Below are 144,179 nucleotides of genomic sequence, written 5' to 3'. Positions count from 1 at the left end.
AAGGCAGAGAACCTCTGGACTGGACAGCATAAGTAGGCAGGACTGACGAGCAGGATATCATCAACAGCTGAGTCACTGTGGAGAGATAGGAGCTTGCAATTAGCCGACTGCTGAGAGAAGGAAGGGCTGAGCCCAGCCCTGACACCAGGATGCAGACTGCTTAATGTAGCAGGGGGGTATGTCAAAAAATAAATGCAGTTTCCACTCTTTGAAATTCGTTTATTTAATCCAATTAATCAAAAGTCCTGGTTTGACTTGAACTCATACGTTTTTGGGTGGTGTGCAGAAAAATGCAGCTGGACAGACATGTCAACAAGCCCTTCATGAAATCTGTAGCTGCGTCGGTCTGTTGATCGCTTCTATATTAAAACTAAACCTCATTCCTATAAAACAGCTTTGAGTTTAACGGAAGCTCTAAATTCCCTTTAAAAGCGGTGAACCCTGAAACGTCTCCTTAGATGTTCTTCCAACGGTCTCGGTTGATGCTTTTTTAAGATCTTCCAGATTTAGGTGATTTTATACTTTCTGTTTTCTAATTTAAAAGATGCCTAATTTCTTATCCAAGGCAATTAGAAAATGTATCACCTTGCCTCCAGACCTGTCGCCCCTTCAATCGTATGAAAACGATCTCTACAGGGAGCCTCCTGCCAAACAGACGCCGTGTGAATCCCACCGATTGATCTGCACACCAAAGAGGGCCACTGCCTGTGAAATCCACTTTTCTAGCCGAGCCCGGGGTCCTCGGAGAGCCGTCATCGAGGGTTTCAGTCCTTTTTTTTTTTTTTATCATATCAAGTTCTTGACTCCACTGCGGTGCCTAAGAGGATCAGGAATGTCACTCTATTTCCTGGAATTTGCACCCAGGTCAGCCACCACCTTCACTGCATCTCGTTTTCCTTATTTTTAAAGTGTAATTCCACCAGTGAGTGTGTGGTCAGGCAGAGATGCATCTAAAAACACCACATCGAATATAAATCTTTAAAGGGCCACCCTGCCTCTGTTTGCATAACTATTCCTCCAACAAAGCTGTTGGTACATTCGTTCTGTGTGCATGGGGCAAAATCAAATGTTCTATTTCCTCTACAAGTTGAATGTTATTTTTTAAATAAAAATGGTTTGGTAAAATACCACATTATGGCCACTAGATGGAGCTGAGGATTATACTTCTTTCCTGTGATCCTCAGATCCATCTACTGGCCAATAATGTGGTATTTTCTCATTGAGTGCCCAACTTCCTGCAGTGAGCTGATAATTTGGTCCGTGCTGCGCCGAAATCTCAACCGGTGTTGTCAACCTTGGCCAGTTCTCTGCTGGGCTTACAGAATGAACACCACAGCATTATCTCCATATCACAAAGGGGACAGGTTTTCTAGTCATATGGGGCAAGAGAAATGGGCAAGGCTCACAACACTTTGTTTTTTAGTGAAGAAGGAAGTGAGTTTCAGCTCGCTATGAGAAGTTAGGTAGATGCTAGATAGATTATGGCCACCAGATGGCGCTGAGGATCATACATATTCCCTATGACCCTCAGCTCCATCTAGTGGCCAAAACGTTTTTTTTTTTTCTCCTATTGTGCTCCCAATTTCCTGTAGTGAATTGACAGCTTGGCCCCTGTTGCGCTGAAATTCCAAGCAGTGTTGTCAGCCTTGACGAGTTCTCCTCTGCTGAACTGCAGAACACCTTCTCCACACCATTATCCCCATATCACAAAGGAGATCTGTTTTCTAGTTATATGTTGGGGGGGGGGGGGGCTAGGTTGGTTTTTCAGCAGGAACTGAGTTGTCAATTCACTATAAATCTCACTCGGTAGATGCCATGTTATGGCCACTAGGTGGCGCTGAGGATCATACACATTTCCAGTGATCCTCAACTCCATCTAGTGGCCAAAATGTGGTATTTTCCCATTGACCTCCTAACATCCTGTAGTGAAATGACAACTTGGCCCCTGCTGCGCTAAAAAAAAAAAAAAAAAAAAAAAAAACAAAGCCGTGTTTTCAGCCTTGACAAGTTCTCCTCTTCTGGACTAGAGAACACCGTTATCTCCATATCATAAAGGGGAGGTGTTTTCTAGTCCAGCAGGGGGGAAATGGGTCAGGCTGACAACACTTTTTTGGGATTTCTGCCTGACGGGCCGAGTTGTCGGCTTTACTGCAGGATGTTGAGCCCACTGGGAAGATACTGCATTTTGGCCACTAGATGGAGCTGAGGACCTTCGGTAAAAAGTATGATCCTCAGCTCCCTCTAGTGGCCATAATGCAGTATCTTCCCAAACCACTCTATATTTTAATGAACATATAACATTTAACCTGTAGAGGAAATAAAAAGGAAAACTTTTGCGCACAGAACCAATGTACCAGCATTTCTTTTGGATAAACAGCTATGCAAGCTTGATGTTTGTTTTCTTCCCCACGGAGCTGTAATGTGGATATAGGAATATGGTGCACTCCATATGACTTATATCATCAGCACATCATCTTCTCCTATATGAATCCCATTCATTCGTCACAAGATTACAGGAAGGGAATCTATATAGCAGATGATAATGATGCTGGAGATCCAAGTCCCTGTAACAGAACATGTCTGCGCTTATCATCTGAATGGATGTCCTTTCCTCTCACTTTTCCAATGCCATTCCCCCATAGTTCCCGGATAAACATTGTTGCGGCGTCCTGTGCGTTGTTTCTAAAGGTTTACTGCTAAATCGGACCCTGATCAGTAAATACAATGCGTGTAAACATCTCATGGCATCCAGAAAACTCTGCAGTCGTGCGAAAATATAAAAAAAAACTGCGCTCCTTTTAATGCAATCTTTATATACCACGTCCATGGGCAGACGGACAGGCCAATACCACGCTGCCATACGCACGTGGCCCAGTGACTGGTGTTCCCTGGACACCAAGCTACCTATATAAGGATTTTACACAGAGGGCACCTGTTTTCACCTTTTTCCTCACATTTCACACCTCTAATGCCTTTTTTCTGGCTCTTTCAACTTCAACTATATGCGCTTGCTGCATTGTCAGCTTCATCTCCTTGCTCTGGATCAGCTTCCTGATGGTGACTACAGTGGATCCTATCTATACAACGTGTTTCAACATGGCTGCATGTAGTTTCCACCAGGGAGAGCATGTGAGGGGGGGTGACCACACAAAGGCAAAAATGTGTTGTCACCCTATAACAGGAAGTGGCTGAACGAGGATCGCTAACAGGAAGTGCCTGAACGAGGATCACTAACAGGAAGTGCCTGAATGAGGATCACTAACAGGAAGTGCCTTGACGAGGATCACTAACAGGAAGTGCCTTGACGAGGATCACTAACGGGAAGTGCCTTGACGAGGATCACTAACGGGAAGTGCCTTGACGAGGACCACTAACAGGAAGTGCCTTGACGAGGACCACTAACAGGAAGTGCCTTTACGAGGACCACTAACAGGAAGTGCCTTGACGAGGACCACTAACAGGAAGTGCCTTGACAAGGACCACTAACAGGAAGTGCCTTGACGAGGACCACTAACAGGAAGTGCCTGAATGAGGATCACTAAGAGGAAGTGCCTGAATGAGGATCACTAAGAGGAAGTGCCTGAAAGAGGATCACTAACAGGAAGTGCCTGAACAAGGATCACCGGGAATTATTTGATCCCTTGTCTACCAAGGGCCTGGTATTTATGGGGTAAAATAAGATCAGCCTTCAGCTTAGTATTGTTTCTTAAAGTTGGTGATTGGCTTTCACGCAAAGCGATCCAGGCGGCTGTATAATCGCCCGATAATTACAGTATCAAAAAAGTGCACTTCCCCCTCTCTGGTTCTGGCTGTGGTGGTCTCCAGGATCCTCTGGGGAGTCCAGGACCGCAGTAAACACACCAACACGTGCAGGAAGAGACTGAGGAAAGTCCATTCTCCGATCTCTTCTGCAATGAGTGCTTCCGAAAGCAACATGTTGTCACTTCCGGGTTCAGAGCTGTTCAAAGCAGCTAATCAAGTACGGTCTGTGCTTGATTAGCAGTAGGCAAGACACTGGGGTTTTAATAGATTCTTAAAGTCTCCATAAAGACCTGTCACCTGCTCATACTATCACATAAGGGGCTTGTTAGTATTAGACATGCAGAATGAAAAAATTTGTTTCGATTTGTAATTAACTAATTTTGTTAAATTCGTTTTTTTCTAATCTAATGAAGATTTTCCAAATTTGACTGAAATGCAATATGTTACATTTGATATTCGTTTCCAAATTTGAATCTAATTCGACCTTGAATTCAATTTTCGTTATTTCAGACAAATTTTATTTCACGTGGGGCAAATTAAAAAAATTGCCCCTGTTGACGAGGGATTAATGATCGGCGAATATTTTAAAAAGGCCGACAGTAACATTGAAGTGATAAACATGTTGGCGCTTCTGTGAGGTTTTTTTTTTTTCTCCTTTATTTGTAGTTTTCAAGTCATACAGAAATAATCAATCCAAGTAAACGCCATAGTGATAGATATCGGGGGTTCTACGGGATTTGATTGATTGGACTGAGATGTGCGCCGACACTTCCCCGCCCCCTCATACACGGAGGTTGAATATATTATGACTCGGAGGGATGTGAATTTCTTCAATAACTCTGCCTGTGCAATCTCCTCTGAACTGCAATGTAACAATGGAGAGAGGCATTCACGTCGCGGGACCTCGCCTTCCCGCTTGTGTTTTTTGTCTGGGAGATTTTTATCGCGATTCCGCATGTTGCCCATTCCCTTGAATACGCCATTATTGCCCAAAAGAAGCTCGTACTCCGTTTTGGATGACAAACTTCACGCGGTATTTAAGGCTCCATTCACAGCATGGCGTTCTGGATCGCAGGCGGAGTTTCCGCGATTCCGAATTGCCGGCAAAGTGTGGAACACGCTTGCGGTCCCCGTTTACTTCCAATGGAACCGAAATCTCCCCGCGTTTTGCGGCGATTCGTAATCGCGGGCAGAATCGCAGAATTCGCTGTTGAAACAGTGATTCTCCTCTTGGCCAGTCAGGAAGTGGGTATGAGACGGGTATTTTTGCCAACCCCCCCAAAAAAAAAAAAAAAATTACCACCGGCAGCCACTGAGCTGAAGCCCTCTTAAATAGTCTGCCTGGTGCCAACATGTATTAAGTGCGTGGCCCGTGCCCATGAGCATTCCTGTGTGCGTGCACGTGCCTAGTCATGCGAGTTCTGCACACATTTCTATTAGCCAAACGTCTGGTAGGCATTCTATAGATGAATATCCCACATACAGCCAAAGATTTGCCAACGGTGGGTGTCAGCCCCAAATAGTGTACAACAAAATCCACAAGAGAAATGGCGAGGAGCACCGGGGCTTTATGACACCCAAATAGTAAGTCGTTGAGTATAAACACAGAGCAAGTATAAAAACAAATATTTAATAATATAATATTAAAAATATAAATATAATAAATATTTGTTTTTCTACTTTAAGTAGTTGGGTATACACACAGAGCAAGTATAAAAACAAATATTTAACAATATAATATTAAAACTATAAATATAACAAATAAAAATAAATATTTGTTTTTATACTTTAAGTAGTTGAGTATACACACAGAGCAAGTATAAAAACAAATATTTATTTTTATTTATTATATTTATATTTTAAATATTATATTATTAAAATTTTTGTTTTTATACTTGCTCTGTGTGTATTCTCATCGACTTGCTTTTTTGGATGTCATAAAGCCCCGGTGCTCCTCACCATTTCCTTTGTGGATTTTGTTGTCTGGTTGACATTCTCTGACAGATTGCCCGCCACGCTATCACAGTCCAGTTATAAGTCGCTCATCACCGCCATTATTGGTATACATAAATACAAATTCTAGTATATATCCCATAGTTTGTAGATACTAGAACTTTCACGCAATCCAATCAATATACATTTATCGGGAAAAAAACATTTTTTAATCAAAGACATGTAGCAGAATACATTTTGGCCAAAATGTATGAAGAAATTAGATTTTTTTATTTTTGGATACGTTTTACAGCAGAAAGTTAAAAATAGTCACCCCCCCCCCCCCCCCCCCCCAAAATGTTAGGTATTTTTTATTTATATTGCAAAAAATAAAAAAATGCAGAGGTGATCAAATATATAAATAAAATATATATTTATCGGGAAAAAAAAAGTATTCAAAGAGCTGTAGCAGAATACATTTTGGCCAAAATGTGAAGAAATTTGATTTTTTTTTTTTTTTTTTTTTTATGGATATGTTTTATAGCAGAAAGTTAAAAATATAGTTTTTTTTTTCCCCCCCAAAATGTTCTGTATTTTTTATTTATATTGCAAAAAATTAAAAATTGCAGAGGTAATCAAATACATAAATACAATATATATTTATCGGAAAAAAAAATTTAATCAAAGAAATGTAGCAGAATACATTTTGGCCAAAATGTATGAAGAAATTAGATTTTTTTTAATATATATATATATATATATATATATATATATATGTTTTATAGCAGAAAGTTAAAAATATATTTTTTTCCCCCAAAAATGTTCTGTATTTTTTATTTATATTGCAAAAAATTAAAAAATGCAGAGGTGATCAAATACATGAATACAATATATATTTATCGGGGGGGGGGGGGGATGTAATCAAAGAAATGTAGAAGAATACATTTTGGCTAAAATGTATGAAGAAATTAGATTTTTTTTAATATGTTTTATAGCACAAAGCTAAAAATATTGTTTTTTTTTTCCAAAATGTTCGGTATTTTTTATTTATATTGCAAAAAATAAAAAAATGCAGAGGTGATCAAATACATGAATACAATACACATTTATCGGGGAAAAAAATTAATCAAAGAAATGTAGAAAAATACATTTTGGCCAAAATGTATGAAGAAATTAGATTTTTTTTTTTTTTTTGGATATGTTTTACAGCACAAAGTTAAAAATATATGTATATATTTTTTTTTTCCCCCAAAATGTTCGGTATTTTTTACTTATAGTGCAAAAAAATTAAAAAATGCAGAGGTGATCAAATACATGAATACAATATATATTTATCGGGAAAAAAATTATTGAAAGAAATGTAGCAGAATACATTTTGGCCAAAATGTATGAAGAAATTTGATTTTTTTTTTTTTTGGATATGTTTTATAGCAGAAAGTTAAAAATATATTTTTTTTTCCCCCCAAAATGTTCTGTATTTTTTATTTATGTTGCAAAAAAAAAAAAAAAAAACAGAGGTTAACAAATACCACCAAAAGAAAGCTCTATTTGTGGGGAAAAAAATATATATATTTTGTTTGGATACATTGTTCCAAGGCCCCTTTTACACTCTGCGAGTTCAGGGAACGTCTGTGTAAACTGGAGGTCTATGGTCCCCAACTTGCATCAAAGTCGGACCAATGCAGTGCTGGGACTACTTTTGAAGTCGGTGCGACTTGGTTGCACATATATGAACGTTACTCATCAGAAATCGTGGATTTGCAGTCCCAAGTCGCAGGACAAGTTGCACAAGTGTGAAAGGGGCCTCACCAGTTTTAAAGTAGCGCAGTGCTGAATAGCAAAAAAAAAAAAATGCCCTGGTCATAAAGGGGAGTAAACCTTCCAGAGCTGAAGTGGTTAATGAAATATACACAAACGTGGGAAGAACGCCAAACGCAGAAAACGGGAGAAGGGAGGGAAATAGAGACATTTTAATGGTTATCAGACCTTTACTTGAAAGGGAAAAAATGTCACCTCTCGTATCTCCATCTTCTGATGTGGAAGGGAATCTAATAACACGCATCTCTTCTCCTGTGTCGCCTGTGATGACCCGCGTCCGATGCGGCCATGTCTCATGGTGGGGGGGGGGGGGGGGGTGCAGGATGGTGTAAAGAAAACAAAAGGTTTTTTTTTTTTTTTTTGTTCCTTCCTCAGCAACATGGAGAGATGCCTCGTGTGCTGCCCATTGGAGCTAGCTCTCCCCCTTCACTTCCTGTCCCAGAGACACAATAGGAAGTGAGAGGAAATTCCCTATTGGTTGTCCCCATTGGACGGTTTCCCCTCCTGGTGACAGTGGTGATTGGGGGAATCTCCCCGGCAGAGACACAGGCAGCATTAAAGACCAGGCAGTGACTCTAACCCTTCATTGTGTTATAGAAAATGACAAGATTTCATTGTAGATACATTATAAGAATATCTTCAGATTTACAATAATAAGTACAATGTATCAGCTTTGCCCTCACCAAAAAAGACGAAAAAAAAAAAATACTTTATCATCTTTTCCAGAATTCAAACCGACCAATCACAAGTCTCACAATGTGCATCAGAAGCTGCAGCAAGTCAGATCGAGCCCCGCCCCATTTCCTGGCTGTCTCTGGCCCGCCCCCTTTCATTCATTGGATTTCAGTTCTTTCAATCGCGAAAGGCTCAGCAATACATGTGGGCGTTACCTATGCAAATACAGTCTTCCTAGGAACGCCTACTCCTCCACACGGACACCCGCTATTGAGGCATTTCGATATTTGAATAACTCCTCCCAAGGGCCTGCCCACTGCTTGCATTAAGGCTGTTGGGAGGAGTACTGAGGCCGGGTGCTGTGATGTATTCAATAAGCTATGTACAGCACCCTGCTGGCTCCTCCCACCAGCCATGATCTGCCCGCATTGTATAGAGAAGCACAGAGACCCCACAGAGTGGTCTGTATTCAGGTATGAAATGGGAAGGTTTCATAGAAATATTTCATTAGCATATTGATGTGGGGGAGGGGAGGACCCCCTGAAGGCAAAATATAAGCAGATAAACGCCTTTTTAACCCTAGGTTCACATCTATGCGGTTTTCAGGCGCATAATGCGTTTTTGATGCTGTTTGCGTTTTTTTTTTTCCTCTTTAACAAACTGTATATAGCTGGTTGCTAAGGAGTGGGCTGGGAAGCCAGCTGCCGCGTCCCTAACAACCGATGAGTCATCAGCCGTCAGCGGGCTTCCCCGCTGACAGCTGAATGTAAAAACGAGCATTGCCGGCAATAAAAAAGGACGTGGGGTCCCCCCCAATCCATACCAGGTCCTTTGGGTCTGGTATGGATTTTGAGGGGAACCCCACACCAACATTAAAAAAAAAAATGCCATTGTGTTCCCCCCCCCCAAAAAAAATTCTTACTAGACCCTTATCCGAGCATGCAGCCTATCAGGAAAGGGAGAGGAGGAGCGAGCGTTTCCCCCTACCCCCCCCGAGCCATACCAGGTCACATGCCCTCAACATGGGGGGTGCTTTTGTTGATGGGGACAAGAGCCTATTCACCACAACCTTGGGCGGTGGTTGTGGGGGGTCTGCAGGTGGGGGGGCGTGTTGGAATCTGGAAGCCCCCAGATCTCGCCACCCCCCACCCCCACCCCATGTGAATGAGTGAGGGGTACATAGTACCCATACCCAATCACTAAAAAATTGAATAAAGACAGTACAAGAGTTTTTGAGCCCCCCCTTCCCATGTTGAGGGCATGTGGCCTGGTATGGTTTGTGGGGGGCTCGCTCGTCCCCTCCCTTTCCTGACCTGCATGCTCAGATAAGAGTCTGGTATGGATTTGGGGGGGAGGGGGGGGACCCCACGCCATTTTTTTTTTTAATTGCCGGCAATGCTTGTTTTTACATTCAGCTGTCAGTGGGTAAGCCCCGCCGACAGCTGATGACTCATTGGACGTTAAGGATGCAGCTGCCACAGAACGCGGATCTCTCTCCAAGTCCGCCGGGCCGCGGATGTGACCGCCGGCTAGATTTCTATATGAGAGACGAGGGCGGCGCGAGTTTTTTTTTGCTGGTCGGGTTGATAAATGAGCCGCTTATAAATAAAAACCCATAAATAATCTGCAATGAAGGAAACGGCGATCGGAGTCTGGAAGCCACGACAAATTCCTCTCCCAGGGACGTCCATTATACAGATTTCCCATCTGAGTCCGGAATCCACAAGAGACGACGTCTCGCCGAAAACCAGGACTTTCGTTACCCGACCTTCCCCCTCCGAGAAGAACATTCCTAGAGGAAGCGCACATCACTCAACTCATACAGAGGACATCAAATTCTTTTTATTGTACTCAATATTCTCTTTTAGGCATGCATTGAGCCACATTTTTAGCATCTCCCAACCGCCCCCCTTTAAAGGGTAACTCCACTTTTGCGGGGGGGAAAAAAAGCAAACAAAAAATAATAATCTAGAGTATACAAAACCTGCTGTAAATGAATGTTTTAAACTGTCCTTTTCCTTTTCAATCTGCAGCATCCTGTGAAATGCAATATTGCACCCTGGAGGTGTTCTGTACACAGATGGTATACAGAGCGCCCCCCCCGGATATGTAATTTCCTGCTTGTGTGATTGGCTCACTGATTTTCCCAGAAGTCTGCACTAAAGGTACAAGTCAGGTTTTGGGCATCCCCTGCAACAAAAATGTCATTTTTGGTGAGATACTCCCATTAGGAAATCACGTCTAAAGGGACGCAGACCCTGTCACTTTTTTCATTAGAGCCCTGCTGATTGATAATTATAAAGTCACTCCCATTCACATTCAGTGAGCACATGGACACAGAGAAACAAACGGCTATTTCTTCAGAATAACAAAATGTAGGTATCGGCACCAAAGTTTGTTAAAATCCCCACAATGTACAGAGATCGCCCGGAGGGGAAGGTTTTTGTTTTTTTTTTCCCCAACAAAAGTTGAGTTACTCTTTAACCGCTTCAATACCGGACACTTTCACCCCCACTTCCTGCCCAGGCCAATGTTCAGCTTTCAGCGTTGTCACAAATTAGGTTTTTGTCTTTTTTTTTTTTAGATAGATAGAGCTTTCTTTTGCTGGTATTTAATCACCACTGGGTTTTTTTTTTTTTTTTGATAAAAAAAATGAAAAAAAGCTTGAAAATTTTGAGAAAATAAAAAAGGTTTCTTAGTTTGTATTAGAATATTTGTAAATAAGTAATTTTTCAATTTTTGTCCTTCACTGATGAGGAGGCACTAATATGCAGCACTGATAGGCGGCACTGATGAGCACTAATGGGCGGCATTGATGAGCACCAATGGGCGGCACTGATGAGCACCAATGGGCGGCACTGATGAGCACCAATGGGCGGCACAGATGAGCACCAATGGGCGGCACAGATGAGCACCAATGGGCGGCACAGATGAGCACCAATGGGCGGCACAGATGAGCACCAATGGGCGGCACAGATGAGCACCAATGGGCGGCACTGATGAGCACCAATGGGCGGCACAGATGAGCACCAATGGGCGGCACAGATGAGCACCAATGGGCGGCACAGATGAGCACCAATGGGCGGCACAGATGAGCACCAATGGGCGACACTGATGAGCACTAATGGGCGGCACTGATGAGCACCAATGGGCGACACTGATGAGCACTAATGGGCGGCCCTTCTGGCTTGGCTGTCTATCCGTTGCGGTTACTGAACTTTGGCTATGTTTTGACTACATTTGTTCTTGTTTACTTTTATTAAACAAGTGTGATCTAACTGTACTTCTGTCTTGTCTGATTTCATGGTTTCTGACAGTTTCTAACTGTGGGGGGGGGGGGGGGGACTTACTGGAGGAGGAGAGAGAGCGCTGTTCCTAATCACTAGGAACAGCAGATCTCTCTCTACTTCCCTGAGAGAACAGGGATCTGTCTGTTTACATTGACAGATTCCCGTTCTGGCTCTCTGAGGAGCGATCGCGGGTGGCCAGCGGACATCGCGTCCACGCGCCTCGGCTCAGGCGTCGCGCCGCCCTATAGCTGCTTTAAGCAGCCGATTTGCGCAGCCGTGCCAACCTGCCGCAGTATGATGAGGGCGGCTGGTCGGCAAGTAGTTAAAGCTGTGAGATTTCAGTGGTTGGGTTTACATCTCCTTTATGGAGAAGAATTCACAAGCGATTCCGTCTGCCACAATGACATGACAAGACAGTCGCCTATCTGTCTGTTCATCAATCAGTAGGCGATCGGTGATGCCGTGTGTGGGACCACCCATAATGGACGTTCCGATCTGATTGACGTTCTCGTCCCTCCCGGGTCGCAGACGGTTTGTAGCGCGTAAATAAAACCTTTACTTGCTATGAATCTCTTTCATCTTCTCTTCATGTGGAATGAAGTGGCAGGAAATTAAAACCTGTTACTTTTCACAGCAGAACCCATGAAAATGAACGGCATCCTTCCGCCAGGAGATAACCGCCTCCCCAAATTCTGCCGTATCCCGGAGTGCAGATAATTCACAGCGGCTGCGGATTAAAGGATGAATCTTAAATGTCATGTCCTTTTTCTTTGTTGCCGGTTCATTCAGTTCCAGAAACTGTAAAATGAATATTTCTGTACAGCACACGCATACAGTGAAACGCAGGAAAGCACATGCGCACCTGACCAAAAACACAGAGCCGAAAGTAAGCAGGCGTCCACCCCCCCCATTAGTTGAATTTGTGCCATGTGACCTCAGAGAGCCAATAGCCAGCAAGCTTCTTCAATCGTGTACATCCAAAGGCATGCGATTATGTCTTGTTGGATAGAACGTAGGCCCAGCTTGGAGCGGTGTAACTCTGTATATCCTGACAGGCAGCTGTGGAAGCTGCAAATCACTTCAGTGGTCGGCGCTACTACAGCAGTTGCAGCGATCTTTCAGGTCCTGTGCCCAAGAGGCTGCCACGTTGCATACTGACCACAGGGGGGTCGCTAACTCAGCACTGCTGCCAAGTACAGAATGCCTTGTGGTTTCTTCAGTGAATTCAAGATGCTCTCTGATTAGAAAAGGCGGTAATGTCACAATCTCTACTTCGTTCAATCAGAAAACACCTGATCCAACAAAAAAATACAAAGCGTTCTGTGAATGGCAGGAGTGCTGAGTGAGTTGTACCCCTGTAGTCAGGCCATACAAGATTGCAGTGAGCACTGTAGTAGAGCCGACCACTACAATGATTTTTGGCTTTGCCAGCGGCCTTTCAGGTATGAACAGCTCCATTTTTTTGGGGCTGGGCGACAAACTCCCCCCCCCCCCCCCCCCCCGCCCACTTACACTTACCCCATCCAGGTCACAGGCGGCTTCCCTGGCTTCTCCTCCCGGCCAAACCGGTCACTTCGCCTGCCAGCCAATCCGGTCTTAGTGCCCACTTCCTGTCCCAATTGGCTGGGAGGAGAAGGAGGAAGACAATGATTCGCTAATGTCACAAGTGGGTGGGCCCGAGCCCAACCTTTTTGAAGTCAATTGAAGCCTCAGGTGTAAATTCTGTGCTTCGAAAAAAAAAAAACCCCATAGAAAACCATGCACCTGGTGCCCTGCATAGAGATTAGGGGGGCGGCGCCCCTTATGGACCGGCCACCGTTGTGTATGAGATATACTTACGTTGTATCCCCACAAGAATCAGCTGATCAGTGGAAGGCTCCAGGCATCACTTCCTGTACAAATACTGATGTAGCACCCTGGTGTTTAGGCAGGGTTGCTCCTAAATTTAACTGCCAGGTATAGCTGCCTTGGCCTATTGTTAGGGATCAAGTGATTTCACTATAAGTCTGTGATTTTCTGCACTTTTCTCTTCTACCACTAGGTGGTTGGGTACTTGGTGGTACTAGATATGAGAAGGGCACTGCAAGGTCAGATTATGGGTATATGGGGTGTCTCCACCAATGGGCAGGGGTTTTCTTAAATCCCTTGGCCTGCTGAGGGAGAACCTATATATGCGGGTGGAGTCAGGTGATCGGGGTTCTGTGCCACCTGGACGGCTGTCTGGGTGGACATGTGTTGTACTGCCCGGGTTGCTAGGCTGGAGATTGGGCCTATCCCCGGGGGCATCTGGCTGCTAGGCTGTCTGAGGGCCTATCTAGAAGCAAGAGATCAGTGTAGGATTGGGATTGCGGATTGCAGTCCAACAAGAAGTGATGGTTCTGCTGGCCGGAGAACCTTTTGTGGTCGGAGGTAGAGGGGAAGCTGTCGCCAGTAAGGGACCATCCACCTTATTACCAGGGACCACAGTGAGTAACTGAAGCAAGTACCGGAGCAGAATTCTCACCAACCGGGGATGGTGAAGAATCAGGAAACTTCAGCGGGTATGAAGCCAGGGACCCAACCAGCGGAGGTGACACTTACAGAGCAGCCTTTGTGTGTCAAGCCAGGGACCGAGCAGGCCAGTGGGGTGAAGCTTGAGAAGTATCTAGAGTGTCAAGCTAGGAACCCAGCAGAGAGGTGGGGGTGATGCTTGAGGGAGATACCACCGTGAAGATTGGTGGAGCTCAAGGGATTCAGTGGCAGAGGATCATCTAGTCTAGTGAGAGAGACTGGGAGCTCAGTGGGCTGAAGAACTACAAGATGTGATTGTAGTGGAAGTGAAGGAACTGTTACACTTTGTGTTAGGAACTGTTCAAGACTGTTGCCATAGGAGACAGCATTCCTACACATGCGGATGTGGCATCTGTCTGGATGCCTTTCCCTGCATGGCTGTCTACCTGTAGAAGTCTCGGAGTCTGCGAATTAACATTGCAACTACCTAAGAGGGTCCTGGCCCTAACCCTCTCTCCCAAAGTTCTGTTTAAGAGAAATAAAATTTGCATTCAAGAAGTGTCTGGCGCCCATGAATCTAACTTGCATTACACCCACTATGCCTCACAACCCACTCTATATGGAAGGATGTCAGCAGTTCTTGGCTCTAAAGGTTCTCATTAGACTAGAGGAGGCCTGGGATCTTACTACACTAGAACAAAGAAAGGAGAGCTCCAATGAGCTGGGATTTTTAAGGTGCCAAGGAATGATTTCCAGCAGAGTAAAACGTAATTTTTATTCCATTTCAAGCATAAAAATGTATTTAAAATTAAATAAAAGCATTATTCATGAAGCATCGTCTTAATTTGAATACTCACAAGACAGTTTGAGTGTAGCTCATCATGGTGTAGCAATCTCGCCATTTTTCATCTCTAAAAGGCTTCTTCAGGCGTTTATTAGGTACTCCTGTTCAGTTGCTCGGTAATAGAAATTGCTAATCAGCCAATTACATGGCAACAACTCAGTGCATTTAGGCATCTAGATATGGCGAAGACGACTTGCTGAAGTCCAAACCGAGCATCAGAATGGGGAAGAAAGGGGACTTTGAACGTGGCATGGTTGTTGACGGGCTGTTGTTCCCACGCCGCGCTCTCATCGATCCTTCTTTTTTTTTTTTTTTCTTTTTTTTTTCTTTTTTTTTCCTTTTTAAACTGCAAGTTTATAAAATATCTGTCATGGCAGTTCATGCTAATTATCACAAAGTGACCTTGTTTTTATTTTTTTATTTCTGGGAAAAGCCAAGGGGGGGTGATGGCTTGTTGTGTTTACTTTGAAATGTTATGATTATTGCACAAACGAGGGGACGCGGTGGAGATGGCGGAGCGGGGGGGGGGGGCAGAGGGGGTGCTGGGAGTCAGATACAGCGAAAGGCTCCAGGATGATGACAGGAAACAGATCCAGATACTGTGTGATGTACAACAACAAAAAAAAACTTTCTTTAGTATAAACCTTAAAGGCAAGTTTTTTTTTTCATTATGGATATAGTAAGGGAGGGTTATAAACCCTGTCAGCCATCTGTGTCCCATTGAGGAGATTTACCTTCACTTCCTGTCCCATAGCCAAAACAGGAAGTGAGAGGAAATTCCTGCAATTAAGGGAATCCAGTGTCCCCATTGGAAGATTTCCCCTCTATTTCTTAGAATAAACCTTTAAATAAATGCGATTTTATGGGCAATTGAAAAAACATATATAAAACTTTATATATAGAAAATGATTATTTATAATTGAAAAATTGCATGAAAAGTCTCATATTGATAATGTAAAACATTACATAAATGATGTTGTCAACATTTACACATCTTGGCTGTTAGCCATAAAGTGGTAGTCCCCTTCTACTTGCTGTTCCCTTTAGTCATTGATTGTGGAAAGGAATACAACAGAAGGGGATATCCAAAATTAAAAACATTACATTGACTTTGAATACAATACAAAAAAAATCCAAAAAAATAATGAGAAATAATAATGGTAGGGTAGAGTAGGCTGTCAACTACCATGCCCATCACCAATCTCTCACCCATATGAAGATCTTTTGCCTGCAACTCAATGTCAAGTCGAGAAAGAAAGAAAGTGACGAAACACGTCGGGACAATCACTCCAATGCTATTGCCGAGTGATCAAATTTTGTCATCCGTTTTGAATTCTAGATGTTTCTTTGTACATGTCCACATAACTTATACCAACATTTTTTAAGTTATGTGCACATGTACAAAGAAACATCTAGAATTCAAAACGGATGACAAAATTTGATCACTCGGCAATATCATTGGAGTGATTGTCCCGACGTGTTTTGTCCCTTTCTTTCTTGATTTGACATTGAGTAGCAGGCAAAAGATCTTCATATGGGTGAGAGATTGGTGATGAGCATGGTAGTCAACAGCCTACTCTACCGTACCATTATTATTATTTCTCATTATTTTTTTGTATTGTATTCAAAGTCAATGTAATGTTTTTAATTTTGTTTTGCAGTGTTGCATCTAATTGTCTTTAAAACATCCCCCAATGAGCCCAGAGTGACGAAACATGTCGGGACAATCACTACAATGCTATTGCCGAGTGATCAAATTTTGTCATCTGTTTTGAATTCTAGATGTTTCTTTGTACATGTGCACATAACTTATACCAAAAATTTTTAACTATGTCTTTTGTATGTAGCAATAAAAACTTTGTTTTTTTGTATATATATTGTGGAGGTATCGAAATTACTTCTTCTTTTTTTGCCGAGACCCTCAAAAATCCCGCCAAAAAAAAATTCCCTTATTTACATTGATATAAGATTGTATGGAGACTTGCATAGAAATCATCATGTACATACACTTATAAAGAATGTGTGTGTTTAGTAGAAGCATGCTTCCAAATAGCATGGATGCCATGAAACTGCCATTAAAGGCCTACCCCAAGTGAATGCCAATTGTCAACGTCCGATGGGTGCCGGATGTAAATTGCCCCAGGTGGCAATGGGAAACTTTGCACTGTAGGGCAAAAAAAATGATGGTAAATCCCCGAGAAGAAAATTAGTCTCAATTCCAGGGGATACTGGGTCAGCCCGGGATGTTATTCCCCATAAGGCTGGCCCAGTACCTAATAAAATTTGCTTACTTGAAAAATCCTTAGGCCAGACAAAGCATGATCCAGAGATCCCATATCTAGGTGTAAATGTGGGTCATGCTCTCAATTCCCTGTAATTGGAAGGAGGACACAATTTTCTCTGCCCAGTGGTGTTTCCCTTCGGGTGAAGCATTTTGCCAACTGCAAGACGCGAGGGGTGGTGTACCTTATGTGGTGTCAGTGTGGGGCGTTCTATGTAGGCAAAACCAAACAAGAATTAGGTCAACGGGTCACCAAACATATGCACAGCAATGAGTATTGGTCATCTATATTTACCACCAGCAGGTCGACATGTGGCCAAGGAACATAATTATAGGATGCCAAAAGTAAACTTTACTGTCCTTGATAGGGTGCATATTCCGACCCGTGGAGGGGACTGGAATAAGATACTACTCCAGAGAGAAATGCGCTGGATTAGATCCCTCAAGACAACCACACCTCCAGGTCTTAACCGCTTGCCGACCAGCCGCCGCAGCATGGCTCGCCTGCGCGAATCACCGTCATGTTACGTCGCTTCCTTAGGTGGCCACTAGGTGCCCGCGCAGGCCGCCGCTCGCCCCCGGAGCTGATGCGAGTGCCCGGCGGTCGCGGTGACCGCCGGGCTCCCGCAGTCGCTCGTGACACAGCGAGAACCGGGATCCTCTGTGTGTAAACTTTTCTCTGAGGAGAGAAGAGACAGATCGTTCTTTCCCTAGCAAGTCCCCTCCCCCCCTTCAGTTAGAACATGTAGCAGGGAACACAGTTAACCCCTTGATCGTCCCCCTAGTGTTAACCCCTTCCCTGCCAGTGACATTTACACAGTAATCAATGCATTTTTATAGCATTGATCGCTGTATAAATGACAATGGTCCCAAAAATGTGTCAAAAGTGTCCGATGTGTCTGCCATAATGTCGCAGTCACAATAAAAATCACAGATCGCCACCATTACTAGTAAAGAATAATACTAAAAATGCCATAAATCTATCCCCTATTTTGTAGACGCTATAACTTTTGCGCAAACCAATCAATATACGCGTATTGCGATTTTTATTACCAAAAATATGTAGAAGAATACATATCAGCCTAAACTGAGGATGAAATTTGTTCTTTTATATATTTTTGGGAGATATTTATTTTAGCAAAAAGTACAAAATATTGTATTTTTTTTTCAAAATTTTCGCTCTTTTTTTTTTCTTTGTTTAAAGCACAAAAAATAAAAACCGCAGAGGCGATCAAACACCACCAAAAGGAAAAAAAAGGAGATCTATTTTCTTTGGGTGCAATGTCACACGGCTGCGCAATTGTCAGTTAAAGCGACGCAGTGCCGAATCGCAAAAAAAGAAAGGCCCAGTCATTCAGTAGCCAAATCTTCCAGGGCTGAAGTGTTTAATGAATGTGAAAGTTTTGGACCCCTCTTGGATGGTTTTTCCTCTGGAAGAACTGATTAATGATCATACGTAGTAAAATATATTTCTCTACGTCTCCTTGCCTCCCTATTACAATATGTAACATATTTATGTGGACATTGGGGGTTATTTACGAAAGGCAAATCCACTTTGCCCTACAAGTGCAAAATACAAGTGCAAAGTGCACTTGAAATTGCACTGAAAGTGCACTTGGAAGTGCAGTCGCTGTAGATCTGAGGGGTAGATCTGAAATGAGGGGAAGCTCTGCTGATTTTATCATCCAATCATGTGCAAGCTAAAATGCTGTTTTTTATTTTCCTAGCATGTCCCCCTCGGATCTACAGCGACTGCACTTCCAAGTGCACTTTCAGTGCAATTTCAAGTGCACTTTGCACTTGTAGTTTGCACTTATATTGCAAAGTGGATTACCTTTAATAAATAACCCCCATAATTTGCTATCTTTCTCTTTTCCTCTGTTTGTATCTAATCATAATTCAGTGTCGTTTGGTTAAAATGATTGGTGATGTATGGACTCTGGGGGGGGGGGGGGGGGTTGGTCCTCCCCAGGTAGTGGGTTGTGTATTCTGAATGAGGCGATTCACCCTTTTGGGGTTTTTCAAATGTTATTTTTTGTGTATGGTTTGGTACTTTATACTAATAAAACAATATAATATGCATGATTTGTAATGGCAGAGGCACTTTTTCCTCCCAAAGCATGGGTGATTTTTTTTTGTTAGGGGATCCGCTGGATTTGCGTCGATTCAGGTTGCTGTTCCGTCTTCCGGATGTTTGTTTTTTGGAGACCGGAAGGTGGCGTGGTGGTTGTTGTTGTTGTGACTCCCAGTAGTCCCAATGTCCAGTACATGCCTGAATACCACCAAAAGAAAACTCTATTTGTGTGAAAAAATGATAAAAATTTCATATGGGTACAGTGTTGCATGACCGCGCAATTGTCATTCAAAGTGTGACAGCACTGAAAATTGGCCTGGGCAGGAAGGGGGGGGAGTGACCGGTATTGAAGAGATGAACGAAGAGGATATTTTGGGATTTTTTAGGTGCAAAAAATAATATCAAATATATTATTTAAAATATAATTTATTTTTTATTTTGGAAAGCAAAATAAAAAATGTTTTTAAAACAGAACAGTTGGCAAGTACAGTATATTACAGTATTGGCAGGACAGCACTAAAAGGTGGATTTCCCAACATGTTTCACCCATATGTCGGGCTTCTTCAGGGGAAGCTGTCCGGTTTTGAAGTACAAGCCTTCTAACATAAGAGACAACAGTTTGTCTCTTATGTTAGAAGGCTTGTACTTCAAAACCGGACAGCTTCCCCTGAAGAAGCCCGACATATGGGTGAAACATGTTGGGAAATCCACCTTACAGTGCTTTAAGTGCTGTCCTGCCAATACTGACAGTGCTGTCCTGCCAATACTGTAATACACTGTACTTGCCAACTGTTTTGTTTTAAAAATATTTTTTATTTTGCTTTCCAAAATAAAAAATAAATGATCTTTTAAATAATATATTTGATATTATTTTTGCACTTACAAAATCACAAAATATCCTCTTCGTTTATCTACTCAACCTAGGGATTTGGTGCTAAAACAAAGTCTGTGTGTCCACGTTCAAAAAAACTTCTCTACTGACCGGTATTGAAAGTGGTTAATGTGGTAAAAGATGAATGTTTGTTCATGAGACAATGCAACACACCAGAACACCGAGGCCTGAATGGGACCTTGACTAGCACAGTCATAATATTAATGTCGGTAATCAAATTGCAGGACATCTGCTGTCCACTAAAGTCATTCTCCCGGGTCTGACTATCCGGCAATTACTGAAGCCAGAGGGAGATTTTCCGATGACGCCTCTAGATTGTCCTGTGTGTCTGACCAGAGCCCCCCGGTGGTGGGAGGTCCCACATGGCAGCTGAATGTGTCTCCATACTGTAGAATTAGTATAATGACACTCTGATAGTGCAGCCTGTACCAATGCTGGACGTAGAGATGAGGGAAGTTATCTGGTTACATTTCTGTTACATTGTAATACGATCTGTTATCTTCCCTTGTAGAAATATTACAAGGAACACATTCTAAATGGGGCAGCGCAGTAGCTAAGTGGTTAGCACTTTTGCCTGGCAGCACTGGGCTTCTTGGTTCAAATCCCAACCATAGCACTACCTGCCTGGAGTTTGCATGTTCTCCCTGTGCCTGCGTTGGTTTCCTCCCACACTCTAAATACATGCTGGAAGGTTAATTGGCTCCTGTCTAAATTGGCCCCAATATGTGTATGTATGAATGTGAGTTAGGGACCTTAGTTTGTAAGCTCCTTGAGGGCAGGGACTGATGTGAACATACAATATATATAAAGTGCTGCTTAAAATGATGGCGTTATATATAAGCACCTGTAATAAATACATAAAAAGTCACAGATTCAGATCAATAAAGTGGATGTGACCCCCCCCCCCCCCCAACAACTAGAATTATGTCTTTAAAAAAAAATTAATCTGCAGCTTTTGCTAAAATAGTCCCTGGTGATCCTGCTATGAAGTTCCTTGTTAGGCACATCCTGTTTTAGGGTGACAACTCTCTGTCCCCATCTCCCGATTGTTCTCCAGGATTCTCACCTTAAAACATGCAGCGCTGATGGAGACGGCCAACAGCATTGTACAATAAGAGCAATAACACATGGACTTTATAGGCACCACTGATGATTAATTATATGGTATATCATTGTTTTTTTTTTAATATACTATATAATAAAAGTTATTTTTTTAACCAATTCAACTCCGGAAGATTTTACCCCCTTCATTACCAGGACATTTTTTTGCTATTTAGCACTGCGCTACTTTCACTGGTAATTGTGCGGTCATGCAGCGCTGTACAGAAATAAAATTTATGTCATTATTTTACACAAATAGAGCTTTTGGTGGTATTTGATCACCTCTGCATTTTTTTTTAATATAAACAAAAAAAAAATAAAAGGAAAATTTTGATAAAAATTTTTTTTTTTTTACTTTCAGTTATAAAACACAATCAATAAAACAATTTTAAAATCAAAATTCTTCATCAATTTTGACCAAAATGTATTCTGCTACATGTCTTAAAAAAAAAAAAAATCACAATAACTGTATTTTGATTGGTTTGTGTGAAAGTTACAGCGTCTACAAACTGTGATGTATATACTGGCATATATATATATATATATATATATATATATATATATATAAATAATTTATTTTTTTTTATATTACTAATGACGGTGATCAGCAGCTTATAATGGAACTGTGATAGTGCGGCGGGCAATCTGACACTCAGCCCGGTGAGGGATGTAATTCACATAGGAATCGCAGCACATTCCTATGCGAATTACATGCGGTGTCTCTGGGGTGAGATTTGAGCCATGGATTTGTATGGCTCAAATCGCACCGCTTTCGCACCAAATCGTGCAGGACCCTTTTTTTTTTTTGTCTGCACCAGAATCGGATCGCATGGGTGTTGAACGCCCATGCGATCCGATTCTGAAAATCGCACTGTGTTTTGCACACCAATTCCAGGGTGTTGTTAACAAGTCTGCAGGTGGTTAAGATAATCCCGGGTGGGGTGGTGCCTATAAAGTCTGTGTGCTATTGATCTCATTAGCCCAACGATTAGTTATCTTGGATGCGGCACTTGCTGTATGTAGTATAAGCGGTTCCCCACAATACCGCCCAGTGGACATTTCCGTTGTGAACTATTGGTCCAATTCACCGTTGTCACTACCAGGAATCCCACCCAGAGCGATGATGTGCAGCCAACGCTGGAGTAAGTGCATGCAAACATGAAGTGGCTGAAAGAGGCTGGAGAAGATCCGCAGCACTGGGCAAGAAAAAAAAAAAAAGGATATAAAAAGCGTCAAATAATAATTTGATGAAAAAATGATAATTGTTGATGGTACTCGGTGCGCTAAATGTCACCTGGGACTGAGACCTTGATATATGAACCTGGAAATAGAATATACTCAGATTTACACATCCTCCACCACATAGAATTCCAATCCACTTTTCCTTCATTTTAAAGATTACTATAGCCTAAAAGGCCACATAACACTAAACCACACATTATCATATATATATATATATATAAACATCTCTGATAATACCGCACAGACCATGATATAAATATATATATATATATAGGGGGATCAATCATGAGGACCTCTCCGCATATCAATAAATCTTTTACATTGAAGCAGAGGAGTCTACAGATCATCATATATATTAAAAATGATTCCTCGACCTCATCTGGAGTCTAACCCGGGAATATAGTGAATATCCTCATGGACCTGACAAAGATATTTTCATATTTGTTATCATTTATAAGAGATGAATCTTTCAGATGAAAGGTATGTAGACCTCATGCACACTGCAGTTAAAAAAAAAAAAAAACGCACGCTTTACAGGCATTTGATTTTTTTTTCCTGCCCCTCCATGTTAGCCTATGGGGTTTAATAAAACTGGTACAGCTATGCACAGTAAGCAAATCAGCTTCTAACTATACCACCAGCGGGAGAGCCCACACAGACATACCACCAGTGGGGGAGCCCACACAGACATACCACCAGCGGGAGAGCCCACACAGACATACCACCAGTGGTGGAGCCCACACAGACATACCACCAGCGGGAGAGCCCACACAGACATACCACCAGTGGTGAAGCCCACACAGACATACCACCAGTGGTGGAGCCCACACAGACATACCACCAGTGGTGGAGCCCACACAGACATACCACCAGTGGTGGAGCCCACACAGACATACCACCAGTGGTGGAGCCCACACAGACATACCACCAGTGGGGGAGCCCACACAGACATACCACCATTGGGGGAGCCCACACAGACATACCACCAGTGGGGGAGCCCACACAGACATACCACCAGTGGGGGAGCCCACACAGACATACCACCAGTGGGGGAGCCCACACAGACATACCACCAGTGGGAGAGCCCACACAGACATACCAACAGTGGGAGAGCCCACACAGATATACCAACAGCGGGAGAGCCCACACAGACATACCACCAGTGGGAGAGCCCACACAGACATACCACCAGTGGGAGAGCCCACACAGACATACCACCAGTGGGGGAGCCCACACAGACATACCACCAGCGGGAGAGCCCACACAGACATACCACCAGTGGTGGAGCCCACACAGACATACCACCAGCGGGAGAGCCCACACAGACATACCACCAGTGGTGGAGCCCACACAGACATACCACCAGTGGTGGAGCCCACACAGACATACCACCAGTGGTGGAGCCCACACAGACATACCACCAGTGGGGGAGCCCACACAGACATACCACCAGTGGGGGAGCCCACACAGACATACCACCAGTGGGGGAGCCCACAAAGACTTACCACCAGTGGGGGAGCCCACACAGACATACCACCAGTGGGAGAGCCCACACAGACATACCACCAATGGGGGGCCCACAAAGACTTACCACCAGTGGGGAAGCCCACAAAGACATATCACCAGCGTTTGGGAGAGTCCACCCAGACATAACATCAGCAGTTGGGAGAACCTACCCAGACATGCCACCAGTGGTTGGGAGAGCTCACCCAGACATACCACCAGTGGGGGATCCCACGCAGACATACCACCAGTGGGGGATCCCACGCAGACATATCACCAGTGGTGGAGCCCACACAGACATACCACCAGTGGGGGGCCCACAAAGACTTACCACCAGTGGGGGAGCCCACAAAGACATATCACCAGCGTTTGGGAGAGTCCACCCAGACATAACATCAGCGGTTGGGAGAACCTACCCAGACATACCACCAGTGGTTGGGAGAGCTCACCCAGACATGCCGCCAGCGGTTGGCAGAGCTCATCCAGACAATGCCACCAGTGGTTGGGAGAGCCTACCCAGAGATACCACCAGCGGCTAGGAGAGCCCACCCAGATATGCAGCCAGTGGTTGGGAGAGCCTACCCAGAGGTACCACCAGTGGTTGGGAGAGCCCACCCAGACATACCACCAGCGTTCGGGAGAGTCCACTCAGACATACCACTAGCGTTTGGGAGAGTCCACCAATGACATGACACCCACCAAGGACATGACACCAGTCGCTGGGAGAGCCAGCCTACCCAGAGATACCACCAGCCATTGGGAGAGCCCACCCAGACATGCCACCAGCGGTTTGGGAGAGCCTACCCAGAAGGGCAACATGCACATTCAGAGGCCACAGGAACGAGGAGGTCCTCTGTGAGTACTCAGTTCATATCTCAACTGCCACCTCCTGAACTGCATTACTATGTGTCAGATGGTCAGCCCATAACAAAAAAATATAGCACTTTTCACCATGGGGAGTTAAAGCTCTAATCAAACTGGCGTTGGTACTTGGGTACGCTCAGTAGAATATCATATTATGGCTAATATAAGGCATGTGCCAAATAACCCACCAGCATGTCTTTGGAAGAAAACCAACACAAGCACGGGGAGAACGTGCAAACTCCACGCAGATCAGGTCCTGGCCGGGAATTGAGCTAATAACCCCGGTGCTGCAAGGCAGAGGAGCCGTCCGCTAAGCCTCTATGAATGTGGGATTATAGTGCACATCGTGTACCAGGCGCCGTGCGCCATTCCTGCTGAGCTGTGCTTGGCTCTTGGCCTCATCTAATGAAAAAATATGTTTTACAAACACAAAAAAATATAAAAATTATTTTCTGCCTCGGAGCATTTGAGGGAAGATGCCATTTATCTCCGGGATTTTGTTTAATAGATTTACTGAGATTTATGTTTTCAGATTATACTTGGTTGTTGGTTAGATGCACGTTGCTTGGCGGCTCATTCCTAGGTGATGCCAAGCATGAGATTCCATCAGTGTGCCGGGCGGGGGGGGGGGCATGTGAGAGGAGCTCCGCCAGAACCGTCACGTGGCTGAGGTCACCCCAAACTATTGTCATTTGTAAACAATGTATCCAGTCTAGCTCCTTTGTAGGGATATCACCCCCACATTCCTGCTCCTCTGTAGGGATATCACCCTTACATTCCTGCTCCTGTGTAGGGATATCACCCCCACATTCCGGCTCCTCTGTAGGGATATCACCCCCACATTCCGGCTCCTCTGTAGGGATATCACCCCCACATTCCGGCTCTTCTGTAGGGATATTACCCCCATATTCCGGCTCCTCTGTAGGGATATCACCCCCACATTCCGGCTCCTCTGTAGGGATATCACCCCCACATTCCGGCTCCTCTGTAGGGATATCACCCCCACATTCCGGCTCCTCTGTAGGGATATCACCCCCACATTCCGGCTCCTCTGTAGGGATATCACCCCCACATTCCGGCTCCTCTGTAGGGATAGCACCCCCACATTCCGGCTCCTCTGTAGGGATAGCACCCCCACATTCCGGCTCCTCTTTAGGGATATCACCCCCACATTCCAGCTCCTCTGTAGGGATATCACCCCCACATTCTGGCTCCTCTGTAGGGATATAACCCCCACATTCCGGCTCCTCTGTAGGGATATTACCCCCACATTCCAGCTCCTTTGTAGGGATATCACCCCCACATTCCGGCTCCTCTGTAGGGATATCACCCCAAGATTCCAGCTTCTCTGTAGGGATATCACCCCCATATTCTGGCTCCTCCATATGGATGTTCTGTTCTGCACTGGAATCTGATTTCCTGGGTCACATGCCATCACAAGGGCCAACATGGTAAAATCATTTCAAGGGACCCTTTGCTGCTTAGTAGTAGACTTGTCAATGTTATCCTGAGAGACCACAATAGACGTGAATATCACATAAAGTGGGGACGGAAATACTCAGGAGGAGTAGCAGAATGTATTTTGGGGTGTTATTTGTGGTATACACATGCCATGTGAGAGAAATAACCTATTACAATGACAATTTTGTGTGTGTGTGGGGGGGGGGGAAACCTTCATTTTGCAAAGAATTGTGGGAAAAATGACAACATCAAAAAGCTCACCATGCATCTTACTAAATACCTTGGAATGTCTACTTTCAAAAAAGGGGTCATTTGGGGGGTATTTGTACTTTTCCTGACTTGTTCGGGTCGCAAGAAATGAGATAGGCACCAGTACATCAGGTGTGATCAATTTTTTATGATTTGCACCACAGCTTGTAGACACTCTAACTTTCACAAAGACCAAATAATATCAACTAATTTGGGTTATTTTTACCAAAGATATGTAGCAGTATAAATTGTGGCCAAAATTTATGAAGAAAAATTAATCATTTGCAAAATTTTATCACAGAAACTAAGAAAAATGCTTTTTTTTTCATAATTTTCGGTCTTTTTTCATTTATAGCGCAAAAAATAAAAAACCCAGAGATAATCAAATACCACCAAAAGAAAGCTCTATTTGTATGAAAAAAAGGAAAAAAAATTCATTTGGGTACAGTATTACATGACTGAGTAATTGTCATTCAAAGTGTGAGAGCGCTGAAAGCTGAAAATTGGTCTGGGCAGGAGGGGGGTTTAAGTGCCCAGTAGGCAAGTGGTTAAAAAAGAAAAACTGAAATATCACATGGTCCTAAGTATTCAGACCCTTTGCTGTGACACTCATATATTTAACTCAGGTGCTGTCCATTTCTTCTGATCATCCTTGAGATGGTTCTACACCTTCATTTGAGTCCAGCTGTGTTTGATTATACTGATTGGACTTGATTAGGAAAGCCACACACCTGTCTATATAAGACCTTACAGCTCACAGTGCATGTCAGAGCAAATGAGAATCATGAGGTCAAAGGAACTGCCTGAAGAGCTCAAAGACAGAATTGTGGCAAGGCACAGATCTGGCCAAGGTTACAAAAAAATTTCTGCTGCACTTAAGGTTCCTAAGAGCACAGTGGCCTCCATAATCCTTAAATGGAAGACGTTTGGGACGACCAGAACCCTTCCTAGAGCTGGCCGTCCGGCCAAACTGAGCTATCGGGGGAGAAGAGCCTTGGTGAGAGAGGTAAAGAAGAACCCAAAGATCACTGTGGCTCAGCTCCAGAGATGCAGTCGGGAGATGGGAGAAAGTTGTAGAAAGTCAACCATCACTGCAGCCCTCCACCAGTCGGGGCTTTATGGCAGAGTGGCCCGACGGAAGCCTCTCCTCAGTGCAAGACACATGAAAGCCTGCATGGAGTTTGCCAAAAAAACACCTGAATGACTCCAAGATGGTGAGAAGTAAGATTCTCTGGTCTGATGAGACCAAGATAGAACTTTTTGGCCCTAATTCTAAGCAGTATGTGTGGAGAAAACCAGGCACTGGTCATCACCCGTCCAATACAGTCCCAACAGTGAAGCATGGTGGTGGCAGCATCATGCTGTGGGGGTGTTTTTCAGCTGCAGGGACAGAATGACTGGTTGCAATCGAGGGAAAGATGAATGCGGCCAAGTACAGGGATATCCTGGATGAAAACCTTCTCCAGAGTGCTCAGGACCTCAGACTGGGCCGAAGGTTTACCTTCCAACAAGACAATGACCCTAAGCACACAGCTAAAATAACAAAGGAGTGGCTTCACAACAACTCCATGACTGTTCTTGAATGGCCCAGCCAGAGCCCTGACTTAAACCCAATTGAGCATCTCTGGAGAGACCTAAAAATGGCCGTCCACCAACGTTTACCATCCAACCTGACAGAACTGGAGAGGATCTGCAAGGAGGAATGGCAGAGGATCCCCAAATCCAGGTGTGAAAAACTTGTTACATCTTTCCCAAAAAGACTCATGGCTGTATTAGATCAAAAGGGGCTTCTACTAAATACTGAGCAAAGGGTCTGAATACTTAGGACCATGTGATATTTCAGTTTTTCTTTTTTAATAAATCTGCAAAAATGTCAACAATTCTGTGTTTTTCTGTCAATATGGGGTGCTGTGTGTACATTAATGAGGAAAAAAAATGAACTTAAATGATTTTAGCAAATGGCTGCAATATAACAAAGAGTGAAAAATGTATGGGGGTCTGAATACTTTCCGTCCCCACTGTATCTTAAAAAAAATATTCTAGTCAATCGTATGAGTTTTTCAGTTTGACACCATATGCCTGTAAATGCAGATAATTGTGCACCAAAACAAGCATTTTCTTTGCTAGATTTTTCTTCCAGATCCTATGTAGATAGAAGTATTTGAAGATGATGCCCAGAGTGCACGAGGCCTTACACACATTGTTCACCTGTAACAATGTATCCAATGTGAATACGATCGTATTGTTCCCGCGCATTATCTACATAAGAAGATCACAACATACCAACAGCAATGATACGTCTCCCCTATGCTGCCCTTCTGTGGACGTGTCTACAGAAGAGGGTTTTTGGACTTTTCGATGTTATTTGATGAGAATGGCGTTCATTATTACTACAGAAGGATCATTCGCAGGGTTCAGCTTAGAGCGGAGTCTAATGGAATCAAGTCTCCGGCAGGCACGGTCGGGTCACAGAGGAATTTATATCCTCCTTTGGGAAGAACATTTAGCCACGTTATCCCATTATTGTTCTGCGTTTCCAGTGGTTCCGTCTTCCCTCGCCGTGTCCTCAGTTGCTCCGGTTATTTTTACAATGAAGCGAAAGCTCATTTTATTTCCTTTTTACACCTGTGTTGCAGAGGGCTCAGATGAGGGCGTGTTTAAAGGGGAACTGCGCCATGTTTTCAGTAAAGCTGCACTAAAAGTTTTTATTTTTTTAAATTTATTTTTATTTATTGTTACCTTTTTATCCATTTTAATTTTTTTTTTTTTTTTATTGTAATTTATTGTTGTTTCGCATTTTTACACCTGCATTGCAGATTACGAGCAATGCTGTAAGACTCTAAATAGACGTGTTTAAAGAGGAACTGCGACGTGTTCAGTGAGGGTACATTAAAAGCTTCCCTTCATTATTTATTTTTATTTATGAATTTATCATTTTTAATTTGTTTTGTTTTTTTACCCGATTTTACATCTGCGTTGTAGAGAACAAGCAATACTACAAGGCTAGGATTAGACATGTTTAAAAGTGAAACTGTGGCATGTTTTCAGTGCATTATAAGTTTATTTTTTTTTTTTTATTATTTTAATTCATGTGGTTTTTGCTTTTTTATTTATTTAATTTGTTTATTTTTTCATTTCCCTTTTTTACACCTGCATTCCAGAGGATAAGCAATACTATAAGACTCAGATTAGGCATGTTTAAAGGGGAATTGCGGCATGTTTTCAGCAAGGGTGCATTATAAGTTTCCTTTTTTTAAAAAATGTATGTTTACTTATGTGTTTTTCACTTTTTTTTTATAATTATTTATGTTTTCATTTATTTTTATTTCCATTTTTTTACACCTGCATTGCAGAAGATGAGCAATACAAGACTCGGATTAGGCATGATTAAAGGGGAACTGCGACATGTGTTCAGCAACGGTATGTTATACGTTTCCCTTTTCTAATATAATTTTATTTATGAGTTTTTCACTTTTTAATTTAACTCTTTTTTTACACCTGCACTGCAGAAGAGTAGCAATATTAATTAATATTCAATCAGGGTGCCTTAAAACTTTATTTTTTTTGTTGTTTCTGGATTAGGTGCATTTAAAGGGGAACTGCAGCATGTTTTCAGTGAGTGTACATTAAAGGCTTCCCTTATTTTATTTATTTTTATATACTTTTTAATTTTTTTTTTTTTTTTTAACACAACATGTTTATTCGAAAAAACAAAAAAGAAAGCATACATACATGTTTTACATTGTACATATCACCTGGATAATCATGTGGTACATGTGTAAATTTACATTGTGGATAACTTAAGCTAGAAAGTATTGACACTAGCCCTTTTAGTAATATGCTACTCGCATTAACAGAACATACATATACTTTTTTAATTTAATACATTTGTTTATATTTTTAATTACATTTATTTTTTTCCTTTTTTTTTTTTTACTCCTGCATTGCAGAGAGCGAGCAATAATACAAGACTAGGATAAGACATTAAAAGGGGAAAATTAAAAGGGGAACTGCAGAAAATTTTCAGTGAGGGTGCATTACATAAGTTTCCCTTTTTGAAATTATTTTGATGTATTTATTAATATATATATATTTTAAATTACCTTTTTTTACGCACACATTGCAAAAAATGAGCAATACTACTAAACTAGGATTAGACATTTTTTAAAGTCGAACTGCAGCATATTTTCATTCAAGGTGCATTAAAACTTTATCTTTTTTTTTGTTTGTTTGTTTATTTTTAGTTATTTGTTTTTATTTTGTGTTTTTCTATTGTACATTGCAGAGGACAAGCAATATTACTATTAGGTTCTGTTTAGATGAGTTTGAGGAAGCTGCAGGGTGTTTTCAGTGAAAGTACATTATCAATTCTTTTTTCAATTCTTTTTATTTTTTTTTTGTTTATTTTATTTTATTTTTTTTTTTTTTTCTTTTGTTTCACCCTTTTACAGAGGACAAGCAATACTATGAAGCTCGGATTAGATGTATTTAACGGGAAATTGCAGCATGTTTTCAGTAGGGCTATATTATAAGTTTTCCCATTTTATTTGTTTATGTATTTATTTTTTTAATTCCTTTTTTTTTTACACTTGCATTGCAAAGGATGAGATAAACTATGAGACTTGACATAATTAAAGAGGAGCAGCTGTGGCGTGAGCGTGCGTTGTCAGTATTTATTGTAACAATTGTGATTATTGATGAGGGGAGTCGATTCTTTTTAGTTACATTTTTTCCCTGTAGTGATAATATTTACATTTTATATACAGATGTGTAAGTGCTCCCCCTAGTGGTCACCTGTGTATCAGGCAATGTGATTAGCACCTCTGCTAAAAGTGGATCTTTCAGCAACTTTACAAGTCTGCATGAATACATTCCTGATATTTCACAATATACATCAACAGCATCTTTTTTTTTTATTAAAAAGTACCTATTTTATCATAAAACATCCATCGTTGACCTCCACTCCAGTGACTTTTCCTAGTCTGAGATGATGTCATCAGTTAGCTGCAGGCAGGAGGAAGCATTTCCTCAGTCTCCCCTCCTCCCAGTGATAGAAAAAAAAGAGAGAGTTGGGACCTTGGCTGAGGCACGCAACTGACAGTTATTAAGGTATAACACATGAATAAAATCGATACATCATATACAACAAAGAAGTTGGTGGTTCTTTGGTCTATTGAACAAATTTCCCTAAACAATTTTTCCTCTTCTTCTTCTTTCTTAACACATCTGGGATCCATCTCCATTAACCCCCCCCCCCCCCCCGGGGTCACCTTTATATGGTTTTACTTTATCTTACTATTCCTCTTTCCACCTCCCTCTGTGTTCAGTTACTATATATTTTTCACTGGCACCTATTATTCACCCCATTTCATCAATTGGTTTATGAGTATCCTAATTTGGACAGAGGGGTGGCTGTGGACGTGGTATGCTTGGACAGAGGGGTGGCTGTGGACGTGGTATACTCTGACAGAGGGGTGGCTGTGGACGTGGTATACTTGGACAGAGTGGTGGCTGTAGACGTGTTATACTTGGACAGAGGGGTGGCTGTGGACGTGGTATGCTTGGACAGAGGGGTGGCTGTGGACGTGGTATACTCTGACAGAGGGGTAGCTGTGGACCTGGTATACTTGGGCAGAGGGGTGGCTGTGGATGTGGTATACTTGGACAGAGGGGTGGCTGTGGACGTGGTATACTTGGACAGAGGGGTGGCTGTGGACGTGGTATACTTGGACAGAGGAATGGCTGTGGACGTGGTATACTTGGACAGAGGGATGGCTGTGGACCTGGTATACTTGAACGGAGGGGTGGCTGTGGATGTGGTATACTTGTACACAGGGGTGGCTGTGGATGTGGTATACTTGGACAGAGGGGTGGCTGTGGACCTGGTATACTTGGACAGAGGGGTGGCTGTGGACGTGGTATACTTGGACATCGGGGTGACTGTGGACCTGGTATACTTGGACAGAGGGGTGGCTGTGGATGTGGTATACTTGGACAGAGGGGTGGCTTTGGACTTGGTATACTTGGAGGGTTGGCTGTGGAATACTTGGACAGAGGGGTGGCTGTGGACCTGGTATACTTGGACAGAGGGGTGGCTGTGGACATGGTATACTTGGATAGAGGGGTGGCTGTGGACGTGGTATACTTGGACAGAGGGGTGGCTGTGGACGTGGTATACTTGGACAGAGGGGTGGCTGTGGACGTGGTATACTTGGACAGAGGGGTGGCTGTGGATGTTGTATACTTGGACAGAGGGGTGGCTGTGAACATGGTATACTTGGATAGAGGGGTGGCTGTGGACGTGGTATACTTGGACAGAGGGGTGGCTGTGGACGTGGTATACTTGGACAGAGGGGTGGCTGTGGACATGGTATACTTGGATAGAGGGATGGCTGTGGACGTGGTATACTTGGACAGAGGGGTGGATGTGGACATGTTATACTTGGACAGAGGGGTGTCAGTGGACGTGGTATATTTGGACAGAGGGGTGGCTGTGGACGTGGTATACTTGGACGGAGGGATGGCTGTGGACGTGGCATACTTGGATTTTGCAAAAGTGTTCCCCACACACGGCTCATGTGTAAGGTAAAGTCTACAGGCTTGGAAAAATCCATTTGTAAATGGATAGAACAGTGGCTAAAAAAATGATTTCAGAGAGTAATGGTTAATGATTCTTACTCTGAATGGTGTAAGGTTATCAGTGGTGTACCCCAAGGTTCGGTGGCACCCTTACTTTTTAATATCTTTATAAATTATATTGGTTCTGGGATTAAAAGTACCATTTCAGTCTTTGCAGATGACACCAAGCTATGCAGAGGAATAACATCCTTACAGGATGTCTCCAATGTACAAGCCGACCTCAATGCCCTGTCAAATTGGGCGACTATGTGGCAAATGAGGTTTAATGTCGATAAATGTAAAGTTCTGCACTTGGGGGCTAAGAATATGCATCATACATACTAGGGGGAGTACAACTGGGGGGATCCATAGTGGAGAAGGATCTGGGTGTTCTGGTAGATCATAAGCTCAATAATAACATGCAATGCCAAGCTGCAGTTTCCAAAGCGAGCAAAGTCCTTTCTTGTATTAGGAGAGGTATGGACTCCAGAGAGAGAGATAATTTTGCCCCCCTGTACAAATCATTAGTAAGACCTCATCTGGAATATGCAGTTCAGTTTTGGGCTCCAGTTCTCAAAAAGGATATCCGGGAACTGGAGAAAGTGCAGAGAAGGGCAACTAAACTGATAAGAGGCATGGAGGAGCTCATCTATGAGGAAAGATTAGAGGAACTGAATTTATTCTCTCTTGAGAAGAGGAGATTAAGGGGGGATATGATCAACATTTACAAATACATAAGGGGTCCATATAGTGAACTTGGTGTTGAGTTATTCACTTTACGGTCATCACAGAGGACAGGGGGGCACTCTTTACGTCTAGAGGAAAAGAGCTGTGAAAATGTGGAATAGACTCCCTCCAGAGGTGGTTCTGGCCAGCTCAGTAGATTGCTTTAAGAAAGGTCTGGATTCTGTCCTAAATGTACAGAATATAACTGGGTACTAACATTTATAGGTAAAGTTAATCCAGGGAATATCTGATTGCCTCTTGGGGGATCAGGAAGGAATTTTTTCCCCTGCTGTAGCAAATTGGAGAATGCTTTTCTGGGGTTTTTCGTCTTCCTCTGGATCAACTGTGGGTATAGGATTGTGTATATGGGATTGTATTTATTTTTATGTTTTTGGTTCAACTGGATGGACTTGTGTCTTTTTTTTCAACCTGACTAACTATGTAACTATATATATTTGCCATTATCTAACTATATTGTTGTCCATTGTATTTTGTCGTAGATATCCAGATTGCACCTGCTCCTGAGGAAGTGGAGTGAAATCCGTGAAACGCGTCGAGCTAATTAGGATGAGATTTCTCTATCGAAATATGTACATACATGTTGGCTTTTTTACATTTTTGTTTATCATTTTTATAATTAATGTTTATCCTTTTTATAATTATTGAGATCTCCCATACAAACAGCTCTTTATTATATAATTTTATGCCGTTGTGCTATATGTGCTTTGATTCCATCTATATTGATGTATATTACCATATGTATTGTTGCAATGATGATGTATATTATATTCATTTTAAATCATCAATTAGGTTAATCAACGAAACCTCTTTTGTATGTGATGTATCAATTTGTTAATGTGTTATACCTTAGTAACTGTCACTCAAGGTCCCAATGGGGGTGATGCCATCGTGGTCAGATATCACTTCCTACTTCATGGTGTCACTCCTCTGGCAGGTGTCACCTGGGTGTACGGTTCCCCGCCCCCTAGCAATGCCACTGAAGCTGAGAGTTGAAAAGGTGAGAGGCTGCAGCAGGGGGCTGATCTGTGTCAGACATTTATGAACACAGCCAAGAACTGAATATGATTGTGTCCTCTATGAGCCAGCATCTCAGTTCAGGAAGTAGACGGTGGTCCCTTTACAGAAATGGCGCCCTCCTTCTGGAGGAAAAAAAAAAAGCAGATGAATGCATTGTCAGGGGGCATCCTGTGATCTGAGTAAAGAGATACAATGAAACAATACTTAACATGCTGCAGTTACCATTAAAAAAATACATCTTAAGCTGGGTCTGTACCCAACTGCAGAGAGTCCATTGTCTTCAGTAAGGTCAGATGTGACCCATAGCCATGCACTGAGAGCGAGGAACGGACGTCCAGCCACAGTGCGGTTCTATTATGAAAGTAGAGCAGAGCCCGCATGCGCAGCATGAACAAAAAAAATGGCTGCCGCGGGGACATATACATATATAAGCTTAACATTAACAGTCACTGACAAGACAGAGCGCAGAGCACAGCGTGCCTCCCACCGACTCCCACTGATCTACAAGACGTAAAATAATTCCGGGTGTCTGCTTTAATAAATCAGCCAGTCTGTATATTAGTATTCCTCCCAGCGTCTGAGTAGGAGAATTAATCATTTATACTTAAAGATCTAAGAAATGCTTTCCTTTGGAACTATAAAAATGTATTTATTGATTGCGGACATATCCTTTAAATTAGAAGTAATCCCAAACTGGATGTCGCTGCTACAGCCCTAAGTATTATAAACAATTGCCATGGGGGGGGGTTATTTCTGTGTTCCCTCTTTTTTATTCTGTCCCCCCCCCAGTGCTGCCATCCTTCCTAACGTTAGCCACTTTCATAAAAGGGACAGCATGGAGAAGTGATAATGCACGTACGAGGCAAAATAGTGGGTGTGGCTACATAGTAGCGCTTAATATTGGGTGTGGTTTAAAGGGGCACGATTAAATTGAGTCTGAGTCTTCGTACGGTATACACTGCATAAACACTTCCGCAGTCCTTTGTATCCACAATGTGCTCTGTAATTACTGTGCTACAAGTGACAGCCCTACAGACATGCATAAACCTCTGGACAAAGGATCATTTCTAAAAACTCTTCCGTTACACATGTTTTCAGAGCTGACCAATAATCTGGCGTTATTGGTCAGTAGGAGAAAAATGCCTGGTGTTCATTGGAGAGTGGGGGAAATGCCCCCAGTATTAGTGGTAAGAAAAAAAAATTGCACCCATTAACAGTCAGACCCAATATCAGAACCCCTTAAACTTCCCTGCAGACTCCTGATCAGCCCACCCTCCTCACCCCTCCCCCCCACTGCAATCTGTCCACATGCACATGCTCTAGATCTGACTGCACATCTGGTTGTAGCTCTGGATGTAGTTTTGGATGTATCAGGGTGACAACGCAGGAGCACATCTGGGAGACGGGAACTAAACTGCTATGAGATTCTATAAATCAGTTTACATCTACTTTAATGATAAACTGAGTGGACGTTGGGACTTCTTATTTGGAGATTTGAATGGAACCCTCAACAAACATTTTTATATTTCTATTACAGTTTGTATTACAATGTAACAGAAATGTAACCAGATCACTTCACTCATCTCTATGTTCAGCACTGGTACAGGCTGCACTATCGGAGTGTCATTATACTAATTTTAATTTTACAGGCAGGACCCCCCCCACCCCCACCCTTGGGGGCTCTGTGATCAGACAGGTTGTAGTGATGAGTTTAGATTTACTTAACCACTTGAGCCCCGGACCATTATGCTGCCTAAGGACCAGAGGTCTTTTTCCAATTTGGCACTGCGTCGCTTTAACTGCTAATTGCGCGGTCATGCAATGCTGTACCCAAACGAAATTTGCGTCCTTTTCTTCCCACAAATAGAGCTTTCTTTTGATGGTATTTGATCACCTCTGCGGTTTTTATTTTTTGCGCTATAAACGGAAAAATACCGAAAATTTTGAAAAAAAATGATATTTTCTACTTTTTGTTATAAAAAAAATCCAATAAACTAAATTTTAGTCATACATTTAGGCCAAAATGTATTCGGCCACATGTCTTTGGTAAAAAAAATGTCAATAAGCGTATATTTATTGGTTTACGCAAAAGTTATAGCGTCTACAAACTAGGGTACATTTTCTGTAATTTACACAGCTTTTAGTTTATGACTGCCTATGTCATTTCTTGAGGTGCTAAAATGGCAGGGCAGTACAAAACCCCCCCAAGTGACCCCATTTTGGAAAGTAGACACCCCAAGGAAATTGCTGAGAGGCATGTTGAACCCATTGAATATTTATTTTTTTTGTCCCAAGTGATTGAATAATGACAAAAAAAAAAATATTTACAAAAAGTTGTCACTAAATGATATATTGCTCACACAGGCCATGGGCCTATGTGGAATTGCACCCCAAAATACATTCAGCTGCTTCTCCTGAGTATGGAGATACCACATGTGTGGGACTTTTTGGGAGCCTAGCCGCGTACGGGGCCCCGAAAACCAATCACCACCTTCAGGATTTCTAAGGGTGTAAATTTTTGATTTTACTCCTCACTACCTATCACAGTTTCGGAGGCCATGGAATGCCCAGGTGGCACAAAACCCCCCAAAATGACCCCATTTTGGAAAGTAGACACCCCAAGCTATTTGCTGAGAGGCATATTGAGTCCATGGAATATTTTATATTTTGACACAAGTTGTGGGAAAGTGACACTTTTTTTTTTTTGCATAAAGTTGTCACTAAATGATATATTGCTCACACAGACCATGGGCATATGTGGAATTGCACCCCAAAATACATTTAGCTGCTTCTCCTGAGTATGGGGATACCACATGTGTGGGACTTTTTGGGAGCCTAGCCGCGTACGGGACCCCGAAAACCAATCACCGCCTTCAGGATTTCTAAGGGTGAAAATTTTTGATTTCACTCTTCACTGCCTTTCACAGTTTCGGAGGCCATGGAATGCCCAGGTGGCACAAAACCCCCCCAAATGACCCCATTTTGGAAAGTAGACACCCCAAGCTATTTGCTGAGAGGCATGGTGAGTATTTTGCAGCTCTCATTTGTTTTTGAAAATGAAGAAAGACAAGAAAAAACATTTTTTTTTTTCTTTTTTCAATTTTCAAAACTTTGTGACAAAAAGTGAGGTCTGCAAAATACTCACTATACCTCTCAGCAAATAGCTTGGGGTGTCTACTTTCCAAAATGGGGTCATTTGGGGGGGGTTTGTGCCACCTGGGCTTTCCATGGCCTCCGAAACTGTGATAGGCAGTGAAGAGTGAAATAAAAAATTCACGCCCTTAGAAAGCCTGAAGGCGGTGCTTGGTTTTCGGGGTCCCGTACGTGGCTAGGCTCCCAAAAAGTCTCACACATGTGGTATCCCCGTACTCAGGAGAAGCAGCAGAATGTATTTTGGGGTGTAATTTCACATATTCCCATGGCATGTTTGAGCAATATATCATTTAGTGACAACTTTGTGCAAAAAAAAAAAAAAAAATGTGTCTCTTTCCCGCAACTTGTGTCGCAATATAAAATATTCCATGGACTCGACATGCCTCTCAGCAAATAGCTTGGGGTGTCTACTTTCCAAAATGGGGTCATTTGGGGGGGTTTTGAACTGTCCTGGCATTTTATGCACAACATTTAGAAGCTTATGTCACACATCACCCACTCTTCTAACCACTTGAAGACAAAGCCCTTTCTGACACTTATTGTTTACATGAAAAAGTTATTTTTTTTTTGCAAAAAAATTACTTTGAACCCCCAAACATTATATATTTTTTTAAAGCAAATGCCCTACAGATTAAAATGGTGGGTGTTTCATTTTTTTTTTTTCACACAGTATTTGCGCAGCGATTTTTCAAACGCATTTTTTGGGGAAAAAAACACACTTTTTTAAATTTTAATGCACTAAAACACACTATATTGCCCAAATGTTTGATGAAATAAAAAAGATGATCTTAGGCCGAGTACATGGATACCAAACATGACATGCTTTAAAATTGCGCACAAACGTGCAGTGGCAACAAAATAAATACATTTTTAAAAGCCTTTAAAAGCCTTTACAGGTTACCACTTTAGATCTACAGAGGAGGTCTACTGCAAAAATTACTGCCCTCGATCTGACCTTCGCGGTGATACCTCACATGCATGGTGCAATTGCTGTTTACGTTTGACGACAGACCGCCGATTGCGTTCGCCTTAGCGCGAGAGCAGGGGGCGACAGGGGTGCTTTTTTTTTTTTTTTTTTTTTTTTTCTTTATTATTTTTCTGCTTTTTTTATCTTATTTTTAAACTGTTCCTTTCATATTTTTTTTTTTAATCATTTTTATTGTTATCTCGGGGAATGTAAATATCCCCTATGATAGCAATAGGTAGTGACAGGTACTCTTTTTTGAAAAAATTGGGGTCTATTAGACCCTAGATCTCTCCTCTGCCCTCAAAGCATCTGACCACACCAAGATCGGTATGATAAAATGCTTCCCCAATTTCCCAATGGCGCTATTTACATCCGGCGAAATCTAAGTCATAAAATGCTCGTAGCTTCCGGTTTCTTAGGCCATAGAGATGTTTGGAGCCACTCTGGTCTCTGATCAGCTCTATGGTCAGCTGGCTGAATCACCGGCTGCATTCTCAGGTTCCCTGTTGAGACAGGAGAGCCAGAGAAAAACACGGAAGACGGTGGGGGGGGGGGGGGGCATTCCCTCCCACGGCTTGTAAAAGCAGTCTAGAGGCTAATTAGCCGCTAGGATTGCTTTTACATGAAAGCCGACCGCTGGCTGAAAAGAATGATACCAAGATGATACCTAAACCTGCAGGCATCATTCTGGTATAACCACTCAAAGTCTTGAATGGCGTACCTGAAGACAAAAAAATGGTTAACAATAAAGCACAGTAAACGGTAAAGTATAAAAAATTGCATACCTGAAAAAGCAAACATGATAAAACATAATAACAATAAAACATTGCAGAATAGAATACAGTAAAAAAGAGCAGAACAATAGAGAGAGAATAGAGAGAGAGAGAACAATAAAACGACAACTATTTTTTTTAATTTTATATATATTTTTTTTTTTTGACACTTTTTTTGTAACTAACTTTTGTAACTGTAACCGGTTCCAGGTTCGGGTCTCACAAAATGCGATGGCATCTTGGGAGACCCTGTGAAAGTGTGCCTAGTCTGTGCAATGCTGTACCCTATGCTAATACTCAACTAGTGCATGGTAGCGTTCAAAACATTCACCAATGCAAAGACCAGGATTGTCAGGACAGGAGGGACAATAATAGCGGGTGTCACGCCTATATCCACGCTTGCTGCAGACACGACATCTTTTTTGGGGGGGTTCGTTGGGTAGGGGTACTCGGGAGGACAAAGAAAATGCCTCTCATGCAGCCGACTGCATTTGGTTGGGGATGTGAATGGGGGAAGTACGGGCGCTGCAGAAGTGGTGGGTTCCCAATTAGGATTGGCGAATGCAGCAGGAAGGGCATTATGGGCACGACGGGCCTGTGTTTGTCTTTTTGGTGGCAGCGGGACACTACTTGTGCTTGCCACCTCACCAGCTTGAACTGCACTTATGGGACTCGCCACGTCACCAAGTGTTACTGCAGTGCGGGTTTGACTACGACCGGGGTGTACTAGGCCGCTGGTGCTTGCCAGTTCACCAAAACGCTACCAAAAAAACTGTTAGCGATCGCAGGGATCAGGCCTGACTCTGCGAACGCTGCAGTTATGCGTTTAGTGTTTTGTAAGTGTCAGTGATCGATCGATACTGCACTTGGGTGGGCTGGGCTGGGCCGGGCGGAGGGGCAAAACGCAGGTGCTAGCAGGTATCTGGGCTGATCCCGCTAACACTGCGTTTTTGGGAACCCTAAACTGCTGGGGATGCTAGTATAGATCTGATCGGATCAGATATTGATCCGTTCAGATACTATACCACTAAGGGAGGTGTATGCTGCGTGCGTGGGTGTTAGCGGTACTGGCGCTAACCTGATGCTGCCTGGGGCTGGTGCTTGCCAGTTCACCAAAACGCCACCAAAAAAACTGTTAGCGATCGCAGGGATCAGGCCTGACTCTGCGAACGCTGCAGTTATGCGTTTAGTGTTTTGTAAGGGACAGTGATCGATCGATACTGCACTTGGGTGGGCCGGGCGGAGGGGCAAAACGCAGGTGCTAGCAGGTATCTGGGCTGATCCCGCTAACACTGCGTTTTTGGGAACCCTAAACTGCTGGGGACGCTAGTATAGATCTGATCGGATCAGATATTGATCCGATTAGATACTATACCACTAAGGGAGGTGTACGGTGCGTGCGTGGGTGTTAGCGCTACTGGCGCTAACCTGACGCTGCCTGGTGCTTGCTTGCCAGTTCACCAAAATGCTACCAAAAAAACTGTTAGCGATCGCAGGGATCAGGCCTGACTCTGCGAACGCTGCAGTTATGCGTTTAGTGTTTTGTAAGGGACAGTGATCGATCGATACTGCACTTGGGTGGGCCGGGCGGAGGGGCAAAACGCAGGTGCTAGCGGGTATCTGGGCTGATCCCGCTAACACTGCGTTTTTGGGAACCCTAAACTGCTGGGGACGCTAGTATAGATCTGATCGGATCAGATATTGATCCGATCAGATACTATACCACTAAGGGAGGCGTATGCTGCGTGCGTGGGTGTTAGCGGTACTGGCGCTAATCTGACACTGCCTGGGGCGACGCATATCACCGCCGGGCGATCAGGGGGCTAAACCTTTATTCGGTAATAAACGGCGGGTGCCCTGACACTATAAAAAATAAACGAACTAACCAGCGTCAACCGTAACGTTTATACGGTGATCAGTGGTGAAAGGGTTAACTAGGGGGCAATCAAGGGGTTAAAACATTTATTAGATAGTATATGGGGGTCCCTGACGCTATAAAACGCTGACGGCGAACCTAAATATTTACGTCCCTAACTAGCGTCACCAGCGACACTAATACAGCGATCAGAAAAATGATCGCTTAGCAACACTGGTGACAGGGGGTGATCAAGGGGTTAAAACTTTATTAGGGGGGGTTAGGGGGGTATCCTAGACCTAAAGGGGGGTAATACTAACTGTCCCAACACTGTAACTGTCACAAACTGACACTATGCAGTAATCAGAAAAAAAAAAAAAAAAAAAAAAAAAAAAACCTGCTGGTGTCAGTTTGTGACAGGGGGGGGGGGGGTGATTGGGGGGGGGATCGGGGGGCGATCGGGGGGGGGATCGGGGTGTTTTGTATGCCTGGCATGTTCTACTGTGTGTGTGTGTTGTGCACTTACATTGATGTCTTCTCCCCTCGGCGCTGGAACGGAATACCGAGCTGAGGGGAGAATACATCATTTCCTTTGCTGCTGTTTAGCATACAACAGCAAAGGAATGTTCCCATTGGCCAGCGGCGATCGCGAGGGGGGGGCCACGAACGGATGGCCTCCCCCTCATCTCGGATCGCCGGGGAACAGAACGGGACCGCCTCGGGCGGCGGGGGGGGGTCCGATCGGACCCCCCACCCGCGGAAGGCAAATCACGTACATGTACGTGATTTTGCCTGCCCGTGCCGCTTTGCCGACGTAAATCGGCGTTAGGCGGTCCTTAAGTGGTTAAAGTGATACTAAACACACACGGATTAATTTACATTGTCCCTTCTATTTCTGTATGTGGATGACGGCACTGTAATTATTTTAGTTAAAAAAAAAACATCCAAGTAATAATCGATATACAGCTGTCACATGACCCGGCTCTCTCCCAGCCTGTTTGCAGCGAAACATAGGCAGGAGGAGCTTCTAATCCTCTGCTGCTGGTCACATGTTCAAAATAGAAAAAAACAGCCTTTGGAATACAGAGTAAAAATAAATAATTAATATCAATAAACTTTTTATAAATTGGAATACAAATATATATTTGGAATCAAATCTTTATGATTTATTGGATGGATTTCTGCCAGTCACAGGCTGTGCCCCCCCCCCCCTCCAGCCTGTGTCTTAGAATAAGAGGGAGGTGAAGCCTCCATCAATCTACATGCAATATGTCGCCCTCATTGTGTTTAGCTTATTAGTGGGCATGGAGGATGAGGGAGTGGGCTGTCGTTTACCACGGTGTATACGCCCACATGGGTGACTCTATAGTCACACGGCCTGCTCAAATGTGATAGGGAGGAAATGCTCAGCATAGAAACTCACTGAAAACTGAGCATGTGCAGAGCTGCCAACACTGCTCTTCAAAATCCCCAACTGCAGCGAGGACATGGACAGGAGGGGGAGATAGAGAGCAGCAGGATCAACCAGGTTTTTTTGCAGAGTACAGAAAATGAATCTCATAATGACTGAGTGAGTATGAACAGCATGAAATCCACCATTTATTGATCGTTTTTTTCTTTTATGATGTGGGTTTTAGTGTAAAGTTAAATTCCTGGCAGTCTGCATACCGTAGATTGTAAGCTCCTTGAGGGCGGGGACCAATGTGAATGTACAACATGTATGTAAAGCGCTGCATAAATTGACTGCACTATATAAGTACCTAAAATAAATACGTCACAGTGTGTAAATGACCCCTGTGGCCAATTAACCGCTTCAGATCTGCGCTAAAGGTGACTGACGGCTACAGCGCGGACCTACTGTGCTCGAGCGGCCTGCACACCCCCTGTAGGGCGCACGCGACATGCTCTGTAATCACAGATCAGAGTAAGGGGTCGATCCCGACCCCTTACCACGTGATCAGCTGTCAGCCAATGACAGCTGATCACGTGATGTAAACAGAGCCGGTAATCGGCTATTTTTTCTCCTCACCGGCAGCTGTCAGAGGGACATCGGTCCTGATCAAGGAGAGCAGCTGCCAGCTCATCTGTGCCCACCTGTGCCACCTGCCAGTGCACAACAGTGCCGTCTACCAGTGCCCACCAGTGGCCACAGTGCCACCTACCAGTGCCCACAGTGCCACCTATAAAATGTCACCAATCAGTGCCTCATCAACAGTGCTGCCCATCAGTGTCACCTACCAGTGCCCATCAGTGTCACCTATCCGTGCCACCCATCAGTGCCACCTATCAATGTCACCAATCAGTGCCTCATCAACAGTGCTGCCCATCAGTGTCACCTACCAGTGCCCATCAGTACCCATCAATGCCATCTATCAGTGGTACCTATCAGTAACACCTATCAGTGGCCATTAGTGCCACCCATCAGGGCCTATCAGTGCCGCCTTATCTGTGCCTATCAGTGTCCATCAGTGCAGCCTCATCAGTGCATATCAATGAAGGAGAAAAATTATCTGTTTGCAAAATTTTACAACAAACTATGGAACATGATTTTTTTTTCAAAATTTTCCATCTTCTTTTTCTTTGTTTAGCAAAAAATAAAAACCCCCCAGTGGCGATTAAATACCACCAAAAGAAATCTCTACTTGTGTGAAAACAAATGATTAAAATTTCATTTGTGTACAGTATGACCGCGCAATTGTCATTCAAAGAGTGACCGCACTGAAAGCTGAAAATTGGTCTGGGCAGGAGGGGGGGTTTAAGTTCCCGATAAGCAAGTGGTTAATAAAAAACTCCTCGGTGTCCAGAGTAAAGACTGAGCTTGCAATGACCTGCAAGCTCAGCAGAGCCGACACGACCAGCGACACATTACCGCTGCGTCAGTGTCCCCTCCTCCGAGGACGATGATACTTCAGAAGGGCAGAGCGGCCATGGCAATGCAATACCCAGTTCTGCAGCATAGTGAGCCGCCGCGGTCCCTGCAAGCGTTCGATCCTCAGGATCCCTGCAGATGGAAAGCAGAGTGAGAATCAGAGCAATATATCCACAGACATAAAACTGTCCCGGAGCAGACGGGACGGGCCGCGCTCCTGACACTATTTATTAAACAGCATACTGATCACAATTTACTGTCTGTAAGGATGGAGGGGGAGGGGTCACAGAACGCAGCGAGGCGTAGAAGGGAACGATCGTCTTTTTAGGGATTTTTATTTTATTATCAGGGTGGGAAATATCAGGTTAGAGACCCTGGTGCCAGACCTTATTAAGAGGTGACCTACGACCTCTAAATACTGGAGGGGTGTGTGTCACGGGTGCATTTAGTGCAAAAAGTGACAATAAAAGCGCAGAAAATAAATACTTGTATATTCACAAAAATCTACAAAAAAATCCTACTGTGTAAACTTCCTAACCGCTTATATATAATGCATATTATGCATATAACATGCATATATACCGTCTTTAAACCCTGGTGTATAAAAAAAAAGTCCAGACAAAAGTGACAATGTGCTCCTTCAAATTGTTCTGTGCTTCTTAGAAAACAGTTCCCCATAAGAAACGCACTCACCGCTATTCTTCACCCCACAAGGAGGTATTTCACCTTCACAGTATGAGCCACTGTGCAGCCTGTGGAGTGGGAGGAAACTTCCTGTCCTGTGTCCTCCAAGTGCCTCCTTGTCTGCGATGTAAGTGTAGAGAGACTCCATAGTGTGATACCGTACAAATATCCAAAAATGTATTAATAATACTGATGGGTACTCACATTTATAGAAAAATAGTGCTGCGCAAATAAAAAAGTCCTTAAACATCATGTATCAGATGTGATGAATAAATTGGAAGACAGGAACCACCAGTGGACACTCAGGGTGACAGAAAATAGCTGATTGGTGACTATGATCCCTCCACCGGACATGGATGGCCCCTCACCTTAAATACTCGACCTGAAACAGGTCACACAGCATGAACAGCATACACTGGGTGGATAAGTCCTGGCAATGGTGGTATCGCCTCCACACTTCAGCATTCAGCAAATAAGAACGAACGATACATATGTAATATAAAAGGCAAAAACATAGTGCTCTCCGTAGCAAATTTATCGAATATAAAAGATAATAAACATTTTTTTGCACTCACAGAGACCGGCACTCAGATCCGAGTGCCGGCTAGAAAGCTTGCGATCGTATCAGCCAATGGCCGCGGGTGACGTCATGCGCTCCTGACCCCCGTACGCGTTACGTCCTATGGGCGGGACTTCATCAGCGTGGGGCGGGATGCGCAGTGACGGCCCACATTGTATAAGTACTGTGCCATGGTAACGGTGGCACCATGGCACAGGGGCCATCCATGTCCGGTGGAGGGATCATAGTCACCAATCAGCTATTTTCTGTCACCCTGAGTGTCCACTGGTGGTTCCTGTCTTCCAATTTATTCATCACATCTGATACAAACAGCACAAACACCCAGATCAAAGGGAGGGGGAGGGGAGACAGGAATCCAGCACCTCCCACCTGCTGCATCTGAACTAGTGGTTACCGTCACACTCAGCCTCCATAGGAGTGAAGAGAGGTAAACTCAGCTGACCAATAGACAGATAATTCCATACATGAAAAAAGAAAATAAATCTAATGGAAAACAGCTTACATAAAACCCCGAGATATGTAAATCCTTATACAGAGTTAGCTAGCTTAATATCTATTTCCAATGTGGAAAATTAACAATTAATTTTTAAAAATCGCATACACTCATGCTAAAAAGATTGCATATGATAAAATATAGGTTATATATTGGTTGTCAGTTTCAACATGTTACAGCAGCTGGTTGGAACTCTATAAAGCCCCGATGAAAGGGGGGGAGGGCCGTATCAGGATTCCGAAACGCGTTGGTTCGAATCCAATTTTATGTTTGGAGTAAAACTTCATTTCGGACACATACATTTTGATGTGGTGCTTCAAATGCAGCATTAAAAAGTTGGCAGGTGGCCTAAACTCTTCCCAAGTTTATTAAAAATAAAAGCCAAGTGTCTTGAGTGGGGTTTCCGGCCATGTTTGGTTTATTAGTGGGATTTTATGCCATGACTTTCAGTTCTACTTTCTCAAAGTTATTCAGTGACGAAGATTTTTATTTTTAATTTAGAAAGCTCTTACATTTTAATTGCCGGCTATATAGAAATCCGCATCCTAATAAAAAGTTGCCGGGGTCACTTTGCTGCATCTGGACTGTTCCATATCGGCCGTGACCTCGGAGCAGACGGAAAGCCTCATCAGCAAAATTGAATTTTATCAGATTGCTGTTTAATGCATATTAAATTATCAGCGGAGAGAGCAATACAGCAAAAAAAAGGCGTTCTCACCGAGGACTTGTCCACCATAAAATGTTCAATCCATAGAGCTCTTAGAGCCGCGTACACACGATCGGATTTTCCGACGGGAATTGTGTGATGACAGGCTGTTGGTGGAAAATCCGACCGTGTGTATGCTCCATCGGACAATTGTTGTCGGATTTTCCACGGACAAATGTTGGATGGCAGGCTTTAACATTTTCTGCGGGCAAATGTCTGTTGTCGGATTTTCCGAGCGTGTGTACACAAGTCCGTCGGACAAAAGTAAAAAACATGCATGCTCGGAAGGAAGGATGAGCCGGAAGCGATCGGTCTTGTAAACTAGCGTTCGTAATGGAGAATTAACATTCGTGACGCGGCAAATGATGAAATCTGGAAATGCAGCGCACAATTCTCTTCTTCTTTAATGGGATAATAATGAAGCTGCTTTGCTGGTGATACAGATGGAGTTATGGCAAACAAATTTTCAGAGGCTTTTTTTTTCTAGTGATATCAAGAATAATATTAATATGCTTGTTATTTTTTTTTTTTTTTAATTTGGGTAAATTACCACAACCCCATTATCCCGTCATTTTTAAGATCAAAGATACAACTATGTTGGTGTCCCTTGTTAATTTTACATTGTATTTTTTTAAATGTAACTGCCGACTCCCAAACTGTCATTTGAAGTAAAACACACAGCCAAGTATTATTCTACACTATTTTTTTATTGTGCATTAAAAAAAGAAAACAAATAAAATTAGACATGCTATCTGCCAATAGAACTTAACCAAAAAGTGCATTCTATGTATCCAAAAATATAGAAAATATAACAAATCAAATTATTATTCAACCAAAAAATAAAATAAAAGCCTCATGCATGTGTCCTGCTTCTTAATATAGGGGGGTCAACAATGCCAAGAGTTGGTGAAAGCAGGGGTCCGTCATCCGGAGATAATTCCGAAAATCATCCGGATTATTCTCCTGGAGCTCCCGCAGCAAAGGCATATGACATAATTGGTCACGATTAAAAAAGCAACCAATTTTTGGTCCAAGAAATCCTCCTCCTCCTGTTCCTGGACTGGACTTGGGTCAAAGCAATAATTCCCAGGCCAATAATAAATAACACGTTATCTCCTCCGACTCCGCAACATGTCTGGTTGACGAACGGCCGTTCAGGAACAAACTGAAAGGCGCAAAATGAGAAGCACGAACTGAAAAGCGCGAATCAGCACTCAGCAAACTTCTACTAACATGAAAATTAGCAGAAGGAGCCCAAAGGGTGGCGCTAAAGAGCTGAAAAACCACATTCGTGTTTGTTGGCCGACAATTCCTTGCTGTTTGTATGCAAGACAAGTTCAGGGCCAACGCCCTTCAGAGAAAAGTCCGAGGTTTTGTCTGCGGAAAATCCGATCGTGTGTACGAGGCTTTAAAGTGCAAAGCTCTCCGTGGTCCTCCAGGCTTGAAGAAGAGCCTGTTTAGAGGCTCAAAACTTTGCTGCTTTATTTTGGAGGATCGTGCGCTTTTTACTCGCTGGTGGCTACTTGCTTCGCACTTTAATAAAGAATTTTATGGATTGAGTATTTTTAATATAAAACTCCTCAATTCAAACAACTCTTTGCTTTACTGGGGAATTGTTTTGCCTAATTTATACCATTAGGCTGTCGTTTTCCTGCACAAGTCATTTGATATGAAGTGGATTGGAGTGCACTTCAGCATGTGATACATCAGTGAAGAAAACAACTTGTAAATTGTAGAAAAAGTTTTGTACGTAACATTTTATTAACCCTCGGGTCTCCATGGAACATCGGATGTTCTAGATCATGTGTCGAACACAAGGCCCGCGGCCCGAATACAGCCCACCAGGCCATTTTTATGTGGCCCTCGCACCTCTCCTGCAGCTGCAGCCACCCCCCCTCATCTCTGCCCCCAACTTGTTTCAACAGTCAGCAGCAGAGAGGAGGACAGAAGTCCCTTGTTCAGATCCTGCGCTTCTCAGTGCAGCTGCAGAGGATTTGTCTCTGCCTCCCTCGGTCGGCAGCAGAGAGGAGGACAGAACTCTTCCTACAGATCCTGCGCCTCTCTGTGCAGCACCTCCTCGTTTACGCTCCCCCAGTTCTTAGCATTCAGCAGATTCTGGCAGCTGACTCCAGCCCTCCTCTGGTCCTCCTCCAGACCCTGCACTTTCTGCTTCCCACTTCATATTCCAGCTTCTTCCTAGCACATGGTAAGGTGGGTTCACTGTGATGTAAGGGAGGATGGGGGACTTTTGACTTCTGATGGTGGGGGATGAAGCTGTTGACATCTGATGTAAGAGGAGGTGGGGTGCTCTGGACATCTAATCTTACAGAGACAACCGGCCCTTTGAGCGGTGACGGCCCATGCATTGTGGGCGCACGGGTGCCGCCCTGCCTGTCCATGTGCCTGGCCCCTTTCAGGATGCCGGGCGCATGAATTACTATGGCGGGGATAAACAGGGGGTGTGTATTTTGAAGCACCTGATTAGAGCCAGAGGCTCTAATAGGCTTCAAAATAGGGTGGGCTCGGGGCGCAGAGCACTGCGTCCCAATCCCACCCTGTTGTGTGACGATAGCGAATGAATTTTGGCTTTGGTCACACTACAGTTCCTTCCCGCCAATCAGAAGGCAAGTCCTGAGACCTGTTTCCCGACTGGCCAAAGCGCCAGGCGATCCTATTGGATGGCTAGCGCTTTGGAAGAGGAGACACGATGTTGCCGCCGCTGACACCACACCACAGCAGCCCGCACAGAACCAGTAAGTGTCGGTGCCAGCGCTGCCTGCATGGAGGAGGAGAAAAGGATAGAACACTGCCGCTGCCTGCATGGAGGAGGAAAGGAAAGCGCACCGCCGCTGCCTGCATGGAGGAGGAGGAGGAAAGGAGAGCACACTGCCGCTGCCTGCATGGAGGAGGAGGAAAGGAGAGCACACTGCCGCTGCCTGCATGGAGGAGGAGGAGGAAAGGAGAGCACACTGCCGCTGCCTGCATGGAGGAGGAGGAGGAGGAGGAAAGGAGAGCACACTGCCGCTGCCTGCATGGAGGAGGAGGAGGAGGAGGAAAGGAGAGCACACCGCTGCTGCCTGCACTAAACCAGTAAGTGCTGGGGGGTGCTAGACGCTGTCAGTGCTGCAAGCCCCCGGGCGCCCCTGATGCAGGGGGGGTGCATTAGTGCTGCGCACGGGGGGGGGGGGTGGTAGTCCTGGTTGCCTGGTTGTTTGCCGCCCCCCAAAGAGAGAAGCCCACCAGCCGCCACTGCCTTTGAGGGCAACCATAATGCTGATGCAACCTGAGTTTGTCACCCTTGTTCTTGATCAATGGTTCTCAACCTTATTGAAACCAAGGCCCGGTAAATTCTTCCAAGCAAAAAAAGTTTATACTCACACATTCTGGAGGTCTCTGGATGGGGCTGGGTGTCACTTTGGGGGGGGGGGATAAAGGTTCTAGAGGGGGTTAGGGGACTCTGCAGTAGACTTGGTGGCTCCGTTGGGGATGAGGAGTCTTGAAGGAGCTGGGGATGGGGTATCTGCAGGGGGCTGGGGGTCGCTTTAGGAGGCTGGGACAACAGGGGAGACTGGAGGGCAATGTAGGAGTTGGGGTTGGGGGGCACTATGGGACACTATGGGGGGAAAGGAGGCTCTGCAGCAAGGTAGGGGGTGCTGCAGCGGACTGGGAGGCACTGTGGGAGTATTTTAGACATCATTTTCAATCTGTTAAGTAAAACGATCCCCGGTGATCCTACCGTAAAAGTCCTTGTTCAGGCACTTCCTCTTATAAGGTGACAACACTTTCTACCTTTCTCCCTATTGTGTTTCTGTGTTGTCACCCTCTCAAAGAAGCTTCAGATGGAGACTACAAGTGGCCATTTCAGCACACATTACACAGGCATCGTCTATTGTTGTCACCATCAGCAAACCAGCCCTGAGAAATGCCATGGATCCATCCCTGGAGTGCATGTAGACAGGAGTTCAAGTGTCATCTACTGTAGAGCAGTAGTTCTCAACCGCCACCTCTTCCCAGGCCTAAAGTTAGAATTAGAACCTCTAAACTCCCACAGTGCCTAGAGAAGAACCCATAGTGTCACCCAACCTCCCATGGTGGCCCGCAGTGCCCCTCAAGAGCCCTCAGTTCCCGCAATGCCTGCCAAAATCCCACAGTACCTCCTAGCCTGCTGCAGAGCCTCTAGCCCCCCCAGAGTACCCACAGCCTTCAACAGTGCACTCCACTCACCCACAGTGACCCTGGAAAGCCCTGGAAGGACCTCCAGTCTCGCTCCCGCACAATTGCCCCCAGCTCCCTCCAGAAACCTCATCTCCTACAGGGCCACCAAGTCTGCAACCCTTAAACCCTAACCCCCTCAAGAACCTCCAGCCCCCTACATTGACACCCAACCTCATTCAGAGTCTTCCAGGCATTTCAGTACATATTTTATAGTCCCATACTGTTATAGAGTATAAACTTTTTTTTTTCCTGTTGGGACATGGAATGTTTTGGAAGAATTGACTGCTCCTCGGTCTCTATAAGATTCAGAAATCCTGGATTAGACCGTTTTCTAGGTTTAGGGTGGAGTGCTATATCTGTGAAATTTACAGCAAACTTCTGAGCAGGTACCAACCCCTGGGAGGAATTGCCTGGACAGGCTTTTATTTAGAGGTGAAATTCCTGGACCCCCTTTGTGTTGGCTGCATCGCCTTGGCTCGGCTTCCTTCCACAACATCCAGATCTTATCTGAGTATGTACAGATGTTACATAACTTGGCTCTCTCTCTCTCCGGCTCGGCGCTCTCCATACAGCCCACATCTCAAATCCTGAATCCCAGCCACGTGCCGATACAAGGTGAGCCTGCAGGTGTGCTCAGGAATGTGATGACCCCATCACCCGCCGTCCATATGGGAAATATCTTCGCCCCGTTCGTAACACGCCGCCCGCAGTTGGAGGAGCATCTTGTATAAATGAATCTTTGGCTTCTGTTCAACAACTTCACCGGAGAAAGAGATGCCGCGCTCTCACGCAACCCTCCACCAATCGCCAAATTGCACGGCCCTCCCATGGTCATGCTTTGCCTGTTCAGCGGAGATCTGCAGTAGAAGAAGCATGGGGTATATGAGGCAGCCAATCGGATAACAGCTTTCCGTAGTTTAGGGCAGCCAGACTTGCTGACTGCCTAACTGGGAATACACACCTCCCAACTTTTTGAGATGGGAATGAGGGACACCTACAGTGCCTTGCAAAAGTATTCGGCCCCCTTGAACTTTTCAACCTTTTGCCACATTTCAGGCTTCAAACATAAAGATATAAAATTTTAATTTTTTGTGAAGAATCACCAACAAGTGGGACACAATTGTGAAGTGGAACGAAATCTATTGGATATTTTAAACTTTTTTAGCAATTAAAAAACTGAAAAGTGGTGCGTGCAAAATTATTCGGCCCCTTTACTTTCAGTGCAGCAAACTCACTCCAGAAGTTCAGCGAGGATCTCTGAATGATCCAATGTTGTCCCAAATGACTGATGGTGATAAATAGAATCCACCTGTGTGTAATCAAGTCTCTGTATAAATGCACCTGCTCTGTGATAGTCTCAGGGTTCTGTTGAAAGCGCAGAGAGCATCATGAAGACCAAGGAACACACCAGGCAGGTCCGTAATACTGTTGTGGAGAAGTTTAAAGCCGGATTTGGATACAAAAAGATTTCCCAAGCTTTAAACATCCCAAGGAGCACTGTGCAAGCGATCATTTTGAAATGGAAGGAGTATCAGACCACTGCAAATCTACCAAGACCTGGCTGTCCCTCTAAACTTTCAGCTCAGACAAGGAGAAGACTGATCAGAGATGCAGCCAAGAGGCCCATGATCACTCTGGATGAACTGCAGAGAACTACAGCTGAGGTGGGAGAGTCTGTCCATAGGACAACAATCAGTCGTACACTGCACAAATCTGGCCTTTATGGAAGAGTGGCAAGAAGAAAGCCATTTCTCAAAGATATCCATAAAAAGTCTCGTCTAAAGTTTGCCACAAGCCACCTGGGAGACACACCAAACATGTGGAAGAAGGTGCTCTGGTCCGATGAAACCAAAATCGAACTTTTTGGCCACAATGCAAAACGATATGTTTGGCGTAAAAGCAACACAGCTCATCACCCTCAACACACCATCCCCACCGTGAAACATGGTGGTGGCAGCATCATGGTTTGGGCCTGCTTTTCTTCAGCAGGGACAGGGAAGATGGTTAAAATTGAGGGGAAGATGGATGCAGCCAAATACAGGACCATTCTGGATGAAAACCTGTTGGGAGTCTGCAAAAGACCTGAAACTGGGACGGAGATTTATCTTCCAACAAGACAATGATCCCAAACATACAGCAAAATCTACAAAGGAATGGTTCACAAATAAACGTATCCAGGTGTTAGAATGGCCAAGTCAAAGTCCAGACCTGAATCCAATCGAGAATCTGTGGAAAGAGCTGAAAACTGCTGTTCACAAACGCTCTCCATCCAACCTCACTGAGCTCGAGCTGTTTTACAAGGAAGAATGGGCAAGAATTTCAGTCTCTCGATGTGCAAAACTGATAGAGACATACCCCAAGCGACTTGCAGCTGTAATCGCAGCAAAAGGTGGCTCTACAAAGTATTAACGCAAGGGGGCCGAATAATTTTGCACGCCCCACTTTGCATTTTTTTATTAGTTAAAAAAGTTTCAACAATCCAAAAGATTTCGTTCCACTTCACAATTGTGTCCCACTTGTTGGTGATTCTTCACAAAAAATAAAAATTTTATATCTTTATGTTTGAAGCCTGAAATGTGGCAAAAGGTTGAAAAGTTCAAGGGGGCCGAATACTTTCGCAAGGCACTGTATCAGCAAAAGTATGCAGGCATAGGACACGCCCCTTGCCACGCCCCCTTAAAGGAGAATTAACAAAAAAAACAAGATTGGTTAAACCCACAAGTGCTTTTTTTTACCACTACTATTCCTTTATAATGGCTTTTGGAATTTACAAATGCAGCAATTTAGAAATCAGATGAAAGGTTTAGCGCTGGAAAACACTTTTTGATAGATAAAAAGTGCATTTTATATACATCTATATAGATCAGACCAAAATGAGGGACAAATGAGGAGGAATGAGGGACAGAGGGACATTGCTCAAAATCAGGGACAGTCCCTCGAAATCAGGGACAGTTGGGAGCTATGGGAATGTACGTCATGATTTTGACGTTAAATGCCAGAGTTGTGGCTGCACCTGGATGCCAAAACCCCGGTATTGTTTTTCCTCTTAAGCGGCGGCCTTCCGATAAAAGTGATCCCAGCAGCGGATTCGCTACAAGATCAGTTTTAGAAGCGGGGGGAGGTGCCTCTCACCGCTTCCCGGTCATTTCCGGGCTTACTGGAGCCACCGGTAATGCCTGAAAGCGATTTGATGTGGTTGTTTTGCTGGGCAGGAAGTCGAGTGAGGGCAAGATGGCCCCCAGTCAGCTCTATGTCCTTGGAGGACCAGAGCGACCTCGCTCGTCACTTCCGCTTCTCGGGCATAAATGTTTTTTTTTTACGTCAAAATGTCCCAAAAAGATTTTTTTTCTTTTGCTTTTAGTCCACATTCACATTGGGCCGATTTTGCAAGCGATTTGATGTCAAATCGCATGCCAAATCGGCGGCAATGGCACTGTCTGAATCGGTGCAGGGCCGTCTTTGCGGCGCCGCGCTGATTCCCAAAAGTAGTTCTTGTACTTCTTTTGGTGACTTCTGGGGGGGGGGGGACAATTTGAATAGACATCTGTACATGAACCCGCAGTCGGACTTCTTTTGCGGTTTGAAATTGTGCGAGTTCAGCTGAAATCGCACCATTTCTAACCCGCATCAGTGTGAAGCTGGGCTAAAAGGTAAATGAGAGATTTGGGGTCTTTTTGACCCCCTGATTTCTCAATAAAGAGGTCCTGTCATGCTTATCTCTTTTACAAGGGATGTTTACATAAAAGTGATCCAAAAAAAAAATTCAAAGGACAGTGTAAAAATAAATAGGAAAAGAAAAAAAAATTTTAAGCGCCCCATCCCTCCGAGCTTGCACGCAGAAGCGCACGCATACGTAAGTCACACCCGCATATATAAAAACTGTTCAAACCACGCAGGTGAGGTATCGCCATGATCGTTAGAGCGGGAGCAATAATTCTAGTACAGAACCTCCTCTGTAACTCTGAACTGGTAACCTGTAAAAAAAAAAAAAATGAAAGCGCCGCCTATGGAGATTAAGTACTGTAGTGTGTCGCCATTCCACGAATGAGCACATTTTTTTAAAACAGGACATGTTAGATATCTATTGACTGGGCGTAACATCATCTATCACATTATATAAAAAAATTGAGGTACCGTATTTATCAGCGTATAACGAGCACATTCATTTTAAGAGGGAAGTTTCAAGAAAAAAAAACGTACATTTTAAATAAGGAACTTTGAAGAAAAATAAGGGTCAGTGCCCATCTGCAGCCTCACAAGTGCCATCAATGCAGCCTCATCAGTCCACATTAATGCAGCCTCACCATTGCCATCAAAGCAGCCTGATCGATGCCCATCTGCAGCCTAGAGGGGACAGGGAGGAGGGCGGGACAAGCACCGACAGATTACATACAGTGGGAATCTCCTGTAATAGACAGAACAGTGGTCCAATGGCGGCCCAGGAAACTGGACTCCTTCCTCACTGTATGTAATCTGACGGCGCTCGTCCCGCCCCCCTCCCTGTCCCCTCCGAGGCAGCTAAAATTAAAGTATTGGCGTATAACACGCACACGCTATTTGCACCTGATTTTCAGGGTGAAAGGGTGTGTGTTATACGCCAATAAATACAGTAACTATTGTGTTTCTTTTTAGTTCATTAAAGTGTATTTTTTCCAAACAAATCGCGTTTGAAAGACCGCTGCACAAATACAGTGTGACATAAAATATTGCAACGGTCGCCATTTTTTTCTCTAGGGTCTCTGCTAAAAAAAAAAAATATATATATATATATATATATATATATATATATATATATATATAAATAATTTTTGAGGTTCCAAGTCATTTTCTAGCAAAAAAAAAAATACGAATTTAAACTCGTAAACAAAAAGATAAAAAAAAAAAGGGCTCTAAGGCTCGATTCACATCTATGCATGTTGCTTTTGAGCGTTTTTGGAGTTTTTTTTGTGATGCTTGCCACGTTTTTGAGCATTGTTTTTGTAGCGTTTTTGTAGAGTTTTTACAGCGTTTTTGCCGCATTTTGCGTTTTGCGTTTTTTTGGGTTTTTTTTGCAGTTTTTTTTAGACTATACAGTCTAAAAAAAAATAAAAAAAAAAACGCCAAAAACGCTGCAAAAACGCTGCACTTGCGTTTTTGATGCTGGTCCTTTGAATTCTATTACATGCAAAACCCTGCATTTTGCATGAAAAAAAGTCCCTGACCCTTTCCAAAAACGCAGAGGTACAAAAAGGCATTGATGTGAACATGTTCCATAGGAACCCATGTTAAAAAATTCCCATGCATTTCTGCAAAATGCAAAATGCATCAAAAAACGCACTAGTGTGAATGGAGCCTTAGACAGGAGGCATGTAAGGCTCGGTTCACACTTGACTTTCACGCGACTTTGATGTTTTGTGACTTTGGCTCAGGCAAATCATAACGATACAATGTGTCACACATATTACTGAACTTATAAAACCCTCTGAAGTTGCAGCCAAAGTCACAAAAATAAGACAAAGAAGCGACTTTTTTGATTTTTAACATTACAGTCTATGGTGCTCATGTGGCAAGAAAGGCACAGAAAAGTCGTGCAGGAACTTTTTTTTTTTTTTGCTGCAACATAAATTGCAGCAATTAAGATGGCACCCATTGAAATCAATGTGTTTTGATTTGTCATGCGCCTTTCTGTGCCGCATTTTGCAGCATATCGCATGAGAAGTTGCAGCAGTGTGAACCAGGGCTTACTGGCAGGATCACCAGTTGTAAAAAAAAGAAACAAAAGCCTGAAAAAAAATAAAAATGAATCCAGCCACCACATCCGGTGATCAGTAAGCTACGTTATACAATGCATCCGGAAAATATCCACAACGCTGCACTTTTTCCACTTCTTGTTACAGCCTTATTCCAAAATGGATTAAATTCATTATTTTCCTCAAAATTCTACAAACAATATCCCATAATGACAACGTGAAAGAAGTTTGCTTGAAATATAGTAAAAATAATAAAGGAAAAATTCCCATGTACATACTGTAAGTATTTACAGCCTTTGCCATGGCACTCAGAATTGAGATCAGGTGCCTCCTGTTTCCACTGATCATCCTTTAGATGTTTCTACAACTTGATTTGAGTCCACCTGTGGTGAATTCAGTTGATTGGACATGATTTGGAAAGGCACACACCCGTCTATATAAGATCCCACAGTTAACAGTGCATGTCAGAGCACAAACCAAGCCATGAAGTCCAAGGAATTGTCTGTAGACCTCCGAGACAGGATTGTATGGAGGCACAGATCTGGGGAAGGGTACAGAAAATGTTCTGCAGCATTGAAGGTTCCAATGAGCACAGTGGCCTCCATCATCTATACATGGAAGAAGTTTGGAACTACCAGGACTCTTCCTAGAGCGGGCCGCCCGGCCAAACTGAGCAATCGGGGGAGAAGGACCTTAGTCAGGGAGGTGACCAAGAACCCGATGGTCACTCTGACAAAGCTCCAGCATTTCTCAGTGGAGAGAGGAGAACCTTCCAGAAGAACATCCATCTCTGCAGCACTCCACCAATCAGGCCTGTATGGTAGAGGAGCTAGACGTTGGCCAGACGGAAGCCACTCCTCAGTATAAGGCACATGACAACCCGCCTGGAGTTTTCCAAAAGGCACCTGAAGGACTCTCAGACCATGAGAAGCAAAATTCTCTGGTCTGATGAAACAAAGATTGAACTCTTTGGCCTGAATGGCAAGCGTCATATCTGGAGGAAACCAGGTCATCACCTGGCCAATTCACAGAGACATCCTTGATGAAAACCTGCTCCAGAGCGCTCTGGACCTCAGACTGGGGTGAAGGTTCATCTTCAAACAGGACAACAACCCTAAGCACACAGCCAAGATAACAAAGGAGTGGCTACAGGACAACTCTGTGAATGTACTTGAGTGGCCCAGCCGGAGCCCAGACTTGAACCCGATTGAACATCTCTGGAGAGATCTGAAATTGGCTGTGCACCGACACCCCCCCCCATCCAACCTGATGGAGCTTGAGAGTTCTTACAAAGAAGAATGGGGGAAACTGCCCAAAAATAGGTGTGCCAAGCTTGTAGCATCATACTCAAAAAGACTTGAGGCTGTAATTGGTGCCAAAGGGGCTTCACCAAAGTATTGAGCAAAGGCTGTGAATACTTACCTACATGGGATATTTTCCGTCTTTTATTTGTAGTAAATTTGCAAAGATTTCCAACAAACTTCTTTCACGTTGTTGTTTCACATTATGGGGGATTGTTTGTAGAATTTTGAGGCGAATAATGAATTTAATCCATTTTGGAATAAGGCTGTAACATAACAAAATGTGGAAAAAGTGAAGCGCTGTGAATACTTTCCGGATGCACTGTATTTTTGTTTTTGGATGTAGTTACACTTTAAAATCAGCTGTAACAAAGAGAAGAAGAAAAAAATATCATGCAGGGGTTTGCATCCTGAGGATGGGAATTGCGAGCTCTGGATTTGGCATTGCTGGGTGTGTGATCTCCTCCAGCAGTAGAGCATCAGCAGTGATAAGACTTCTCTGCATCAGCACCACTCAACTGTCCATTCAGCTATATAGACACAAGCATGTCCTGCAGCGACATCTAGCGGCCGACACAAGGAACTGCACGCTGGCTACTCACCCCCCCCCCCCACCTCCTTGGCAGTTTTATTCATTAATCCTTATGTGAGTTGTCAGAGAGTGGTGTGGCTGCTGGGACTGTCTCCTCCTCACTCCCTGCCGGTCTGCCAGCCTGAGTGCACCTTCCCCAGCAGGTTCTGGTGCTGCCCTCTGCTCATGGGCATGAATGGGGGCTGCACAGTTCTGTCACAGGGATGAGGAATGTCTAATCCATCTGAGGCTGGGGACTCCAGGAACTATTCCCTCCCCTCTCATATTACAGGCACTCTGAAACTTGGAGTTCATCATTGCACAAGCTAGAACATTGCACCTCCCTGCACCGGAGATACAAGCTGGTCCTGGATGTGGATTATTGGAAGATCTGCCCCTGGACTGGGCACCTTGACTTAGTGGATGCATGCAATTTTGGATTATTATCACCAGCAAGAGACATACTTTTGGAATTAGGAAGGTTGCGTCTGCAAGTTCCCTGGAAAAGAGAGGAGCTGCCAGAAACTCACAACAGATTTGGGCTCCTTAGCCGGCTGCCTAGAGCACCTTCTACCTGGGGCTCCATGGGCACTCATAGGGAGGTGGTATAGCTTGCTTTTGAGGACCTTGACAGCAGGATCATGGAGGGCTTTGACAGCGACTGTATGAATAACTCCTGGGGGAACTCCAGCCTGGAGAATAGGAACCAGAGTGCGAACTTCACCAGGGACCCTCTGAAGAGAAATGAGGAGGTGGCCAAGGTGGAGGTGGCAGTACTGGCCCTGATCCTGATCCTGGCCCTGGTGGGAAATATTTGTGTCCTGATAGCGATTCACATCAACAGACACAAGCATTCCCGCATGTACTTCTTCATGAAGCACCTGAGCATTGCGGATCTGGTGGTGGCCCTCTTCCAGGTTCTCCCCCAGCTCATCTGGGACATCACCTTCAGGTTCTATGCCCCAGACATCATGTGCAGATTGGTTAAATATCTGCAGGTGGTGGGAATGTTTGCTTCGACCTACATGCTCCTGCTGATGTCCCTGGACAGGTGTCTGGCCATCTGCCAGCCCCTGAGGTCCTTACATAGACGGTCGGATTGTGTCTATGTCCTGGTCACCTGGATCATCAGCTTCCTCCTAAGCATCCCTCAGATTGTCATCTTCTCCCTCACCTCTGTGGGCAACGGGGTTCATGACTGCTTGGCTGACTTCATCCAACCCTGGGGGCTCAAGGCTTATATCACCTGGATCACTTTGTCCGTCTACATCATCCCAGTCCTGATCCTCAGCGTCTGCTATGGGCTCATCAGCTTCAAGATTTGGCAGAACATTCGCCTGAAGACGGTCTGTGAGAGCAACCTGAGGCTGAGCAGCAACAAAAGAGCCACCTTGTCCCGAGTCAGCAGTGTCCGACTTATCTCCAAGGCCAAAATTAGGACAGTGAAAATGACATTTATCATAGTACTGGCCTATATCATATGCTGGACCCCTTTCTTTTACGTCCAGATGTGGTCGGTCTGGGACCCTGAAGCACCCAAAGAAGGTAAGGGGTGACTGCTCCACCCAGTGTTGGGACAAAGTCCTCTAGCACCCAAGGCGAAAAGGCCAAAGTTAGCCCCCCCCCCCCCCACTTTAGGTTAGGTTGCATTAGGTAGGTCATTGGGTGGCAGACTTTTTGAGCCCCACTCCTTTTAAATTATCCCAAGGCAGCTACCACCTGGCTCTACCACCATTACAGTTTTATTATACAGTCCACGGCAATTACGGGCAGATCTCTCACCAAGAGCGATGGGCAGCCAATGGGCACTCTTACGGATTGCTGAACTTGGCCGAACTTCACCTCGAATGGGCTGTTGATACCGTGCCATGTACCTGTCTCTATTTTTATGCAGAAAAGTACTAGCAAAAAATGGCAATCGGCCTACCTGACCCAACCCTGCCTAGTTCACAGAGTATCAGTCAACCCAAAACCGATATTTCAGTTTTTGGTAGATGCTGGAGGGATGAACTCTCAGATGGCTTACTGTTGGAACCCCATGGTGAGATCTTCGCACCTGGGCTTCAAGCTTTGCCTGCCTGTGGTTATTAATGGAGAGTCCTTCACCCTTTCCGATGGAACTAAAGCTACTCTAGAGCAGCATTTCTAAACCTTTTTACCCCAAAGGAACCTTTTTTTTAAAACAATTTTCAGGTCTCAGGGAGCCCCTGCTAAGATTATTCCATTGGTGGTTATTGGGGAAATGCTCCTTACATTGGTGGTGGTCAGTGGGAAGAAAGTCTCCTTACAGTGGTGGTCGGAATGTCGCCCTTAGAGTAATGCCACTGGCTCTGCCAAGTGGTGTTGGACCTAGAACTATCGAGCCACCATCACATAGGAAGTCAAGTCAGTAAGCCACAGCTCAAGGAATCCTTAGTCACCTCTGGAAGAACCAGTTCCACAGAACCCTGGTTGAGATTTGGTTACTCTAGAGCAGCCTATCTCAGCTTTTTCAACACAGAGGAACACTTGAAATAACTTTCTGGTCTCAGGGAACCTCTGCTAAAAATGATTATATCAACAACTCATGATTCATTAGTATGAGAAAAAGGAAGGTGGTACTTTAAATGAGGCTATTGATTTGTGGAGGGTGAGATAATTAAAAAGTATATTTAATTGGCATATTGAGTCTGACAATACATAACAATGATGGACATAGTAAAAAAGGTTTAATATGTATACACACACATATATGGTATTGACCTCATGAATACATTACATATACATATCAAAGGGGCGGCATATAAAATTGACAAGAGATTTAATATGGATAAAATTAATTATTGCGGATTCATATATGTACACGTCATCTAAATGGCACTATGCAGTGTAATCAATGGTAAGAAAGACAGTATGACCATTTGGTTGTAGATCATGAGTCTAAGTAGGTTCATATCAGTAGGCATGAGAATGCTTCTTAAAAGCCCGACGCGTTTCATAGATAATACCACTCTTCAGGGGCAGATGCATGCAACTATCATGATAAGTCTGGAAAATGGGGGACGAGGAAACAGTGCACAAAACATCATCCCCAGGAAAAAACGAAAGGCAGAAATCCAGGTAGTGGTATGAGTGGGCTTCATGTCTGGTTGGGATATAAAAAAGTGCCATGTAGTGTGCCGTGTGCACGGAGAGGTGCTGCCTCATTTAAAGTCCCACCTTCCTTTTTCTCATACCTGAACAAGGGATGGAGGCACACACACCGTGTGCTTCATTTAAAGCCCCAAACTCACCCCCTATTATTCTACATGATTCATTAGTGTGATGGTCAGTGAGAAGAATGCTCCTTACACTTGGGGTCATTGGGAAGAATTGCCCCCTTACAGATAGCTACAAAGATCAATGGTGTCAGTGAGAACTTATCTGAGAGGCAGAGGTTGTTCATTGCTCAAGGGAACCCTGGTTGAGAAATGGTTGCTCTAGAGAATGCAGCAGAAGGAGTGAGACTCCAGGGAACAGAGTAGGAGCTGGAGCAGATGATCTCACCAGCAACTAGAGAGTGATTCAGCTTGCCACCTGTAGGCTGTACAATCTACTGACCGATCTGTACAATCGGGTAGCTCAGGATGGATTATCTTTTGCTCTTGTGGTGTATTCAGGGGGATATTTCTTGGCCAGAGGTTGCATTGCTGGGTCTCTGGTGGCTTTTCATGTCTCCACGCATTACAATATCATCTAGCAACCACTGAACTGTGCTGAGGTGTATGGGGAACACGCATAATATTTAATCTCAAAAAGACGGTTTTAGGAATTGAATTCCCTGGAGATGACAGACCAGTAGACCGTATAATGCCAATGTATCACTGTACATAAAGGTCCATGTTATGGTCGGTGAATAATGCCTGCTGTCTATGTGTGGAGGGGGTAGTCTTACCAATTGTTTCATTTTATTTAAATCCAGCAATGCTGTACAAATATTTGCGGTGACGTTGTATAATATCTTAAGGAAACCAGAGGAAGATTATATCAGTAAATAAGACTAAACCTGTGTCTGGGCACCCGTGGGCAGTCGTAGAGTTCCAAATGGCTGATGACTTGCTGGGACTTGTAGTTCTTTCACAGCCGGGGGGGGGGGATCCAGGCTGCCTATTCTTTGTGCGAAGACTTGCTGGGACTTGTAGTTCCTTCACAGGTGGGGGGATCCAGGCTGCCTATTCTTTGTGTGAAGACTTGCTGGGACTTGTAGTTCTTTCACAGCCGGGGGGGGGATCCAGGCTGCCTATTCTTTGTGTGAAGACTTGCTGGGACTTGTAGTTCCTTCACGGGTGGGGGGATCCAGGCTGCCTATTCTTTGTGTGAAGACTTGCTGGGGCTTGTAGTTCTTTCACAGCCGGGGGGGGGGATCCAGGCTGCCTATTCTTTGTGTGAAGAATTACTGGGACTTGTAGTTCCTTCACATGTGGGGGGATCCAGGCTGCCTATTCTTTGTGTGAAGACTTGCTGGGACTTGTAGTTCCTTTACAGGTGGGGGGGTCCAGGCTGCCTATTCTTTGTGTGAAGACTTGCTGGGGCTTGTAGTTCTTTCACAGCCGGGGGGGGGATCCAGGCTGCCTATTCTTTGTGTGAAGAATTACTGGGACTTGTAGTTCCTTCACATGTGGGGGGATCCAGGCTGCCTATTCTTTGTGTGAAGACTTGCTGGGACTTGTAGTTCCTTTACAGGTGGGGGGATCCAGGCTGCCTATTCTTTGTGTGAAGACTTGCTGGGACTTGTAGTTCCTTTACAGGTGGGGGGGTCCAGGGTGCCTATTCTTTGTGTGAAGACTTGCTGGGACTTGTAGTTCCTTCACAGGTGGGGGGATCCAGGCTGTCTAGTCTTTGTGTGAAGACTTGCTGGGACTTGTAGTTCTTCTACAGCTGGGGGGATCCAGGCTGCCTATTCTTTGTGTGAAGACTTGCTGGGGCTTGTAGTTCTTTCACAGCCAGGGGGGATCCAGGCTGCCTATTCTTTGTGTGAAGAATTACTGGGACTTGTAGTTCCATCACATGTGGGGGGGGGGATCCAGGCTGTCTAGTCTTTGTGTGAAGAATTGCTGGGACTTGTAGTTCTTCTACAGGTGGGGGGATCCAGGCTGCCTATTCTTTGTGTGAAGACTTGCTGGGACTTGTAGTTCCTTCACAGGTGGGGGGATCCAGGCTGTCTAGTCTTTGTGTGAAGACTTGCTGGGACTTGTAGTTCTTCTACAGCTGGGGGGATCCAGGCTGCCTATTCTTTGTGTGAAGACTTGCTGGGACTTGTAGTTCTTTCACAGCCAGGGAGGATCCAGGCTGCCTATTCTTTGTGTGAAGACTTGCTGGGGCTTGTAGTTCTTTCACAGCCAGGGAGGATCCAGGCTGCCTATTCTTTGTGTGAAGAATTACTGGGACTTGTAGTTCCTTCACATGTGGGGGGGATCCAGGCTGTCTAGTCTTTGTGTGAAGACTTGCTGGGACTTGTAGTTCTTTCACAGCTGGAGGGGGGGGGGTCCAGGCTGCCTATTCTTTGTGTGAAGACTTGCTGGGACTTGTAGTTCTTTCACAACCAGCGGGATCTAGCCAGCTGCCTATTCTTTGTGTGAAGACTTGCTGGGACTTGTAGTTCTTTCACAGCTGGGGGGGGTCCAGGCTGCCTATTCTTTGTGTGAAGACTTGCTGGGACTTGTAGTTCTTTCACAACCAGCGGGATCTAGCCAGCTGCCTATTCTTTGTGTGAAGACTTGCTGGGACTTGTAGTTCCTTCACAGCCGTGGGGATTCAGGCTGCCTATTCTTTGTGTGAAGACTTGCTGGGACTTGTAGTTCTTTCACAGCTGGGGGAATCCAGGCTGTCTATTGTTTGTGTAAAGACTTGCTGGGACTTGTAGTTCTTTCACAGCTGGGGGAATCAAGGCTGTATATTCTTTGTGTGAAGACTTGCTGGGACTTGTAGTTCTTTCACAGCTGGGGGGAATCCAGGCTGCCAATTCTTTAATAAGCTTGTACAATTTACTATCTGTTTTACATCTAAGCACTTTGTAAAAATCCGGTATTGTGTTACGCTGGCTGCGCCCCGGGCTGGATTATAAATGATTCTATTATCCTGAGTAGTGCCGACAATCCATCTCTCGGTGTAGAAGTTTCGCGCTTATTATGGGAGTCCGGCGTCTGCTCGGTGGAGTGGAATCAGTCCTGTCACCGTCTAGTTTAGCGTTAGGTTAGTGGACGCCATTCACCCGGGGTGTATTTATTAAGCCGTTAATGTTTTTCGTGTTTGGAAAGTACATCAGACGCGCACATGCGGTTAAATGCTGATGCAAAGAAACGCTAACAAGAGCACAAACCCAGATTCATTTTATATGAATTTTTTTCACACAGCAAAACATCCAATAAAGTCAAATTTCTTCAGAAATGTAGGATAGAATGTATTCTGCTACATGCAGACTTGACTGCTACTCTTTAGTAAAAAAAAAAAAAAAACTGCATTGGGGACACTATACTTGTTGGGGACACAAGTAAAGTTCTGATTGCGATCAAAATACTGATCTGTACAGATATACTGTAATGGCGCCGATCAATGACTTATAAATGTGACTGTGATCGTGTGGCGGGTAATCTGATACTAACTGACACTAGCTGGGAGGGACGCTGTATGACATTGACGTTGCTAGTGACACTACAAATTGCAAAAGGGAGGTGCCCCAGGGATTGTACGGGCATAGGAGATAGATCAGATATACAAAAGGTATAATGAAGTTAAAAAAGTACAATATTTATTTAGATTCACATAATAGTAGAGTCAGTGCACAGATAAGAACACCTAGAAACAATCTTATCCCCTTCCCGCCGAGCGTACGCAGATGTGCGTACTCGGCTTTCGGGGGTTATACCGGGATGATGGCCGCAGCTGCCGGTACTGTTTTTTTAGAGCCGGCGATCAGCTTTTCTGGTATAACAACCGATGCGGCTAAAAGCCACTCGGCTGTTATACCGGAGGAGCGGGAGTGGGAAGAAATAAGGTAAATTTTTTTTTTTTTAAAACGCTCCCATCCCCGCGAGCTCGCGCAGAAAAGAAAACGCATAGGGAAGTCGCGCCCGCATATGTAAACGGTGTTCAAATCACACATGTGAGGTATGGCCGCGATCGTCAGAGAGAGAGCAATAATTCTAGCACTAGACCTCCTCTGTAACTCTAACCTGGTAACCATAAAAAAAAATTTAAAAGCGTCGCCTATGGAGATTCTTAGGTACCGTAGTTTGTCGCCATTCCACGAGTGCGTGCAATTATAAAGTGTGACATGTTTGGTATCTATTTATTCAGCGTAACATCATCTTTCACATTATACAAAAAATTGGGGTAAATTTACTGTTTTGTTTTGTTTTTTAATTCATGAAAGTGTTCCTTTTCCCAAAAATGTGCGTTTAAAACACCGCTGAACAAATACTGTGTGATATAAAATATTGCAACAATTGCCATTTTATTCTTTAGATTCTCTACTAAAAATATATATATATATATATATATATATATATATATATATATATATATATATATATATATATATATATATATATATAATTGTTGGGGGCTCTAAGTAATTTTCTAGCAAAAAATACAGATTTTAACTTGTAAACACCAAATTTCAAAAATAGGCTTAGTCATGAAAGGGTTATAGGACACAATCAATAAACAGCAAATAGTTCTTGAAACACGCACACGATCTCAAATGGGATCAAATAGGGTGTGGAATTACGATATAACCGACACGTTTTGGAAAATTGGGTGTGGTACCATCAGTAAAATGGCAGAATAGGACCAGAAAAAAGTTGAAAAAAAACCTATTTTCTGGTCCTATTCTGCCATTTTACTGATTACTGTACCTTTTCTTTTTGTGCTAGATTTTTGTCTCCCAATTTTTTTCGGTCGATCCTTGTGAGCATTGGTGTATGGCTGTATGGCGATGTGAACGCTGCTGTCCCTAACTATACAGATGTTCTACCCATATTGCCCCTTTGTGTGGATTCACGTATTACTAAATTCTGTGAGGCTTTTACATAGAGTCCCCACTGGTGAACCCCCAGAGCTCTGAGATAAAAGGAGGAAGCCCCACTTCCATATACATTCTGATGTGTTAAAAAGATACGAACTATGTGAGTATCACCCATCTCCATCGATTGTCAATGTAAGCCATACTGTAAAAAACTGCTGTGTTTTTATATATATTTACATATTTACTGTGTATTATGTACTGTTATTTATTTTATTTATTTTTTTATTTTTATTTTTTATTTTGTTATTAGAAAAAAACAGCATATCTCAATTCAGCCCTTGAAGAAGGAATTAAGTACCACACCCAATTTTCCGAAACGTGTCGGGTATCATGTAATTACACGCCCTATTTGATCCCGTTTGAGATCATGTGTGTGTTTCAAGAACCATTTGCTGTTTATTGATTGTGTCCTATTAGCGTATATACTCGAGTATAAGCCGAGTTTTTCAGCACATTTTTTATTGTCAAGCACTTTTCTGCAGCAGAGAATGACATATTCCGAACCGAATTTGGGGCCCCGTATCTCGGGGATACTTGGTGCTAGGAACCCCAAATTTGGTGTGCAAACCCAGTGGAACTAGCAGTATAACATTTCCGCTGGGGTTCCTAGCACCAAGTGGCCCCGAGATACGGGGCCCCAAGTTCGGTTTGGAAAATGTCATTCTCTGTTGCAGAAAAGTGCTTGACATTTTCCGAACCGACTTTGGGGCCCCCTATCTCGGGGCCACTTGGTGCTAGGAATGCTTGGTGCTTTGGATATGTTGTAGTGCTAGTTCCACTGGGTTTGCACACCAAATTTGGGGTTCCTAGCACCAAGTGGCCCCGAGATACAGGGCCCCAAAGTCAGTCAACTGTGTCCATCTGCAGCAATGTCATTTCGGGACCCTTTGGGTCCAGAGACCCCAAATTTTGGCTGCAGCTAGGGGGGCATCTAAGAACCCTTAACTACCGAGTTTGAAGTTTGGGGGATCTATGGCTGCAAATGGGCACAGTGAGGCTGAAAATGGGCATTGTTGACCCTCTTTTCCACTTACAGTAGCTGCGCATTTCTCACCCTCGTCTTATACTCGAGTCAATAAGTTTTCCCAGTTTTTTGTGGTAAAATTAGGTGCCTCGGCTTATATTCGGGTCGGCTTATACTCGAGTATATACGGTAGATTGTTTTTAGGTGTTCTTATCTGTGCACTGACTCTACTATTATGTGTATCTAAATACATTTTGTACTTTTTTTACTTCATTATACCTTCTGTATATCTGGTCTATCTCAATCCCTGGGGCACCTCCCTTTGCAATTTCTATCATTGGGATGTGGCATAGGTCTCCAGTTCTGATATTCATTAGTGGTTTCTCCCAATAATCTTTTTGCTAGTGACACTAATACAGTGATCAGTGATAATACTCTACACTGTATTAATGACACTGGCTGGGTGACGGGTGATCAGGAGGGCGATTGGGGGGGTTAAGTGTGTGCCTAACAAGTGTATGTGGGCTGCTTTTATTCACAGATCTGGCCGGAGTCTCTCCTTGCTTTCACTTCTGAACCATAACTGATAGCAGTGAGAAATCCAGCCAGATCTGTGCGTTTACAAACACACAGACCTCTGCGCTATGACTGGCCACAGCTGATCAGCAGTTATACAGCCAAAATGATTAGCTGTAACCTGCTGACAAACTCATGCTGTATCCAATCACATCCCAGATCAGCGGGGGTGCTGTGTGGAAGTTCATTGCTACATGTGGGTCCGTCATTCAAATAATCCCTGGGGATCCTGCCACTAAGATCCTTGTTCATACACTTCCTCGTATAGGGTGACAACCCTTGAGTTTGCGTCAATCATTTGCCTACCATGCCGTTTGTAAACGTACCTTGTTAGACAAAGGGTTAATGATATTGTTACATAAATATTTTCAATTGGCAGCTTTCATTGAAATGATATGTGGTAATTCTGACGTGAAGGTCCTTCTTGTTGAAGGGTGACAACGTTCTGGCCCCAACTCTCAATTGTGCTCCTGTGTTGTCACCCTGTCACACAGATCCCAGGAGACTACTAGCGGCCATTCCAGCAAACATTGCACAGAGGTTGTCCACTGTTACCATCAGGAAACCCACTCCGAGATATGCCATGCAGCCATTGCTGGAGTAAATGTTGACAGGAGTGCACATGTGATCTAGAGCAGTGGTTCTCAGCCATTGGGCCATGGCCCACTACTGGGTCGTCGCCTCACTACCCCCAGGTCCTTAGTTAGCTGCAGACCCCTAACCTCCAACGGTGCCTCCCAGCCCCATAGTGCCACCCAACCTCCCATAGTGGTCCGCAGTGCCCCTCACCCTCTCACAATGTCTCCCAGCTCCTATAGTGCCACCCAACCTCCCATAGTGGTCCGCAGTGCCCCTCACCTTCTCACAATGTCTCCCAGCTCCCATAGTGCCACCCAACCTCCTATAGTCTCCCAGGTCCCATAGTGGCACCCAACCTCCCATAGTGGCCCGCAGTGCCCCTCAACCTCTCACAATGCCTCCTAGCTCCCATAGTGCCACCTAACCTCCCACAGTGCCTCCTACCTCCCATATTGCCACCTAACCTCCAATAGTGGCCTGCAGTGCCCCTCAACCTCTCACAAGGTTTTACATTATTTAAATTGAAATATTTAAAATTTGCAATTTTCATTGAAATGATATGTGGTAATTCTGACGTGAAGGTTCTTCCTGTTGAAGGGTGACAAAGCACTATCCCCATGCAGCTGTTGCTGGAGTACATGTAGACAGGAGTGCAAGTTTCATCTAGAGCAGTGGTTCTCAGTCATTGGGCCATGATCCACTATGGGCCTGCAACCTCGCTCCCCCCAGGGCCTTAGTTAGCTTCAGACCGCTAACCTCCCATAGTGCCTCCCAGCCCCATAGTGCCACCCAACATTCCATAGTGACCTTCAGTGCCCCTCAACGTGTCACGATGCCTCCCAGCTCCCATAGTGTCACCTAAAATCCCACTGTGGCTTGCAGTGCCCCTCAACCTCTAACAATGCCTCCTAGCTCCCATAGTGCCACCTAACCTCCCAGAGTAGCCCGCAGTGCCCCTCAACCTCTCACAATGCCTCCCAGCTCCAAAAGTGCCACCTAACCTCCTATAGTGGCCCAAAGTGCCCCATAACCTCTCACAATGCCTCTTAGCTCCCATAATTCCACCTAACCTCCCATAGTGGCCTGCAGTGCCCCTCAACCTCTCACAATGCCTCTTAGCTTCCATAGTGCCACCTAACCTCCCATAGTGGCCCACAGTGTCCCTCAACCTCTCACAATGCCTCTTAGCTCCCATAGTGCCACCTAACCTCCCATAGTGGCCCACAGTGTCCCTCAACCTCTCACAATGCCTCTTAGCTCCCATAGTGCCACCTAACCTCCCATAGTGGCCCACAGTGTCCCTCAACCTCTCACAATGCCTCTTAGCTCCCATAGTGCCACCTAACCTCCCATAGTGGCCCACAGTGTCCCTCAACCTCTCACAATGCCTCTCAGCTCCCATAGTGCCACCTAACCTCCCATAGTGGCCCGCAGTGCCCCTTGACCTCTCACAATGCCTCCTAGCTCCCATAGTGCCACCTAACTTCCCATAGTGGCCTGCAGTGCCCCTTGACCTCTCACAATGCCTCCTAGCTCCCATAGTGCCACCTAACTTCCCATAGTGGCCTGCAGTGCCCCTCAACCTCTCACAATGCCTCTTAGAACCCATAGTGCCACCTAACCTCCCATAGTGGCCCACAGTGCCCCTCAAGCTCTCACAATGCCTCCCAGCTCCTATAGTGCCACCTAACCTCTCATAGTGTCCTGAAGTGCCCCACAACCTCTCACTGTGCCCACAGGCCCCCTAAATGCCATTTCAACACACATTTCAGCAGGCATGTTCCACTTTTGTCCCATTAGGAAATGCCATACAGCCATTGCTGGAGCACATGTAGACAAGAAGTAGCTGCAAAGAGACCGTGGGTGATCAGCATCACTGAGATGCAATTAAGAATGAAAGAAAGGTGAAAATTAGTATTTTATTAAAAAAAAATATATAACCATGACTCTTTTTATGATACACTGGAGCAATTCTACCACTAACAGGGACAATGAGACAGATTATGCGACTGATTCATTGCAGGGTTACAGCTGGAGTCATAATTCCCCCCTCAGCTACTCTAAGTCCCCGTTCACACTTAGCTTGGACCCAGGCAGGTGATTTAGAAGCATTTTTTTTTTTTTGTTTAGCACTTGTCGATTAGGAGAAGAATTGTATGATTTTGGCCCCATAGACCCTCAAAAGGGTGCACCTGAAAAACGCACATAAACGCGCATTTCTCAAGTATTTTAAAGGGCCCGTTCATCAGTGGGGGGGCCAAAAACATGCGACTCGGCTCCACAGAAGCTTGAGTACTTTTTGGAGCTTTACACGACATGGGACACGCAGCACAATGCTCGGGTGTAAACGAGCTCCTTGAGAATAATGGAATTCTTCATGTTGAGTGTTGTCACCTTTCAGGAATTTCCCAACAAAAGGTTCAGGTGTGTATGGAGGATAAAGGAGCTCTGCGACAGCGTGTCACCTGACCCTGACTTATTGGAGGTGGGGAAAGTGATCAGATATTTTATTACTGTAATTAGATTGAAACGTTGGGGTATCCCTCCAAGGACGGGGAACACACATTTTCCCGAACAAAGTAACCATTCCCCGTTTGCCTTTATACAAAGGATATACACATTTTCCCGCACATAGTATCCTTGCCAGGTTTGGCCTAGTACAAGGAATATACACATTTCCTACACATAGTAACCTTTACAAGTTTGCCTTAGTATATGGGATATGTAACCTAAAGGGGGAATAACTGTGACTTTAAATGAGACATATGGGAATGTATACACCTCCATCCCTGTAACTATATGCAAAAAAAGGGGGGGAATGTGGGACTTTGAATGAGGTGTGTGTGGCAGAACCAAAGAAATTCATAAGTATATATATAAAAAAAAAAAAGTCTTTAGCGTCATCCGTTGGCAGGTCAAAGTGGGCTTTTTAAGGATCTCTGGTGAGGAAAGGAGCAATGGGGCCGGCCCACTGGTCCTAAAGCCACCCTTCTCTCTCTGCCGTCCTCTCAAATGTAGCGAGAAATGCCTCTACATCATCACTCAGGGACAACTTCTGCAGAAAAATGGCTTGCCCTCACGGTCACCTGCTTGCACGAGAGACAGAACAGGGACGTGTGTGTGTAAACACACATAGCTCTGTTCTTTGAGGAGAGGCAGATCGTGAGTTACTTTCTAATAGCTTGGAACCACAATCTGTCATCTCCTATAGTCAGTCCCCTCCCCCCACAGTTAGAACACACAGTCAGGGAACACAGTTAACTCCTTGATCGCCCCCTGGTGTTAACCCCTTCCCTGCCAGTGACATTTACACAGTAATCAGTGCATTTTTATAGCGCTGATCGCTGTATAATTGTCCATGGTTTCAAAAATGTGTCAGATGTGTCCGCCATAATCGCAGATCGCCGCCATTATGAGTAAAAATAAATAAATATTATTAGAAATGGCATAAATCTAGCCCCTATTTTGTAGACGCTATAACTTTTGCGCAAACCAATCAATATATAGAAGAATACATATCGGCCTAAACTGAGGAAAAAAATTTGCTTTTTTTTAAAAAAAAAATTGGGGATATTTATTATAGCAAAAAGTACAAAATATTGTGTTTTTTTTTTCAAAATGGGCAGCACAGTGGTGTAGTGGTTAGCACATTCACCTAGCAGCAATAGGGTCGCTGGTTCAAATCCCGATCACGACACCATCTGCCTGGAGTTTGCATGTTCTCCCTGTGCCTGTGTGGGTTTCCTCCGGGTACTCCGGTTTCCTCCCACCATCCAAAGACATGCAGGTAGGTTAATTAGATCCTGTCGAAAAATTGGCCAAATATGTGTATGTTGTATGTGTTTGTAAGCGTGTCAGGACCCCATGGGGCAAAGGACCGTGCTATACCGCAGATGGACACCGGCAGCAAAAAGCGACCTGAGGCGATTCAGTTCGCATAGGTAGCGCTATACAAGTCACTCATTCATTCATTCAGTCATTCAAAATTGTCGCTCTTTTTTTGTTTATAGCGCAAAAATAAAAACCGCAGAGATGATCAAATACCACCAAAAGAAAGCTCTATTTGTGTGGGAAAAAAAGGATGTCAATTTTGTGTGGGCGCAGCGTCGTACGACCGCGCAATTGTCAATTAAAGCGAAGCAGTGCCGAGTCTCAAAAAATGGCCTGGTCATTGAGCAGCCAAATCTTCCGGGGCTGAAGTGGTTAAAAACTCTCCCACAGAGAGTGGGAAAGGGAACACAATGTAATATTTTAAGAAAACGTATTGGGGAAGTTGGGTGTGGCCACTTGTGTTCACTGATCTTCCATGAGTCAAGTGCGATTCACTGGGGGGGGATGTATCAAGCAAATTATAAGGCGCCAACAGTTTGCACAGTGCTTTACTATATAAAGGCAGACTCTACAGTGACAATACAAGACCTAATGTAGATACTTGCCAGAACACCAAGGATCAGCACAAGGTGGTGTCCAAACGATTTAGTTTATTACATGATCGCAACACAAAGAGGTGCAACGTTTCAGGGTCACGCAGGACCCCTTCGTCAGGCATGATCACAGGCCTGATGAAGGGGTCCTACATGACTCTGAAACGTTGCACCTCTTTGTGTTGTGATCATGCAATAAACTAAACCGTTTGGACGCCACCTTGTGCTGATCCTTGGTGTGCTGGCCAGTATCTACATTGTGACTTGAACCAGTATCCAGCTGGTTGTTGCTGCAGCACCCAACCTTTAGAGCTTATACCAGGAACGTGTGCGATGGAAATATGAAATAATACAAGACCTAAGTCGTATCAAAAGTCGCACCAGAGTAGTGCAGGTACCTTTTCAAAATCACTGCGATCACTGCGTCCAGTATTGATGATCATCTCCATCTGAGGGCTGATGTGCACACTACTTAGTTCAATGTTATCCCACTAGAGTGTGTGTGCATGCAAAACCTCCAGAAACCTGCAAGCAGGGCCCAAGGTTTCGAATGCTTAGGGGCCTCCAAAGTGTTAAATCCAGCACTGAACTAAAGTGGTGTTCCGGCCGAAATTATACTTTTTAAATAAAAATACCCCCATAATACACAAGCTTAATGTATTCTAGTAAAGTTAGTCTGTAAACTAAGGTCTGTTTTGTTAGTTTATAGCAGTAGTTTGTTATTTTATAAACTTACAGCAGGCCGTGGCCATCTTAAGTGTGGGCATCTGAAGCCAGACTGTATTTCTTCCTGGATCTCATCCTTGCAGATCTCGCACATGCTCAGTGCAGCACAAGCAGTGTAATAGGTTTCAGGTCAGGTTTCCATAGCAATGGCAGTTTCAGAGGAAGTTGCCGCCCCTTCCCAGAAGGCATTGCTAACAGGAAATGATGCGATGGGCCACGGCCAGGGAGGAGGAAGTGAAAAATGAATACAGCAGATATACAGTAGGTGCTGAGAAAAAAAAAATATATATCCAATTTGTTTACAGTGCACAGTTTAGTAAGGGATGCTGAAGAGTTGTAAAAGTGGGTGGAACTCCACTTAAGTGTCATTAAAGTTGGGGTTACATCTATTTAATGGGGCCCATATTGAGTATTACCACCATTAATACAGAATTATGAAGATTTAGCATCTATAGACTTCATATGTGTGTAGGTAATGTTACGTGTTTGTGTTTTAGTATGTGTCGGCGTTATGCTCTCCACCTTCCCACTGGCGCACTTCCATGTTTTCGGAGCAAACAGTGATATATTTATAACTGCGACATGTGAAGTCAACTGATGGTCTGTTATTACATTGCTCCTTTGATGTCTGTATAGACCTTGTCCTCATATCTGTTAGGTAACAGAAGGCGCTTCTGTTACTGTTCCCGTAATAATATTATTTTTCAAAGGTCAGCTGAGCTGAACCCCCAAAATTTGGGGGAACCAGTGGCCCGCCCTTAGGGTCCTTTAAGAGGGGCGGTCTGATCAGATCCACTTTTCAGTTTTTCAGGTGGATCCAAACAGAAGCTGTTAGTTACCTCCGGGTTCGTCTATCTCTGAAAAAAAAAGTGGGAAAGGTTTGCATCGTTCTTGAGTTTCTTGGATCGAAATGTGACGGATCTGAGGTAAAAGGATATAAATTAACGAGCGTTCGTTTAAATCAGCCTGCCCATAGAGCTAACATGGGTCAGGCTGGAGGAAATACCTGACATTTGTTCCATTCTGCACCGATTCAGCAGCAGATCTGTGCATGGATCCTGTGATGACGGAAATGGGCACTGCCCCTATGAAAGGGGCCTTAGGGCTAAGCTACATGAGGGATTTAAACCTCAGGTTGCTCTGAGATTTGCCCACTTGCTGGCAGTCGCCTCAATCTCAACTGTGCATCTGAAATCAGAAGTAGAATCAATATGAGAGGGCCCCTCTCCCACTGGTGGTCAATATGAGAGGGCTCTTCTCCCACTGATAGTTAATATGAGAGGGCCCTTCTCCTACTGGTGGTCAATATGAGAGGGCTCTTCTCCTACTGGTGATCAATATGAGAGGGCCCCTCTCCCACTGGTGGTCAATATGAGAGGGCTCTTCTCCCACTGGTGGTCAATATGAGAGGGCTCTTCTCCTACTGGTGGTCAATATGAGAGGGCTCTTCTCCCACTGGTGATCAATATGAGAGGGCCCTTCTCCCACTGATAGTTAATATGAGAGGGCCCTTCTCCCACTGATAGTCAATATGAGAGGGCTCTTTTCCCACTGATAGTCAATATGAGAGGGCTCTTTTCCCACTGATAGTCAATATGAGAGGGCTCTTTTCCCACTGATAGTCAATATGTGAGTGCTCTTCTGCCACTGGTGGTCAATATGAGAGGGCTCTTCTCCCACTAGTGGTCAATATGAGAGGGATCTTCTCCCACTGGTGGTCAATATGAGAGGGATCTTCTCCCACTGGTGGTCAATATGTGAGAGCTCCTCTCCCACTGGTGGTCAATATGAGAGGGCTCTTCTCCCACTGGTGGTTAATATGAGAGGGCCCTTCTCTCACTGGTGGTCAATATGAGAGGGCCCTTCTCCCACTGGTGGTCAATATGAGAGGGCTCTTCTCCCACTGATAGTCAATATGAGAGGGCTCTTTTCCCACTGATAGTCAATATGAGAGTGCTCTTCTGCCACTGGTGGTCAATATGAGAGGGCTCTTCTCCCACTAGTGGTCAATATGAGAGGGATCTTCTCCCACTGGTGGTCAATATGAGAGGGATCTTCTCCCACTGGTGGTCAATATGTGAGAGCTCCTCTCCCACTGGTGGTCAATATGAGAGGGCTCTTCTCCCACTGGTGGTTAATATGAGAGGGCCCTTCTCTCACTGGTGGTCAATATGAGAGGGATCTTCTCCCACTGGTGGTCAATATGAGAGGGATCTTCTCCCACTGGTGGTCAATATGTGAGAGCTCCTCTCCCACTGGTGGTCAATATGAGAGGGCTCTTCTCCCACTGGTGGTTAATATGAGAGGGCCCTTCTCTCACTGGTGGTCAATATGAGAGGGCCCTTCTCCCACTGGTGGTCAATATGAGAGGGCTCTTCTCCCACTGATAGTCAATATGAGAGGGCTCTTTTCCCACTGATAGTCAATATGAGAGTGCTCTTCTGCCACTGGTGGTCAATATGAGAGGGCTCTTCTCCCACTAGTGGTCAATATGAGAGGGATCTTCTCCCACTGGTGGTCAATATGAGAGGGATCTTCTCCCACTGGTGGTCAATATGTGAGAGCTCCTCTCCCACTGGTGGTCAATATGAGAGGGCTCTTCTCCCACTGGTGGTTAATATGAGAGGGCCCTTCTCTCACTGGTGGTCAATATGAGAGGGATCTTCTCCCACTGGTGGTCAATATGAGAGGGATCTTCTCCCACTGGTGGTCAATATGTGAGAGCTCCTCTCCCACTGGTGGTCAATATGAGAGGGCTCTTCTCCCACTGGTGGTTAATATGAGAGGGCCCTTCTCTCACTGGTGGTCAATATGAGAGGGCCCTTCTCCCACTGGTGGTCAATATGAGAGGGCTCTTCTCCCACTGATAGTCAATATGAGAGGGCTCTTTTCCCACTGATAGTCAATATGAGAGGGCTCTTTTCCCACTGATAGTCAATATGAGAGGGCTCTTTTCCCACTGATAGTCAATATGTGAGTGCTCTTCTGCCACTGGTGGTCAATATGAGAGGGCTCTTCTCCCACTAGTGGTCAATATGAGAGGGCTCTTCTCTCACTGGTGGTCAATATGTGAGGGCTCTTCTCCCACTGATGGTTAATATGAGATGGCTCTTCTTTCACTGGTGGTCAATATGAGAGGGCCCTTCTCCCACTGGTAGTTAATATTAAAGGGCCCTTCTCCCACTGGTGGTCAGTATGAGAGGGCTGTTCTCCCACTGGTGGTAAATATGAGAGGGCTCTTCTCCCACTAGTAGTCAACATGTGAGGGCTCTTCTCCCACTGGTGGTCAATATCAGAGGGCTCTTCTCCCACTGGTGGTCAATATGAGAGGGCTCTTCTCCCACTGCTGGTCAATATAAGAGGGCTCTTCTCCCATCGGTGGTCAGTATGAGAGGGCTCTTCTCCCACTGATGGTCAGTATGAGAGGGCTCTTCTCCCACTGGTGGTCAATATGAGAGGGCTCTTCTCCCACTGATGGTTAATATGAGATGGCTCTTCTTCCACTGGTGGTCAATATGAGAGGGCTCTTCTCCCACTGGTGGTCAATATGAGAGGGCTCTTCTCCCACTGATGGTCAGTATCAGAGGGCTCTTCTCCCACAGATGGTCAGTATGAGAGGGCCCTTCTCCCACTGATGGTCAGTATGAGAGGGCCCTTCTCCCACTGATGGTCAGTATGAGAGGGCTCTTCTCCCACTGGTGGTCAATATGAGAGGGCTCTTCTCCCACTGATGGTTAATATGAGATGGCTCTTCTTCCACTGGTGGTCAATATCAGAGGGCTCTTCTCCCACTGGTGGTCAATATGAGAGGGCTCTTCTCCCACTGATGGTCAGTATGAGAGGGCTCTTCTCCCACTGGTGGTCAATATGAGAGGGCTCTTCTCCCACTGATGGTTAATATGAGATGGCTCTTCTTCCACTGGTGGTCAATATGAGAGGGCTCTTCTCCCACTGATGGTCAGTATAAGAGGGCCCTTCTCCCACTGGTGGTCAATATGAGAGTGCCCTTCTCCCACTGATGGTCAGTATGAGAGGGCTCTTCTCCCACTGGTGGTCAATATGAGAGGGCTCTTCTCCCACTGATGGTTAATATGAGATGGCTCTTCTTCCACTGGTGGTCAATATGAGAGGGCTCTTCTCCCACTGATGGTCAGTATAAGAGGGCCCTTCTCCCACTGGTGGTCAATATGAGAGGGCCCTTCTCCCACTGATGGTCATTATGAGAGGGCTCTTCTCCCACTGATGGTCAGTATGAGAGGGCTCTTCTCCCACTGGCGATCAGTATGAGAGGGCTCTTCTCCCACTGGTGGTCAGTATGAGAGGGCCCTTCTCCCACTGGTGGTCAATATAAGGGGGACCTTCTGCCACTGACCAACATAAGATGTCACCTCTCCCACTGATCACACTGATGTACTGGGAGTTTATATTTAACTTAAGCGGGAATTGATCAAGGACTGTAAATTATTGCCAGAGTTCCTCCAGGGTAAAAACTTTGAGAAAGGCTGCCCTATGGATTAAGCTACGCTGGAAGCAGGTAGAAGCATATTTTAGAGATAAATTGTACATGATTGGATCCAATACAAACTGTCAGCGCATGAATAGTGGAAAGGATATAATCTTTCTGTTCAAGTACATCTATTCAGAGTTCATTCAAATATTCTCATATAAAAAGGTGATGATATCTACGGGTTGGCAGCACTCTCTAGACAATGTGCAATCCTTTACACAATATAGGACAGAGCCGATGCACTTTCTATCTGTTCTGTAGTAAAATGATTGGAGCATTGTACAATAATGCTAGACTGATGCTATTTGTGTAGCTGTCACGTACCTGGTCGGAGGCCAAAGTGACAAGAGGTCTCCCCTTTATACCGTGTATTGCCCCCTTTAACATCAATGACAGCTTGAAGTCTTTTGTGGTATTTGTGGATGAGGCTCTTTATCTTCTCAGATGGTAAAGCTGCCTATTCCTCTTGGCATAAAGCCTCCAGTTCCTGTAAATTCTTGGGCTGTCTTGCATGAACGGCACGTTTGAGATCTCCCCAGAGAGGCTCAATGATAGAGGTCAGGAGATAGAGATCTCAAACGTGCAGTTCATGCAAGATATAAAGATACTGGGGATTTCGAAGATGAGGCTGAACTTCCCCATTAGGATATCCAGATTTATAATCCATGGGATGCTGGTCTGTGCCTATTAACCTCTGGGTTCTGGTGAGTTCAAACCCCTTGCGGGTGTGTGGAACACGCAGTGTTGAAGTGTTTGGTGAACGGTGCACCCATCTATATGCTACCTGCTATACCATCTATACCCATTAGAGACTCTTAATTTATTTCAGTTTTGTAAAGTTTTTTTTACAATTCAATCTATCGGATCTACATTTGCTGTCTGATAGCAGCGCCGCTTTGATGTTTTTATTTTTATCTCCTTTGAGGTTTTAATTCTAACATTTCTTTACCATAAGTTAAGCACTACTGCACTAAAAAGTTACTCTGCTCAGCGTTTTGGAAGGAGAAGAGATGGGACATGGACAAATAATAATTCTGTTCTTTCTGTCTTCGGTCTGTTGATTGACATATTCTGCTCCAAACTCCTGCTGACAGTGCTGAGTAGTGTAAGGACATCTCCTGGCATTCACGGAATTGTTCCAGAATGTAGCCGGAGCGTGTGACCTAGGACTTTGACCTGGCAGATAGACGCAACATGGGACATGTAGTATTTAAGTGCTACAGATGAAAAAAATCTAGATCAGAGGAAGATGCTATCAATTAACAGGTGTGACTTATATCTGAGAAGGCTGACCAAAGATGTATGGTTTACACAACCTTATTGTATTTGTGCAGAATATATCTGTCCATGTACAGCATGTCATGTATGCTCTGGAGGATCGGAGGAGCCCAAACCTAGGTTCTCTCATAGGACGTCATGATGATCAAGTAAATTTGGTACTAGTAGGAAAAAGCCTTCCTTGAGGTTCCTCATGTAGCAAAGGTGCCTGCCTGGTGGAATTTGAAGGGGCCATAGAATGTTTAGGAAAGAATTCATGATGGATATAGTTGTTCTCGAGAAAAGATATTTTAGTAAATAAAAAAAAAAACAGTCCATTGAGAATTCTTTCCTAAATACCCTATGGTTCCTATAAGTACCTTCAAAAACCACCTGTCCAGGCATCTTTGCTACATGAGAAAAAAAACCTAAGAAGAAGACAAGACTGGCAGTGACCATAGATGAATTATAATATACAAAACCATATTGTCTCGCTTGTGGAGAATAATGTCTGTCCATGTAGAGAGTGTCAATAGTTGCCCTCAAGGACTGGAGGAGCTCAAACCTAGGTCCACTCAGGGAACATCACGATGATCAATTAAATTTGGTACTAGCAGGGAGTTGGAATCTAACATAATGACAGCGTGCTCCATATGTTTAATTACAGTAACATTCAATTTAGACAGCAGAATGTAAACTTTCCATCTGCAGGGGCCCGAGGAATGTGATGGCGGGAGGAGGCGAGACTCCACCGAGACCTTCATTATTCCCATTATAAGAGCTCTCTGCTGTACCAGAACGGCAACATCATTGTATACAGCACACTAGCCTGGCAAAGCATGCTGGGATTTATAGTACTCCCGTTACCTCGCCCTGTGATAATCTTTAAAACGGAACTTAACCCCTTTTGTAATGTTCCTCTCTGCTTCCTCCCTGTAACAGATTTGCAAAAAACAAAAAACAAAAACATTTTTATTCAAAAGTAAATACCTTTTTTTTTTCACCCAAAGTCCTTAAAGCGGTATTAAACCCAAAAGCAAACATTTATTATATTGTAGATTACCAATTCTTAATTGTGATGGCTGCATTAACCAGCAAAATGTTTCAGTTTAGGTGTGCGCAGCCTATTGTATTAAGGTGTGCACACCGATATATATATAGGGCAGTGGATGGTGTCAATAGAGTAGAGGACGGTGTCAGTAGAGCAGTGGACGGTGTCAGTAGAGCAGTGGACGGTGTCAGTAGAGCAGTGGACGGTGTCAGTAGAGCAGTGGACGGTGTCAGTAGGGCAGTGGACGGTGTCAGTAGGGCAGTGGACGGTGTCAGTAGAGCAGTGGACGGTGTCAGTAGATCAGTGGACGGTGTCAGAAGGGCAGTGGACGGTGTCAGTAGAGCAGTGGACGGTGTCAGTAGAGCAGTGGACGGTGTCAGAAGGGCAGTGGACGGTGTCTGTAGGTTAGTGGACGGTGTCAGTAGGGCAGTGGACGGTGTCAGTAGGGCAGTGGACGGTGTCAGTAGAGCAGAGGACGGTGTCAGTAGGGCAGTGGACGGTGTCAGTAGAGCAGTGGACGGTGTCAGTAGATCAGTGGACGGTGTCAGTAGATCAGTGGATGGTGTCAGAAGGGCAGTGGATGGTGTCAGTAAGCAGTGGATGGTGTCAGTATAGCAGTGGACGGTGTCAGAAGGGCAGTGGACGGTGTCAGTAGAGCAGAGGACGGTGTCAGTAGGGCAGTGGATGGTGTCAGTAGGGCAGTGGACAGTGTCAGTAGGGCAGTGGACGGTGTCAGTAGGACAGTGGACGGTGTCAGTAGGACAGTGGACGGTGTCAGTAGGACAGTGGACGGTGTCAGTAGGGCAGTGGATGGTGTCAGTAGAGCAGAGGACGGTATCAGTAGGGCAGTGGACGGTGTCAGTAGAGCAGTGACGGTGTCAGAAGGGCAGTGCACGGTGTCAGTAGGGCAGTGGACGGTGTCAGTAGGGCAGTGGATGGTGTCAGTAGGGCAGTGGATGGTGTCAGTAGGGCAGTGGACGGTGTCAGTAGGACAGTGGATGGTGTCAGTAGGGCAGTGGACCGTGTCAGTAGGGCAGTGGACGGTGTCAGTAGGGCAGTGGACGGTGTCAGTAGGACAGTGGATGGTGTCAGTAGGGCAGAGCATGGTGTCAATAGGGCAGTGGATGGTGTCAGTAGGGCAGTGGACGGTGTCAGTAGGGCAGAGGACGGTGTCAGTAGGACAGCGCATGGTGTCAGTAGGGCAGTGGATGGTGTCAGTAGGACAGAGCATGGTGTCAGTAGGGCAGTTGACGGTGTCAGTAGAGCAGTGGACGGTGTCAGTAGAGCAGTAGACGGTGTCAGTAGGGCAGTGGACAGTGTCAGTAGGACAGAGCATGGTGTCAGTAGGGCAGTTGACGGTGTCAGTAGAGCAGTTGACGGTGTCAGTAGAGCAGTGTAGGTGTCAGTAGGACAGTGGACGGTGTCAGTAGAGCAGTGGACGGTGTCAGTAGGGAAGTGGACGGTGTCAGTAGGGCAGAGGACGGTGTCAGTAGAGCAGTGGACGGTGTCAGTAGGGCAGTGGACGGTGTCAGTAGAGCAGTGGACGGTGTCAGTAGGGCAGTGGACGCTGTCAGTAGAGCAGAGGACGGTGTCAGTAGAGCAGTGGACGGTGTCAGTAGGACAGTGGACGGTGTCAGTAGAGCAGTGGACGGTGTCAGTAGGACAGTGGACGGTGTCAGTAGAGCAGTGGACGGTGTCAGTAGGGCAGTGGATGGTGTCAGTAGGGCAGTGGACGGTGTCAGTAGGACAGAGCATGGTGTCAGTAGGGCAGTGGACGATGTCAGTAGAACAGTGGACGGTGTCAGTAGGACAGTGGACGGTGTCAGTAGAGCAGAGGATGGTGTCAGTAGAGCAGAGGATGGTGTCAGTAGAGCAGAGGATGGTGTCAGTAGGGCAATGGACGGTGTCAGTAGGGCAGTGGATGATGTCAGTAGAGCAGTGGATGGTGTCAGTAGAGCAGTGGACGGTGTCAGTAGAGCAGTGGATGGTGTCAGTAGGGCAGTGGATGGTGTCAGTAGAGCAGTGGACGGTGTCAGTAGAGCAGTGGACGGTGTCAGTAGGGCAGTGGATGGTGTCAGTAGAGCAGTGGACGGTGTCAGTAGGGCAGTGGACAGTGTCAGTAGAGCAGTGGACGGTGTCAGTAGAGCAGTGGACGGTGTCAGTAGAGCAGTGGACGGTGTCAGTAGAGCAGAGGATGGTGTCAGTAGAGCAGTGGATGGTGTCAGTAGAGCAGTGGATGGTGTCAGTAGAGCAGTGGATGGTGTCAGTAGGGCAGTGGATGGTGTCAGTAGAGCAGTGGACGGTGTCAGTAGAGCAGAGGACGGTGTCAGTAGGACAGTGGATGGTGTCAGTAGGGCAGTGGATGGTGTCAGTAGGGCAGAGATTGATGTCAGTAGTTTTTTTTTTATATTTTTTTATTATGACTTTTTTCCATTTTTTTACTTTTTTACAATATTTTTTTTTTTACAATCATTTTTCATTATTGTTTTCTACAATTTTTTTTTAGAGCTCCATTGGGGGGCTTTGGTGAAAAGGGGTCTAGACATGTGCACTGCGGAAAATTTTTTTTGTTTTCGTTTCATTCTTTATCTTCGTTTTTTGGGTCATTTGTTATGTTCGTAAATTCGAAAATTCGTAAATAAGGAAGAAAATCCAAAAATTCTAGATAATAATAATAAGTAACTATAAGTTTATAGGTATTGGAATTTCCTTTCAAATTTGGCTGTTAGTGAACGTAACGAATACGAATTTATCAAAAGTTATGAATTATCCAAAATAACTCCGGACACAAAAGCTTTCATTTAAATCTATTCCTCAGCAGCTACAAAGGATATACACAAGGAAAGAGCGCAGACCCCAGCAGGCTCCACCCACTACAGCCTGCCTGCAGAAATTTACAGGAGGGGGAGGAGACAGGACCAATCACCCTGCACAAGGAGAGAGAGAGAGCAGAGCTGTGGGAGGGGACAAGCAAGCTCCACCCACGCCAGGCTCCCTGCAGAAAACTACAGAAGGGGGCGGAGACAGGACCAGTCACCCTGCACAAGGAGAGAGAGAGCAGAGCTGTGGGAGGGGCCCAGTAGACCCCACCCACTACAGGCTGCCTGTAGAAAACTACAGGAGGGGGCGGAGACAAGACTGATCACCTCTTTAGCCTCTGCTAAGTGCCTGAAAACCGCCTCCCATTCATTAACCACTTGCTGCCCGCCCACCGTCAAATGGCGGCGGGACGGTGCGGCTCTCGTTCTGGGTGGACGTCATGTGACGGCGCACCCAAATGGCTACTCCTGCGTGCCCGCTGGGGCGCGCAGCGTGGCGGTCGCGCCGTGTTGCTAGGAGAGAGCATGAACCTCATCTCTGTAAAGAGCCACTGACGCGGCTCTTTAATCATGTGATCGGCTGTGTCCAATCACAGCCGGTCACATGTAAACAAGGAAGTTCCGGTAATCGGCGCTCCTCGCCTCACACTGTCAGAGTGTGTGGCGAGGAGAGCCGATCAGCGGCATTTCCTCGCAGGGGACAGTGAGAGATGTAATCAGGGCACTGATGATCAGTGCCCTAATTACAGTAGCGTGCCAGCAACCAGTGTCAACAATCTGCCCACCACAGCCAGAAATCAGTGCCCATTAGTGATACCAGTCAGTGCTGGCTTTCAGTGCCACCTATCAGTAATGCCCATCAGTAAAGCCCATCAATGCCCATCAGTGCCACCCATTAATGCCCATCAGTGCCTATTAGTGCCGCTTATCCATGCCACCTATCAGTGCCCACCAGTGCTGGCTATCAGGGCCCGTCATTGCCACCTATTAGTGCCCAGCAGTGCCACCTATCAATGCCCACCAGTGCCCCTCATCAGTGCCACCTATCAGTGCCACCTATCAGTGCCCATAAGTGCAGAATATTAGTGCCTCCTCATCAGTGCCACCTAATCAGTACCCACAAGTGCCACCTCATCAGTGCAGCCTATTAGTGCCCATCAGTGCCGCCTCATCAGCGCACATCAGCGAGGGAGGAAAATTACTTATTTACAAAATTTACTGACAGAAACTAAGAAAAACTTTTTATTTTCAACATTTTCTGTCTTTTTTTTTTTTGTAGGAAAAAAATAAAAATCCCAGCAGTAATTAAATACCACCAAAAGAAAGCTCTATTTGTGTGAAGAAAATGATAAAAAATTTCACATGGTTACAGTGTAGTATGACCGCGCAATTGTCATTCAAAGTGTGACAGCACTGAAAGCTGAAAAATGGCCTGGGCAGGAAGGGGGTGAAAGTGCCCTATGGATAAGTGGTTAAGGTGGGACTTTTCACACTGGGGGGCGGTGCGGAAGTTCCGAAAATTCCTGCAAGCAGCATCTTTGGGGGCAGGCTGGGAGCACTGTATTTAACGCTCCCAAAACGCCCTGCCCATTGTAAATAAATGAGCAGCGCTTCCGAAGCGCCTGAAAAGTGATTCGCAAGCGCCGCAAAACGGGAGTTTTTAACCCTTTCTTTTGGGTTAAAAGTGCCCCGCTAGCGGCTGGTTAGTGACGCTTAAACAGCGGTAACGCGCCACTAAAACGAGCGGCGCTTTACCGCGGCCCCAGTGTGAAAGAGGTAGAAGAAATACACAAAGCACACCGAGATTCCAGAAGAATGCACAAGATATGCCTTGACACAAATTTGGTTTATCCCCGGAGTTCAGCTTTGTTACAATATTAGCCGACACATTTCGGCCATTTCTCTCTCTGGAAGGATTCCATTCTGCCCTCTCTGTACTTCTATAGATGAATCCTCATCAGACATCTCCGCTCCGATCAGGAGGATTTCTGGGAATATACAACCCTAAGCGGTGAGAGGATTTTATTATATAAGACCCCTTTCACACTGGGGCGCCTTTCAGGTGTTTTAGCGCTAAAAATAGCGCCAGAAAAGCGCCTCTCAAGCCACCTGCTTTCACACTGGGGCGGTGCGCTTGCAGGATGGTAAAAAAAAAGTCCCTGCCCATTGAAATGAATGTCGAATCGCCTGCAAAGCGCTTTGGCAGCGCTGCAACACACGGGCGCTATTAACCCTTTCTTCGGCCGCTAGCGAGGGTTAAAAGCGCCCCGCTAGTGGCCGAAAAGCGCCACTAAAAACTAAAGCTTTACCGCTAAGGCCGGCAGCGCCCCGGTGTGAAAGGGGTAAATCTTGTGATATTATCCAGGCCATTTAAAGAGGAACTCCGGGGAAATAGTAAAAGACAAGAAAAAATCTCATCCGCCTGATATACATTGAAATGATTCGGAAGGAAACTTTTCTATCTATTTTCCACTTTCTGCCGTCCTGCGGGAAGTGATGTAACCCCTTCGCCGCCGCAAAATTTCCCAAACTGACCGCTAACTGGAAGAGTCTGCTTTCATTATAACCACATGAACGGTCTCTGTCTTGTATTAAAAAAAAAAAAAAAAAAAGCAGCATATTCCTTTTAGGAAATATATTAGAAAAAATGAAACTCTGTTGCAGTTGATGGCGGTAATTTATCTTCAGTCTCTGTGGAGACTTTTGGGAGACGCGGTGAGCCAATCCTACGTGCAAAAAATGTGATTTCTGGAGGATATTCTGCGCACTAAAAGAGGTTGTCATAGTTACAGGAAAGTAACATTTGAGTTTTCTGCAGTTTCAGAAAATTGTATGTTATATCATATTGCAAAACACATCATTAAAAAAATATACACACAGCGGGTAAAATAAGTATTGAACATGTCACCATTTTTCTAGGTAAATATATTTATAAAAGTACTATTGACATTAAATTTTCACCAAATATCGGTAACAACCCAAACATACGAAGACACCAAAAGAAATAAGTTCAAAAATGAAGTTCTGTGTAATAAAATGGAATGACACTGGGAAAAAAGTATTAAATACATGAAGAAAGGGATGGAAAGCCAAGACACCCGCTAAAATCTATCGGATGGCTTTCTAATCTATAATTAGAAAGCCATCCTGCCCCTTGTCAGTGCAAATTGATATCAGCTGGTTCCGTCTCAACTGATGGCCTATAAAAAGGTGTCTTATTACCGAGGTGTCACACAAGAAACATCTCATGGTGGGTAAAAGCAAAGAGCTCCCTCAAGACCTTTGCAACCTTATTGGTGCAAAACAAAATACTGATGGTATTGGTTACAGAGGGATTTCTAAACCTCTGACTGTTCCAGTGAGCACTGTTGGGGCCATAATCCGGAAGTGGAAAGAACATTTCAATTTCACCACATACCATCATTTCAGCATATATGGCACAACCAGGTGCTCCTCGCAAGATTTCTGACAGAGGAGTGAAAATGAATTACTTAATAACAAATCATTCCTTATCATTCCAATCATTCCTGATTTCTGGTGAATGATTTGAACACAGCAGAGCACACTCAGCACTGGAATTACTTTCAATACACAAAAGATTTCTTTCAATCAGATCACAGATTTATATATTTCAGGACTATATTTATTCACTACTTAAAGTGGTGTTCCGGCCAAAATTACACTTTTTAAATAAAAGTACTCCTATAATACACAAGCTTAATGTATTCCAGTAAAGTTAGTCTGTAAACGAAGGTCTGTTTTGTTAGTTTATAGCAGTAGTTTGTTATTTTATAAACTTACAGCAGGCCGTGGCCATCTTAAGTGTGGGCATCTGAAGCCAGACTGTATTTCTTCCTGGATCTCATCCTTGCAGATCTCGCACATGCTCAGTGCAGCACAAGCAGTGTAAAAGGTTTCAGGTCAGGTTTCCATAGCAACGGCAGTGTCAGAGGAAGTTGCCGCCCCTTCCCAGAAGGCATTGCAGACAGGAAATGATGCAATGGGCCACGGCCAGGGAGGAGGAAGTGAAAAATGAATACAGCAGATATACAGTAGGTGGTGAGAATTTTTTTTTTAAATATCCAATTTATTTACAGTGCACAGTTTAGTGAGGGATGCTGAAGAGTTGTAAAAGTGGGTGGAACTCCACTTTAATAACACTCTTTTGTACATCACCACAAAACACTGCACACCATTTTTTGTTTTTTATTGCCTTATCTGCATGCTTACTGTGTAGAGGTGGGGGGGGGGAGCAGAGGACTGTGTGGATGCTGGTCGAGAAGGATGGGAATTGGTCCGTGGTGACACTGGGCAGGGGAGCACTTTGGTAATGAAACAGAATTATATGGTGACAGGTTAGTGGTGAGGGGGGCGGGGTATTGGTCAGCTTGGATAGGACAGTCTGGCACCTCCCTTACCACTTCCAGCAGGTCTGCAGTCTCTGACCATCTCTTGTATCATGTCTTCAGTCTCTGACCATCTCCTGTATCATGTCTGCAGTCTCTGACCATCTCCTGTATCATGTCTGCAGTCTCTGACCATCTCTTGTATCATGTCTGCAGTCTGAACATCTCTTGTTTAATATCTGCAGTCTCTGACCATCTCTTGTATCATGTCTGCAGTCTCTGACCATCTCTTGTATCATGTCTGCAGTCTCTGATCATCTCCTGTATTATGTCTGCAGTTTCTGATCATCTACTGTATCATGTCTGCAGTCTCTGATCATCTCCTGTATCATGTCTGCAGTCTCTGACCATCTCTTGTATCATGTCTGCAGTCTCTGACCATCTCTTGTATCATGTCTGCAGTCTCTGACCACCTCCTGTATCATGTCTGCAGTCTCTGATCATCTCTTGTATCATGTCTGCAGTCTCTGACCATCTCTTGCATCATGTCTGCAGTCTCTGACCATCTCTTGTATCATGTCTGAAGTCTCTGATCATCTCCTGTATTATGTCTGCAGTCTTTGATCATCTACTGTATCATGTCTGCAGTCTCTGATCATCTACTGTATCATGTCTGCAGTCTCTGACCATCTCTTGTATCATGTCTGAAGTCTCTGATCATCTCCTGTATTATGTCTGCAGTCTTTGATCATCTACTGTATCATGTCTGCAGTCTCTGATCATCTCCTGTATTATGTCTGCAGTCTCTGATCATCTACTGTATCATGTCTGCAGTCTCTGATCATCTCCTGTATCATGTCTGCAGTCTCTGATCATCTACTGTATCATGTCTGCAGTCTCTGATCATCTACTGTATCATGTCTGCAGTCTCTGATCATCTACTGTATCATGTCTGCAGTCTCTGACCATCTCTTGTATCATGTCTGCAGTCTCTGACCATCTCTTGTATCATGTCTGCAGTCTCTGACCATGTCTTGTATCATGTCTGCAGTCTCTTACCATCTTCTGTAGTCATTTGGGGGCAGTCTGGAGCTCCTCTTTAAGTTGTCCGCTGTGTTTACACTTTGCTACATGCAGGGAGTGTTGTCTTTTTTTTAAGAACAGATAAAATTTAGAAAATGGAGTGCTTCTGACTGCTTGAATTTTTTGGATGAAAACCGTGCGCAGTAATTGTGATGCATCGCGGAATCGAATCGTGGACAGGATAATCGTAATCGAATCGAATCGTGAGGCCAGTGAAGATGCGCACCCCTACAATTTGGACATTTTCTATTAGGGGTGTACTCACTTTTTTGTTGCCAGCGGTTTAGACATTAATGGCTGTGTGTTGAGTTATTTTGAGGGGACAGCAAATTTACACTGTTATACAAGCTGTACACTCACTACTTTACATTGTAGCAAAGTGTCATTTCTTCAGTGTTGTCACATGAAAAGATAGAAGAAAATATTTACAAAAATGTGAGGGGTGTACTTACTTTTGTAAGATTTTGTATATTTGTTTATTTGTAAAAGGGGAGTATTCATTTAAACAAGCCTTTTGCTCGCTTGTGCGGTCCTACAATGGTCATACAAACTTTTTTTCAGTTTCAGCAAGTTTCATTACCTGAAATGTATCTTCTGTCGAACTGCCTGGAAGCTAAAATCAGACTTGCAGTGGGAGGGAAAAAAAAAATGGAGACAAGTATGGTAGTGGAGTCAGCGAGCTCAGGGTGGTGGTAGTCGGTGTGAGGATGTGGACCAGGGAGAAGACAGGAGGTTGGCCCGTACCACAACATCTAATACAGGGGGTGTGATACTGGTCAGATCACCAGGTGAAAACAGAGGGGAAAAAAAGCCTGAATGAAACAAAAGTAATACAGCCGCCACATCTAATGATTGGTATGCTGCAATATATGACATTTTAGGGTTTTGGATTTAATATCCCTTTAAGGTGGTACAAGTGAAGAGGCTCATCTGACACCTCCATGGCGTTGGAGGTGGGGAGATAAAATAGCGGGGGGGGGGGCAGATTTTCTCTGCATGCCTTATTATGGAATTGTCCATTTTCACCGGGATGGTAAATTCTGTAAATTGGAAGCTGACAACACATCCCGCGGATCACACTTCTGGCTGGGAGAGACAATCCATTGGTGTCACATTTTCTCGTTAGCGATCTGTTGCCATCTATTTCCACAATACTCCGGATTACGGGTGAGAAATAACGGCTAAGCTTACAAGAAACAGAGTGCATCCTGAAAGCTCTAAATATAGAAGCTCTGCATTATAGGATAGAGACGGGTTCTCGGTGACTCGGAGATTTGGTCTTGAGTTCAGTTCTCTGCAGAGATGAAAGCAGCTAAACTCACACTATTGCTGGGTATGGAGTTGAGCTGTGCTGGCAGTTCTTTAGTGGCTGATGGTGATGGCTGGCGGGGTGACGCTGCTACTTCATCTGGGACAGTTGGCATCCCTACATTCATTCTCTACAAATTTTTAATTTATTATAGTATCTTGGCATGGGATAGGTTGGGGGGGGGGGGGAATTATGTACCTTGCTTGTAGTTCATAGTTGGCTTTAAAGTGTATGTTACCCCAACATTTTAAATTCCTGTAGGCAGGTGCAGTCTACTTTCTCCACTGCAGGTGGCGGTCTTCTGCAGAGGCACTGTAGGTGGAGAGGAAGACAAAAGGAACTGGGTCACTGAATAAGCTATCCCATTGGATGCTGCCGTGCCACGTGACTCTAGCAGCCATCTTGGGTTAGGCAGAGCCATTTTAAAGAGGAAGTAAACCCTGATGGGTTTTACTTCTTCTTTATTTCCCTGCAAAGGTAAAGCATAATGGGTCCTGCAAAGGTTAAGCATAATGGGCTACTATGCATCGCATAGTAGCCCGTTATGTGTCACCTGAAACCGAAGCCTGCGATGTCACCGCTGTCCCTACTAGCAGCGAGCGTCCATCTTCACCCCCGCTTCCCCCCGGGGCCACGTACTCCGGCTCTGTGACTGGCCAAGGTCGCGTGATGTCACTCCCGTGCATGCGCGCGGGAGCCGTCAGTCACGGCATGCCCCCCTTTAGAAACGGCACGATCTGCCCTTTCTAAAGTGCGCATGCGCCCTAGACATCGGCGCATGGCTTTATTGTAAATATCTCCTAAACTGTGGAAGTTTAGGAGATATTTCCAGCACCTACAGGTAAATCTTAATATAGGCTTACCTGTAGGTAAAAGTGGGTGTACAACCACTTTAAGGCCTGGCTTCCAGGTTTGGCGTGCATTTTGCGAGTTGGTAGAGTAGGGACAGGTACCCCACCGGGTAGGGACAGAACTAGCAGTGGGGAAGGTTCCTGATGAGGAGGGAAAGAGTAGGGCTCACAACTACTCTGGACATCTGCCTGCTTGGGCACCAGACAGCCAGGCCGCATTCTACCCCTCTCTACAGGCGCTGTCAGTTCTGCTGCATCCTGCTCTCTACAGGCTGTTGGAACTGTGAGTGTTCCTGGCTGGGCTGCCTTTCCACTGGGTTATTTGTGAACTGTTTCTGCATTATTTCAATACCCGCCTCCTTGCGACATCATCGGCCAGGGGTATGCTGGGCCTTTGTAGTCACAGGGGGCGGGGGCCACCCAATGCAATCGCAAGGGAGCCCCGCCCCTTAGTTATTTCTGAGCTGTCAGACAGTGGGTCCACAGTTTTTTTTTTTTTCTATTTTTCCAGATTCCGATAAGCCCCCCCCCTGCCCGCGGACCCCCACAACCACTGGCCAGGGTTGTGGGGAGGAGGCCCTTGTCCCCATAAACATGCAACATGTTGAGGGCATGTGGCCTGGTATGGTTCGAGGGGGGGCACTCGCTCGTCCCCTCCTTTTTTTAGCCTGCCAGGCTGCATACTTGGATAAGGGTCTGGTATGGATTTTGGGGAGGACCCCATGCCGTTTTTTAGAAAAATTTTGAGGTGGGGTTCCCTTTAAAATTTATACCAGATCCGAAGAGCCTAGTATAGTTTGGGGGGCCCCCATGCTGTTTTTTTTAAAGAATATTTAATTGCCGGCATGTTATTTTCTCTCAGCTGTCAGCTGGAAACCTGTTGACAGCTGGTGGGTCATCCGTTGTTAAGGACAACCAGCTACCGTGTGATAAATTACCGCATGAAAATATGTGATAATTACCGCATTACCGTTATTTTACTGCATGAGCTATTTACCGCCAAATTCTTAATGAATTGAACATTTGTATAATTGTTTCCGCATGCATTATTTTACTGCATTGCACCCAAAGTACTTTCATTGCACTGGGACTGAGCTTATTTTTGTGCAGCACCACGCTGCACCCCACCTACATTCCTGATATGTGCATGTTGTACTATGCTAAAAAGTATCCCGTTTGTATTGCTTCCTGGCAGTCCCCCTGCTTTCCTGTTTCAAACTGACTACACTTGGCATGAGAGCACATCCATCCCAGTGTGGTCAGTTTTCTGGCTCAGCCTGCCTGTCCTTCAGTGGGCAAGACTTGTGCTGAAACCCCCCCCCTCCCCCCCTCCACACAGCCATTCACTTAGAAGACCAGTGTGCTGCTGTTTCTCCACCCCCACCTCTTTAAGCCCCTTATGCAACTCAGAAATTAGATTATGTGATCGCTTATAAAAATTTAAAAAGAGTATTTATAATGTTTTTTTTTATATCTATACACAAATGTTTTGTCTTTGATTTCTATTTTACACTGAATGGGTTGAAGAGTGGAAAAGTGATGGTGATCTAAAGTGCATAGATAACCTGATACACATCTAAATGTATCAAAGTTAGAAGAATTGTGAAGATATCAAACTAACAATATACATGTGCAGTATTGAAATAATGATATCAGGTGATTAAACCAATGTATACCATACATATAAATGCAGTGATATCAGGTGATTAAACCAATGTATACCACACATATAAAATACAGCGAACAACTGATTATAAATTCAAAAGCAATAATAAAAAAAATGAATAAAGGAAAAAGTCCACTGAGTGAGAAAGAGTGTTTGATGAAATGGAAATGTCCAAAACGTGTGTATCTTGACACCCCAAATGGTCATTTTCAAGCCACCCCTGAAAATTGTAACTTTGATACATTTAGATGTGTATCAGGTTATCTATACACTTTAGATCACCCATTTATATTTCAAATTGTTATTAGCGCTGCTCCATCACTTTTCCAATTTTACGCTTTGCAATTGTCATTTGCGGTGCTGGCAGCTCCCCCCCCTTTTTTTTTGGACGGCGCGGTATTTAGCACATTTTTTTTTACTGTTTACACTGAACGGGTTGTTTTACAATGTGAGGGTTCACATAAATTTTAAGGTCAGAGCTCTGGACACTGCTTTCTGATTGGGTGCTGCTGATAAAATGGCTGTACCCAAAAAGAATTGTATAATATGCATAAAAATTGGTGCAGACACTGAAGCACTCGGCAAGAACGTTTTATTTTCAGTAAATCTCCGCACGTCCAAACTCTCCTAATTGCAAATGGAAAAACTTTTACGTTGTATATAGTAAACAATGGCACTGTCAAAGAATTCCTCGAAAAAATTTTTGTTTCTTAACAACCTGTTCGTGATTGAAACGCATGTTAAGTAATGACATCGGAACCGTCACATCCTGAGCACAACAATCACAATGTCCTCCTGTCTGTGGAGGGTTCATTGTTTAATAATCACACATGGCTCGTGTGTCAGCGCTGTGATGATAGGGCTCAGATATGGATGAAGATTACATTCCACACATACCGGACATTCTTCCCTCCGATGGAGGACAATGGACTCAGCCAGATCAGACACAATTCTTAAGGTCTATCCAGGCCTTGGCTTTGTAGTTGTGGCTGGTTACATGCATGAGCATGTGCATATTGGCAGCATACAGCGGCACATGTGCGTTCGCTTGCATTGGTGTGCGTCACTAATGCAGGGCATGCTCATTTACTTGAAAGGTATTTAAAACTGTCTTCCTTGGTGGCTAGCACTGTGCCTTCTTGCCCGCCACCCTGTGTGTGGAGATTGCTGTTATTCCTGATAACCCATTGCTGGCCCAGATCACCTAAGTCTGCTTGTGTCTCCATGCCCCTGATGCTGACTCTTGCCTTTTCCAGATATTCTGTTGCATGCCACCTGCCTTGACCACTGCATGGACTCTGACTATTCTCTTTCCTGTCTTGACCTCTGTGTGGACTCAGACTACTCACTTGCCTGCTTTGACCTCTGTGTGGACTTTGACTACTCTCTTGCCTGCCTTGACCTCTGCGTAGGCTCTGCCTACTCCCTTTCCTGCTTTGACCTCTACGTAGACTCTGAGAACTCTCTTGCCTGCCAGGACTTGTGCCTGTCCCCTGACTACTTTCTTGTCTGCCACCTTCCATGACCTCTGCTTGGACCCTGACTACTCTCTCGCTTTCTGCCTGCTTTGAACTCTGTGGGGACCCTGCTCTCTTGCTTGCCTTGACCAATGCCTGGACCCCAACTACTCTCTTGACTGTGACCTGCCTTGACCTCTGTTTGGACTCTGAATACTCTCTTGCATGATACTTGCCTTGACCTCTGTGCGGACTCTTGCTTGCTTCGACCTGTGCATGACTCTGGGCACTGTTTCTTGTCTTCACTTCTGCTTGTATTCTGACTACTCTCTTGCCTGCCCTGACCTGCGGTAGGACTACATTCTTGCCTGCCATCTGCCTTGACCTCTGCTTGAACTCTGAGTACTCTTTTTCCTGTTTTAACCTCTGCATGGAATCTGAAAACTCTCTTGCCTGCCTTGACCTGTGCCTCGACTATTTTCTTGCCTGCCTCCTGTCTTGACCTCTGATTGGACCCTGACAACTCTCTTGACTGCCTTGACCCCTATGTGGACTCTGAGAACTCTCTTGCCTGCCAGGACTTGTGCCTGAACCCTGACTACTTTCTTGTTTGCCACCTTCCATGACCTCTGCTTGGACCCTGACAACTCTCTTGCTTGCTGTCTGCCTTGACCTCTTTGTGGACTCCGCTGTCTTGCTTGCCTTGACCTGTGCCTGGGCCCGACTACTAGCTTGCCTGCCACCTGCCTTGACCCCTGCTTGGACTCTGACTACTCTCTTTCCTGTCTTAACCTCTGCTTGTATTCTGACAACTCTCTTGCCTGCCTTGACCTGTGCCTGGACTACATGCTTGCTTGCCACCTGTCTTGACCTCTGATTGGACCCTGACAACTCTCTTACTTGCTGCCTGCCTTAAACTCTGTGTGGACTCGGCTCTCTTGCTTGCCTTGACTTGTGCCTGGGCCCCGAATACTCTCTTGACTGCCACTTGCCTTGACCTCTGCTTGGACTCTGACTACTTTCTTTCCTGTCTTAACCTCTGCTTGGAAACTGACTACTCTCTTGCCTGCAACTTGCCTCAACCCCGGTCTGGACACTACTCTACTGTCTCATCCTGGCTTGGAGTCAGCTAGCAGCAAAGTTGCTCAGGGGCTACTAGGTTCATCAGCTCATCACTCCTTGTGGGGTGAAGGCCAAGCTGTCACCTAGAATCCACACCATGGGTGAGCCTGTGTCACCTGCTAGGGGTGCCACCCATAACACCTGTTTAGATCGTAATGAAGTTAATAAAGATTGAGTCTTATAGTTTTGAGGTGGTCATGGTGGTCGTGTGAGCCGTCTCTCTGGTTAATGTTAATGATCTATTTTCTCAGAAACTACCGATACTAGTTGGTGTACTGCTGATCCATGGGAGTGAAAAGTAAGCAGAGCAGAGCTGGTTCTAGAAAAGGACCTCTTAGTAACCCATGAACAAGTATTCATGAATAAATTCCTGACGTGACACGATATACAATAACAGGGTAATTTTTCAGAAAAGTTCCGGCTTTTATCATTTAAAGGTCATCCCTGAGCTCCAGTCCGGTGACTTTGCCTATAGGCTGAGATGATGGGGGGGATCTGGGGGTTGTGGTCATCCACAGCTGAAAGTTCTCCTAATTCCTCCTACAGACTGTGAACACCAGAACACATCTGGAGGGAATTTGGTTTCCCATGCAGCTGTGAATTACGTATTTCAGTAACAAATGATCATCCTGCTTCTACTCGTTGTGTATTAGGATATACGCCAATCCAAAACCATTGCGGCTACAAGATTCAAGCTGTTCTGCGATTGTTGTGGGGCGTCAGATCCCAGAATATTCTCTAAGGAAGGGCTATGAAGTCTTAAAATATATCTAAAGATAAAAATGTATTTTCAGTTTTTCAATGGAATAGGGACGTATTACAACCTCTGACAGGCTTTAAATGTTCAACCATTCCCACTCATTGTCACTGGGACAGAAAATGATGGATATCCAATATTTTACACTCGTGACTTGAAAAGGAGGTGAGAGCAAATCTACTAATAGAGGATTTCCCCTCACATTTGAGAGATACACATAAAGAGGGGAAGTTCAATTTCCCCAATCAGCTCTTAACTGGGGGGGGGGGGGGAGGTTGGATGGGGGAGAGCTCTGTACTGAGGGTAAAGGTAGGAGGAGAGCGCTATACTGGGGGGGGGGGGGGGGGCTGTCTGTACTGGGAGGTTAGGGGGAGAGTTTTATACTGGGGGGGTGTGTTAGGTGGAGGTGGGGTTCTGCACTGAGGGGAATGTAGGGGAGGAGTACTATACTAGGGGATAAGGTGGGGGGAGAGCTCTATACTGAGGGGCAGGTGGGGGGCTTTGTACTGAGGCGGAAGGTGGGGGGGGGACGCTCTGTACTGGGGGATTATAGGGGGTGGGGGGGACTCTGTATTGAGAGGGAAGGTGGGGGAGAGCTCTATACTGGGGAGAGGGTGAGGGGACTCTGTACAGGGGGGGGAGCTGTATACTGGGGGTAAGAAGAGAAGGTGGGGGGAGAGCTCTGTACTGGGGGGCAGGTTGGGAGCTTTGTACTGAGGCGGAAGGTGGGGGGAAAGCTTTGTACTGGGGGATTATAGAAGGTGGGGGGACTCTGTATTGAGAGGGAAGGTGGGGGAGAGCTCTATACTGGGGAGAAGGTTGGGGATACTGGGGGTAAGAGGAGGAGGTGGGGGGAGAGCTCTGTACTGGGGGGGATTATAAGAGATTGGGGGACTCTTTATTGAGGGGGGAGTTTTGTAAGAGAGCTCTATAGTGGAGGGGGGGGGGGCTCTGAACTGAGGGATTAGGAGGAAAGCTCTATACTGGGAGTAGGAGGAGGTCAGGGGCTCTGTACTAATGGGGAAGGTGGGGGGAGAGCTCTGTAGTGGGGGGGGGGGGTTAGAGGGAGAGCTCTATACTGGGGGGGGGGGCTCTGTACTGAGGGGGAAGGTGGGGTTAGAGCTCTGTACTGGGGGATTATAAGGGGGGGGGGACTTTGTATTGAGGTGCAAAGTGGAGTGGAGAAGGTGGGGGGGGACTCTGTACTGGGGGATTATAAGAGATTGGGGGACTCTTTATTGAGGTTTGACGCTGGGGGAGAGAGCTGTATAGTGGGGAGAAGGTGGGGGGCTCTGAACTGGGGGATTAGGAGAAGAGCGCTTTACTGGGGGGGAAGAGGAGGTGGGGGGCTTTGTACTGAGGGTGAAGGTGGGGGTAGAGCTCTATACTGGGGAGAAGGTGGGGGGGGGGGACTCTGTATTAGGGGGGTAGGGGAGAGCTCTATACTGGGGGGAAGAGGATAAGGTGGGGGTAGAGCTCTATACTCAGGAGAAGGTGGGGGGGGGGGCTCTGTATTAGGGGGGTATGGGAAAGCTCTATACTGGGGGGAAGAGGAGAAGGGGGGGGGCTCTGTACTGGGGAGATTATAACAGATTGGGGGGACTTTTTATTGATTTGGAAGTTGGGGGATATTGGGGGAAGTTGGCTATATGCATAATGTTGTCCTGACCTTACAGTCGGGTTGGTAGAAGGCTCTAATAGCTGCTCTGTGCTTTTCTTTCGCTCTGTAATGACTTGCTGAACAAGGATTTGCCGGCTTTGATAAGAAATTGCATATTTGCCGAAATCTTCTGATTATTTAAGACGCTTCAGCCAGACTCAGCAAACCGATAATTAGCACCCATCAGGATGTAGGGAGAACCTCGGGGGAAGTTCAGCTGCAACATTTTCATTTTTTGAGCAGAGCGTTTCCTTGAAGATGTTTTACTCTACAAACTTACGTCAAAAAGACGAAACCGATTCCAACAACTGACACCTATCCAGCGGGAAGGTCCCAGTATGATTTGTCACTCGCTGTGCCAAGTGTAAAGATTAATCCTATAGGGCACAATGAGATCGTCCCATGGCATCTCTGTTCATACCTGGGCATATGTTTGCTGAGTTTTTAAAAAATCCCACAGATTTGGTGCGTTCAGCGCTGGCTGTAATTTTTGCAATTTTTTGTAATTCATTTTTAATTTAATTTAATTTTTTTTTTTTATTAATTCAATTTTACCATTAGTAATTTTTTTTTATTATTTGTATTTTATTATTACTACTATTAATTATTATTTTACTAGCAATAATTTTACTATTAAAAATGTTATTAATCATTTTTATAAATTTTGTAATTTTTGCAGTTTTATGAAAAGTCCTGCAGATTGGGTGTGCGTTCAGCCCCAGATGTAATTTTTTTTTAAATGTTTACATTTAATCTAAATTTAAATTCATTTAATGTTGCTATTAATATTTATTTCATTATTTTGTATTTTAATATTATTACTATTTTATTATTTTTACATTAATAGTTTTACTATTTAAAAAAATATATTAATTTAATTAATCACTTTTTAAATTTTGTAATTCTTGAAAAGTCCTGCAGATTAGGTGTGTTCAGCACTGGCTGTAAATACACACTTCCTCTATGGAAACTCTCCATAGAGACGAGTGCTGGTTTGCCTCTGTGTTGAAGGACACCTCAGCATCATTCATACCACTTCTTCTGGACCCATGGTGTCTCGGACCCGCCCCTTATGCCCCGTACACACGGTCGGATTTTACGACGGAAAATGTGTGATAGGACCTTGTTGTCGGAAATTCCGACCGTGTGTGGGCTCCATCACACATTTTCCATCGGAATTTCCGACACACAAAGTTTGAGAGCAGGCTATAAAATTTTCCGACAACAAAATCCGTTGTCGGAAATTCCGATCGTGTGTACACAAATCCGACGCACAAAGTGCCACGCATGCTCAGAATAAATTAAGAGACGAAAGCTATTGGCTACTGCCCCGTTTATAGTCCCGACGTACGTGTTTTACGTCACCGCGTTCAGAACGATCAGATTTTCCGACAACTTTGTGTGACCGTGTGTATGCAAGAAAAGTTTGAGCCAACATCCGTCGGAAAAAATCCTAGGATTTTGTTGTCGGAATGTCCGATCAATGTCTGGCCGTGTGTACAGGGCATAAGGGTTAAGTACTGTATGTTTACGTTACTCCAGGACAACAGTTTGCATTTTCCTAAACATTTACTGCAAAGGGAGGGCACACTCAGGGGTTAATTTGTAAAAAAAAAAAAAAAAATGTGAAAATGCATTTGTTCTGATACATAAAATTTTCTGTGCTGGCCAAATGTTTTTTTATTGATTTAAAAAGGAAAATACTCCATTTGGCCACTGGATGGCGCTAAGTATAATGGGAAATATGATGCTTAGCGCCACCTACTGGCCAAAGCCTGAAAAGAGCAGACTGCCCTAAAGATAATGCCCACACGTAATGCCGGGGATTAAGATTTAATGGCACCCACGATTGCGCTGCGATTACCACGGTTGTCGCGCGATAAATCATGCTGCAATCGCAAACGTGCAAAAAGGAGCGACAGCGCAAATTATTGCGTGATAATCGTGGCGTAATTGGGGTGCCATTAACAAGTAATGGATTCGAACACACGTCCCGCGATTTGCCACAATTTAGAATCGCGACGATTCCGCCAGCAGTTCAAACCGCTTGGGTGTGAACGGAGCCTTTTGGAAGGAAGGTAATGATTGGCTCTCTTGGAATAGCGGTAAGTTTGCCGTATCGGCTTCTCTCTACCCAAATCACCGTCTGGCTTTCAACAGCCTTTTTTTTTTTTTGGAAGTCACACAATGAACCTTGGGCTCGCTCTGACGATCGCAGCGTGCGCTCGGATCCCGGTGCCAGCCTTGGCGCTGATTCCTCCATTAAATCTGAATGCCCGTTCAGGATCGCTGCTGATCCGAGGAGTGGATTGTAATGAGGGGGGGGGGGGCGTTCGGTACGATTAGGGAGCAGCTGCTGCAGCGGGTAATCAGGCGCCGGAGTCATGCCGCGGCAGCTGCAAACAGACTTTTCCATGAGTGCTTTATTGGCGCCAAACGCAGGTTTATAATATCTTATTTTTCAGACAACGGCGGGGGAGGGGGGAGGGGGGTCCTGCAGCTGGAAAATCTAAATACAGGAAATATAGAAATCCTGATTTTTTTTTTAAAGCTGAACTCTGAGCACAAAAACTTTCATTTCAATCTTTTCCTCAACAGCTGCCAAGGGTAGAAACCAACCTTGTGTGCACCATTTCTTTACAAACCAGCCAAGCAGAGCTGTGGGAGGGGCTCAGCAGGCCCCACCCACTACAGAAAACTACAGGAGGGTGGCGGAGACAAGACTAGTCCCCCTGCACAAGGAGAGAGAGCAGAGCTGTGGGAGGGGCCCAGCAGGCTCCACCCACTTCAGAAAACTACAGGAGGGGGGCGGAGACAAGACCAGTCCCCCTGCACAAGGAGAGAGAGCAGAGCTGTGGGAGTGACCCAGCAGGCTCCACCCACTACAGTAAACTACAGGAGGAGGCAGAGACAAGACCAATTATTCTGCACAAGGAGAGAGAGCAGAGCTGTGGGAGGGGCCCAGCAGGCTCCACCCACTACAAAAAATGACAAGAGGGGGCGGAGACTATACCAGTCACCCTGACCAAGGAGAGCAAACAGAGATGTGGGAGGGGCCCAGCAGGCTCCACCCACTACAGAAACCTACAGTAGGGGGCGGAGACAAGACCAGTCCCCCTGCACAAGGAGAGAGAGCAGAGCTGTGGGAGGGGCCCAGCAGGCTCCACCCACTATAGGCTGCCTGCAGAAAACTACAGGAGGAGGCGGAGCTGTGGGAATTAAATCCTGGGTCACCATCTACTTCCTGGACTGAGATGCCGGCTCAGAGATGACACATTCATGTTAATCCTGGTGACTGTGCAGGTCACAAATGTCTAACACAGATCAGCCCTTGTAACTTGTACGATTAAGCTTTGGGGGTTGAGTGAAATGCGTTGGGGGGCGTGGCCCTTTCTAGTTACATTGTTGCAGTCGATTTTCTACACTTCCAGGATTGTGACAAACTTTGTTGCAGGTTGTCACCTGCTTTCTGCTCATGTCTGTCCACTTCTGGACATTTATGGGAACCTTAGGGGTAGGTTCACACTTGTGCATCTGCATTTTGTAGCTTTTTTTATGCCGTCTTGAAGTCTATGGCTTAAAATACAAACACAAAAAAAAAAATCACCGGCACTTTTTTCCATGTCGCACAGGAGCGCATTGAGGTGAGAACAGGCTCCATGCCATACACACAGCCTGCAGGCTATTGGCCACCAATCAGATTGCAGGGTGGCAGTGGGGTGCTGGGCACTGAAGCGCTCTCTATATTCCAGCACCCGGTACTGAAAGGGAGACTGGATTGTGGGCGGAGTTATCTCCAGAGTTATCTCCGCCCCTCAGGAAAAAGTAAAGTCCTACCCTGGGGTAAGTGATCAAGAATGGGGGGGGGGGGGGTAACACTTTCATCTTCAACTGCCATGACCACCAATAAAGGTGGGGGTGGGGGGTTAACACACTCACTACCATGAACATTAATATGAGGCGTTAACACCAATACAGGGGGGGTGGGGTTAACACTTTCACTTCCATGACCATCAATACAGGGAGGTTGACAATTTCACTGCCACCAATACTGGGGGGGGGGGATAACACTTTCACTGACAGGACCACCAACATGAGCGGTTAACACTGAACACTAATATGTGTGTGGGGGGGGGGTTAACACTTTCACTACCAATATAAGAGTGGATAACTTTTACTGCCATCACCACCAATATAGGATGGTTAATTTTTAATAGCATGACCTTCAATGCGGGGGGGGGGGATAACTTTCAATGCCATGACCTCCAATTCTGGGGGGGGGGGGGGATAACTTTTACTGCCATGACCTCCAATGCGGGGGAGTTACCTTTTACCTCCATGACCACCAAAAACGGGGGGAAGTTAACTTTTACTACCATGACCTCGAATAAAGGGGAGATAACTTTTACTATACTACCATAACCTCTAATACGGGGGGTGGGGGTGTAACCTTCACTGCCATGACCACCAATAAAGGATGGTTAATTTTTAATACCATGAATTCTAATGCGGGGGGGGGGGTAACTTTTACTGCCATGGCCTCCTATTTGGGGGGGGGGGGGGATAACTTTTACTGCCATGACCTCCAATACAGGGAGATAACTTTCAATGTCATGACCTCCAATTCGGGGGGTGAGATAGCTTTTACTGTCGTGACCAATACGGCGGGAGGTTAACTTTTACTGCTATGGCCTCCAATACAAGGGAGATAACTTTCAATTCCACGACCTCCAATACAGGGGAGATAACTATTACTGCCATGACCACCAATACAGGATGGTTCATTTTTAATACCATGACCTCCAATTCGGGGGGGGGGGGTAGATATCTTTTACTGCCATAACCTCCAAAGTCGGGCGGGGGGGATAACTTTTACTGCCATGACCTCAAATACAGGGGAGATAACTTTCAATTCCATGACCTCCAATACAGGGGAGATAACTTTCAATTCCATGACCTCCAATACAGGGGAGATAACTTTCAATTCCATGACCTCCAATACAGGGGAGATAACTTTCAATTCCATGACCTCCAATACAGGGGAGATAACTTTCAATTCCATGAACTCCAATACAGGGGAGATAACTTTCAATTCCATGACCTCCAATACAGGGGAGATAACTTTCAATTCCATGACCTCCAATACAGGGGAGATAACTTTCAATTCCATGACCTCCAATACAGGGGAGATAACTTTTACTGCCATGACCTCCAATACTGAGGGGTGTTCTTACTCCAACTAAGCGGTGTGCACTGCGATGCACTGCAAAATATGCAGCAGGACCAACATTCTTGGGCGTTGAGGTACGAAAATGCTCTGGTAATGAGCGTTCCTCTTGAAGTGCCGGGAGGCGCACTTGAGGCCCTCTATGATATTTCAGATGACCACCACTGCCATGGATCCTATTGGGATTTCTCTGGTAGTTGTGAACATAGTCTACAATCGTCTGGTGGTAGAGCAGTTCCTTTATGTTGCTCCTTATATTTACAATCATTTTCTTCAGCTGTAGAATTTCTCTGCCAGAAGACATTAATTGCACCTTCACGTCTCTATATACAGGTGTTATTTATTTACAGAAGAACCAGTATGTCTGTTTCCTGGGATCTGACCCGGCACGCAATGCACCGTCTATGGATGTTTGTACAAAGGATTAAAAGTCTCTTTTTCATTTAGCGGCTCGCCCTGTGTAATTTTGTGCAGGCGCTCCAAACCACAAAGCCCGATATTTCAGAGGCCCTTAAATCTGACTTCTGTTCAGTACAGGAAGTTTCCAGACCTCACCGTTTTCTGCGTCTCATAGAGAAGATTACCATCAATCCAGCAGAAGTTTCTTCTTTCTTTGTAGACTCGGTCAGTTGCTCTAACCTTTTCAGGATCCAGAAATATGTTTGTCACGTAGGCCGAAGTCTCTGACCTCAGACGCTCCAATTCAGCACACAGAAATACTTCTTTATTCTTAAACCTGAACTCCGGGTATGATCGGTATTGTATAGTTATGTCCGTCCAGCTTGGTACGCTGTAAATATGTATATCTCATACCTGACCTGCTGGACCCCTGTGGAAGGTGACAATCTCCATAGTAGGCCATGCTACATACAGTGAAAGCTGCGATTTTCTGCATCTTTTGGCGAGCTGCTTCACCTGTAGTGCAGGAGGTCACTTGCTCTGCGAAAGAGGGGAAGAACGGAAAGGAAGGAAGAAAGAAGAAAGGAATACAAAGATTTAATTGGAAAAAAGGAAAGGAAGAAAATAGGGAGGGAAGGAAATAGTGAAGGGAGGAGGGAAGAAAGGAAGGAAGAAAAGAAAGAAAGAGGGAAGGGAGGAGGGAAAAAAGAAAGGGAGAAAGAAAAAACAGAAAACAAAGACTTAATTGGAAAGAAGGGAAGGAAGAAAGAAAGTAGGGAGGGGAGGAAAAGTGGAGAAAGGAAGGAAGAAAAAAGGGAGAAAGAGGGGAAGGAAGAAATGAAGGAGGGAAAGAAGAAAGTAATACAAAGACTTAATTGAAAAAAGGGAAGGAAGAAAGAATGTAGGGAGGGAAGATAAGAAAAAGGGGGGAAGGAAGAAAGAAGGAAGGGAAGGTAATAGTGAAGGAAGGAGGAAAGAAAGGAAGGAAGACAAGAAAGAAAGAGAGGGAATGAAGGAAAAAAGAGAGAAAATAGCGAAGGAAGAAGGAAAAGAAGAAAGGAAGGAGCGATGAAATAAAAAAGGAATGCAAACCTAATTGAAAAGAAGGGAAGGAAGAAAGAAAGTAGGGGGGAAAGGAGGGAGGGAAGGAAATATTGAAGGAATGAGGGAAGAAAGGAAGAAAGAAAAGAAAGAGAGGGAAGGAAGAAAAAAAGAAAAGGAAGAAGGGAAAGAATAAAGGAAGAAAAAAAAGGAATACAAAGACTTAATTGAATTGGAAAGAAGGGAAGGAAGAAAGAAAGTAGGGGGGAAAGGAAGAAAGAAGGGAGGGAAGGAAATAGTGAAGGAAGGAGGGAAGAAAGGAAGGAAGAAAAGAAAGAGAGGGAAGGAAGAAAAAAAAGGCAAGGAAGAAGGGAAAGAATAAAGGAATGAAGAAAAAAATGAATACAAAGACTTAATTGGAAAGAAGGGAAGGAAGAAAGAAAGTAGAGAGGAAAGGAAGAAAGAAGAGAGGGAAGGAAGGAAAAAAAGTGAGAGAAGGGAAGGAAGGAAGGAAGGAAGAAGGGAAGTAATAAAAAAAGGAATACAAAGACTTAATTGAAAAGAAGTGAAGGAAGAAAGAAAGTAGGGAGGAAAAGAAGGAAAAAGGGAGGAAAGGAAGAAAGAAGGAAGGGAGGGGAGGAAATAGTGAAGGAAGGCGGGAAGTAAGAAAAGAAAGAGAGGGAAGAAAGGAAAAAAAAAGTAGGCAAGGAAGAAAGGAAGGAGGGAAAGGAATAAAGGAAGGAAGGAAGAAAAAAAATACAAAGACTTAATTGGAAGAAAGGGAAGGAAGAAAGAAAGGAGGAAAGGAAGAAATAAGGGATGGAAGGAAGGAAATAGTCAAGAAAGGAATGAAAAAAGAGTGAGAGAAGGGAAGGAAGGAAGGAAGGAAGGAAGGAAGGAAGGAAGGAAGGAAGGAAGGAGAGAAAGAAGAAAGGAGGGAAGGAAGAAAAAAAAAGGAATACAAAGAACTCATTGAAAAGAAGGAAAGGAGGAAAGAAAGTAGGGAGGAAATGAAGGAAAAGGGAGGGAAAGGAAGAAAGAAGGAAGGTAAGAAAATAGTGAAGGAAGGAGGGAAGAAAAGAAAGAGAGGGAAGGAAGAAAAAAAAAAGAAGGCAAGGAAGAAGGGAAAGAAGAAAAGAAGGGAGGAAGAAAAAAAAAGCACTACAAAGGCTTAATTGGAAAGAAGGGAAGGTAGAAAGAAAGAAAGTTGGGAGGAGAGGAAGGAAAAAGGGAGAAAAGGAAGAAAGAAGTAAGGGAAGGAAATAGTGAAGGAAGAAAAAAAGAAAGAGAGGGCAAGAAGGAAAAAAAAAAGGAGGTAAGGAAGAAAGGAAGAAGGGAAGGAAGGAAGGAAGGAAGGAAGGAAGGAAGGAAGGAAGGAAGGAAGGAAGGAAGGAAGGAAGGAAGGAAGGAAGGGAGAAAAAAAAGGAATACAAAGACTTAATTGGAAAGAAGACAAGAAAGAAAGAAAGTAGGGAGGGAAGGCAGGAAAAAGGGAAGAAAGGAAGAAAGAAGAGAGGGAAGGAAATAGTGAAGGAAGAAAGGAAGGTAGAAAAGAAAGAGAGAGGGAAGGAAGGGAAAAAAGTAAGCACAGAAGAAAGGAAGAAGGAAAAGGAATAAAAGAAGGAAGGAAGAAAAAAAAGGAATACAAAGACTTAATTGGAAAGAAGGGAAGGAAGAAAGAAAGTAGGGAGGAAGGGAAGGAAAAGGGAAGGAAAGGAAGAAAGAAGGAAGGGAAGGAAATAGTGAAGGAAGGAGGGAAGAAAAGAAAGAGAGGGAAGGAAGAAAAAAAAGAAGGCAAGGAAGAAAGGAAGAAGGGAAAGAAGAAAGGAAAGAAGAAAGAAGAAAGGAATAAAGGAAGGAAAAAAAGGAATACAAAGACTTAATTGGAAAGAAGAGAAGGAAGAAAGAAAGAAGAGAGGGAAGGAAATAGTGAAACAAGAAAGGAAGGAAGAAAAGAGAGAGGGAAGGAAGGAAAAAAGAGAGAAAAAAGGGAAACAAGAAAGGAAGGAAGAAACAAAGAAAAAAGGAATGCAAAGATTTAATTGGAAGGAAAGAAAGAAGTAGGGTGGGAAGAAAGAAAGGAGAGAAGGAAGGAAGAAGGGGAGGAGGGAAGGAACTTAAGTGAAGTTTCCTCTTATACGTTTAATTATACATTTGATATACAGTGAAAGAGAGATGCGTTGTTTTGTCAGACTGGATAATGTCTCTGAGTCTGTGTGTCTGTCTGGCGCGGGGTGGAGAGGTGACGAGTTCTCGGTTTGTACTTCCACTCTCAATGTCTTTCTAATCTGTAAATCTCAGGCAGTGAGGATCAGCTCAGAGTTACCTCTATAGAGCCAGAGAGGTGATAAAAGCACGGTTCGCTTTTCTTCCTTCTCCCATCAGCCGGCAGAGAAATGATAACATTTTCTTTCAGTTTTTTTTTTTTTATACTTTACTGAACAGCTACTTCCAGAAATCTCCTATAGATTAAACCCGTCAGAGGAACTGACATTGCTTTTTCTTTTTTGCATTGCTGGTTACTGTATTGAGACTCGGAGGCAATAAATCGCCTCCTCACCGTCTGTTTACTCTAGGAAGGCGGCAGCACAACCTTGCCCAGCTTGTGCCATACAGGCAGCAGCTGGGCAGTTGCATCAAAGCCCCATTTACTTGAATGAGTCACAATTGGTGGCAATACTGACTGCCGAACTATTATTAGCTGATAAATGAACAAATATGTTAAAGAAAATGTATTTTTCCTTATTTTACATATAAGACCCCTTTCACACTGAGGCGCTTTTCAGGTTCTTTCACGCTAAAAAAAGCACCTGAAAAACTCACAAAAACCTATTTCCGTTAAATAGAATGGGAGGACCCCCACCATGCCAACATCCAATGAATATATAAAGGTTAAAAAAGAGTAAAAAATTTAATAAATATATAAAGGTTGAAAAAGAGTAAAAAGCGTATTATTAACCTATTTCCGTTAAAATCAATGAATACTTTCGCGCTGGCGGGGCAGCGAAATAACTCCTGCAAGCAGCATCTTTGGAGCATGTTTGGAGCACTAAAAAAAAGCGCCTTAAAATAGCCCCTCTCCTTTGAAATGAATAGAAAGTGCCTCAAAAGTGCCTGAAAAGCTCTTCAAAAGTGACTGAAAAGCACCACAAAAGCGCTTAGGGCCAGATCACACCACATGCAGTCCAGTGCGTTTTTTTTTCTGCATCAAAAACGCATCGGAAAGTAGATTATATGGTTTTTAGTTTAAAGTTAATCACTGCGCTAACAATAATAAAGCAGCTGACATAAATTGTTTGGTGACAATAAATTACAGAAGGGTAGGTATATGCAGCACTAAAAACATGAGATTATGCAAATAAAAAAGTCCACTGTATTGTGACATGAAGAGTCCGTGTTCAGTAAAAAAAACTGGAACCACCTACGGTGTAAATAGGACACAATAAGGTGAATTAAAATATATCCTCCACCGAATACCAACACCGGGCCTCTTACCACAGACAATGGACCACTAAACTATAGGTGGTCAGATGGGCATAATATATCCATAATATCACGACTTCACTTCACTTGGATAACAGATAGCTGGATCTTGTATGGTCTCAGCACATAGTGGATCCACAGGTTCATGCGTTGAAATAGAAGAAGGCAACTCCTCATGGTGTAGCATGTAAAAACAGGGTAAATTTATTCCATATAAAACAGCCAGAATACTCACATTTAATCAGATAAAAGCAGGCATATCAGGAACTACAATCTGTCCTAGGTATCAATTGTTTCCAACCACAAAGATGGCCACGGTCGGCACGTATAGCGTTGTGACGTCAGATCTCCACCCTATGCAGTGTTTCGCCCAATTGGAACGTCATCAGGGGCGTCGTGGATATAATCAATATATTATGCCCATCTGACCACCAATTGTTTAGTGGTCCATTGTCTGTGGTAAGAGGCCCAGTGTTGGTGTTCGGTGGAGGATATATTTTAATTCACCTTATTGTGTCTTATTTACACCGTAGGAGGTTCCAGTTTTTTTCCTGAACACGGACTCGTCATGTCACAATACAGTGGACTTTTTTATTTGCATAATCTCATGTTTTTAGCACTGCATATACCTACCCTATAAGGGTTTTTAGTGGCACAGTTCACACCAGTGCTTGCAGTTCCAGTGTGTTCCAGTTACAGAAATAGAAATAGAACATGCTGCATTTTTCCTGCACTGGACTGTACTGGAATGCCGTGAAAAGCATCAAAAATGCATTGCAACACGCCGAAATGCACTGAAAATGCACTGGAACACACATTTCCTATTTTAAGCTTAATGCATGATCAGGAACTAATCAGCATGCTGAACATGAAACCAGCACTGTCAGTGGCAGCTAAGTCTCAGAACTAGGAGCATGCAGAGCTGCGCGCTCCTTAGTCCCACAATAGAATGTAATAGTCTCTGTTGTCTCAGCTCAGGACTGAGGAATGTGAATCTACTGATTGCAGTCAGGAACAGAGTGCCCATCAAAAGTGTAGTGGTATTTTATAAATAGCACAAGGCGCAGGAAGCGGGACAGTTGCATTGTTTCTGCGGAATCGGCTTGTAAATGATACTAATTGCAAACAAAACATTTTGTGTAATCAGGATGTTGTTGGAAGAACACGCAGAGACATCAAAATATAACACCATCACCTAAAATGATGAAAAGATACATTAGTGGGGAGCCACGATAATTGTATACGGTGTGCCTCCAACTGACTCACTTAAAAACGAATAAACAAAAAAGAATTGGCGCGGAGTATACAGAACTAATTATATGCTCTGAAGAACGATCCTATAAAGGAAGGGATGGGAGCTCATCACCACCGATAATAATGACATTGGCAGCAAAGAAGATCAAAAGAACAATGTACCAATTATCACAGCCGGCTATCATTGGAAACAAAAACACAAGTACCTGGAACAATAAAATGGTACCTCTCTTTAAGAACCACAGGGGAAGAGGCTGGGCCAGGAATGTGGTTGAGCAGCTCCACTAATTAGTGGCCTTCCTCAGTCAAAGGGCTTGAAGTTGGCCTTGACCTGGCCAGGAGTGAAAGGAGACTTGGCATATGATGTGAATAGTGGGGGTGACTGGGCGATTGGGGGTAAGGCATGGCCATCGGTAAGGGGGGGGGGGACTGGAAACGTGGAGTGGACAGTAGAGGGGGGAACAGAAGTATGGCATGACCAGTAGTGGTTAGATATGGTGTTGCTGGCCGTGGGAGAGAGTGACTAGAAATATGGTGTTGCCGGCGGTGAGAGAGAGTGACTAGAAATATGGTGTTGCTGGTGGTGGGACAGAGTGACTAGAAATATGGTGTTGCCGGTGGTGGGGAGAGAATGACTAGAAATATGGTGTTGCTGGAGGTGGGAGAGAGTGACTAGAAATATGGTGTTGCTGGAGGTGGGAGAGAGTGACTAGAATTATGGTGTTGCTGGAGGTGGGAGAGAGTGCCAATAAATATGGTGTTGCTGGCGGTGGGAGAGAGTGACTAGAAATATGGTGTTGCCGGTGGTGGTAGACAGTGACTAGAGATATGGTGATGCCGGTGGTGGGAGACAGTGACTAGAAATATGGTGTTGCTGGCGGTGGGAGAGAGTGACAACAAATATGGTGTTGCCGGTGGTGGGAGAGAGTGACTAGAAATATGGTTTTGCCGGTGGTGGGAGAGAGTGACTAGAAATATGGAGTTGCTGGCGGTGGGAGAGAGTGACTAGAAATATGGTGTTGCTGGCGGTGGGAGAGAGTGCCAATAAATATGGTGTTGCTGGTGGTGGGAGAGAGTGCCAATAAATATGGAGTTGCTGGCGGTGGGAGAGAGTGACTAGAAATATGGTGTTGCCGGTGGTGGTAGAGAGTGACTAGAGATATGGTGTTGCTGGCCGTGGGAGACAGTGACTAGAAATATGGTGTTGCTGGCGGTGGGAGAGAGTGACAACAAATATGGTGTTGCCGGTGGTGGGAGAGAGTGACAACAAATATGGTGTTGCTGGTGGTGGGAGAGAGTGACTAGAAATATGGTGTTGCTGGTGGTGGGAGAGAGTGCCAATAAATATGGTGTTGCTGGCGGTGGGAGAGAGTGACTAGAAATATGGTGTTGCCGGTGGTGGGAGAGAGTGACTAGAAATAAGGTTTTGCTGGCGGTGGGAAAGAGTGACAACAAATATGGTGTTGCCAGTGGTGGGAGAGAGTGACTAGAAATATGGTGTTGCTGGTGGTGGGAGAGAGTGACTAGAAATAAGGTTTTGCTGGCGGTGGGAAAGAGTGACAACAAATATGGTGTTGCCAGTGGTGGGAGAGAGTGACTAGAAATATGGTGTTGCTGGCGGTGGGAGAGAGTGACTAGAAATATGGTGTTGCCAGTGGTGGGAGAGAGTGACTAGAAATATGGTGTTGCTGGTGTAGGAAACAGTGACTAGAAATATGGTGTTGCTGGTGGTAGTAGATATATGTTTTTGCTGGTGGTGGGAGAGAGTGACTAGAAATATGGTGGTGCCGGTGGTGGGGAGAGTGACTAGAACGGTGTTGTCGGTGGTGGGAGAAGGGAAATAGGAATACAGTGTTGCCGGTGGTGGGTGACAAGGGCTGGGTATATGGTATGGCCAGTAATGGGAGGAGAAGGTGACTGTGAATATGGCATGGCCAGTAGCTGGAGGGGGGACTAAGAGTATGGCGTTGTCAGTGGTGGAAGGGGCGACTGGGGTAATATGGAATGGCAATCAGTGGGAAGGGGGTGACTGGGAACATCGAGTGGGTAGTGGAGGAGAAAACAGGAGTATGGCATGACCAGTGGTGGGAGAGAGTGAGAGAAGGAGAATAGAAATATGTCTTTGCTGGTGGTGGGAGATGAGGACTGGAAATATGACATGGCCACTTATAGGAGGGGAGTGTGACTGAGACTATGCCTTGGCAAGTATCTGCTGAGGAGTACTAAGAGTATAGTATTGCCAGTGGTGGGAAGGGGACTGGTAATATGCAATGGCAAGAGTATGGGGAAAGAGTTGGGAATATGGTATGGTCAGTAGCCCCATCAGCTCTATTTAGTGGCCATAATGCAGGATTTTCCTTATTGAGGTTTTATAAGGAATAATACCTCAATTTGGCCACTAGATGGAACTAACAATCTTCACTGTAAAAAGCAAGAATTCGTGTGGAGGCTGGGCGAATGCTTGTGACATTCATCCACCGATTTTCTTTTTTTTTTTATAATTAGTCCTCTTACTTTCTTCCAGCAATAGTTTTAATTTCTGTCCTATTTTATTGGACAGAAATTAAAACTATTGCTGGAAGAAAGTAAGAGGCCTATTTATAAAGGATACGACATGTACTAAATAGATAAATAAAACCCAAGAACAAAATTTTATATAATGCAACTTACCAATCCTTGGATGTGCTGGCTGATTTCGTTTTCATTTTTCAGGCTAAATACATTTTTAGCAGGTACAGAAAATACCTGTGAATCCCGCCAGAAATGCGTTATCCTTGTCACTTCCCTACCTGGATGCAAAAACAATCTTTCTTCTGCAAACTGCTAACCCTCCCCATCCTTGTGTATTGTAAATGAACTATAAGGCAGACAATTTGTAGTCCAGCCTGTGTGACATTCATGACTCCCTCCATCGATACAGTTGAGGAATGAGCGTAGCCACTCAGAGAGGGGGGAAGTATGCTAGGAGGAAAAAAAAAAAGGGAAAAAATGTCTGAAAAAGAAAACAAATGCAGCCACCATATCTAAGAAATGGTAATCTGCAATATATTACATTTTTTGTTTTTAGGTTTTTCACCTGTACAAACTCGGAGAGGGTAAAACGCTCAGAGCGAGGCCTAAAACTGAGAAAGACATATCCAGAATCACTTTACAGCCTTGGAAGGAAATCTGTACAGTAATTGCGCCATGCCTTCCCGTTGAGAGATAACGGCGGAGGTAAGAATGGCGTAAATCCGTCTAATTAATGCTTGACATATTTTTGCCGTCCCACCTCCACCTTTCTCCGCCGCTGCTAAAAATACACAAAAAGGAGCCGTGACGTCAGCGAGGACTTTCAGCGGCTGGTGACGAGCCCCCCCCCCCCGGGAGAGTTGGAGATGTGAGGCTGAATCGGAGCGGCCGCCTCTTAGCGAGCCGAGGTTACATTTCAATGGCATATTTAATCTCTGGGCGCTCTGCGGGTGGGAGCTTAAAGGAGGACACCGCAGGCTTCTTTTTTTTTTTTTTTCTTTTAGGGATAATTAAAGCAGAAATAAACCCAAAACCAAAAATGTCATATATTGCAGCTTAACAATCGTTGGATGTGTTGGCTGCATTCGTTTTCAGAGTGGAAGCAAGCAAGTGTAAACCTAGCCTTAGGCTCAGCAGCATTTCCTGGCCAATTACTGACTTCATCATCAGAGCTCAGTATCTTCAATCTACCCAGACCCCCCCCCCCCCCAGCAGTTCTGCTCCCATTTAGATGTGAATTAAAGCAGAATTAAACACAAGATTATTATATTGCAGCTTGCCAATTCTTAGATGTGATGTCTGCATTATTTTTTTTTTCTTTTGCTATCCTGTTTTTATGTTTGAGCACAGTAAAGGATTTTGAACTCTTTGGATGAACGTTTGGCATTCTCTCTTTCTTCGTTTTCCCGTGGACCTCTCAATTTGGGGGACCCCCCGTGCTCCTCCACTGCTCTCCATAGACAGATGGAAGCTGCTTTGATGAAGAGGGATTTGGATGCCTGAAACGTGTTGCTATTCTTTTTTTTTATGTGTGATAACAATAAAGGATTTTGGACTCTTGGAACGATTGTTTGCCGCTCTCCTTTTCTTCGTTTTCGCATGGACTTCTCATTTTGGGTGACCCCGTGCTCCTCATCTGCTCTCTATAGATAGATGGAAGCTGCCTTGATGAAGGGGGATTTGGGTCCCAAAACGTGTTGCTGTCCTGTTTTTATTTCTGATAACAATAAAGGATTTTGGACTCTTTGGATGATTGTTTGGCTTTCTCTCTTGCTTCATTTTTACATGGACTTGTCAATTTGGGTGACCCCGTGCTCCTCCCCTGCTCTCTATAGATCGATAGACGCTGCCTTGATGAAGGAGGATTTGGGTCCAGAAACGTGTTGCTGTCCTGTTTTTATTTCTGATAACAATAAAGGATTTTGGACTCTTTGGATGATCGTTTGGTGCTCTCTCTTTCTTTGTTTTCTTGTGGACTTCTCAATGTGGGTGACCCCAGATAGAAGCCGCCTTGATGAAGGAGGTTTTGGCGTAAGGATGCCCCTGCGTCTAGCTGTTATTCTACAGTTTGGGTGGGTGGCCGAGGGATGGTAAAACTGAAGCTCAGCCACCCATCTAAATGAGACCCAAGAAAAAAAGCTGTGCTTGTATTTCTAGAACAGATTAAGAAGAGATGACATATCATGCTGGGACTCGTATCGCTGGGGGGTAATATTACAATATGAAGGTGAATATAAAATGCTAAATATTTTATGTGTACCACTTGTAGCCAGAAGGTGACGAGCTTTTATTTGGGGGGTGCACGGCACACAACCAATCCACCCCACTGGTCGGTCGCCCCCCCACTCCGGCACTTACCCCATCGGTTGCAGGCGGGCGGGCCCCTACAGGCAGCGGCCGGATTGCGGGCTCCCATGGGCGGGTTTGTGGCCTCCTATGGGTGGCGGAGAGCGGCTCCCGTGTCCTCTCTGCATCATGGCGGCTGCTCCTCCCTCCTCCTCCTAGGCGTCCAATAGGATCGCCTGTCCTTCCAGCCCATTGGGTGACCGGTGTCAAAACCCGCTTCCTGAATGGCCGGGACGAGGATCAGTGTTACAAAAGTGAATATTGATTCGCTGTTGCAACACACCTGGGTGGGCTCGGAGCGCACTCTCTGCGAACCCGAGCCCACCCTATATTGAAGCTTATTAGAGCCCTCTGGTTCTAATCGGTGCTTCAAAAAATCAGCCCCTCCGCATTGGAATCCATGCGCTGATGTCCTGAAAGGGGCCGGACGCATGGATAGGGGAGGCGGCGATGGACAGGGGGAGGGGAGACGCCCGTGCGCCCTTATTGGACGGGCTGCCCCTGATGGTATCACTGGGTCTCTGTACTTCTCTATGAAGCAGGGAGGAGCAGCTGCGTGCTGTACTGTACATCGCTTCCTGAAAAGATCACAGCACCCTGCCTTGGTACTCCTCTTGGGCTGGCTCTTGGGAGGAGTTATGCAAATATCAAAATGAGTGGAGTTAGTGGGTTTTCCTGAGCAGACTGTATTTGCATGGTAATGCCCACATGTGATCCTGAGCCTTCACAATTGGCAGAATTGAAGTTCAGTGAGTGAAAGGGGCAGGCCAGGGACAGGCTGCGGAGGAAAGGGCAAGATGATGCTGGATGTCCTCCAGGCAGTAAATGAGGCGTCGCTCTATCTGATTTGCTGCAGCTTCTAATGCACATTGTGAGAAGCTCCCAGTGTGCGGTGAAATCAGAGGAAGCCATTTCAGTCCAGGAGAGGAGACTTGGTACAACTGTGCAAGACTGAAGGGAAGGCCGGAGCTCAGCTTTAATTCAAGGACTGTCAGGCTGCCAGTGAAGGTCAGGCAATGAGGCGAATACCTATGAGGGGTGTTCTTCACCAGCGGGGGAGACATCCGCCAACTGATGGCAGATATGCTGTCTGGGTTCTAGTACAAGGTGAGAGCATGGGGGTGGACATGCTGTCTGATCTCCGAAATGAATCCACCTAGGGAATGCTCAGCGCCCGACACGTTTCTCTGCGGCTGTGAGTCTGGTGTGGAGAGAGGCGATTCTACATTATCTGTATCTCTGGTGCTCAGCTCTAATGAACCGCCAGGGTTTTATCAGTAGACCGCTGTCATTACCTGGAGGGAAGGGGGGAGGCGGAATGTTTCCACTGCTGCCATTACAAAAGTCACCGCCTGACAACAGGAACGAGTTTATTTGTGCGCCGTCCCTGTGGCCAGATGTCCTCATTGATTTTAATCCTGTGCTCTGCACAAGATGGAGGATTTCTTAACCTTGCTTCAAAGTGAGGCAGAGCATTCAAAGAGCAGAGTTAAAGGTCAGCTCCATCATAGCAGTCGTAGAGTACCATGTTAGTCATCGATGATGGAGAAAGTTTGGAGTTTAGGTGATTTCCTTTATTGGCTAACCTATTATAGATGCAAGATTTCAGGGTAACTTTGGGTTCCCCAAGGATCCAAAATGTATAAAGCTTGATGAAGAGATCTAAGTTATCCCCCATATTAGGTCAATGATGGAGAAATCGATTGGCCCGGTACTGACAGCTTCCTTCCCGGGTTTGGACGAACACGGGTTTGCACCAAACCCAAGCGCATCCATACTTCTTCTATCTCTCAGAGTTATTCCGGGAGTGGGACATTTCCATTAATATTCCAAGTTCCTCCCAACTTCCCATCTACCGGCCTATGTTGGACGGAGCTGACCTTGTAGAGAGTTTGAAGTTTAAGTGAACCCGGTTATTGACTAAAATATAATAAGTATGCAAGCTTTATGGGTAGCTTAGGGTTCCTCAGAGATTCAAAATGTGTAATGCTTGAAGAAGGAATCTAAGTTACCCCCCATATTAGGTAAACGATGCCGCAATTGATAGGTCCGACACTGACAGCTTCCTCCTGGGTTTGGATGAACATGGTTTCCCACCGAACCCAAGCTCCTCCCGCCATACTTATATATCTCTTGAAGTTGCTACGGGAGTGGAATATCTCCATTAATCTTCCAAGTTCCTCCAAACTTCTCATCTACTGCAAAACCAAATGACCACAGTCTAATATTCGATTAATCCAGCTGTTCAAAAGGTTTATGATGGAAATGCAAACAACTGGGAAGACTCACCAAAGCAACCGGCAGGAGAGTCAACTCTACCCTTCTATGTTGGATGAAGCTGATCTGCAGAGAGCTTGGACTTTAAGTGAACCTTGTTATTAACTAACAATTTATTAAAGATGCAAGCTTTCTGGTTAACTTATCCTTGAACTTCTGGTTCCTTAAGGATCAAAAATGTATAAAGCTTGATGAAGGGTTCTAAGTTACCTGAAAGTTTGCATCTTGCAAGGAAAACTCAGTGCTATTACATGTATAGGGTTATTTAGATGCAGACTGTTTGGAGTTTAAGAAATATCCTTTATTGGCCCAAATTGGGTGACATGGTTGAGGAAAGGAGCCAATTAGCCAAAATGGGGAATCGCCTAAATTCCAAAACAGACTTACTGGCAGGATCAACAAGTAACAAAACTGTTGGCTGGTGGGACCTGGAAAAACAAAGACTAATTTAAGTGCATCATATATGTCATTTTTTTTAATTCCACCTTAAAAGCCTTTGTGGAGACATCTCTCAGCACAGCCCTTCCGAAACATCCAATCCCATTTCCCTCCCTCTTGAGTGATGAGTCTTGCTCGCCATTGCTGTATACAAATGTTTCCATTGATTCTGTCTGCGTCTCACCAGAGAGCAAGGATGAGGCCTGTTGGCTTTGAAGTCTCTTGACTCACTCGTGTCACCAGCCCTTTAGATTGAGCGCCCGCTAAAGGTTAACCAAGGAGGCATCAATCACTCCATGTCAATAATCCGCAAGGTGTCCTATATAGTTATTGAAGAAGAACCACGCAGAGGGAGATGAAGGTCTTTGGTTGTGTGCATGGTGTGATATCATAGGTTCCTCCCTCAAGGAATACGGTTACTTTCATCCATATATGACTATGACAAGGTCAACATATGCTTGAAACAATCCTGTTATTAAAGTGGTTGTGAAGGATAAAGTGGTTGTAAAGGATAATAAGATTTTTAAGGTTCTCCAAATGTTCTCAACGTAGGGCCTGTTTACTTTCCTTTAGACTTTAGAGGGAGCCAGACTGTGAGAGCGGAAAATGTGCTGGCATCAGTGGGAGAGAACAATTCCTCAGGTTTGGGGGACAGTTGGAGTAAAAAAGAATTGCATTGTACCTGTGGTCAGTAGGAGGAGGAACAGCGCCCCATCACTGGTAATAGTGAGAGGAATAGTGCACCATTGTTGGGGTCAGTGGGAGGAATAGTGCCCCATCCTTGGCATCATTTTGAGGAGTTATGCCCCATCATTGGTGTCTTTGGAAGGAATGGTGCCGTTGCTGTCAGTAGTAGCAGTAATATTGCCCCAAGGGCCAGATAAAGGCAAGCAAAGGGTCATGTCCAGGCCCACAGGCCACAGTTTGGAGACCCCTACCCTAATGCATTTTCTGCATTAAAGTGTTACTAAACCCACAACAGCAAAATCAGTCTGTATATAAAGTAAAGCATGCTTGTTATACTCACTTTGGTACCTAAGGGGTTAATACTCCGCATTGTGTAAAAAAAGGCTGTTTGACCCTGTCTTCTCTGATCCTCCCCTTCTTTTACTGTCCCCAATCCATCTCCTGATAGTACGGAGCCATGTAGGCACTGTGCACATGCTCAGTTTGGTGTGAATTGCTAAAGAGTTTTGGTTTTTTTTTGGGAGGGTGCATGTGATCAGCACAGGGCCAATCAGCACTGTCCAGACAGAGGGTCACAGGTCCTGCAGCCTCATAGGACAGTTGGAGGAGAATGAAAACCCCTCCTACAAGCTTTAACCAGACACTGATAGAAGGCACAAGACTGGTATATACTGATGAGGAGAAAAGATATTTAGCAGTTTATATTTACTAAAATAATTGTCTTTCCATGTTCTGTGCACTGTGGGAGACCAGATATAGTGACTGCAGAGTCCTGGGTTTTGTACACTTTAAAGTGGTTGTAAAGGCAGAAGGTTTTTTATCTTAATGTATTCTATGCATTAAGATAAAAAGCCTTCTGTGGGCAGCAGCCCCCCTAACACTTACCTGAGGTCCATCTCTGTCCAGTGATGTCCATGAGTGTCTCAGCTGTCCGAGATTCTCCCTCCTGATTGACTGAGACACAGCAGTTGCGCCTTTGGCTGCCACTGCTGTCAATCAAAGTCAGCTAGCCAATCAGGGGAGAGAGGGGCTGGGGCTCCGTGTCTGAAAGGACACAGGGAGCTGTGACTCGGCTCGAGTGCCCCCATAGCAAGCTGCTTACTGTGGGGGCACTGAACAGGAGGGAGGGGCCAGGAGCACAGAAGAGGGACCCGAGAAAAGGAGGATCGGGGCTGCTCTGTGCAAATCCACTGCAACAGAGCAGGTAAGTATAACATGTTTGTTATTTTTATAGGGAAAAAACGAGACTTTACAATCACTTTAAGGTAAAAAAATACTTTCTGAGCCTGATCTTGATCCAGCGATGTGCCCAAGAGCAGCATTGCTGCTCTCTCTTTCTCTCTCACTGGTTCAGAGGCAGCAGCGGAAGCTATTGGCTCATGCTGCTGTCAATCAAATACAGTGAGGTGGGGAGGTGGGGCCGCGCTCTAATACAGTATCTCACAAAAGTAAGTACACCCCTCACATTTTTGTAAATATTTTATTCTATCTTTTCATGTGACAACACTGAAGAAATGACACTTAGCTACAATGTAAAGTAGTGAGTGTACAGCTTGTATAACAGTGTAAATTTGCTGTCCACTCAAAATAACTCAACACACAGCCATTAATGTCTAAACCGCTGGCAACAAAAGTGAGTACACCCCTAAGTTAAAATGTCCAAATTGCTCCCAATTAGCCATTTTCCCTCCCCGGTGTCATGTGACTTGTTAGTGTTACAAGGTCTCAGCTGTGAATGGGGAGTGTTAAATTTGGTGTTATAGCTCTCACTCTCTCATACTGGTCACTGGAAGTTCAACATGGCACCTCATGGCAAAGAACTGTCTGAGGATCTGAAAAAAAGAATTGTTGCTCTACATAAAGATGGTCTACGCTATAAGAAGATTGCCAAGACCCTGAAACTGAGCTGCAGCATGGTGGCCAAGACCATACAGAGGTTTAACAGGACAGGTTCCACTCAGAACAGGCCTCGCCATGGTCGACCAAAGATGTTGAGTGCATGTGCTCAGCGTCATATGCCAACATTGCTGAAGGGGTGAGTGGTCATGCTATCAGTGCTCAGACCATACGCTACACACTGCATCAAATTGATCTGCATGGCTGTCGTCCCAGAAGGAAGCATCTTCTAAAGATGATGCACAAGAAAGCCTGCAAACAGTTTGCTGAAGACAAGCAGACTAAGGACATGAATTACTGGACCCATGTCCTCCTGAGGTCTGATGAGACCAAGATAAACTTATTTGGTTCAGATGGTGTCAAGCGTGTGTGGCGACAACCAGGTGAGGAGTACAAAGACAAGTGTGTTTTGCCTACAGTCAAGCATGGTGGTGGGAGTGTCATGGTCTGGGGCTGCATAAGTGCTGCCGGCACTGGGGAGCTACAGTTCATTGAGGGAACCATAAATGCCAACATGTACTGTGATATAATGAAGCAGAGCATGATTACCTCCCTTCAGAGACTGGGCCGCAGGGCAATATTCCAACATGATAACAACCCCAAACACACCTCCAAGATGACCACGGCCTTGCTAAAGAAGCTGAGGGCAAAGGTGATGGACTGGCCAAGCATGTCTCCAGACCTAAACCCTATTGAGCATCTGTGGGGCATCCTCAAACGGGAGGTGGAGGAGCACAAGGTCTCTAACATCCACCAGCTCCGTGATGTTGTCATGGAGGAGTGGAAGAGAACTCCAGTGGCAGCCTGTGAAGCTCTGGTGACCTCCATGACCAAGGGAGTTAAGGCAATGCTGGAAAATAATGGTGGCCACACAAAATATTGACACTTTGGGCCCAAATTGGACATTTTCACTTAGGGGTGTACTCACTTTTGTTGCCAGCGGTTTAGACATTAATGGCTGTGTGTTGAGTTATTTTGAGGGGACAGCAAATTTACACTGTTATACAAGCTGTACACTCACTACTTTACATTGTAGCAAAGTGTCATTTCTTCAGTGTTGTCACATGAAAAGATAGAATAAAATATTTACAAAAATGTGAGGGGTGTACTCACTTTTGTGAGATACTGTATATGGTAAATCCAGCTGTGAAAGCCCAATGCATTTAGGATGGCCTTGTTCCTTGTTGGAAACATGAACAGCAAGGAAATCTCAACAGAAGCAGCTGGCAGGAGAGTCAACTCTACCCGTCTTTGAATAGAGCTGACCTACAGAAAGTTTGGAGTTTAAGTGAACCCCCTTATTGGCTAACAAGTTATACAGATGCAAGCTTTTGGGTTCCTCAAAGAGCCAAAATGTATAACGCTTGATGAAGGGTTGTAAATTACCAAAAAGCTTGCATCCTTCAAGGAAAAGTCAACAGTTGTACATTTATGGGGATTTATACTGTAGTGTAGATGCAAAAAGTTTGGATAAGTGATCCCCCTTGTGGCTAATTGGCTCTCATCTTCAGGGTTCATATATTTCACCCAAGTTAGTTAATAAAATAAAGAGTTTCACTTAAACTCCAAAATTTCTGCATTTTTATATCCCCATAAATATAAAAACATCGGCTTTACCTCTTGTATCTCTACAAAGTGTTCTACCATTGAATTTGAAGGTTTAATTGACGTCAGTTGCATCCATAATGAGTCAGCTGTTGTATTTTTGTTTTGTTGGTCCCGGTAGTTCTACCTTTGTCACCTTACAAGCTCTATTGCATCCTATGCAAATAACTTTGTGTCCAGAGCATAGACATGACTAGGGTTTAATCACAAAGTTATAAGTGCAGGATTCAATAGAGTTTGTAAGGTGGTGAAGGAGTAACTACTGAGACCAACAAGAAACCAAAATGATATCAAACTGGTGACGCATTATGGAAGCCATTGGGTAAAACTGAAAGCTTTATCAGGGAAACATTGGCGTCTTTGATAAGAATTTGAAGAATATTGTTGGCCCTGTTCCCATAATAGTTGTTAAACTAACTGCAATTTTGACAGATCCATGGGTCCACAGTGACTATTCTTCTTCTCAGAGAAAAGAATGGTGAATCATCTATATGGATGAATCATCTAACATGGATGTCAACTTATCTGTTGAGATCCATTATATAGAAGAACGGTAACAAAATTTTAAACTTTAAAAAGAAACAGCGGTGTACACATGACTCTACTTTTTCTTTCTTTTGATTTAACTAGTCTCGAAGCTAGAACCGTTATTTGGCGAGCCTGTATCTTATACGTAGTTGAATGTCTACTTTGAACTCTATATTAAAGATCTGTTTGTTAAAATACAATGTATTTAGTTCAGCTGGACTATGTTTTTATTTTATCTCAGTAAAACTTGAGTTACACTTTATCGGAGTAAAAGAATATTCTATTATGCCATGTCGCCTTTTTTTTTTACGATGGATATGCAAATAATAGTGGGGAAGTAGAGAGAGCATAGCTTGTTGACCAATTCCTGCCTATCTTTGCCAAATATCTAGAATCGCCCACCCAGCCCTTTTCGTGAGAAACAGGACATCTATTCTGGGTTCTATTTAAAGCCATCCACGTTCCAAACAACCCTGGCTCAGAGCCTCACACACCTTATCAGTCATTTATTATTGGTTCCTATTCAGTTCTGGTCGTATTGTTTCACTTATCACCCCTGATATTGTCAGGGGTCGGGAACTCACGGAAGTCGTAAGATCTTTGTAAGATTGGACGTTGTGTTTGATATCCTGTTTAAGGGATGACGGTAGCCAATGGACAAAGCCCTGATTCATGTCGCTCCCCCTTCCTTCAGATCACATAGAGGCCCTGGGTGCTAGGACCATAATAGATTCTGCATTACGGCATTTTTTTTAGATGCATCCCTTATAAAATACTTTTTTTTTTCATTATCTTGTAGTTTATATAGGTGATATATTATTTTTTTACCATTGGAAGCAAGCAATTGGAATACTTCCCCATGTCATTGACAAGAAATAAAAACCTGACCCCTTACCATTCCAACATTAATTCCCCCAACCAATGAACCCCTCACCACTCCACTACTTACTCCCTCAAACAACTAACCCCTCACCACTCCACCACTAACTCCCTCAACCAACTAACCCCTCACCACTCCACCACTAACTCCCTCAACCAACTACCCCCTCACCACTCTACCACTAACTCCCTCAATCATTTAACCCCTCACCACTCCACCACTAACTCCCTCAACCAACTAACCCCTCACAACTCCACCACTTATTCCCTCAACCATCTAACCCCTCACCATGCCACCACTAACTCCCTCAACCATACAACCCCTCACCACTCCACCACTAACTCCCTCAACCATCTAACCCCTCACCACTCCACCACTAACTCCCTTAATCATCTAACCCCTCAGAACTCCACCATTAACTCCCTCAACCATCTAACCCCTCACCACTCTACCACTAATTCCCTCAACCAACTAACCCATCAAAACTCCATCACTAACTCCCTCAACCATTTAACCCCTCACCACTGCACCACTAACTCCGTCAACCAACTAATCCCTCACCACTCCACCACTAACTCTCTCAACCAACTAACCCCTCACCACTCCAGCACTAACTCCCTCAACCATATAACCCCTCACCACTCCACCACTAACTCCCTCAATCAACTAACCCCTCACCACTCCACCACTAACTCCCTCAACCAACGAACCCTTCACCACTCCACCACTAACTCCCTCAACCATCTAACCCCTCACCACTCTACCGCTAACTCCCTCAACTAACCCCTCACCACTCCACCACTAACTCCCCCAACTAACCCCTCACCACTCCACCACTAACTCCCTCAACCAACTTATCTCTCAGCACTCCACCATTAACTTTCCCAACCAACTAACCCCTTACCACTCCACCACTATCTACTTCAACCATTTAACCCCTCACTAGTCCATCACTAACTCCCTCAACCAACTAACCCCTCACCAATCCACCATTAATGCCCTCAACCAACTATCCCCTCACCATTCCACCACTTTGGCTTAGGATACACTTTCATTTTATAACCCTTTTTATCATGGAATTTGAGCTTTTTAACATTAGAATTCAGATTTTTTTTTTTATCTCAGAGTCCTGATATAGAACTTTAGTTGTATTGATTATCTTGGTCAGGGGTTTTATGCTTTCCATATGTGTTCTCTAAATGTGTGTAAAAATCAGTCGCCAGCCACCACTTTATCACCTCGCTCCAGTTTATTATGCTCCTCATTTGTCCGCCTCTGTACATGAATATTAGACAGCGGTCTGCTTTATTGTTATTAATTATGTGGTTACATTTTTATATGCGGAAATCGTGCGCCGTACAATTCTCTTCCATTTAACGTTCTCTCTGAACTCCCCGTTGGCACTTTGGAAATTAAAAGAAAAGTTCTTGAACCTTCGTGTGTGGAAACGCACTGCCATCTACAGGGCACTGACAATGGAGCATCAATATAGAGTGCTGTTGATGAACGTCACCTTATGGAGGGTAAAAAGAATTGTGCAGTAATCCATGGCAACCAATCAAATATCAATTTACAATGAACAGATTATTTCTGATTGCTTGCTGTTGGTTGGTGGCCTTTGTGCTGCTGTCTTGAACAGGTCTGAAGAATTTTTTAGAAATTAGGCACCAAACAGCCAAGCTTGTGGATACCTGACTACCACACCTAGCTATATACAGTGGCTTGAAAAGGTATTCACACCCCTTGAAATTTTTCACATTTTGTCATGTTACAACCAAAAACATAAATGTATTTTATTGGGATTTTATGTGATAGACCAACACAAAGTGGCACATAATTGTGAAGTGGAAGGAAAATAATAAATGGATTTCAACATTTTTTACAAATAAAAAACTGAAAAGTGTGGGGGGCATTTGTATTCAGCCCCCGTTTACTCTGCTACCCCTAACTAAAATCTAGTGGAACCAATTGCCTTCAGAAGTCACCTTATTAGTAAATAGAATCCACCTGTGTGTAATTTAATCTCGGTATAAATACAGCTGTTCTGTGAAGCCCTCAGAGGTTTGTTAGAAAACCTTAGTGAACAAACAGCATCATGAAGGCCAAGGAACACACCAGACAGGTCAGGGATAAAGTTGTGGAGAAGTTTAAAGCAGGGTTAGGTTATAAAAAAATATCCCAAGCTTTGAACATCTCACGGAGCTCTGTCCAATCCATCATCCGAAAATGGAAAGAGTATGGCACAACTGCAAACCTACCAAGACATGGCCGTCCACCTAAACTGACCGGCCGGGCAAGGAGAGCATTCATCAGAGAAGAGCCAAGAGGTCCATGGTAACTCTGGAGGAGCTGCAGAGATCCACAGATCAGGTGGGAGAATCTATCCACAGGACAACTATTAGCCGTGCTCTCCACAAATCTGCCCTTTATGGAAGAGTGACAAGAAGAAAGACATTGGTGAAAGAAATCCATAAGAAGTCCTGTTTGCAGTTTGTGAGAAGCCATGTGGAGGACACAGCAAACATGTGGAAGAAGGTGCTCTGGTCAGATGAGACCAAAATTGAACTTTTTGTCCTAAAAGCAAAACGCTGTGTGGTGGAAAACTAACACTGCACATCCCCCTGAACACACCATCCCCACCGTGAAACGTGGTGGCAGCATCATGTTGTGGGGATGCTTTTCTTCAGCAGGGACAGGGAAGCTGGTGGTCAGAGTCGATGGAAAGATGGATGGAGCCAAATACAGGGCAATCTTAGAAGAAATGATAAAAAAGAAAGAAAGGGCGCACCAGCCATGTGCATTATCGTTTGGATGTAAATTTATTAAAAGCGATAAAAAGAAACTACTCACAAACAGTTATAGAAAATCTCACAATGTAAAACGTCATCGACTAACAGCATGCAGTCTATGATGAACGGAGCTCTCCAGAGGTCACAAAGGGACTCACAGGGATCACTGCCAGCTGACGCGTTTCGAAGGGAACATCCCCTCTTCCTCAGAGCTCAGCAGTGAACCCTCCTTCAGCGGTCCCCATATATATATATGTGTATAAATGTGCACACATGCACCATCGACCAATCAGAAGGAATGACTAGGGCCCCTCAGGATAATGCACATGGCTGGTGCACTCTTTCTTTCTTTTTTATCGTTGACCATTAGGATTCCCCATCCTCTTTGTATCATTGGTCTGGTTATCCACTTGTGTGCAGGAGCGTTTTTTCTCTGCTATCAATCTTATAAGAAAACCTGTTATGCCGCGTACACACGAGCGGACTTTACGGCAGACTTTGCCCGGCGGGCGGGATTTCGTCGGACAATTCGATCGTGTGTGGGCTCCAGCAGACTTTGTTTTTTCAAAAGTTGGACGGACTTAGATTTGAAACATGTTTCAAATCTATCCGACGGACTCAAGTCCGGTCGAAAAGTCTGCTCGTCTGTATGCTAGTTCGACGGACAAACGCCACGCTAGGGCAGCTATTGGCTATGAACTTCCTTGTTTTAGTCCGGTCGTACGTCATCACGTACGAATTCGACTGACTTTGGTTGATTGTGTGTAGGCAAGGCCATTCATTCAAAAAGTCCATCGTAAAGTCCGTTGAAAAGTCTGCGGGGCAAAGTCTGCCGTAAAGTCCGCTCGTGTGTACGCGGCATTAGAGTCTGCAAAAGACTTGAGACTGGGGGGGAGGTTCACCTTCCAGCACGACAACGACCCTAAACATACAGCCAGCGCTACAATGGAATTGATTAGATCAAAACATATTCATGTCTTAGAATGACCCAGCCAAAGTCCAGACCTAAATCCAATTGAGAATCTGTGGCAAGACTTGAAAATTGCTGTTCACAGACGCTCTCCATCCAATCTGATAGAGCTTGAGATATTTTTCAAAGAAGAAGAATGGGCAAAAATGTCCCTCTCTAGATGTTCAAAGCTGGTAGAGACATCCCCAAAAAGACTTGCAGCTGTAATTGCAGAGAAAGGTTGTTCTACAAAGTATTACCTCAGGGGGCTGAATACAAATGCATGCCACACTTTTCACATATTTATTTGTAAATAATGTTGAAAACCATTTATCATTTTCCTTCCACTTCAGAATTATGTGCCACTTTGTGTTGGTCTATCACATAAAATCCCAATAAAAATGTTCTTGGTCTTTTTCAAGGCACTGTAAATGACCAAAAGTCTGTAGATTTCCCATCAAATGACGGTGGATCACTGGTGTTTCCAGTGATCTTATTGCTCCACCATACAAAGACATTTTAGACAATTGTAAGCTTAAAAATTTGTGACAACAGCTTGGGAAAGGCTCTTTTTTGTCCCTGTTCACAAAGCTAGCTCCGTAAAGACATGGTTTGACCAGCTTGCTATGGAGGAACTGGAGTGTCCAGCACAGAGTCCTCACCTCAGCCCTACTGAACACCTTTGGGATGAATAAGGTGTTCTGATTTTCAGCCAGGTCTTCTTGTCTTTATATGCAAGTTAAAGTGAGACTGTGCTTTGTTTATGGAGGGCAAGACAACTGGTTCCTTTAAATACTTCAATCTGCTTATACTGACTGTAACGAGCCCCTTGCTCGCTCGGTTCCACTCTCCCGACACTCCTCTGCTGCTATAGAATCGGCTTGCAGATCGCAACATCTGATTGCTCGGTCATCCAATGCTCCGGGATTAGAACTACAGCTATGTGCCGTTCTAACCCAGTTGTGATAGCTCAGAACAAACACCAGGCAGGCTGTATGTAAGTTTAACCAGGAATCTCGCTAATTAACTAATCCCTTTAGACAGCCTAGGTGACTCAGACATGAACTTTAGGCCAGACTGGCCATCTTGTAGTTCAGAAAATCCAATCAACATTATCACAATAGCAGAGTTAATTAAACACAAACAACAATGGAGATCTAATGACTCTTAGATCCCATACTAGAGACTTATTTACAATACACATTTTAGCAGACAACAGACAGGTAGCTGGAATTGATGACATTAGCATTTAACAGTAGGAGTCCCAACGGTATGAATCAGTCACTATTCCAATATGGCAAATCCAGGGTCCCCAGAGTCTGTGTGTCCTGGGGGACCAGGACCCGAATCCACAGTAATACCACCTCAAGGGTCCCCAGGCATACAGCTCACAAAGAGCACCGTTCCCCCTAATGCCAGGGCCCACGATCGATCGGCAAGAGGCTAGCTTTCAGTCCCCTCCAAAAGTCTCTCTCCCGGCTAGGTCTGTCACACTGACCTTCCCTTTTCCTCTCTTCTGACCTTTTTACCTGTTGGATTCAAGTCATAGAGCTCTGTTTTAGCTCTGAATTACTCCAGTTGGGGCTTATAGAGCTCCAAGAACCCATCCAGTTGCGCCTCCAGTGGTGGCAATTGGCTGCTCAAGCACCTTTGGCTGTGGGGAGAAGAGTATTAAGTGATATGCCCTCCATATCTTCAAGAACTGGGTTTATCAAATCACTCTGATGTAGCCTTTCTTAACCAGGGTTCTGTGGAACTGTAGGTTTCCTTGAGATGTCGCTAGGGGTTCCTTAAGCAATGTGCAAATGCACCTCTTAGCTATATAACCATTGACATCAATTATCTTATTAGTTACCTGTAAGAGGGGCATAACTTCTTCTGTCCACTCTTAATGAGCTTAGGTTTGGTCTGAACCCAAGTGATTCAAAATCAAAACCCATTGACCTTATCTTATTAGTTATCTGTAACAAGGGCATTCATTCTTCTGACCACATTTGATGAGCTTAGGTTTGATCTGAACCCAAGTTCTTCAAAATCAAAACCCACTAACCTTATCCTATTAGTTATCTGTAAGAGGGGCATAACTTCTTCTGACCACTCTTGGTGAGCTTAGGTTTGGTCTGAACCCAAGTTTTTCTAAATCAAAACCCATTGACCTAATATGGGCACATGCCCATATTAGGTCAAGATCACTAACCTAATATGGTTGGTCATGTGTCCATATTAGGTCATTGATATCATGAGCATCCCCACCCCTTCTAGAAATCTCCAGCTCACAGCTCATTGGCCCAATAATGGCAGCTTATTTCTGGGTTCAGACTGAACCCAAGCTCATCCCTATTGACCACCAATGTAAGAAGCACGCTTCCAACAGACCACCACACCATGTACTTTAAAGTGATAATTAAGGCAGTTTTTTGGGGTTTTTTTTGTTTTGTTTTTTAATAACAAAAATGTCAAACTTACCTGCTCTGTGCAGTGGTTTTGGCCCCTCCCTCCTTACTAGTGCCCCTATAGAAAGCGGCTTGCTCACCCCCGCTCTTTCTTCATTGGCTCACTGGCTGTTATTGACTGTCTCAGCTAATGAGGAGGAAGAGACCCGGAAGGGCCAAGGCTCCCGTGCACAGCGCTGGAGGAAGATAAGTGTTAGGGGAGGCTGCTGCATGCAAGGTTTTTTTTACCTTCATGCATATGCATGAAGGTAATAAAAAAATTGAGTCTTCACAATCACTTTAATCTGTAGATTTAGCAATTATTAGCAGGGAATTTTTTGAAACCTGAACGTTATTTTAAGGGTTCCTTCATGTAAGGAAAAAGGTTGAGCACGGCTGCTCTGTTGGAGGAATGGAATGGCAGGGAGTAAAAGGTGGCTGAGTATATACATTTAAGTGGACCGTGACCCATGAATTGGCAAATCACAAGTTGATTGTTGAGCTTACATGTACAGCCAAGCCAACTGTTGTTTATGTAAAATTTTATGCTTGTAACCTTTCCACATTAGGGGCCATAAGATTATCAGAGGAACGCCTGTGCCCTGCATTTCCTGGATTTCATAAGATAAGAAATGTTAATGCTTTCCCAGGGCAGCTAATCAGATACAAACTTTCATTGTTTAGGTTTGAATCCACCTTTGGGCCTCACCTACGGTTTTCATGATGGCCCCTTGGATAAGGGAGGACTGCACGTGTACACAACGCACGTAAATCCTCCTGCAAACAGCATATCATTCAGTCTAATCCACGTGCAGATTTTTTATCACCATTCATTAATGCCTCCTAATCTTTGTGCAAATACAAAGCCCAGAGCAACAATTGATGCAAACAATATGTGCTCTTTATATTCATATCTTCCCCTGGAGGGTTGTATTTCTAGGAAGAGTCTCTGCAGATGGGTGACCTTGGACATGTTTCCACGAGCAGTACGATCTCTTGTTCTTCTCTAGATTGAATGTAGATCTTATTCCTATGTAATGTTCTGTACCTGTGACAGCCTTTTGTCTTCTGTATGTTGCTTTAGAAGAAAAATATTCAATTTCATTAAGTGGAGCTGGTCATAGAACTGTTGGACTGTTTAGACTATCTCACAATTTTTATTATTATTATGCAAGATTTATATAGCGCCAACGCTTTACAGAATGGAGGGAGACATTTCCATTACATTACAATTCAATATAAATGGGATCAGAGGGCCCTGCTCATTAGAACTTCCCATCTAAAAGGGAAAGTCAAGTGATACAAAAGCTGATGAAGAACGTCAAGGTATATTTTCTTACTTCGAGGTGGGATAGGCCTCCTCCAAGAAATGGGTTTTCAAGAATCACCTAAAGGTGGACAGAGTTGGAGATCATTGGATAGATTGGAGTAAGGAGTTCCAGAGAGGTTTTGGTGAGGTCCTGGAGGCGAGCTTGGGAGAAGGTGACGAGGGAGATGGAGAGCTGGAGGTCTTGAGAGGAATGGAGAGGACAGTTTGGTTTGTGTTTTGAGATGAGGTTGAGGGTATATATCTTGGGGCAGCATTGTGGATAACTTTGTAGGTTATCTGACCAAGTAGGCAATAGTTGGATACATTGAGGAAGGAGTTACAGAGAGGCTCAGGAGAAGTCCTGGAGGCGAGCATGGGAAGAGATGACAAGGGAGATAGAGAGCAGAAGGTTTGAGATGAGGTTGGTGATATATCTTGGAGCAGAGTTGTGGATGGCTTTGTAGGTTGTTTTTGGTATTTTGAACTTTTTTTGTTGGATGAACGGAAGTCAGTGGAGGGATTTGCAGAGAGGGGTAGCGAACACTAAACCATTGGTAAGGAGAATAAGTCTGACAGTAGTATTCATGATGGACTAAAGGGGGTTAGCCTATATAAAGGTAGGCTAATATCTGGTCCAATGTCTTTTGACCCACCTTTGGCCATAAAAAGGAGTTAGCAACTCAGCTTTCAGTGTTCAGGAGTGGGCAACGTACAGAGTGCAGAGTTCAGGAGTAGGCTACGTACAGAGTGCAGAGTTCAGGAGTGGGCTACGTACAGAGTGCAGAGTTCAGGAGTGGGCTACGTACAGAGTGCAGAGTTCAGGAGTGGGCTACGTACAGAGTGCAGACTTTGGGAGCAGGAGTTTGTTATGTACAGAGTGCAGAGTTCAGGATTATGTACAAAGTGCAGACTTTAGTAGTGTGTTATGTAGGGTCCAGAGTACAGGGGTGTGCTATGTACAGAATGCAGAGTTTAGGGGTGTACTGTATACAGAGCGACAGCTTCTGTGTTTACAAGTGACAGCTGGGAGCGGGAGCAGAGGGTAAGAGCCAGAGGTGGCGGAATGGAGTCCCGCCATGTTCTGACTGCAAGGACCACATGACAAAGCCTGGCGAGCCAGATTCGGCCATGGGCCTTGTGTTTGACTATAGGGTTGCCGGCTCATCCCTCTAAAACCGAACACATATTAATTACACAGGTTCTGTGGCTGATTAAGGTGGTGATTAAACTCACTTAGTGCCTTATCTGCATTAAATTAGCCTCAGAACCTGTGTATTTCATATATGTTTGGTTTTAAAGGTGGCAACCCTATTGACATATGTGTTCTAGAGACTGCTAGAAGTATAGTGAGACTGAGAGACAGGCAGCCTGAATATTTATGCAACTCCAGCCAATCCTTGGGAAGGTGTGCCCAAAAGGTAGGTGGGGGGGGGTCATAAATATTGTGAGGCTTGGCAGTCAGGGTGCAGAGTTCCTAAGTCCAGTGATTCAGGAGGAGACCCTTGTGCAGGATGCGAGTGGAGCCTTTCAAGACATCAAGGTCCAAGCTAGGCTTAGCTGGGGGGCCTACCAAAGAGAGCCTGGCTCAGAGACTGAAGGGAGTTGGTGGGAGGAAGCCCAACCATTCTGGGACTGAGTGGATCATTGATCCTGCTATACAGAGGAGAAGTGACTAAGGGGGTATTTTTTCCCACAAGCAAGTGCAACACAGCCAGAATTTGTGCAAAACGCTTTACAGAATGGAGGGAGACATTTCCATTACATTACAATTCAATATAAATGGGATCAGAGGGCCCTGCTCATTAGAACTTCCCATCTAAAAGGGAAAGTCAAGTGATACAAAAGCTGATGAAGAACGTCAAGGTACATTTTATTACTTCGAGGTGGGATAGGCCTCCTCCAAGAAATGGGTTTTCAAGAATCACCTAAAGGTGGACAGAGTTGGAGATCATTGGATAGATTGGAGTAAGGAGTTCCAGAGAGGTTTTGGTGAGGTCCTGGAGGCGAGCTTGGGAGAAGGTGACGAGGGAGATGGAGAGCTGGAGGTCTTGAGAGGAATGGAGAGGACAGTTTGGTTTGTGTTTTGAGATGAGGTTGAGGGTATATATCTTGGGGCAGCATTGTGGATAACTTTGTAGGTTATCTGACCAAGTAGGCAATAGTTGGATACATTGAGGAAGGAGTTACAGAGAGGCTCAGGAGAAGTCCTGGAGGCGAGCATGGGAAGAGATGACAAGGGAGATAGAGAGCAGAAGGTTTGAGATGAGGTTGGTGATATATCTTGGAGCAGAGTTGTGGATGGCTTTGTAGGTTGTTTTTGGTATTTTGAACTTTTTTTGTTGGATGAACGGAAGTCAGTGGAGGGATTTGCAGAGAGGGGTAGCGAACACTAAACCATTGGTAAGGAGAATAAGTCTGACAGTAGTATTCATGATGGACTAAAGGGGGTTAGCCTATATAAAGGTAGGCTAATATCTGGTCCAATGTCTTTTGACCCACCTTTGGCCATAAAAAGGAGTTAGCAACTCAGCTTTCAGTGTTCAGGAGTGGGCAACGTACAGAGTGCAGAGTTCAGGAGTAGGCTACGTACAGAGTGCAGAGTTCAGGAGTGGGCTACGTACAGAGTGCAGAGTTCAGGAGTGGGCTACGTACAGAGTGCAGAGTTCAGGAGTGGGCTACGTACAGAGTGCAGACTTTGGGAGCAGGAGTTTGTTATGTACAGAGTGCAGAGTTCAGGATTATGTACAAAGTGCAGACTTTAGTAGTGTGTTATGTAGGGTCCAGAGTACAGGGGTGTGCTATGTACAGAATGCAGAGTTTAGGGGTGTACTGTATACAGAGCGACAGCTTCTGTGTTTACAAGTGACAGCTGGGAGCGGGAGCAGAGGGTGAGAGCCAGAGGTGGCGGAATGGAGTCCCGCCATGTTCTGACTGCAAGGACCACATGACAAAGCCTGGCGAGCCAGATTCGGCCATGGGCCTTGTGTTTGACTATAGGGTTGCCGGCTCATCCCTCTAAAACCGAACACATATTAATTACACAGGTTCTGTGGCTGATTAAGGTGGTGATTAAACTCACTTAGTGCCTTATCTGCATTAAATTAGCCTCAGAACCTGTGTATTTCATATATGTTTGGTTTTAAAGGTGGCAACCCTATTGACATATGTGTTCTAGAGACTGCTAGAAGTATAGTGAGACTGAGAGACAGGCAGCCTGAATATTTATGCAACTCCAGCCAATCCTTGGGAAGGTGTGCCCAAAAGGTAGGTGGGGGGGGTCATAAATATTGTGAGGCTTGGCAGTCAGGGTGCAGAGTTCCTAAGTCCAGTGATTCAGGAGGAGACCCTTGTGCAGGATGCGAGTGGAGCCTTTCAAGACATCAAGGTCCAAGCTAGGCTTAGCTGGGGGGCCTACCAAAGAGAGCCTGGCTCAGAGACTGAAGGGAGTTGGTGGGAGGAAGCCCAACCATTCTGGGACTGAGTGGATCATTGATCCTGCTATACAGAGGAGAAGTGACTAAGGGGGTATTTTTTCCCACAAGCAAGTGCAACACAGCCAGAATTTGTGCAAAACAGGAGTTGAATAATACAATGCAGCCAGAGGATGTACAGCACAGCCTGCATTTTTGTACAAAGCAGCCAGAAGCCTAGCATTCTTCAGGTTCTACGGTTTGGGGGTATCCCATGCCCCCATCCCTATCCAAGTTCCTGTTCCAATAAAACCCTAAAAGAAAACCTTGGAATGAATATTGAGCCAAAGGAAGAATGCTGAAAGTGCTGTGTGCCTGCCTGTATATGCTGTGAGTGGGGAAATAGGCCCAAATAAGCAGCGGCTCCTGCGGGGGTAGCGCTACAGTAACATGATTGGAAAGCCATGTCCCCCCAGCATTCTCTCTGTTCATTTGTGGTGTTATACCTTTATGCCTCCTATTATTCTGACTATGTGCCTTGCCTCCTATATTTTAACCAAACTTATTCTCTTTTTCTGTTTCTCGCAGCCTCCTTGTTCATCATCGCCATGCTCCTAGGGAGCCTTAACAGCTGCTGCAACCCCTGGATCTACATGCTGTTCACCGGACACCTTTTCCACGACCTCTTGCAGCGCCTCCTCTGCTGCTCGGCACGGTACCTGAAGGCCAAGCAGCAGGGCAGCGACCTGAGCGCCAGCAGGAAGAGCAACTCCTCAACGTTCGTCTTGAGTCGGAAGAGCTCCAGCCAAAAGAGCATCACTCAACCATCGACAGTGTGACCCCTCCCCCCCTTTGTACTGGGTTGGGTTTTCCAGGTGGTGCCGATGGTGGACACAAAAAGAGGACAAAGCCTTGGGGACACTGTAGATTATCTTCCTTGCTATGGAGTTGATGATGACCCCAATCTTAGGAGAGGCAAGACGGGAGACTAAAAGAGTAGAATGTATGGAGAAGTGTACCTTCTGGATGAACAGTACATGTGACTGTTATGTGGCTTCTTTTTTTTTAATGTTTCAGTCAATGCCAACAGCTTGCAGTCTTTAGGATAAGTTTCTGATTTTATACATAGCAGGAGACCTCTGAAATTCAAGGAAGCCACGGACGACTGGAGAGGGGACACAAGGCATCCGGGTGTTATTAGAAAGAAAGTATTCCGGTCTCCCTTTAGATGTGCATGGACCTTGGTAATTCCTGTTGCCCATTGGTAATAGCTGCTAGATGTTCAATGGTTTCCAGGCTTTGGAGATCTGAAGGGTCCTAAAATGCTAACAAGCAGTGGTGGAACTACCAGGGTCGCAAGGGTCATGACTGGGCCCTGGCATTCCGCCACCATGGGGGCGGCCTAAGACAGCAGGAAGGAGGGGCCTCTGCAGGATATGTGAAGGGACTGTAAGGCTCACTTCACACTGCTGTCACACAACTTGCTTGCCACTTCCTTGATTGCAACTTTTGTGATTTAGCATTGCAGTCTATGGCTCTCAAATCACAGCAAAGTCGCTGCAACTTAAGTCACATTGATTAAGACGACACCCATTGTGTTTTGACTTCCACTGCAACTTTCAGGGAGGAGATTTAATAAAACTGGTGCACACTGATTGGTTACTAAGCAGAGCTGCACCAGATTCTGTGTCCAAAAGTTTCAGTAAATCTCTCTCAATGGGGTTGATTTACTAAAGGCAAATAGGCTGCGCACTTTGCAAAGTGCAGTTGCTCCAGAGCTTAGTAAATGAGGTAAATCTTCACTTTGCAAAGAGTACCCAATCACATACAAGGAAAATAAATAAAAGAAATTCAGCTGAGCTTTTGCTCATTTACTAAGCTCTGGAGCAACTGCACTTTGCAAAGTGCACAGTCTTTCTGCCTTTAGTAAATCAACCCCTATGTGTCGCACGATATATCGCAGCAGTGTGAACCGGGGCTTATGGGTAACGGGCCCCTGGATCAGCGGGGAGAGCCCTGGGCCCGGTGGAAAGTGCCCCAGAACCAGAGGAAAGGGGTCTGGGATTGATGGAAAGGGTCGCCCTGGTCAGGGGGACCTTTCATGGTTTCTTGCACCGGGGTTCTACTTACGCCTTTGCTAACAAGTATTAAGAGGATAAGAATCATTGCTTTGAAGTTAATGAAAACAGTATAGTACAGCCTTTCTCAACCTTTGTAGCCATGGAGTAGCCTTTGAAATAACTTTCCAGTCTCAGGAAACCCCTATTAGTAACTGCTACATCTAAGCTCACAGTACTTTAGCTTGATGGTCACGGGAAGTGTTCCTTGTGCTTATTCGGCATATCCCCCATTAAGGTAAGCTAAAAAGATGATTGATGTCAGTGGTTACTTATCTAAATGGCAGAAATTGCTCCTTACTCAAGGAACCCCTAGCAACCTCTGGAGGAACCCTAAGGCTCCATGGAATCCTGGTTGAGAAAGGCTTATATAGTTCATCAAGCATGTAAAAATGTGACATCAAAGACATCATTACTTTTTGGTTAACACTACACTTAGAAAAGAGGCTTAATATATTACTATAGAAGCAGGTTTTATAATCTGATAGCATATAACCAAGAGGCTGTCAACTACAAGCATGCACATCTATAAAGGATCCCAGAGATACCTTTCTTATCCAACTACTCCTGTGTTCTTCAGCCATTAGGCAGGAAAGTTGAACTGGCAGACATTTAAGAAGATCTGGTACAGCGCTCAGGGGACATTTGGAGAAAGGGAAAAGTGAAAAAGATATATTTGCAAACTTGCTTAAATTGCCAGAATATATTGAAGGTGTTTTAAAATACAGTTATTCATTCAAATGTATGGTGGCTTGCCCAAGGTAAAGGAACCTGTTTAGTTTGGTGGACTTGTATCTGAGGCAGCATTGACATCACAGGTTTAAAAAAATTTATGGGCTGATCTTTGGCTCTATTGGCAAAAATAGTCACAAAACAGATTCCTAAATTTTTACAACTAATTGGGTACAGTAACATCACTAGTCACCAGAGCAGCCTTTCTCAACTTTTTTTTACCCCTGAGGGAACCCTTGAAATGTTTAAGTTCGTAGGGACCCCCTGCTAAAATGTATGCTATAGTACAGTCATGGCGAACCTTGGCACTCCTGATGTTTTGTAACTACATTTCCCATGATGCTCATGCACTCTGCAGTGTAGTTGAGCATCATGGGAAATGTAGTTCCAAAACATCTGGATTGCCAAGGTTCGCCATCACTGCTATAGTACAACGGTCTCCAAACTGCGGCCCTTTGCTTGACTTTATCCAGGCTTTGAGGTATTATTCCTACCATTGGCACCAACAATGTGGCACTATTCATCCCACAGACACCAACTATAGGGCATAATTCCTCCCACTGACAACAAAAATGGGGCACTATTCCTTCCACTTACACCAACAATGGGGCATAATTCCTGCCACTGATGCCAACAATGGGGCACTATTCCTTCCACTAACACCAACAATAGGGCACTATTCCTGTCACTGATGCCAACAATGGGGCACTATACCTTCCACTGTCACCAACAATGGGGCACTATTCCTTTCACTGGCACAAGCTATTTCTCCCCCTAATACCAAAGATCGGGCATTGTTTACTCCCACTGGGCACAGTCCGACCCTCCAAAAGTCTGAAGGACAGTAAACTGGACCTTTGTTTAGAAGGTTTGGAGACCCCTGTCATAGTATATTAGTGTGATTAGTAAATGGTAAGAGAAATTATAAAAAATAATGGCCAGAAAAGATAGGTTCACGTACGCAATTTGCCACTGGAGAAGTACCCTTTTGCATTATTGGTCCATTGAAAAGTTCCCCTCTTACGTTGCTGGTCAGCGTAGCAGTGACCCCTTTACATTGGGTGTCAGTTTAAAATTGCCCCTTTTACACTGATAGTCAGTATAGGTTGGAGATCAGGATCCACCAGTGTTCATGGCCCTAGAGGGTTGACAGCTCAAGTAACTTTTCTAGTGAAGTGACTTCAATTGGGCTTATCTACATTACTATTTTGCTATTAGGCTATCACTGGTTCTTCAGAAATTGACGCAACACAGTCTTAGTGATGTCACTCGTTCCTAGGGCAGCTTTTCTAAACCTTTTTAACATTGAGGAACCCTTGAGATAACTCTTTGGGCTCAGTGGCTCATCCACAGCTCCCGGTACATTAGTGTGATGGTCACTGAGAAGAATGATCCTCACATTTGGGGTCATTGGGAAGAAGCCCCACCTTACAGATAGCTAAATAGATCATTGGTGTCAGTGGGAATTTATCTGAGCAGTAGAACTTGCTTATTGCTCAAGGAAGCTTTAACAACCTCTTGAGAAAATCTAGGTTTCCAATAAACCCTGGTTGAGAAAAGCCAGCCTAGAGGGTTGACCGTTCAAGTAACTGTTCTAGTGAAGTGACTTCAGTTGGGTTTATCTACAACACTATTTTGCTGATGGGCTATCACTGGTTCCTCAGGAATTAAAAAAAAAAAAACGTTCTTAGTGATGTCACTAGTCTCTAAGACAGCCCTTCTCAACCTTTTTAACATGGAGGTACTATTGAGGTAATTTTCTGGGCTCACTGGCTCATCTGCAGCTCAGAGTACATTAGTGTTATGGTCACTGGGAAGAATGATCCTTACATTTGAGGTCATTGAGAAGAATTTCCACTTAACATATAGCTAAAAAGATCAATGGTGTCATTGGGTACTTATCTGAGAGGCAAAGGTTGCCCATTGCTTAATGAAACCCTAGCAACCTCTGGAGGAGCCTTAGGATTTCATTGAACCCTGGTTGAGAAAGTCTGCCCTGGAGTATGGACAAGATGGCCTTGGTCTTGCCACTAAGGTTTGAAGAAATTACATCATCTGGTCTTGGTGTTCTGGCTATTTCCCAGTGAATCATCCAGGATGACCTCATAATTGACCAGTCCTTTCTAGTGCATTAATCACAAAAAGGGCTGCTGTTTGTTTCCTAGTGTCAGGTGTCTACCAAATGTACAGTCATTTATTAGTAGTATAGCATTTCTCGGATGTTGCAGTGCCAATGAGTAATTTTTTAAAACCTATCCCTGCACCATCCTGTCTGCTGCTGTCGGTTTCCAGCATCGTATGTCACCATGTATAAGACATATAAAAATTCACCAGTAATGGCTCAGTCACGTCTCTAACACTGCACCAATTCCTTTCCATATCTAGTCCTCACACCACCGTTATCACCATTTTTCAATTCACCTGCTTTGTAAATGTCAATGCCGTATTTATTGGACATGTTCGTTGACAGCCACCGACAGCACTGAATGACGCGGCGCAGATCTCATGTGAGACGGCCGTTCTGGGCGCCGTAGCCACTAAAGGAATGTATGAAAGACTCGGGGACTTATAGCCTTTAAAATAAAGTCTAAAATGATTTGAAAGTTCACTTCTGCTGCAACCAAAGTTTGTAGACTTGTGTCGACTGTGACGGGGCAGGTCGTCCAGCGCCCAAGGCAAAGATGGGAAACGGTGCTACCCTCCCTGGCTCCTATGACATAAATGAGCATCTTTGCCCCACTGTGCCTTGTCTGCCCATGGTAAGCATATAAGGTTCACAGTGTGTGTGCGCTTGCTTTCTAGCAGCTGGGGGTGGCTGGGCAGTTGCGTATGCACAATGTGTTTTTAATGTCAGCTATGGGCAGGTGAGGTTAAGGGGGGTGGACAGTGGCCTTGTTGTGTGTGTTGCCTGATAGAAGGGATTCCACATTCTGCTAGTTGCCCACCATGGATCTAGAACATGCATGTCCCCTACCCTCCCCTCGTTGAGGGTGCTTGTGCCTGGGGCAACTATTCCTGCTGCCAAACCCCCCCCCCCCCCTTGTCTCAGCCCTGGTGTAACGGAAGCCTGTGCGGTGGGCACTGTGATTATGCACTTTAGAAAATTGGGTTTATTGCTTTATTGATTAGGTTGGGCTTAAAATTGAAAAAGTGAGAGGTCCTTTTGTGAAATCAGTGAATATGTTCATGGAGGCAAGGATCATTCCATTTTCCATGTAGACAAGGAAGTCATTGCTGATGGGTTGCACAGACTATGGTGTTGCAAAACATCTTCAATCATCGCAGTTCTAGGGTCTGATCCCATCCACCTGGGATATGACCCCACCCACCTGTGTTTTGATCCCACCCACCTGGTTGCTTTCAGTGTTCTGTCCACTTTGAGGTGTTCCCAGTTATTCTGTTGCATTTGTCTTATTATCATATAAGTTGGAGGCCCAAGAAAGGCATCGCCAAGGGGAGTCTTGTGAACTTGGTTATCGGTAAAAGATACCTGGAACTGGAAGAGTTACATTGACACATTGCAGAGCATGGAGGTAAATGTAACAAAACATTTCTGAGCTAGACCCACTGCATTGGATCCAGAGCTGGACTCAGGTAGAGTTTGGCTTTATCCCTTATTGCCGCACATAAAATTATATGGACCATTAAACTTGAACAGCGCAATGAGAAGTCTTTATTAACATGTATGAATATGCAGACATCTCAGGATCTTATCAAAAATGGAGCCATTCCAAATAAAGCGGAGCTGTTGGTGGCTTGCCGCTTGTGAATGTGTGCAATGCATTCAGTCATGTGACGCACTAAGGCGTTAATTCATTTCATTGGCCAGAATAATAATTTATAAACGCACTAACAATTTATAAATGCATTAACGTGCTTTTAAGCACATTTAGACGTGTTTACGCGCAGCAAGAGTTTTTTCTCCTGCCAAAAATGCCGCTGTTCCTCAACAGGAGCCAGCGCGGCAATGGGGTTTTTGTTATCTGCCTCTAGACCCCCCGTCTCGTAACTCCCCTATACTCCTATGTGTGCATAAACACATAGGTTACCTTGCAGGGGCGCTTAGAGACAGAAAAAAAAAAGTATGCCAGATACCCCTAAAAGCAGCAGAAAAAAATGTCCAGTGTGCAAAGTGGCTGTAAAGGCTCAAGTTTTTTTACTTTCATGAAGGTAAAAAAAAAAAAACCTTCTGTGTGTAGCTCCCTCCCCCCATTACCCAAGCCCCATCGCGATCCAGCGATGTGCACGAGAGCCTCAGCTCTCCAGGGACTCTCCCTCCTCATTGGCTATCGATCACAGCCAATTAGAAGAGAGAGGGGGGTGGAGCCAGGCCACGGCTCTGCCTGAATGGACACACAGAGCAGCGGCTCACGTGGCCCCATAGCGCGCTGTTTGCTCTGGGGGGGGAACTTGGGAGGAGGGAGGGGCCAGGAGCGCCGGTGAGGGACCCCAGAAGAGGAGGATCGGGGCTGCTCTGTGCAAAACTATTGTACAGGGCAAGTATAACATTTTTTTTTTTTTTACATAGTTACATAGTCAGGTTGAAAAAAGGCACAAGTCCATCTAGTTCAACCAATAAAGGGGGGAAAAAATGATACAATCCCATATACACAATCCTATACCCACAGATGATCTGGAAGAAGGCAAAAAAAATCCCAGAAAAGCATGATCCAATTTGCTCCAGCAGGGGAAAAAAATTCCTTCCTGATCCCCCGAGAGGCAATCTGATATTCCCTGAAATAACTAATGGTGTAACTATGTTTTTCTTTTAAATGTATTTATTTATTTAACCCCTTCCCGCTGACCGTACGCAGATATGCGTACTCGGCTTTCCGGGGTTATACCGGGATGATGCCCACAGCTGCAGGCATCATCACGGTACCGTTGTTTACAGCGGGCGATCGGCTATCCGAGTATAACAACTGATGCGGCTAAAAGCCGCTCGGTTGTTATACCGGAGGAGCGGGGGGGGGGACATCCCCCCCCTCCCGCCGCCTCCCGTCGCTCTTACCGGGCCTCCCGTGCAATCGGGAGGCCCGGTGTCCAATCGGTTGTCTTTGGCGGCTGGGGGCGGGCTGGAACGAAGCTGTGGGCGGCTTGGTTCCAGCCTTCTCAATGTAAACGCGGAAGCGACGTAATGACGTCACTTCCCCTTTACTTGGCTGCCAATGGCGCCGGTTTAAAAAAAATATACAGTATTCAGAATCGCCGTTTTCGGCGATCTGAATATTTTGAAGTGCAAAGGAGGGATCGGGGGTCTTTTAGACCCCCGATCCCTCCATAAAGAGTACCTGTCACCACCTATTACTGTCACAAGGGATGTTTACATTCCTTGTGACAGCAATAAAAAAAAAAAAAAAAAAAATTTTTAAACACAATTTATAAAGTATAAAAATAAATAAAATAAATTAAAAAAAAATGTTTAAAGTGCCCCCGCCCCCGCGAGCTCGCGCAGCGAAGAAAACGCATACGGAAGTCGCGCCTGCATATGTAAACGGTGTTCAAAACACACATGTGAGGTATCGCCGCGATCGTCAGAGCGAGAGCAATAATTCTAGCCCTAGACCTCCTCTGTAACTCAAACCTGGTAACCGTAAAAAAAATTTAAAGCGTCACCTATGGAAATTCATAGGTACCGTAGTTTGTCGCCATTCCACGAGTGCGTGCCATTATAAAGGGTGACATGTTTGGTATCTATTTACTCGGCGTAACATCATCTTTCACATTATACAAAAAAATTGGGGTAACTTTACTGTTTGGATTTTTTAAAATTCATGAAAGTGTCCCTTTTCCCAAAATTTGCGTTTAAAACACCGCTGCACAAATACTGTGTGATTTAAACTATTGCAACAATCTCCATTTTATTCTCTAGATTCTCTGCTTAAAAAATATATATAATCTTTGGGAACTCTAAGTAATTTTCTAGCAAAAAATACGGATTTTAACTTGTAAACACCAAATTTCAAAAATAGGCTTAGTCATGAAAGGGTTAAACTTGCCCTTAAAGTGCAGTTCCACTCCTAAAATTATTTTTTCATTATTCAGCTGCATTAAAAACAATTAATAACATTTGGAAAAATATTTTTTTTTTTTACTCTCATAACTGTTGCTAGGGGGTCCCTCGTAATCTGCCTCTTCCTCTCCCTGGCGCCTGACGTCATTTCCCTCGTGCTCGCTAGTGCTCCTGGGAGAAGATGCTTGTCATAATTTCCCAGGAGTCACTGGGCAGCGCCGAGGGCTTCATTGCCATCACGACGGGGGCGGGCACTTCTGACGCCGATGCCCATTGTGATGGCAACGTCAGAAGTGTACGGCGCATGCGCAAGAATGGGCGGTGCATGCTGGTCGCTCAGCTGCACCAGAGCCAGGAAGATAGTGCTTGTGGGCTTCACATGCCTGCAAGCACTATGGAAACTTCCAGTAAACAGGAATATAAGATATAAGACCCAGATATTACCTTGTAAAATAGCAGTGACATCATCACTGTGCAGTACGTAGCCTGGGACAGAGAGCAGGGATGTGGGAGGGGCCTAACAGGCCCCATCCACTGCAGGAAATTGCAGGAGGGGGTGAAGACAAGACCAGTCCCCCTGCACAAGGAGAGAGAGCAGAGCTGTGGGAGAGGCCTAGCAGACTCCACCCACTGCAGGCTGCCTGCAGAAAACAGGAGGGGGCGGAGACAAGACCAGTCACCCTGCACAAGGAGATAGAGCAGAGCTGTGGGAGAGGCCTAGCAGACTCCACCCACTGCAGGCTGCCTGCAGAAAACTACAGGAGGGGGGCGGAGACAATATCAGTCACCCTGCACAAAGTGAGAGAGAGCAGAGCTGTGGGAGGAGCTCAGCAGACTCCACCCACTGCAGGCTCCCTGCAGAAAACTACAGAAGGGGGCGGAGACAATATCAGCCACCCTTCACAAGTAGAGAGAGCAGAGCTGTGGGAGGGGCTCAGCAGACTCCACCAACTGCAGGCTGCCTGCAGAAAACTACAGGAGGGGGCGGAGACAAGACTAGTCTCCCTGCAGAAAACTACAGGAGGGGGGCGGAGACAAGACTAGTCTCCCTGCAGAAAACTACAGGAGGGGGGCGGAGACAAGACTAGTCTCCCTGCAGAAAACTACAGGAGGGGGGCGGAGACAAGACTAGTCTCCCTGCATAAGGAGAGAGAGCAGAAATGAGCGGTCTTTATTACAGGAAGTCTCACACTGGATTACTGCACAGATCTGGAAGAGATACACAAATCACACCGAGATTCAAGGAAGAATACACATGAGGAATGTATTTAGATTATATTTATTGATCATAGCTTTAAGAAGCGACTGTCTAGGAATGAAAACCACGGTCTGATTCCGCGGTGAATAGCACAATGCAGACCCCCTCGGGGCCGGATACCGATTAATAATAAATCAAACAAATTGCACTACATTAAAACAATATGTTTGTTTTATAAATCCCGTATTTACGTAGAGCGGCGGCACGCCGGAATGATTTTCATGTTTCCCCATGAAATCAGTTAAGGAGGGTCAGTGAGCAAAGCGCTGGGGGAGGAATCTCAAATCAATGGAGTCTGTAACTATTAATGACCAGGAAGGACAATGTATCATTTATCATCTTCCTGTAATAAGGAAGCTCTGGAATGTGACCGCTTCGAATGGCTCCCAGATGTTTCCTTCAAACGCTCGCTGCGTTTGTCTGTCGCGGTGGCTGAGCCAGTTAATGTACCGCAAAAAAATGAAACAAATTAATTATTAAACAAGAATTGTATGTTTAAGGTACACTATATTACCAAAAGTATTGTGACGCCTTCCTTTTACACGCACATGAACTTTAACGGCATCCCAGTCTTAGTCCGTAGGGTTCAATATTGAGTTGGCCCACCCTTTGCAGTTATAACAGCTTCAACTCTTCTGGGAAGG

The 144,179-nt window shown here is 44.8% G+C and overlaps 1 protein-coding gene across 1 annotated transcript; it reads left to right on the top strand.

Moving 5' to 3' along the window:
• Positions 1 to 58,829: 58,829 nt before the first annotated feature.
• On the top strand, positions 58,830 to 140,881 carry OXTR (oxytocin receptor). Its single transcript, XM_073591733.1, has 2 exons — positions 58,830 to 60,301; positions 134,004 to 140,881. The coding sequence occupies exons 1-2, from the start codon at positions 59,398 to 59,400 to the stop codon at positions 134,252 to 134,254; spliced, it is 1,155 nt and encodes a 384-aa protein (XP_073447834.1). The 5' UTR covers positions 58,830 to 59,397; the 3' UTR covers positions 134,255 to 140,881.
• The last annotated feature ends 3,298 nt before the right edge of the window (positions 140,882 to 144,179 follow it).

The sequence above is a fragment of the Aquarana catesbeiana genome, linkage group LG07 (genome assembly GCF_042186555.1).
Source record: "Aquarana catesbeiana isolate 2022-GZ linkage group LG07, ASM4218655v1, whole genome shotgun sequence".
Classification (NCBI taxonomy): Eukaryota; Metazoa; Chordata; class Amphibia; order Anura; family Ranidae; genus Aquarana; species Aquarana catesbeiana.
Note: the sequence above shows the minus strand (reverse complement) of the source record. Positions and strands in the feature narration are given on the sequence as shown.

What these genes read in the sequence shown, in the direction of transcription:
- OXTR (XM_073591733.1), top strand. Translation starts at nt 59,398, where the DNA reads ATGGAGGGCTTTGACAGCGACTGTATGAATAACTCCTGGGGGAACTCC. An exon ending in CCCTGAAGCACCCAAAGAAG is followed by an intron (nt 60,302 to 134,003) that starts GTAAGGGGTGAC and finishes TGTTTCTCGCAG; the next exon opens with CCTCCTTGTTCATCATCGCC.